Source organism: Syzygium oleosum, unplaced genomic scaffold, assembly GCF_021117445.2.
Source record: "Syzygium oleosum isolate NSW1041296 unplaced genomic scaffold, Sole_v2.1 Sole_v2.05, whole genome shotgun sequence".
In the NCBI taxonomy this organism is placed as follows: domain Eukaryota; kingdom Viridiplantae; phylum Streptophyta; class Magnoliopsida; order Myrtales; family Myrtaceae; genus Syzygium; species Syzygium oleosum.
The window spans coordinates 13,235,978-13,372,460 of record NW_026607489.1 but is presented as its reverse complement, the minus strand read 5'-3'; the positions used below and the strand labels follow the sequence as shown (position 1 = coordinate 13,372,460).

The window sequence follows — 136,483 nt, the reverse complement described above, 5'->3', positions numbered from 1 at the left end:
GTGACTGCCCTCTTTGACAATTACAACAAAAGGAAAAGAGGCCAAATTTCAAAAAAAACACTCAACTTTACACTTTATCCCAATTATATTCTGAACTTTTTTTTATCTCAAGAAAAATCACAAACTTTTATCCAAGTCCCAAATCTGCCCTCCCGTTATAAATCCGTCCAATTAACGTTAGAAAAAAAAAAAAACAGAGAACCGGCAGCTGCGGCGGTGGCCAAGCCTTCGCCGGTGGCCGCCGGGAAGGAGCGGCGGCCCTCGCCTGGGCCTTCCCGAAGGCCAGCGACCCTCGCCGGCGGCTCGCCTGGGGCCGGCGAGGGTCGACGGCCCTCGCTAGGCCCAGCGACCCTCGCCGGCCCGAGCGAGCCGCCCGCACGGCGTGCCCCCGATCTCGGGGCGAGGGTCGCGCCCTCCCCGTGACGGGGCCGCACGCCCTCGCCGGCGACTCGCCCGGGCCGGCGAGGGTCGCCGCCTCGGAAGGCCCAGGGCGAGGGCCGCCGCTCCTTCCCGGCTGGCATAGGGCCGCCATCGGCGAAGGCTTGGCCACCGCCGCAGCCTCCGGCTTCTCTGCTTTTTTTTTTTTTCCGACGTTAATCGGACGGATTTATAACGGGAGGGCAGATTTGGGACTTGAATAAAAGTTTGTGGTTTTTCTTGAGATAAAAAAAAATTCAGGATATAATTGGGATAAAGTGTAAAGTTGAGGATTTTTTTTGGAATTGGGCCAACGAATGGTGGCCTCAATAATTACCTCCGAATTCACGGGGAGGAACAGGAGTTATGCATGGAATCGGTACATAAGGGTACATAAGGGAGGATGATAACCCTCTGAATTTTGCTAAAATTTCTACACGTTTGTCATGTACAGTTTATATATCCAGTCAATTTCCAAACAAACGAATCGGATACGAGAAATAGATCCAAAAGTTGCTGATGCGGGATATCCGATGATCAAACTGGGCCTTGTTGTTTCGCAAAATGATAGAGGAAAAGAAAAAAGGGACACGGTGGAACTCCACCGCTCACTAGGGTCAATAATGAAGATGAGCACCACACACTCTTAAGGCACGTTCGTGTCATCAAAAAATTTATAATAAAGGAAATGATTGATACCACAAAAAATTCTAAATTGATACATTTGTAATAAATTTACTTCAAATTAATTTTTTGATTACCAAAAACCTAAAAATGGTATATTTATTATAAATTTACCATCCGTTAGTTTTCGTTAAATTAGATTAATATTACGAAAAATCATAAACGGGTACTCCTGTGATAAATGGAGAGTAAAATCCCAAACCGGTAAAACTATCAACTGTCGCGTGTTATCCAACTTAGTAATTTGACAATAAAATTTAACGATTTGGATTAATAATTAACCCTAAAGGAAAACATTTTTCATAAAAATCAATTTTAAGGAAATTGATTAATTTTTCATTTGTTTGGCGATTAGAAAAAAGTGATTCACTGCTTATCATAATAGAAAGCCATTTTTCTCCGATCTGACTTTACTATTATCAATCCAATTTTCCTTAAATCGATTACATTAAAAAGTCGAAAAATGATTTATCGAAAACGTGCCGATCTTTCGAGATGCCGAGCATGACCGGGACCACCGAAGTGGGCCCTCCGACGCGACCGCAGAGAGGAAGTACAAGGCCCCGCCTCCCTCATTGAAGATCGGGGACCAAGGCGCGTCAATGATTGGGGGGGGGGGGGGGGGGGGGGTGCACCGATCGCACCGGGGACCGGAATTGACAATCGTGCCCCTCCCAACATGAATCACGTGCTGTCCTGTTTTACTTCTGACTGGGGGACGTCCCGCTTTGAATTTGAAATTGTCGGAGATTAGTCAAAGGGATAACCTGGCAAATGCTGACACGTGGGGGTGGGGTGACGTCCTTCCCGATGCCCGACCCAGATCTAATTCCTCACGTGGCCTTTTTCTCAAACCCAAAGAAGAAAAAGATATTTGGACCGCAGAATTACATATTTATCGTCGGGGTTTTGTAAATAGATAATCGTCTAAAAAAAAAAACCCTAAACCAATTATACGATAGTCTATTCAGTCTTAAACCATTCAATTGCACCACTTTAGGCACAAACCTTTTAAGAATTTACTAATTTAGTTCTAAACCTTATGAAAATTTACCAATTTCGTCATAAAACCTATTTTTTGGATATTTGACCAGAATGATTATATTGGCAAATCGTCAAACTATGTAGAACTATGGAAAATCATCAAAAGAGTTATGACTAAATTAGCATAATTGTAAGGTTTAAGACTAAATTGGCAAATCATCGTAAACCTTTTAAGAATTTGCTAATTTAGTCCCAAATCTTATGAAAATTTACCAATTTCGTCACAAAACCTATTATTTGGATATTTGGCCGGAATGACTATATTGGCAAATCGTCAAACTGTGTAAAACTATGAAAAATCATCAAAAAACTTATGACTAATTAGCATAATTGTAAGGTTTATGACTAAATTGACAAATCAGCTGAAAATTTTGGGTCTCCATACAAAAGGTTTAGAATTTTTTGGATAATTATCCTGTTTTGTTAACGAGTTACATTACGTATTCCCCAAGCAATCAGACAATGAGTTTATAATTTTCACTGCACTGATTTTTTTTTCCCATTTGTTGTGTAGTTAATATTTCGAAAATCAAACATAATGTTTTGAAAAGGCGTTCGATAAAATCGCTTAACGAGCGTCGCAAAGATTAATTAAATAAGCAACGAGCGCAATCAACTTCTTGAAATCACAAAATTGAAAATGGTAAGCATCTCAATTTTCATCCATGCAACCAAACTGCCCAAAAAGAAACGGAAGAGTATTGACTTATGTACCAATAGCAGTTATTGCATAAGAGAAACGGCCGACACAATAGTGCTGATATATTTAATTGAGTAGGCCAAAAGATCAATTTATATGGGCATGGTGATGAATCTGTCAATAGACTGCTCCTCATGCAACTGCAACAACAAAATCTAAGAAATAAATATTCGTTTGGGCAAATTGGAGGACAGTACCCTCGAGAATAAGTCACACCGCGCCCTATTGAAATTAAAGGCAAAAAAACGAAAGAAAATTGCTCGGCAGAATATATGGGAGCATTCAATGCGGGAAAATTATTCAATCGGTCCTAAACTTGTCAATTTCATCAGCTTAGTGCTAAATCTATGCGCAAAATTTTAATATAATCCTTATGGCTAATTATCGTTGTAAAATCGCTGACGTAACGGCATACCATGTTGGATGGTCGGCAATAATTGGACTGCCATGTCGGGCATTTTTGCAAAAAATTGTCCGGAAATATTACATTGAAATTTCACGTAAATGTTTAGGACTGAACTGGCAAACTTGAAAAGTTTATGATCGAATTGGCATATATCACCATTCAATGCTATAGGCCAATAATTGCAACCCTACATAATTCAAGACCGCGACTCTTCATATTATTATGACAACATAGACAAATGACGGTACTCCCATGTGTCATGAGAGAGAAATGAGACTTGGATCTCACAAATCCACCAAATTGTACGAAATATTTTGTACGCAGCTGCTCTAGATCAAAACCATATGCACATGTTAAATACCCGAACTTAATCATTTATGGGGTTGCAGAGTATCTCATGAACCACCGAATAGTCGGATATTTGCACTCTTGTGTTTCTAGATTATCAAAACTCGGGGGATGTGAATGGCCACCTATTGTTGCTCCTCAGGACATTGAAGTCCAAAACTCCATGGTCAATGTTTCCAAAAGAATACACTAAGTGATGATCGTTAGGGTCAGCATTCTTATATTTGTATCTTTCTCGACGTTTTTAGGTATATATAAGACTCATGCACTACATGGAACACATATAGGTAGTGTGCACACTATTAAAATCGCATACTTGAATTGATTATCTTCTATTTATGCGAGACAAAATATGGAGGAAAGGAGATCGATGACTAAATTTTATTTTTTTAATGAGTTCATCGAGTTTAATGATATGATCGAGTTTGTACCGGGCTTCTATCTCTTGAAAAAAGCTTAACTCTCTCTCCAATTATTACCACATATACATATAAGTGAACTACTACGTTTACTGGCCAAAAAAAAAAAATGCTACATTGAATTATCGACATGATTTGCATGGTCCACCGAGCTAACTTTAGGAGTAACGACAATATTATCGACTGTGGAAATGTCTGACTAATTTATACACGGCAAAAAGTAGAGGTCATATTTAAATATGAACAATTTTCATCAGCTTTTCTAGCATAGTAGAAGAAAGAGATTTTATAATCCTGCTCCAGAATTGTCTATGCAATCCCCATGGTCACATTTTACTTATTCCCTCAACATATTATTCCCATTGAAAGTTAGACAACGTGAATCAAAATAATCGAAGATGAGTAGATAGCACAAATTAATTAATGGGCGTGATTAATTAAGAATCCAGCCCAGCAAAGCACAGATTCATGCTTGAAATCAGCTTTATAAAAACTCATCTTCCAATTCTAGAAAAAGAGCCAACTTCTTCAACTCCATGTGTAAAGTGGGTCGATCACAGGAATCGTGGCTATTCGCCATCTGAGTTTCGACCTTGTCTTCATCTCTTGAACGTGAAGAAGCACAAATCTCTAAACAAGGAATACTCCCATTGTTCACACCAATTAGATCTTTCTCCTCTTCCATCTCCATCTTCTCACAACGCGATGGCAAATTGGATTCTGAAGCGCCGAAAACAACTTTGTCACCTGCATTCAAGAAGTGCATATCATTGCCATCTCTGTCCTCTGCTCGAAAAGGAATTAGGGTTTCAGTATCACTATTCTTTGCGCCGGTGTTGATCATGTTCACCATGTCTTTGTCTAGTTCATTTGACGTAGAGAACTCAGTGAAACCAAGGACCTTATGGTGTGAATTCACCTGTTGATTCAAGACTAGTCCATTACTGGCAAATGACCCAACTTTCTCTTCATCGTTGAGATGATGCTTGATGGGCGGCCTTGCAGCTGGAAGCCTTTTGACCAAAATGGTGTTCCAATGGTTTTTTATTTCATTGTCGGTTCGTCCTGGAAGCCTTGCAGCTATCAAAGCCCACCTGTGTAACGCAAATTAATTAGAAGAGAAAAGGCCTTAGATTTAGCACTTAATTTGATGATTATACCTTCATATCGAAGTATTATGAAAACGCAAGAACATAATGGATAGTGTCTCCCGTTATTATATTGCTAAAGATGAGCCAATTTACAAGTTCATAAATTGTCATTTGAGGGGTCATGTAAACTAGGAGAATTGGGGAATAAGTTCAGCAAAAACATTGCCGATGTCATATCTCTGATGAAGGATATGTCACAGAAGAGAGCGGTGCTAGAAATACAAATGATTTGCAAAGAGAGATTGGTATGAAAAAACTACTAGGTGCAAACGATGGTTTTTGTCGTGTTTTTTGCATAAAGCCAAGGGAAAAAGAAGTATGCTTAGGATGCATTTATTTCACGGAAAACTTAAGATTTATGAAAATGAATGATCAAAAAATATTTTCATCACCCACGAAAATAGTTAAGTATAATTGATTTAGGAACTGTATTTAACAAATTAAAAGTTAAGAAGCTACATTACACATTAATCCAAAGTACATGAACCATTTGTGTCATTTATCCTTCCTCTAATTAATGAAACCATACGCTTTTCATCTCTTCTATTTTCAAAACTTGCGAATGGTATTATTCTATATATTTAAATCCTAGAGGATCACTGGGATGAGATGCTTTAAAATAATGCTCAAGAAAAGGTTCCACTTCTACAAGTTAAAATTTGGTTCCAAACGTAATCTCTTTTACGATGGGGGCTTCCTCATGTATTGAAGCATACACACGCTATCCAAAAAACTAATGAGCAATTTATCAAAAACACATTAAAAATGAAAGATTAGGAGTATGAATGAAGTACATATGAGAATACCTATTGCCCAGAAGACGTTGAAGCCTGATAATGAGGTCTTCTTCATCAGGGCAGATGGCACCCCTCTTAATGCCTGGTTTCAAGTAGTTTACCCATCTGAGCCTACAGCTCTTGGAGCATCTGTTTAGACCTTCTCAAGAAGAAACAAACACGCGCAAGGGTTGCACAGACTTTGAAGTTAATAACCCTATTATCGTCAAAACGTTAAAAAACTAAAAGCAAGCAGAGTTTTTTTCTTTTTTTTTTTTGGTCGAATAGCAAGCAGAGTTTGCACGTAAGAAGTAATGTTGTGGTTTTTCTTCTTTATGTCAAACCCTCAATGACCAGATTTTATATGAAGCCTAATCTACTGAAGTACCTGCATTCTGCGAAACTTTCCTCCATTTGCCTTCTCCATGGAGGGTGACATAGTCGGTGAGGATTTGGTCTTCATCATTGGACCAAGCTCCTCTATTCATACCTTGCTTTGCACAACATGGACTCCTACCCATAAGTTGTATTTCTCTTTTTCCTAAATTTCAGATCACCTTTTCACTACTAGTTTCAAGGACATGAATATATCGGCAACAATGGAGTCTCTTGTTGCAGAGCTCCCATGGCTGGTTCTGCAGCGCACTTCACAGGTGAAGGAAAGTGACGAGTGTGTTTAGGGGCAATAAATATGGAAGGACCGTACATTAGAGAAAGAATTACATGCGGGGGGAAACATGTGGAAGCAATGGACCTTATCCCTCGGAATGGGTAGTGCTGGACCTCCACCTCGGCCAAGGTCCACACCATTCACTGTTCTCCATGTGCCCGAGAATGAGAAAATGGTCTCACTTATCAGATTTTTTCAAAATTCCTTCTTTTCTCCCTCTGTTGCTCGTTCTATCCCCTCCCCTCCCCTCCCCTCCGTTTCATTAACTACACACACTCTCTTCGCTTCCAACCTCGCCGCTGCGGCACTGCCTCCCCCTCCGCCGCCGTTGCCTCTGGAGCCCCATCGGTGACTGAAATATGGCAGCATTAAGTTTCGCACCAGAACTTGCCCCGGTAATTCTGAATTGCATGCGAAATGTTCGCGCAATTACCTCTTTCCGTGTTCAGATCTGGATATGGAGTTTTATTATAGAGATTTGACGAGTGAAGTTTATGGTGTTGAGCTAATTGGGAAAACAGCATGGACATCTTGGTTTTGATTTGATTTGGTGTGTACATGGTGGTTAAGAACCCCATATTTCAAGAGAAGTTTGTGTTCACGACTCACTGAAGGGCTTAGGGAGTTGAATCTTGCGGTGTGGAACGGCAATACCCTCACTTTCGACAGCTTCATCGGCAGTGGAAAGTAATTGCTGGCTACCTTGAATCCATTTTGCTGACAAAACTGTTGTTGAGTTGTTTCGGATTTTGGTCCTTGAGTGGCTAGTGTTTTTATCTTTGTGGTGTTTTTCTTGGTGTCAAGGGTTCAGCTCCATAAGGTTCTTTCTCAGGGCTTTGATGACACGGCTGGCCTCTTCAGCAAATAAGGGTGTCAACGGTTCGGTTTGGATTGGGTCTCACGAATACCCGACCCGAACCGAACATGGAAGGAGGCATGCTTCTTGCGACCGAACTGAGGCCCGACCCATATACAATATAATTTTCGACACTCAGATACCTAATTTTGACAGGAACTGCAAGCGTGTGCGTGTATGCGTTCTAAAGGGGAGGAAGAACAGAGAAAATTACTTTTAGATTAGAAAACAATGCAGTGTGAAATCACCTAAAATAGTACCGAAAGCTGCACGGACACACAGGAAGACTAGCTAATCTACATGGCCAGATGGACATCGACTCTATAGGTAAAGAAAAGAGCTACAAAAGGATGATCACGATAAGCATCATAGAACAAAGTAAATAAAGCCTGCTCACCACCACAATGTCATGTGCACATCGAAGTAAACGCAACATTTCTTTTAGAAAGGAGAAAGATGGCTGCACAAATAAGAAAATTCGTGTCAGATTATGAACCTTGCATCAAGATAGAAGCTGATAAGTGCACGGTGTCATCGTGAGGAGCACTAATATTGACGGTGGTTAACATGCATATCCGTCAACTCGGCAAGTTGATGGGTCATATTAGGAAAGGCATCTCCTAATCTATTCAAATCATGCAATATCATCTCCTCCCTAGGGGTGAGCAACTTGGACCGTCCAAACCGGGACCGGACCAGACCGGACCGGACCGACGAGTTTGGTCCGGTTCTCGGGATTATCGGTTCGGTTCCCAGTTCCTAAAAGCGGAACCGGTTTCCGGGCGGTCCGGTTCCCGGTTCCAAGGTGGAACCGGACCGGACCGACTATTTAATATATATTTTTGTTATTTTTTTCTTTAAAAAATAATAAAATGTGAACTAAACTCTAAGTGAACTTCATTATCATAAATTCATTGATAAAAAATAGTAAAATGTGAATTAAACCCTAAGTGAACTTCATTGACATAAATTTATTGACAAAAATTAGTAAAATGTGAACTAAATCTTAAGTGTTAGACAAAAAAAAAACCCTAAACTCTAAGTAACCGGTTCCATTGGACTGGACCGGAACCGGACCGGACCGACGGTCCGGTTCCCGGTCCTAGAACCAACCGGTCCGGTCCGCGGTTCCCAAAATTGGGAACCGGTTCTCTCGGTCCGGTTCCCGGTTCCACCTTGGAACCGGACCGGACCGGGAACCGCTCACCCCTACTCCTCCCTACTTTCTTAATAATGCAGCAGCTACCAACCACAAGATTTGAAGTTTCTGGGTTATTCTCGTGTGCACAAAGATATTTCAGGCATAAGTATAAGAGCATAAGAAGCTTGAGTACAACTAAAGATTATGACTGATCATTCGCAAATTTGCAGTTCACCGTCATTTTAACAGAAGGTCACCAGGTTTGAAGGAGCAAACTGAGTTAAAACATGACTTGACAGCATTCACAAAATGCAAGTGGAATTAAGCTTAAAGAATGCCAATTTCAGGCTAAACTGCCACCCAGGTTGCTTGCTCACAACCAGTACCCTCACTGGCTCAGCCGATGCAACAAATAACTACATAGATCTGAGATTATTAACTTAAAAACTAAGTGTTGATCGTGAACGACCAGGAAACAGGCGTAAATTGAATAGGACCTTTCTCAAGCACTGCATGAGCTCAATGAGATATTGTTGCCTAAATTAAATTTCTCTCCATTTTTTGTGGGTTTTCTTTTTGCATATGTTTGAGTTTTCTTAAGCTAGAAATTCAAATGCAAGGTTCGCCTAAAAGTGTCCAATTATATGTACCTTCCACGTCAAGAATGGGTCAACTAAGTTGTTAATTAAGACTATAGTCTGCTAAGCATAAGTCCATGACGAACTACATAGTCAATGGCTCAAACAAAGAACTTCGACAGCCCTAGGAACGAGACAAAGATATCCTCCTATACAAGACATTGAACGGCATTCTGATTCAATGTGCGTACATGTAGCTCTAGGAACGAGACAAAATCGAGAGTGAACGATGAACAGCAATGTAGGCCCATGCAAATCAATACAATGGGCTTTCAAAGATATCGCATATCCCATTTTCCCTTGATGAAACGCGATCTTACAACGTTTTTTCCCCCTAACACTCTTCGAGAAGGTAATGATTCTGAAGATCTTTTGCTCGCTATAAATAAATCAAGAAGATTTGATCATTTTGGACCGTCTCCTTTCTTGAATGGACAAGAGTCATAGTCGGGGATACCACGTTTGTATTGCGCAAAACTGTTCACAAGGAAATAGCAGACGTCGTTAAAATTATTAGCTATGCATGCATGACAGTTACGTTGTGATTCATAATGATTAGAGAAAATAACACAAATGGTCCCTCGGTTCAATATACAAGTTCCCCAGTTATTATAGAAGAGAACATAATGGAGCTGGTGTATTAATTGAGTTGACCGAAATCAATTCCCACGATCAAATCATATGGGAATGATCATGAATCATTCAATGAAACCACTCATGAAAGCGCAACAACAAAATCAAAACATTCTAAATGTGTTAGAATTAGAGGCAACAAAAGAAAAACAACAAGAAGGGCTTAACCAAATATATTGGGAGCATTCGATGCTATAGACCAATAATTGCAACCCTACATAATTCAAGACCGTGACCCTTCATAAGCATTTAAGTCCGAAAACAACCCAAAGTGATGGTACACTCCCATGTCCCACGAGAGAGAGAGAGAGAGCGGTGATTGTAAAGGTCACTACTTATTAGATTACTCTTTTGAGGTACTTCAAGCCGGATCGATTGTAAATGGTATCTAAAAATGGACTCTAATAATTTTGAGGTAACATAATGTGTCGATCTGCTAGAGATAGCTTCGAACCGGTGGTAAGTAGCATGCGCGACAAGCTCATGACCTTCAACATCATTCAAGTCATGCGTCAAATGTGTTGGCTTAAATGTCCAGGACAGCATGTGAGTGCGGTGTGTCTTTGGCGCTCGAAACCCACATGAAATTAAAGAGAGATTATAGAGTGACACTTTCGGTAACGACTTATTCTAGTTAGATGTGGCAAGTCTCGCTAAGGAAAGAAATGATGCTTTATTTTAGTCTACGTGAGATTTGGATCTTGCAAATATGCCTGATCGTATGAAATATATTATATACAACTGCTCTGAATCGATACCATCTGCACGGGTTAAATACTTGAACTTAACCATTTATGGGCTTGCCGGGTATCTCATGGTTTTTCGAGTAGTCGGATGTTTGCACTCTTGTGTCCCTAGATTATCAAAACCCGGGTGATGTGAATGGCCACCTATTGTTGCTCCTTAGGACACTGATGTCCAAAACTCCTCGGTCAATGTTTCCAAACGAATATACTAAAAGATGATCTTTAGGATCAAGCATTCTTATATTTGGATCTCCCTCAACATCTTATGTATATACAAGACCCATGCACTGCAAGGAACACATAAAGGTAGTCTGCATACTATTAAAATTTGCATACTTAAAGTGATTATCTGCTATTTATATCAGACAAAGTATGGAGGAAAGAGATCAATGACTAAATTTTTTTCGTTTAATGAGTTCCTCGAGTTTAATGAATTATCAAGTTTGTACCGGGCTTCTACCTCTTAAAAAAAGCTTAACTCTCTCGAACCATCACCACATATACATATAAGTGAACTTTTAGGTTGAATTTTCAATATGATTTGCACGGTCCATTGAGCTAACTTTCGGAGTAATGACAATATTCTCGACTGTGGAATTGTCTAACTAATATTTATGTGGAAAAGAGTAGAGGTCATATTTGAATGTGACCAATTTTCATCAGCTTTTCTAGCGTAGTAGAAGAAAGAGATTTTATAATCCTGCTCCAGAATTATCAACGCAAACCCCATGGGCACATTTTACTTATTTTCATCATCAGATTATTCCCATTGAAAATCCGAAAACATGAATCAAAATAATCCAAGATGAGTGCATATCACAACTTAATGGACGTAATTAATATAGGAACTAACCCAGCAAAGCACCAATTAATGCTTGAAATCAGCTTTATAAAAACTCATCTTCCAACTCTAGAAAAAGAGCCAACTTCTTCAACTCCATGTCTAAAGTGGGTTGATCACAAGAATCATGGTTATTCGTCGTCTGAGTTTCGACCTTGTCTTCATCTCTTGAACATGGAGAAGCACAAACCTCTAAACAAGGAATGCTCCCATAGCTCACACCAATTAAATCTTTCTGCTCTCCCATCTCCATCTTCTCATGATGCGATGGCAAATTCGATTCTGAAATGCCGAAAACAAAATCTTCATCACCAGCATTCAAGAAGTTCGTATCATTGTCTTCTCTATCCTCTGCTTGAAAAGGAATTAGGTTGTTGGTATCACTAGTCTTTGCGCAGCTGTCGATCATGTTCACCAAGTCCTTGTCTTGTTCATTTGAGGCAGAGAACTCAGTGAAACCAAGGACCTTGTGGTGTGAATTCACCTGAGGATTCGAGACTTGTTGATTACTCCCAAATGTCCCAATCTTCTCTTCATAGTTGAGAAGATGATTGTTGTCTGGCCTTGCAGCCTGAAGCTTTTTGACCAAACTAGAGTTCCAATAGTTCTTTATTTTGTTGTCAGTTCGTCCCGGAAGCCTTGCAGCTATCAAGGCCCACCTGCGTAACACAAATTAATCGGAAGTGATAAGGCCTTCGATTTAGAACTTAATTATATCAAAGTATTATGAAAACACAAAATGGATAGTGTCTCCCGGTATTGTATTGAAAAACATGAACCCATTTACATTAGTTTTCATTTGAGTCCTCATGTCAACTAGGAGGATTGGAGATTAAGTTCAGCAAAACTACGTTGCCGATATTATGCCTCTGCTGAGCTGAAGTTTATGTAACAGAAAAAAGCTGCGCTAGAAGTGCAAGACATTTGCATAGAGAGATTGGTACGGAAAAACTAGCTAATGTGTGCCAACGGACGGTTTTTGTCATGTCTTCCCATCAAGCCAAGGGGAAAAACTATATACTTAATCACATAGACTTTTGTATGCTTCTCTTTTTGTAGTTATTTTGCATCTCTAGCATTTTGCAGATGAAAGTCGTGATGCATCTGTAAAAAGATCTAACCATAAAGCTTACCTCACTAGGTGATGAAGAAGACAATGTTCTGGGTATGTAAATTATAGAAAGCATCCTAGTTTTTCTCTAATTGAGTACATTTTCCCTCTAGTTTAAAGCATGTGCTTTTCATCTCTATTGTTCTGTATATGTGAATCCTGGAGGGTCACTGGGTTGGGATGCTTTGAAGTACGCTTGCTCAAAACAGGGTTCAACTTATACACGTTAAATCTGGTCTTTACAAAATCTCTCTTTCACATAGGGGGCTTCCCAAGCATGCGCGTGCTATCTGAAAAATCATGAGTGATTTATCAAGATCACATAAAAAACGAAAGATTAGCAGCACGAGTGAAGTATACGTTAGGAATACCTATTACCCAGAAGACGATGAAGCCTGATAATGAGGTCTTCCTCATCAGGGGAGATGGCACCTCTCTTAATGCCTGGTTTCAAGTAGTTTAGCCATCTGACCCTACAACTCTTGTGGCATCTGTTTAGACCTTCTCAAGAAGAAACAAACACGCACAAGGGTTGCACAGACTTTGAAGTTTATAATCTCATCATCAAAACGTAACAAAATTAAAAGCAAGTACAGTTTGCATGTAAGAAGTAAATGTGGTTTGTCTTTCTGCCAAACTTTTCAATGACCAAATTCATATGAAACCTAACATACTGAAGTACCTGCGTTCTGGGCAACTTTCCTCCATTTGCCTTCTCCATGGTGGGTGACATAGTCCGTGAGGATTTGGTCTTCGTCATTGGACCAAGCTCCTCTATTCACACCATGCTTTGCACAACATGGACTCCTACCCATAAGCTGCACTGATCTATTTTTGTCTCTTCTCTTCTCTTCCTACTTTCAGATCATCTTTTCACAACTATTTCCAAAGCCACGAATATATCGGCAACGGTGGAGTCTCTTGTGGCAGAGCTCCAATGGCGGGCTCTGGAGAGCTGTTTACAGGTGAAGGAAAATGACGAATGTCTAGGGGCAATCTATAGCGAAGGGCCGTGGATTGGAGAAAGAATTAAGGTTGTGTTGGGGAGGAGGATTAAGGTTGATGACGGAGGATGATGATGACATACGTGTCTCCAGAAAAGTAGGAGCAGGTGGGCTATATACATAGGACATGGTCGTGTAGTAACTATGGGACCATCCTAATTTTATTTTTTTTGGGTAAGGACCATCCTAATTTAAAGGACCCTCTACTCAAAATTTGACATGTGCGCTCATTAACAATTTTTTCTATATTTTTAACCTTCCAAAAAAAGGAATGATTTGAAAAACATTTTCAAAAAAATAATTATTTGTATTGTTTTTAAAAAAGAAATGAAAGAAACTTTCGTTGTCCACAAAAATGTTCAAATACAAATTGCTGTCGATGATGAAATATTTTTCATCGATTAATTATTTCATGCAATACAAACGATTATTTTTAGCGAAATATTTTTAAAATTATTCATTTTTCGCAAAACAAATGGAGCCACAAGACCACTTTTGACCCTTCCTTTTTGTTCCATTTCGAAAGGATGCCAAACATACTTGTGATTTCAAAAGTCTTACTTCGATTTGATTCATTATGATATCGAAAATTACATTGCTGGATACATATGTATATCTACGGGCAGGGGACGAGTACCCTTTGAGAATCTGCATTGGAGAAGTGACATGAGGATGAAAGGACCGAAGACCATTCCAATCATAAATTCACCTTTGAGAATCTTTTGATCAAAGAACAGAGACTTACGGTCCATTTGCTTTACAAAAGTCATTTTTTTTCATTTTTTGGCATTTTATTCGCTTAGGAAAATGAGCCAACGCAAAATATTTTCCTAGGTAACGAAAAAGGTTTTCCTACTAAAGCTTAAATTCAGGAAAATGATTTCCTCTTTGAAAGAACTAGAAAACATTTTCCAAAATATTATTAGGTATCAACGTTTGGACTCGAAACTTTATACTTGGACATGGAAACTCCAATGTTGGTTCCCTGGTCCCCGCGTTTAGGACCAAGTCTCTGGTGGCCGGGCCCAAGACCCCATTACTTTGGCCTGCGCTCCCAATGCCCATGTCAGGGTCCATCAAGGTCAGACCCGAACCCCTGATGCCTGTACTCGATACTCCAGCACTAGAGCCTGGATCCATAAAGGTCATGCTTGGGTCCCTGAAGCTCGAGCTCTAGTCCCATCCCTCAGGCTCGGGTCCACAAAGTCCGTGTGCGGATCCTCGGCACTCGGGCTCAGGTCTTTGGTTAATTGAACGTTTGTTTTTATAAAAATATTTAAAAAAGAAATTTGAATTTTTTAAATTTTTTTTTATAATTTTTTTTAATTTTTCTTTTCTTTTTATTTTTAATTTTTCCTTAGGCGAGGCTTGAGCTCGCTTGTAGCCGGTAAAAAGAAAATGTAGAAAAAAAGAAATTAAAAAATACGGATTTTTTGATAATTTTCTCTATCGGATTTTCCTTATCAAGCGATGGAAAACACTTTCCGAGTCTTTTTCAGGTTTCAGCCAAACACTGCATAATAAAGTCATTTTCCTAGAAATGTTTTCTAGAAATGGTACATTTTTCCGCAAAAAAAACAAACCCTTAACACAATTTTAGTTGTTAAGTGAGTGATGAGTTTGCTTTTCTTTTTTTGTTCTTTTTTTGCCAACAAATAATGCGCTTGTTAAGCATCGTTATTACCTCTTACAATCCTTAGAAGGACAAGAAGAAATAAACAAAGAGAATGAGCGCATTGAAGGCTCTCTTGCGGGGGGGCAAGCCACGGTCGAGGCTGGAGAAGGCATAGAAGATGCCGTCCATGGCGGAGAGAGAGGTCTCGGAGGCGAGGATGTGGGATGAAGAAGAAAGAAAAAAAAAATGAAAGAAAAAAACATAAATAAAAAGAGTGAAAAGAAAAGAAAGAAAGTGAAAGAGAGAGAAAAAAAAAAAACAGAAACAGTCTTTTGACAAAAATGCCCTAGGGCATACGAAGATTTGAGCGATTAATGATTTGGTTCCCTTATGTGAGATTAATATGTCACTTTCAATTTTTATTTGAGGTAATGTTTATTTTGGGCCTTTTTTTTTTTGAGAAAACACCTTAATTTAAGCTCTTGTTTGAAACTTTCCAGGAATTTGATTGTCGCAGTAGTGATTGATGGAGTCAGTAGGAGGGAGACAGGGACAGCTAACATGTTTTTTCCCTACTAAAGTTAAAGACCAGCCTGGCCCATGAAGTTCAACACTATCAAAACAGGTCCATCCACGAAAGACAGACACAGAGCAGGAACAAATACAAAACGGTGGTGGCGCTCCAAAACCTCAACGAGGACCACTGCTATCAAAGGGCTAATTGGTGGAATATATTGGCTTGTATACTGGTGCCCAGTCGAACAGTAATTGTCAAATCCACCGTCTTCGTGTGACTGCCCTTACAAACACGAAACATGTGGGCAAGGATCCATATGATATTTCGAGCAAATCTAATCTCGCAAGTTGAGTAGTTCGTCTCAGTGTTCATCACCTCAATGGGTTAACAAAACAGACAAAAGAAGACTTCAGAGCCGCATCTTCAATCACACGTCCTTGGTAATTGCCTCATGGAAGCTAAATCTCTCAGCTGTTCTCACGTCACAGACAGACCGGCGCACCTACGCTGAGCAATCCTCCATAGGAATTGATTATTACATTTTCTGGGAGCCTTGCTTCAAATGAATTTTCAACAATGATTCTATTGAACATGGTTTGCACAACAGTCTCATGCATCCGACAGCTGAGATGTGCAAGAAGCAAAGCTTCTGGAGCACCTGACAGTAATCCATAATGAAAAACTGAAAATACCTCGATGCCCATCTTATGTATAACATTTTATCCAAAGGGGTGTAAAGTCTGCCTATTAGTACATTCATCCATAAGAACAAGCACTTCAATATTGTGACTAAGATTGAACAGCACCTTAAGAAATCAGCACTTCTCTTCAAGCAAGAACATATATCTGCATCTAAAGGTTACACCAGTTCAGATCAAACACACAACACTAGGTTAAATCAATAACAATAGAACAAAAACCCAGCTGCCCCAGCTTTGGATGCTTTATTCTCCCAAATCAGAGAGTAGAACTCCAGGAAGAATCTAATGAGCATGGTCAGTCACTGTCATCTTTGACCAAATAATTCATGTATCAGATGCCAAACTACTGTACAGTCTGTGTCCTCCACGCCCAACCTGCAGTTAAATATTAGGTCAGATCGACAGAATTAGTATGATCCTTACTGATACATTCAAGGAGATAGACAATTTCAAGAGATAGACTAGAGCTGCAACCATCTAAATAAAGCTGTAATAATCACATAAAACTTTAAGGCTCAAATAATTACCACATATCAGGTGATAAATAACCTCATCTTCAAATTGACTGAAGCAAGGGAATCTCAGCTACATTAAAACCGTGTTAGTTGCTGCAGCATCTGAGAACCAGTTGGTTGTGCGACCAAATGGTCAGAACTTGGTGAAGGCCTTATTAAGTGGTTGGGCCCAATTATGTTGTCAGACCCCTGTCTCGTTATTTCTTTAGAGATATCTGAACTTCTTTCCATGAACGAAGAATCCCTCAATGCACGAACCTGGCAAACGACAAGAGATACAAGAAAAGAGAATCTCAGTTCCTTGTGACAATAAGAGAACAAGCTTGTATTAAGACAAACCCCACTTACCATATCAAGACGCTTTTTGTGAACCTCACTAGCTAACTGCAGTTTATTAAAAACTGAAATGTCAAAAACAGTTACGACATTTCATAGAGCAAAATTCAGACTCACATCAACACAAAGAGCTCACCAAGATAGCATTAAAAAAACTCTTCTAGGACAACTCTTTCATGCAAAGAGAAATAAATGGAACTACTTTTACCATAAAGAAAAATGAACTCGAAAGATCCCCCAAATCATAGACTCGTAAAACTTTAAAATTGGATCATATTGAAAGACAAAGCAAAACCACTTCCATGATTGTGCCAACAGTTTAAATTTGAAACTAAGCATACATGATAGGCCATGAAGGAATGTCGTTTGTAGTTTTTTCAAGAAAAAGGTGTCCACGATAATGTGACTATGATTATAAGAGTGATGACATAATTTGCATACAGCGAAATCCGAGAAATTTTGTAGAACATCCTATGCTAATCCAGAAGAAAATTAAGTACTAAACATAATACTTACAGGTTTCTTTAGGTGCTTCTGCCCTTCACTTGAAAATCCAGGAATTGTCAAACCCCAATTTTTTTCTGCAATATAATTTTGAAGACTCAGACACCTAAATTTGACAGAAACTGCAAGCGTGTGCATCTATGCATTCTAAAGGGGAGGAAGAACAATGAAAATTACTTTCAGAAAACAATGCAATAATAAATCACCTAACATAGCACCTACAGCTGCACGGACAAAATAGCATGTAGTTCAAGACACCTTAGGACTTCAACAACACATAAATTAGCTCAAGTTGGATACGTCATCCAAATAAACAAACAGGAAGACTAGCTAAATCTACATGAAAAAGCCTGCTCATGACCAAAATGTCTTGTGCACATCAGAGTAAACACAACATTTTTTCGGAAAGGAGAAAGATGGCAGCGGAAAAAAGAAAATTCACATTATATTATTAACCTTGCATTACATTAGAAGCTGATAAGTGTCTGGAGTCATCAAGAGGACGGACTAATATTGACGGCGGTTAACATGCATATCCTCAAACTCAGCAATATCCTTAAACTCAGCAAGTTGACAGATTATATTAGGAAAGGCCTCTCCTAATTTAATCAAATCATGCAATATCATCTCCTCCCTAGGTTCTTAACTATGCAGCAGCTACCAACCACAAAGATTGAACTTTACAGGTTATTCTTGTATGTATTTCAATAGATTTTCCATTGAAATATAATGTACTCGCAGATAAGGGGGATGCCAAACCTAGGTGCAGTAACACATCTTTGGACTCTAATGTCGACGATTTGCGATGTTTAGCCAAACTGCAGGCAAAAGTAGTTACCTGCAAACAAATACAGTAGGAAGCCAAAGCACAAAGATAGTTCAGGCATAAGCATAAGACCAAAAGAAGCTTGAGTACAACTATGAATTGTGATCGATCATTCGCACAATTTACTATCATTTTAACAAAAGGTCACCAGGTTCAAAAGAACAAACTGAGTTAAAACATGACATGACTGCATTTACAACTTGCAAGTTGAATTAAGCTCAAAGAATGCCAATTTCAGGCCAAACTGCCACTGAGGTTGCTTGGACACCCAGATATGTTGCACTGACCTTCATCACTCAAGCAAGAAGCAAACTTCAGAAAAGAAAAAGAACATCCCACATATAGATTAAGCATGCTGCAGCCAATAGATCCGTTACAACCAGTACCCTCACTGGCTAAGCATATGCAAAAAATAACCACATAGATCTGAGACTAACTCAAAAACTAAGTCAGATAGTGAACGATCGGGAGACAGGCCAAAATAGATTAAAAGAAAATATTACCAATTTGCCCCAATTTTAGCAATTGGATTATAGAATTGTCAGTTCATAATCCAGGTTAGCAATTTGGTTAAAGATAAGGGCAACAAATTAGATGACAACAAAACTCACCTGATCAAAAAAGTCGTCAGCAAATTCTAAAAGAAGATCCTCAACATTAGGATCCAGTACTCCCTGTGGATCCACCTGCGCAGCAGATTTTTAACCTCTGTTATAACATACCAAATACAGAGTGTTCGTGACAACTACCTCATAAAGATAAGACAAATGGAAAACAACAAAAAATGATGTGGAAATGTGGGAGATAACCTGTGAAACCAAATCCTGTATCTTCCTTTTCCCAAGAAGTTGATTAGTTGCCTCAGTTCCTTGGCTCGAACTTCCTCCTTGTGTTGTTGTACCAGAAGCAGTAGCATCTGGCTGTGATCCAGTCAAACTAAGAGATTTCTGCCCTGCAGGTCCCTGCATCCTAGGAGAAGGCTGCTGCTGCTGCGGATGCATTTGTGGTTGTTGCAGTTGTTGTTGTTGCTGCTGCTGCTGCTGCTGTTGATGTGGCTGTGGATGTCCCATTGATGACTGCTGCTGCACCAGCTGTGATAACTGTTGCGGATTCAGGGCCATTGGGTTTTGCGAAAACTGAGGGGTTGAACCGAGTTGCTGCTGCAAAAGAGCCTGCCTCTGTTGTTGTTGAAGGCGATATGAAGGTGAACCAGGACCACCAGATATTGCTGGCATTTGCTTCATCCACTGCTGTTGTGACAAGTTGTTCTGCATCATAGCTGATTGTCCATTTTGAGTCAATCCAGATATTGGCGAATTCATGAACAGGGATGACGTCCTTTGCAGGTTTTGAACCTGTAGTTTGACAGATCAAAACATTCGAACTTTCAGCAAGCTGAAAAAATATATATTAAGTATCTCATTTTTTAACAGAGTACAATGTAATGTGATGTCAAAAGTAGGAGCATTTGCTTTGTTTTTGAAAAGCTAAATGTGCAGTTGCATCTGCAGTTTATGATATAGCATTATACGTTTACCAATCTACACCCCAAGAGGACATTTCGTGGGTTAAAGAGATCTGAACTTCAACAACAGAAAATGAGGTCCAACTATTTATATCATGATATCCGTGGATAAATTTGTAAACAAAATTGGAGAAAAGAAATTATACTTGAGGAGATGCAATTTGAGCCTGTTGTGACAATTGCTGCCTTATCTGCCCTGGGGTCATCCGCGTCTGCCCATAACTTAGAGCACCATTAACCCTTAGTTGTGAGTTCATGTTATACGAGCCAAGCGATCCCATTGCTTGAATCCCTTGCAATGGTTGTCCAGCTAAATTACCAGAGTGGAATTGGCTCCCTGGTACTAATCCTGCCTTTTGCCTTGGCTACACCCACAAAATTCACGGTTTTAAAGACCTATATCTCTACATTTCCCAACATAACACGTCACAAAATAATATTAATTAGCTAATCAGTCTCCAAAAACCTCATCCGATCAAGAGAGTCAAATGAAAAAATAAAAGAAAAAAAGAAACTGGTTTACTAACAATCCGCTGCATAACCAACGCAGAAGAACCTCGGAGCATGCCATTTCCATTTAATAATTACCTGCTTCACTGATGTCCATCTGCACGCTTGCTTTGTAAGATGAACTCAAAACGAGTTAAACTTTTTTAACAAGACAATAAAACCTCCTCACACTGCTCCCAACTGGAATGCCAACCAAAGATAACAACAGAACTGAATAGCGATGAACGACATATCAAGAAAAGACGCACCGAATTCAACATCTGAGTCTGCAAATTCATCTGAGCAGCAGCCGCGGCCGTACCAGATAGCATCGGCAAATGAGCGCTCTGCCCCATCAAACCCGACCGCGTGAGATTCCCAGTCACCATCTGATTCTGCTGGTTCTGCGGCTGGTTCTGCTGGGACCCGCCGAAATTGACCTGCCCATACACTCCACCTTGCTGCTGCTGCTGCTGCTGCCTCAGTAAGCCAATTTGCTGCATTTGATTTAACCTAGAAATCGATGGCGATCTCTGAAGATTCGGCTGAATTTGGAAATTGTTCATGGCGGAAACGTTCTGAGCCTGCTGCTGCTGCTGCTGCTGCTGCTGCTGCTGGACTAACGATTGTTGCGTCTGTTGATGGACGAGCGATTGAGGTTGCGGTTGCGGTTGCGGCTGCGCCTGCGCCTGCTGCTGCTGCTGCTGCTGAGGGAAATGAGGCAGGGGAGGGGACGAGATCTGAGAACTCATTTGCGACGGGTCGATTGAAGGGGAGGGGTGGGAGAGGGGTGATTGGGACGGGATTTGGGGGTTCGGCGACGGATTCTGGGGGATCGACCCCGCCGAGGCCGCCGGATCCATCGGGTTCGAAGGCTGAGGTTTCGGGGACGAGGTCGGGTTCTCCGCCATGGTTCGGACCGGACCGTATCGGCGGCGGCGGCGGAGCGCGGTGGTTCACCAGCGGAGGGAGAGAGAGAGAGAGAGGGGGGGGGGGGGGGGGAGAGGAGGGAGATAAGCAATAGGGGAAAGGGAAGAAGGGAGAAGACGGGGAGGTGGAATCGTGGCCGTACACGTCGGGCGAAGGCGGAGCGCGGGGTGGGCCCCCCCACCCACGGGACCTTTGTAGTTGTCAGCCCGGTCAACGCCGGAAGTCAACGAGACGGGTCAACTCTCAACCGCCATGGGATTGGTGTAACGTATCGGGCAATGGCATGGTTTTTCAGTATCCAGTCTTCTTGGCCGTGTCCGGGGCCAACATTCTTGGATTTTCCCTCGCTTTTAAATTTGTAATTAATTTGGGCAAAAACTACCAAAAACCTTAAATTACACTCGCTGCGACACATTTATCGAGAACTGCTTGTACATGTGCGTGACACATTTACCGTCTTTCGAAAATACGTAAATGAGAACCGTTAAAAATCTGCCTACATGGACACCAGAAAGCAAATGGTGTCGATATTGCGTCTGCGTGGCTTAAGTAAAATAAAAACGATGTTATTTTGGCTAAAAAATAGTATAACGGAACTTTGACGGAGGGGAAATGTGTCATTTATATACAGGTTTATGATTTTTTATCTCACAAGAAAAAATTTACGGTAAATATGTCACAGTAAATATAGTTTGGTGTTTTTTTATGTCACAAAAATGAATTCGAGGTAAATGTGTCATAGTGGACATAGTTTGGAGTTTTTTGTGGCTTTCACCCAATTAATTTTACAAATGCAAGAGTACATACAATAAAAAAAAAAAATTCTAGTTATTCTTCGGTTTACTAATTTAGAGGTGACCATTGACCATAATGACAACCGTAATCAAAACATTATGCTATCTTGTTAACAAAAACATCATATGCCTGGATGGTTGACCGATTTCCATTCTAAGATCGTAGCGTAAGCGCCTTTCTAATGCAATATGCTAGCAAAGGTCAAAGATTCAAATTCCGAGCACTTCCCTTTAGAACTGCACCATATGTTCTCTCGTGTTCCTATGTCCCGTGTCTCGGGTGTACAGTCCGCCTTCACCTGATCATCGCCGATCAGTTTCCGGATGGCTTGAGTTGTCCGAGAATCGATTTTCTAACAGATCCCATGATAAGTAATAGCACAAGAGAATGTCATACAGTGTCAAGATCTCCCAAGACCACAACTACTTGCTGAAACTTTCTGTCTTGGAGTTGCTGAGAAGAACCAATAGAAAGGATTATAAAACAGAAAAATTGGCAGGAGGAGGAGAATTGATCATCACAGCTGCTATTCAGCCTTCTCCATCAATTTGACTAAGCACTGCTTCCAATCTGATACCTTCTCTTCTCCATTAACAACCTAGCACCAAGGCAAAACCTTAGAACTCTGATGAGGCAACAGAAACACTTTTAGTTTATCCAATATACATTTTAGAACGTTCCAAACTGATTGAGCTAAAACGTAGATACCGATGTTCGAGGAGAGTTTTAAGTTTATCCATTTACAGGAACCTCTGCGATGTAAAAGAGGCAAATGGTGACTGCTACCTCAAATGCAAATCCTCCTTGAGGGACTGCGCTGAGCGCTTCCACACAAATCATAGCAGCATCTTCCTTGCTGAGACTTCCCTTCGCCGAACAACCCTGTAAATGAAGTGTACGAAATAAGTTGCAAGAAAAGAACAGTTTACAGACTCTTCTAAGTATCACCTTTGTCCAACCATTTCAAACGAGAAAATACTTGCAAATTACTACTTATGTGTGCCTCCTGATGATTTTTTTTCTTTCCAGCGAATCCAGTTGAATGAGATGGATCCTTCCAATTTACAAATTACCAATCCCTACGATCACAGGCCATCAGTGGAAAGAGGCAATCTGTTCCCCAAATCAAGAATATCTCATCACATGGACTTCGCTTAAACAATACCAATTTCATCCATCTTTATTAACAAAGAATTAAATATCAAAAACACCAGAGTAAGACTATAGCGGCACCTCATCAAAACGAAAGCCTTGTTCTCCACCCGGAGTATCTTGCAACGCGCCAGCCCTGATAATGGTGTATGGTAGTCCTGAAGCCATCAGCTTTGATTCATCTTGCTCAGCCAATTTTTTTGAAGAGCCTCTCATCATAGCTTGAATGCCACTTGAACCTTCATAAACGGACAACTGCAGCCTCATTAAACAATAACATTTGATACGCATATATTACCCGGAATGTGTCTGTCTACAGTGTTCAAGAGAGAGATACCTGAGATAAGAGAATTACGTGTTTGATTCCCTTCAAGCTCCCAACATTATATAGAAAACCTTCCTGTAAGAGGAGAAACAAAAGGGTATCGATAATCAAGATGGAACTAACTGAAAGCGAAAAATCAAGTGTAGAGCAGGTATTTTATTCCTTGTTATTTAACAAGTTATGCAAAGTATTTCCATATTCATGCAGGAAAGACAACATAAGGTGAGGGCACAATGGTAAGGACAGAATGAAAGAAAGCACATCAACATACGGTTGGACATATGATGGCCCGAACTCCTCTGAGAGCTCTATCGAGGAATTGATTGCTATTCGTGTCTCCAGCCACTGACTTTGCAAGGAAAACCATAACTACTTAATCGGATATTCCACCCAAAAACAAATTAACATAGATTAAAAGGAGCGCTGGAAGCAGAGATGAGTGACAACAGAAAAGAGATGCTGTGAGTATGCACATCTTTGCTTACCTCAACATAGTCTCCAAAGGCCTCGTTGGCCATCCGCTTGTCTTTGACCAATGCCTTGACTCGAGTTCTTTTAACGATCAGTGAAAGAATAATCATCTACATAAGCTAGAAATCACAGGAATCAGATACTATAATACAATTAACTCAAAAGTGTTGGAAGAAGAAAGAACATACTTTAGAGGGGAAGAAATCAAGTAAATGGGACATTGGCAGAGAGTCAATAAGTGAACTCTGAAAAGGATGCTATAAGAGCAAAGAAAACATTTCGCAAATTTAAGCACAGGAACACTCCACGGGCTTTACTAAGCTAGAGAAATTACTTTCGGACAGAAAAAGACACCCTGAAGTTCCTGTAGTGCATATGTGCAGAAAGAACAGAAATAGCAAGTACTTCTCCTTTCTATACTGCCCATGATGGCTATTGACATTAAGTTTGAAACGAACCTGACCCATTTCACTATCTCCGTCTGTCACTAAAACAGCATCCCTCGCTTCTTCTTCTTCTGAGTTCAAAACGGAAGGGCAAATGCATCAGCAAACTCAAAGCACCTACAAATTAGAACAAAGCAAAAGCCTCACCGCAATCCAAACACAGTTAATTCTATGGCACACTCTCGCAATTTAGTTATTGTGATTAACTCATTATGCACGCTTCGTGCATCTAACTACGCTTGCGTATGTTCATTATCCCAAGCTGAGCACAAAAAACAAAGAACGAAAACTGAAAGAAACAAAAGCAGAACCTTGATTCTCATCCTCTTCATCCACACCAGACCCATCCATGGGAAGAAGATCAGGTGCTCCATACCATTTTCGTAACTTAGGCCCTCCTGAAATTAAGGTCAGAACAAGCAATGAACCAGATGTTATGCTTCTAATTTTCCTTCTTAAGCACACTGCTGAGCATCTGATCTGTATGGTTTCAACCACAAACGAAACATCTTGTGACTCCACCTTTAAGACGCGCACAAACTGTTTCTAAGAATGAACCCGATCGGGGAATAAAGACAAGACCGCATCCAAACACAGAAATTGAGGCCAATTAAATATGCAAGCGAGAAAGAGATCAGTAGTACCCTCGATGTAATCAAGAATCTGATCGAAAAAGCCGATTTTCTTCTTGGCAGAGCAACCAACGAAGACACGCTTCTGGGTGTTGGAGAAAACGGACGAGGAACGGTTGACTTGTCTGATTAATGAGCCTCGGAAAGACAGTGTGGAAGGGAGAAGAGCAGTCGCCATGGATAAAGCTCTCTCTTTTCTCTCATCCAACCGTTTTTATTCCCGCGGGAAAAAGAAGAAAAAAGAAACGGTGAACAACGACTCTGTTCCAAGCGCCCTCAAGTTGGATTTGTGATTACAATGGGCTAAACCACACAAATGGTTTCTCAACTTTAGACCAAACTTGCAATGCCCTTTTTGAATTTTTAATTTATTCAATATGATTCCTAAATTTTTAGTACATATTTAATTTGATCTCTTGATTATATTAATATGTCCGATGTTATCTTTCTATCAATTCGAGTTCAAGAAATTTGTTGATTTGGCTTCCAATCCGATAAGTTCGAAAGTTGAACAAAAAAAGAAGTTACATATGGATTATCTACGTAAAATATTCAACTCAAATTAAAATATAATAATTATTTTAATTTGTTTAATTGGTTCGATTTGGAAAAAGTATTATCCATGTTATTTTGTTTGATGACGTGGATTATTATATTCTGATTTGAGTTGAATATTTTACGCGAATAATCCACGCGTAACATTATTTTTTTGTCCACCGTTCAAACTTACCGGGTCGAAAGTCAAATCAGCAAATTTCGTGAACTTGAATTAATGAGAGGATAATATTGGATATTTTAATATAGTTTAAGGATTAGATTGAACATTTAACATAAGTTCCAAGATCACATTAAATAAATTTAAAACTTGTGGACAACATTACAAATCGAGCCAAAGTTCAGGAACCACAATAAACAAATTAAAATTTTAGGGATGACATTTCACGTTAGACCAAAATTCAATGATCATTTGTGTAATTATCCCATGAACACCACTTTTCTAAAAGTGGATCAATGCCATACGTATGATAGTTGACAAGGGAAAAATGAAACGCCAACCCCTCCCTCGTTCCAGTAAATTCTACACACGGCAGCGAAGAGAGGGACTTCTAATTCCCCTTATTCAGCATGAGCTTCTGAATATGATCCATTTCAAGATCAAAAGAAGCCTCTTTTTGCTGCCTGTGCAAATTTTGATGATCAAGGTTTTTCGTTTGGCAGCTTTCTTGTTTTCCCATTGTTCTTCTGCTTGTCGATTATGGAGTTATTCAGCTGAATCACAGTTTTTGTTCTTTTGATCCTTACCGGAGAGTGAATGATTTCATGCTTCCCGGGAGGACCCAGATCATGATTTTCATCTGTGAGGGAGTGATCTACTTGAGATAGCTTGTGTTTCTCTAATTTCAAGAAGCTCCTTTCGCAACTTTTTTATTTTTTTTGAAAAGAGAAGGACAACATCAGAGCATTGGTCGTTTTGATTCTCACCCCTTCCCTTTTTCTTTGTGGGATCAGGGGACGTTCAACAGTGCTTAAAGAGAGTGAGGTTTGGGAGTTTGTTAAGGCTCTTGGAACTGTTCTTTCCTCCAAGTTCTTGGAGTTTAGGAAGCTCCCACATTTGACTGATGTTTCAACCCAGTTCCCATTCCATTTCTTGTTCTTTTTGGACCTTGTTTTTAGAGTGGTTCATAAGGCAAATCTTCTTGTTGTCAAATTTGCTTCTTTGTTTGTTTTTCCCCCTTTTTGCACACTTCAAAATCTGTTGCTTTGGCCTGTTGATATCTCATCTCTTGTTCGGAGCTTTTCTGTTTATCCTGAGTTCTAGGCTTCTAGCCCTCACAATCCGGGGCACGAAGGTTTGGCTATTCAACCCAAAAAAGAAAAAGATCATCACGGTCTTGTCAAGATACTAGCAAACTTCTCCACACAAGATATGCTGCGACTAGATAACCTAGCACCGACCCGTTTCAAGGTTTGCTTCAGATATCATGTGAGTCGCTTGATCGCTGTCGGTGCTACCATTTCTCCTACCTGTAGGCAGCAAAACTGAATTAGAGTTTTCGATGAGCGTAACCATTTTACTGTGCAGTTGGATCCTGATCCTTGAGCTAGTTTATATGATTCTGAACTTCAAAAGTTACCGGGCCGAAGTGAGTGGAATGACCCCAAATGGTGTGGGAACCCTCAGAATCATGGCGAGCAAGTAGCTACAAATAGCTTACAGAGGTAATCCAATTACTGACTGTCATGAACCATTTGACATGAACAGGCCATAACTGAACTTGTCTCTGCTTTTCAGACCGAAAAAAAAGATATTATCTCTGCTTTGACAGGAAGCACCGACCCTAATTTCCTAGAACAAGTGAATGCAGCAAATGTTTGACGTCGTTTCTTTGGCTACTCGGAACCCCGATGCGCAACTACATATGAACAGACAAGTGTACAGGCACGCACATGCACACACCGACACGCCGATCACCGATGCACACAGACTCGCTGCTGAAGTCGTGAGTTATAGGTGCAGCAGTTAAATTCTCCTACGCTGTCCCTAATTCAGTATGGGGCACATCGTTTCAGAGTAGAAGCCAATCCATTCCTACTGTCCTACCCAGCTCTCCGCGAAACCTCGCAGAGTGCTACGCCTGTGCTCATGTTGAACGCCCCAGGGTAGCATATCATATTAGCTCCTGGAATTCACAACGGTGACATTATAGTTAGGATATACAACAAATTTCCATATTGTAAGAGGGTAACCCCTCTCTTTGTATACCATTGCTGGCTTGGGGAAGCACATGTCATGGCAGATTCGGACCGCAACACAACCCTAACCAAGCAACGGCTCATACAACCAGTATCAAAGAGCTCAATTTGTTAGGCACGGCATCCAATTGAATACATGGCACTGTTCACTGAAAGTCTATCTATGCTCATGATGATAATATTTAGCATTTCAAAGATGTTTCTATGAGTACCTGTATCGACAATAGTACATTCTCCGCCTGCAAAAATCATATCAGACTCCTTGAACGAAAACTCTCCCTCGAATTCCATATCGAACGGATGAACCTGCAGGGCTAAATGTTCACGTCTTGCTCTAGTTGAAAGCGCATCAATGATCTACGCATTTGGTACTCTAGTGTTTGCTTGCTTCCGTAGTTTTGCCTTCTCAATTCCCATCTGGCCCAGTTATGCAACAAGTAATGTACCACCGACCATTATCCAATTCTGGCATTGACCCACCCAGGATAGTGATTTCATGTAGCCGAGTAAGTTATGATAGCAACAAGAATGAAGGCGAGCTGTCCTCGTCACGAAATTCCTCAGCGAACTTCAGGAAGCACTCTTTTGCGAAAGACAGTTCCACGTCGCCTGTACCCAAGCAAATCGACTTTTAGTCCAATCTACTCGGACATTATACCAAACAAGATCAACACGAGGTCATTATGAGAGATTCATTCAACTTACAGCAAATAAACAAACCACCCGCCTGGGTGGTGTCGCTGGAGCGGGCGCTCTTCCTCTCGCAAAAGGTTGAGCGTTCGAATCCCGGGCGCCGCAGGGTGACTTAACCGGTGGCACGTGTGTGGTGGCTAGCACGTGTCGCCCCCAGGGTTTACCCCCGGCTGTCGGCCGTGCAGGGGTTCCCTGGGTTACCAAAAAAAAAAAAAACAAGCTTAGCACCCTTCTGAACAGCAGCCTCAGCATGAATGCGGGCACGAGCAAGATTATGGTCCTCATCGAGAGTGACTGATAAATGGCAAAGTGCAATCTTGAACTGCCCAAATTCAGTCACTAGTCAAATTGGAGAACATAACAGGAGATTACCGTGGTCTTACTAGTTTCATTTCACATGGAGTCATCAACTTCACTAAAGCCAGAAGTTACGACCCATTTCGCATCCCAAAAGACAAACGATAAGAAACAGAAGATTACACCCAGAAAGGTTTCAGCTTTTAGTTGAATAGAACCTTTGTCAAACTGGGTAATCGGACTGGATTCCAACCAGAGCAAAATCCAAACTTTAAGCTGCCAACTCTAAAGGACCAATCAAACTGTTCTTGGAACAAATAAAATAATGCATTTCTAAGTCTTTCGTCATTCGCAATATATTAGAAACAGCGTTGGCTTTCAGAGTAATAATAATCAGCTGAAGTATGTACCTTCAATTTAACTAGTATCATGGTCTCGCTTTCTCACATTACCCGTCTCACTGTCTTAGTTCTTGTCGTGCTGCTAAACTTCGTTTGATGCAAAGTTCATCATGTGAGATACAAATTGCAACCGAGCAAAGCTTGTGAAATAACGTAAAACATATATGCATATTGGTATGCATATTCAACACTCATCACATAATAACACATCAAAAACAAAAACACAAACTTAATCAAAATGCAGAGAAACAACCTTTTTTTTTCTCGTTTTTCTCCCCTTTAAATTTAGTTAAGGAGAGTGCTATGTGGCTAAAATATGCTATTCCTTAATAAGGTTTAGCACATGAAGACACAAAGTTGGGATCTAATTGATATCCCCGGGAGAAACACCCTTGTAATCTCCATCAACTATCAAACACCCTACTCTCGGTCATTGAAAAATTTCCCCAATCCAGTTCACACCCCCACAATCAACTCATCACCACCAAGCCACAAGACCATGTCCATATTTTACTTTGGCATTGCACTGGTCATAGCCATAGCAGTTACAACAGCAACCTACATCGCCACTGTCCTAGGACTGCTCGTCTACAGGTTCTGTTTGTGCAGAACCCAGAACTCCGTTGCGTACTCGTACTCGTACTCGGTGTCCAGGGTGAAGTACACCAGTGAGGCAGACGGTCAGGCCGAATGTGTTGTGTGCCTGATGGGGTTCGAGGAAGGTGAAAGCATCAAGCAGCTCCAGCAGTGCAAGCACTTCTTCCACTCCTCTTGTATCGATCTGTGGCTCTACTCGCACTCCGACTGCCCAATCTGCCGAACTTCGGTCTGTTGATTAGAAATTTCGTTCTTCAATGTTGAGTCATTGATCACAGGACAGAAATCCCCAGGGACCCGTGCAAGGTAATGGACTCCCCGCTTATAATATGATCCTATTATTGTAGCCTTTATGTATCTTCTTGTTTTTGATAATATGTAAACTAACGACTCTGATCAACTAAATGATGGTTCATAATACAACCTATCAAACAAAGGGATGCTTTATTCATTAAAATATCCAATTTCAGGTGAATTTCATTCTCCGAGAGCGCCCAAGTGAGAGGTTTTACTTAAAACGTCCATCCACAAGCCGCTACAAATATGTTTAGGATTAGCTCACACACCTTTCTTTTTTCCTTTTCAGGATCTCTCTTTAGAATATAACCTGTAGAAAGTTATTTTCACAGATCGTGCGAATCTATAGGGCACCATATCTTCTCAAATTCGACGAGTCACTTTGTCTTTTGAAAATGCACCTTCAGAATTACATACCATCCGATTACTGTGAACTGTGATTCCTCTCTTCAAGTTTTGCAGAATGGTTGACAATTATGTAAATTTTCCAAGATAGGATGAAAAAAGCTGCAATTTTCAAGTCTCGTCTAAATTCTTCTCGGGATCACCAAGGATTCACTCACTCTCTCTCTCTCTCTCTCTCTCTTCTAATCTGAGACTCCCGTCTGTGGTCTCTGCTTTTACGGGAGAATCATTTTGATGAGAGTGAATGTGATAGGGCACTGTGGATGACAATCGAGCTATGAATGACACCATTAGTTGACCAGAGACCGCGTCAAGAGTGGTCCAATGGAGTGTAAGATAGTGTACTAGGTAGACGGGTAGGATGGACATGATCTATGCATGGTTGGTGAGTGACAATTGCAGGACCAACCCATTGGCCCTAGCCCATCATCCCATCATATAGCGTAGGGTCGGCGACGTTAACACCTTATCTTGACAGCAAGATTAAATTTTTTGGTCAAGGATAGAAAAGTTCAAGCAGTAGCTGAATCATCCACCTTGAAATGTCGTCCTCGTTCGGAAATGATCAGACGATATGTTTTTATATCGATATTGCTTATATTGATGATGCTAATTATTTCTGAAATTGATCGAAAGCCATTCAACTCTTAGTTATAATTGAGGAAGGATCCCGAGTTGATGGGAGGGCGACCCCCACAACATCATTGCTTGTTAGAGGATCTCGTGGTGAGAAACCATTGTTTGGTGAGACCCGGTGACCACAATACACGAACACCGAGAGCAAAGAGAAAAGGAAAATATCGCCCGTAAAAAGTGTTATGCTCAAAGCATCATTTGTTGCAAAAACGAGAAATCTTTGCTTTCAGTTGGGAGTTGAACGCTTGAGGGACATTCTCCGAATTTGGCATTTTAGACGGGCGATGATTCGTGAACAAGGGTTCCATCAAGAAACGAACCGACCATTTGACAATGGTATTACTAATAATCTGAATTGTGAAAACAAAACCATGTGATAGCTTCGGTTGATAATGCAACACGTCCACGGTGAAGATCGAAGATGTACGCTACATTTCGTATATGATTGACAGAAAAATTGAAGAGAGCACAGTTAGATTTCGAATATACATCGAAGATACGCTCTTAGAAATGAAGAGCCAACCGATGTTGAAATGGAAGGGGGAAGCTCAAAAGGATCAAAGATTTCACTATCCATGTCCACAATTCGTCAGACAAGGCGATACTCTTCCCAAGTCTCGGTCACTTAAAATTTGTATTCCTTTTTTCTTTCTGTCAGCACCCTTTTTGGATTACCAGTTTCAAAAGGAGGAATTATTATGAAGACAACGGGCTGAACGCCTCGTTAGTCGGGAAAACTTTAGGACAAATGGCGCCCCGAAACGCAAACCGAAGATCGATGATGCTGGAGAACACATGGCCCGGGAGACTCACCTTAATCATTCTAACGTACGCGAAAGTCAAATCACATCCGGAGGAGGGGAAAAAAGGGAGGGAGTACGTGTCGAACTTTGTACATAGAAAGAGCCCCGCATCGGGCAGAGTGCATTTCGATGCTCTGTCGAAGCATCGTGGAACGAATTTACATGCAAAAGAGGAGAAGAAAGAGTGAGAGAAAAAGCTTAGCTTGACGCTCTTCTCTCTGATCACGAACGGTCGACCGACGAGGAGAGGCAAAGGACCTGCGGCTTGCCTCGTCTACTCCCCCTTTCTTATGTCTGAACTCTCGTCACATGGGTTCAAGCCATCGTGTTGCATTCCCATTTATTAGCCGGTGAAGCCGGTGACTTGAGACGGAGGGATCTTGTGAATCTCACGTAAAGTCCACGCATCGAATCGCTCAATTTACAACGAACCGAGTCTAAAGAAAAATTTACCTCTTTTAAATAGTATGGACATTTGAGTACGTGTTGCAACCAACCTGCAAGTAGTACCAGAGAGTCTCATCATTCCCATCCGATTTTAAAAAGTACTCTCAGATGCTAACTCCGTCTACATGAACTATTTTTCATTACATGCATTCCTCGTGTCGGAAATTCTGTTGATGAAATGGTGTCCAATATACGCGTTCTGCTTCGTTGACGAGAGCTCGATGACACTATCGCGTCTTTTGCCGATGATGACTAAGGAAAGACATTTTCAGTGATGGGAAATGATTAAGCGACAGTTTTAAATATATTATGAGATTAACAGCATGTTCTGGATCACAAAAAAAAAATTATAAAATTATAGTGGTCTAGAAAATGTTGCAACTCTCAAAATGGTCCAAAAACTGTCATGCTAATAAAGCCTGCGATGAAATCATGGATATGCAGGAAAGTAAAATTCCCCGAGTTGTCAATCTAAATTTAGACGGGGCTAGGTCACCAAGATTCTTAACCATCCCAAAAACATAGAAATCGCAAAGGCTTTACCTCGGACATTCATCATTTCCTAAAATGCCCTTCACGAGACCCGAATTTATCAGTAATGTCCAATGTGCGTGAGATTGTCCAGCTCGAAGAGATCAGAGCTCGAATAACCGTCATCTTCCTCCGCGTTTCGATCTCTCGCAAAAACGGAACCGCCGCTCTCGCTCTGATCGCTCCTCTTCCTCAACCTCGTCATGATCTCTCGAACGGTCTCCGCGACGTCATTCTCGCCGCGAGCTCTCGTCGGAGCCGCCGCCGCCGCTTCGTCTTCTTCCGGTAAGTTGAACCTCACCGACCTGATCTTCGCGAAGCTGCTCACTGACCTATCGCCGGACGAATAAGGCACGGAGTCGCTCGGGCCCGAGCGCGACCGAGAGAGCGGAGGAAAAGCCGGCTCGTGACCGCATTCGGGATTCGACTTCCTCTCGAAGACGCCGTCGCCGGCTAGACGTCCTACGGAGCTCGAGATCTTCGCGTTCTTCAGTGCATCGCTGCTGGATATGAGTTTGCTCTGGGAAAATGAGATTGAATCCTTGTATATACCTTCGTTCGTGGAGGGCGAAGCCTTCTGGTTCGTGTTCTCGTAGCCATATTTTGATTTCCTCTCTAAAACTACGCCGTAAGAGGCCTTCGCGTTCATCCACGCGCTGCCGGATTTCGATTCTTCCTCCGGAGCGACGTCCTCGTGCACACCGTCGTCGCCCGTGGTCGAAACCTCCGCGCTCTCGTCGCACTGCTTCAATGAGCTCGAAATCTTCGATTTCCTAGAATTCTTCGAAGCGAGGAGAGAATTCAGAAAGCTCGCGAGCCGATTACCCGGCGAGATCGGCTGCTTCACCTTCTTCAGGTCGTCGTAGATTCTGAGCGCCTTCGCCTTGGTCTTCACCAGAGAGAATCTCGCGTCCGACGAGGACGACGTCGGAGGAGGATGTATCGGGGGAGGAGGAGAAGTATCTGACCGTACGGAGGCGCGCGTGCGAATCGGCTTCGGCCATGGCGCGTCGCAACAGAGGGACCGCGCTTTCGCGCCACCCCGAGCCGAAGTCGACTCTGACTCGGACGACGAGAATCGCCCTCCGGAGCTCGAGTTCGAAGAGCTCGAGCTCGAGCTCAGGACGAACGCCGAGCGGCTGTCGGGATCGCTCCGTGGGCGCGCATCGGCGGCCGCGACGGAGTTCCTGCGGAGGACGACCCTCTCGTCGCGCATTTTCTTCTCCATCCACCTCCCGAGCGTCACGCGATTCCTTGGACGATGGGCCAACTTCTCCCCCTCTACTTCCTCTTCCTCTTCTTCTTCTTCTTCTTCTTCTTCTCGTTCTTCTTCAGTAGCGACGGGGTGTTTCCTTCTGGGGGCGCGGGGGTCGCGGAAGAGCGCGGAGGGATGGGACGAACCGGCGCGGGGACGCGGTTCGTCGATGGAGCGATAGATGGAGTCGAGGAGAGTGGAAGAGAAGGAAGGGTGACGATCGTCGCGGGGTCCGCGTCTGCGCGCGTGGTGCTCTCGAAGGGATTGTTCTCGCGTCTGCATCTCTCCAAGAAGAAGCAGAAGGAGGAGGAGGGTTGGAATGAGCGCAGGGAAGGGGCGGACAGACAGAGAATGTGTTTCAGCAGGCTAAAGAGCTATATGCATTTGCAGCACAAAAGGTCAGTCTCTCTCCATGACTATGTCTGGCGGTGGAAAAGCTACAAGGTTGACGAATGCATAGGGATGGGTTTGCACTCTCTCTTGCGAGAGAGAAGATGCGAAAGGAGCGGGGTCGAGTGATTGTGTGGCAAGGGCTAGTTAGGGGTGGCCTCGAGCTAAGGATGGGGAGGACGGTGAATCCACGGATGAAGGGAAGCGTGAAAATGTTTCCGCTTGCTTTCATCGTGGGGGGTTGAAAAGGTATCTTCTCTGTAAGGAGATTGGATTTACGAGGGAGAATGTACCGTCTTTTCGAAGGATCCCGAATCGAAATCTTTGCATCGATTATTTTTATCTACAGGTTTACGGCGCTTTACAAAATTATTTAAGTAGCAAGCGTATTTATCCTTCTCACTCGATACATGATTTAGATCACCCATATTTAGATGTCTTGGGGTCTCTAGGAGCAAAAACCGATTTGTTTCCAATAATTCTACGAATGTATGTGAAATTTGAGAGCTGTGGCATCTGATGAAACGATTAATGACAGGCTCAAAATATTCCCAACACTCCATTGTTAGAGAACAAAAGGTTGACGAGGGAGGGGAAGGAGAGGAGAGAAAATTCAAAGTGTATGGGCCCCCCTGATATTCGAAACCCTTGCTGCATCAGTAGCTACAGTCGAGGAGAAAAAGGGGGAGTTGATTTTTGTTTAGATATTAGCAGACAACTCTTTTAGAACCAGGAATCCCCGTACCAAAAACACGAGAAGGATTATCTTCTGTTCGACTCAATTGTCCCCTAACACTCATTCTAACTTTGGAGCACGAGCTTGAGAAAATTTCAGCATCTCGTCCTAAAATCTCGTGGAGAGACAAAAAGGAAGGAGATGTCACCGCAGCTTTTCTACTCCTCAGCCTCAGTCTCTGTCTCTGCCCCCGTTTCAACAGTCAACTAATGCGGCTCATAGGGAGCTACACAACCTCTCACAACAGGGCAATCAAAGCCGGTGTCGAATTTACCCTATTTCGTTTTTTTTTTTTTTTGCTAAATAATTTACCCTATTTCGTCATTTTCTCTATAGGAGGGAATCGAACTTTTGGCACGGCTGACAAGTAGGTCCCACTCGCACCTCCCGAGCCTGCAGAAATATATTAAGTCAACAATACAGATTCCCTGTCGCATCGTGGGTGACTGAAAGAAAACCAGAGGAGGAGGATTCAAATTTATCAGCACGCTTATCAGCTCATTAGCCTTTTCCCTAGATTTACCTCAAATTCCTCATGGCCATTCAATTTGAACTACACAATCTCAAGAAACTTCAGGCTTCCATTAACAGTACTCTTCAATGTGAAGTTATCGAATTCTGCATTCCATGATCAGACCAACATATCTATCGCCGAGCAACAAAGTGGTCAAGTGAGGATTGCAGCTCTTCAATTTACAAGGCCTCTGGATCATCCTCATCTCTAATACATATACTCAGGAAGCAAAAGATCAACAGAGAAATTAGATTTGATTAAACATGAGACAGATTGATCGAAAATTGATTACAGATGTTATTCGTTTGATAAAAATACTCGAAACTTTGCAAAGGCCACTTCCATTGCTCGCAAGCAGAGGGTCAGATTAACATTTCCTTTCAGAAGTTCGTCGTCCAATTAAGATGCCCCAATTGTGGTTGCTGATAAGCGCCGACTTGAGCCACAGGAGCAGGCGCAGCCACCCCCACTCCCAGGCTCGCCCCTATAGATGGGCTCAAATGGTGTGGATTCGCAATTGCGGCGGCTTGCGGAGACGGGTGGTACAAGCCCGAGAATTGCATGTGCGAAGATTGCGCAGCAGCTGCATTGAAGGAAGCATGCCCAGTGTGGGACGGCAAATATGCGGCATGGGGTGTTTGCCCCGTCATATTGTAGTAGGGGGACTGCATTCCTGGGATTTCTCTAGGGTTCTGCATCCACATTTCAGATGTCTCGGCCTACAATATAGAAAAGATCACAAAGACATGTCAGTGACAGTGACCAAATGGCTACAATCAAAGGGAGTATCATGACTATCAGTAAACTGGGAAACAAAAAGTTCCAGTTAGTCACCCAAACGTTGCATCTGCCCAAGTTGTTGATTTCATAAATAATCATAAAAGAAGGCCAGATTTACGATTAGAAATCCAAATCAAGATTTTCATCCTCAATCCTAACCAATGACTAGCAAAAATTCCTAAGTACAGGATTTTACTATTTCTAAAGAGTTCCAGAATCAGAGTTCAGTAAAATCCGAGAAGATCAGGACCAACATAAAAATCATAGTATAACACCAGATACGACATTTTCCGAGAAGTGAAACTCGACTCATAAACTTGCTTCCGTCAACAAAATGATTGGAACTTAAAGTTCAGTGACTTTTCAGCTACTGGCATTTTTCACCATCTATTGTCACCATTGCCATAACTGAACCTCTTAAAACCATAAGCTACCATGCAGTAGCCACCAGGAAGATTATGAAAGTTTACCTGTGGAGTTGGAACATACAGATTGTTATCCTTATATTTCATTCGGGATGAATCATCAAGCCCAGTTGCACTCCCTACAACGCCAGGAGTATTCACAGCATACCCTGCAGGACTAGCGAAATTGCCAAAACCTGTAGGACTGCCAGCTGGAACAGGCTTAAACTGTTGAACTCCATATTTGAGGCCACCTGTGTTAAGATGAGAAGCACCTCCAGGCATCAACATGTAACTGTTGCCACTAGATGGATGAGGATATGCAGGGTTGCTAGAGTAGCCAGGCATGGCCATAGGGGGAACATAAACAGGCGGGAGAAACTGTCGATATGACATTAGGTTTGGAAAATGGGAAACGTGAACTTGGGGGTACATTTGAGCCACTGGTGGTGGTTGCTGGTGTTGCTGCTGTCCTCCCATGGCTACTGTTGATACCGGCATGCTGTTAGCGGCGTGTGAACTTAAGGCCTATAAATACCAATATAAGTAATTCCAATCAGCATCCAGCAAACATATCGAAATAATCTACAGATAGCTAAGGAAGATACAGAGTGATGACATCTCCTTATTTATTGTTAGCACAATATGCAAGTTTTGAAAACTTGAATTTTACACATTTTAGAGCCCCTTACTGCTCCTAACATAATGAGCCTTCCCGATCCAAAAAAGATAGAAAATTAACGGCAATCGAATGGGAAAAAAACTTCATTACTAAATGCAGGGAATAGTATTTGTGGCATCCCGAAGAAAACTAGGTGTCCCAGCGAGTCTATGGCAAAAGAATGCATGCGATTTAAACATAGAAACATGATGAGCAGATTGACCTCTTGAGGAGATGGTAGGCCCTGTCCACGGACAGCTTCCTCCATAGTGGTTCTGAAGTATGCAATGTCGTACCCAGCCCGAGGATCATAAGCCTGCGTAATAAAAGGCACCATAATGCTAAGAAAAGAGAATACCCACAATCAAAAAGAAGCATCAGGGCACTCCCACCAGAAATTTTTGACAAATTAGACAAAGGAAAACTCGATTCATCAACCGGCACTCACTGAAAAGCTGGGAAGTTCAGGAGGATCTTGCTGCTGTTGCGACTCTGAAGGGGCATTGACTCGGGAGTGATCTGTGACCAATCCAATGGCATTAAATCTGTCTAAATCCTGAGCATCTGCTTCTTCTTTGTCTGTCAGCTGATTATCAGAAGTTCCAGGTGACGTTGGAGAATTTGATCTCGATTTTCTAACACGCTCCTCAACCATGTCCACCTGTTTGAATTCAGAAGTACCGCTAGAAGATGCCGGGGCCGATTCTGACAAACTGCCATCAGCAAACTAATCAGACAACAACTAATCAAAGAGCTAATCTATCCACTTTTTTTTTAATGAATGAAACATGATTAACTCGATTTTACAATGCAAATTCATTTCTCCAGGAAAGGGAAAAGTGCAAGGGCATGTCCGTCAGGAGTACCATCTACCAAAATTTCATAAACTCTAATTTTCTGATTCTAGTCATGCACATGGACAAGATAATGATTAAAACCAAACAGCCCAGAAGTACAACTGCTTTTAGAAATGATGGGTGTATAACTATTGCAAGTTTCATAAATCCAAACTTGATTCTTGAATACCTCACCCAGCCAAACATTTGAAGATAAAAGAGCCGCTAAACTAAATTTGACCAACCTTGCAGCTGACTCCCCATTTAATTCTTCTCTAGCACCTCCCGGAGCAGAATTCCTAGATGTATCAAAGTCGACACCAAAGCTGCCAAAAGTCAGCTGACAGCGATCAGCATCCAGGACTCTTATATGCTGAGCGATGATTACATTCTGCGCCTCGTGAATGTTAAGACGTGCGAACTTTTCTGGCATGTTAGCTACTTGTGAATCAACTCTTTTAAAATTCTTATCAGTAGGAGCAGCAGATTTCGGAGGTGTTCCAATTATCCCTGGATTACTATTGCTTGGCCTCTGGCTGGACTTTGGTTTCCATTCCTTAATTGGCTGGGAAACTGCATAAACATCTCACATTAGTCCTCTGCTGAAGAATGGATCGAGATTCCAGCAGTTGTTTATTTGCTTTTAAACAAATAAAGATAAAATAAGGAAACGAGGAGGTGCACTCCCCCGACCAAATCATTCACACGCGATACACAGTTGACAAAATGCCGCAACATACAATAAGTTGGCAAAAGAGCCGCTGCAATTATGTTTCACAAAATAAGCGACTTAATTATAACTATTTAAACAAGTTAGTTCATTTTAAATCAACCTCCTTGCTTCATCATGAGTTGTAAATCTCAACATGACATGATACAGCAAGAGAAACACATTTGATCCCGCGATGAAATCATAACTCTATCTGTGTACTTCTGCATTTATAGTAAACTTCCGTAAGGGATGTATGAGGCAATACATAGCACAACATAATGGTCTCGGCAGAAGGCCTCCCTACCTCTTTTTTGGTATATCACATCTAGCGGTTCCATCTTCCCCGTCTGTCCATAAATTCAAAGAAATAATCACAGGAAAACCCGTTTCGAGAGGACGAATCAGGTGCAGGGGTTAGTTTCAGATTCACATAGGTGGTATGGAATGAGTTTAAATAAATTCTTTAAGGGAAGTATGAGTGACAATTTTTGGGTATGACACAACATGACAACCTGATCAAAGAATGCGACTTGATCCTGACAAGAAATAGTGAATTCCAATAGTTTTGGTATAAAATTTGTGTCAATCAAATCAGCATAAATCAACTTTCAAGGTCAACCTAAGTAATCCATTTGAGTAAAGCTCATATAGGATCTTCAATAGATAGTCATTACTGGATAAGTGAATTAAGCAATCAGACTTGCACTTCATATACATTAATTGGGTCTATTCCAATCACATACCCAAAATTTATACATGATAGAATTCTCCCCACGAAAACAAGCGGGTGGCCCGCTAGTAAATAACACGCATCACTGAGATTAAAACATCGCTGATGACTGGCCATTCACTGATTTACTTAAAAGATGACAAGACAATCATCCAAAGAAAAGGTTCCCAAAAATTACAGCAAAAGAGATCATATACCTTTCTGATGGCCCACAGCTTGATGTGGCTTGCCACTGAACTGATTGCTTATGGATGATCGGATGCTTGATGTTGAGGCTGAAGCAGACTGACTCACAGCAGTCTGACCAAGTTGGTCAGTCTTAGAGACAGCAGTCAAAGGCTGAAAGGATTCTGAAGGAGTATAGTTCCTTCTCAATGGAGAATTAGAGAAAGAAACACCTGGTTCTGATAAATGCTTGACAGAATCCTCAGAAGACTGTCGCCGCACACCTACAACCCCAACTTCACGCTTAATAGCCCCAACCACAGAAGATGACCTGGAATCAGGAGAGGGAACATGAACAGGGTCTGTTGAAGATGAATAAAGCCCCACCACAGAATTGGTTGACGCTAAACTTGTAGAATGAGACTGGGATTTGGTTGGTTTCGCGGCTTGTACCCGCGAAACTGCGCTCGAATCAGTAACCCTTTCTTGCTCTAATGTTTCCTTCCCCAAAGTGCCACTTGAATTGGCTGGTAAGGCTCGTCGATCTAGCGAGCCAGCAACTTTAAAAGCTGGAGAATGACTCTGCCCACCCAACGGCTTTAGAATAGATGAACTTCCCTTCAATCTGTGCAAAAGGCAACCAAAGACCATTGATATTTCTATGTTCAGTACAAAATTGTCCAAAGAATTAACATAGGAAAATAATCTTTTAATAGAGGACATTAAGTCATCGGCCAGGAAGATAAGGGATTTTTGTTCACAATATCATATGCTATTGAGAATTAGATACGCAAAGCAACACAATGAGTAGACTAACAGAATGATTTAGTCAGCCTACCCTCTATCAGAAGTTGATGATATTGGGTCTGTGGAGGGTTGTGGATGTTCCTCCTGGGAGGCAGCCCTCATTTCCCCATTTGCACTGTGATTAACTCTGTTGTCCCGCACGACACGAAACTCTTTGCTTCTTGCTGCATCAAGTGAATTTGTCCATCAGCCAAACAGATTAAAGGAAACAGACATTTGAATTCGTGACTTGATGTCTAGAACTAAATAACCAAATCCATGTGTCAATAGTCCCCGTCATATTTCATATTAAAAGGAGAACAGCCTCCATATTGTGATGGCTGGTCCAAGAGAATGTATTCAAACAATGAAAGCACCAACTATAATGAAGACAAAAAGTTTTCACATACTTCCGTTACCAGGTAAAGACTTCCTTGCCTGTCCAGAATTACTGGGCAAAGCGTTCCGGGTATAGCCTTTTCGAATGCCATGATCAACTGGTGCAGAGAACTTCCTACCCTGTCCGACATTTTCGAAATGTTTTCTTTGATCGGTAGAACTTGTCTGTGCTGTACTCTGAGACCAAATGCATAACTTATCAACGCAAAGTCCAAGAGCACCAAAACTCACTAACAGGCAAAAGGAGGAAAAGGGAAAGTAAAAAAAAGCTATCTGGTCGTCAAAGGTCACCAAAGAACGTGATGACCTCAAAATGTTTTATTTACAAAAATATGTTTCTCTGGCATCTTGAAAAACCGAGACAAGTATGGACACTACGGAGGCATCTGTATGCTCTCAAGGCTCCAACAATGCCATCCATTAAGTCAACCATCCCACTGAAATGCAGAATTACAAAATGCTTATGCGACATGATTCCCACCAAAGTTCATTTCCATAAATATCAGGGAAAAGCTAAAATGTACAGATCACACACCATTTTCTTGAAAATTGTACAAACTGCATAGTTAGCATCGAGCATGTCCCCATTAGGAATAAAGTCCAAGATATATTACCAAAAGTACACACGTGAGACAGACAAGAAATATCTGTCCAGTCAATTTAAGTAACTGGACAGGATACATTTTTTTTGTTCAAGTCTTCCCAGCCCATATCAAAACAATCACAAGAAGAGGCACGATAGATAGATATAATGTTCCCTCCGCATATAGTTCCTCCAGCCTCATTTTCTCAGCTGTTATATGTTTGGCGATTAACCTAAATATGACTCTGGAAAACTGCCCTTGAAGGGAGATAATCTGCTAACCAGAGTAGCCATAAAAAGGAAAGGCTATATGACCATTACCTCCTTCTTCCTATCCCTTCTTCTCTTCACCTCATGAAATGGATCTGCATAAAAAAAAAAAAAAAAAAAAACAAGATCCCTAGCATCAGCATTGCACGGTTGTTGCAGTCTAAAGAATATGTCGAGAAAAGCTAAAAAAATCAAGAAATCAAAACTGGGAGGTTCAAACATTAAAAGAAAAACGACCATACCACATCAAAAGGAGTAAAGCAATCAAAAGATAACCAAATCAGTTGAAATATGCAACTCGCACCCCATTTCATAGATCAACAGTTTTTAAATTACACAGATATGTCTATAAGAACTCAATGCCAGTTAAAAGATATGCTACTGGCATCCAATTATCTGACCAACAGTTTCTAACTCATCATAAGCATATCTATACTTATTCAGTGCCATGAAGCAACAATCAGTCGCTGTCTGAGCAACACTAGAGTGATGCTTTGAACATGCTGTTGGAACCCAGAGGATAAGAAATGAAACAAACCCACGAACACGCAAAACACTCGTGTCCTATCACTCATGACAGAAGTCCCTAAGCTATTCCATCATTAACTCATTCCAGAATGTTTTCTAAGATAGAAAGCATCCCCCCCCCCCCCCACCTCATCCATTAGATATGCAGTTGTTAACATCCACAAACGTGGTTTTAAATTTCAATGGCCCTTTTCAAACCTTCCTTCAAAGCAAAGCAACTGCGTCTGCAGAATTTTGTGCACATTAATGGATGAGTGGAATGCTTATTTGTTGTACTACGGGGATTTCCATTGCTTAGTTTGCTAGATTCCCTCAATAGCCTCTACTGTGCTTTGAATATATCTGTGCGGTAAAATTAATCAATACCAAACAGAATAACACGATCCCCAAGTCTCCAGCTCATGGCATTACCTCGAACCAGTTTCAAATAAAGTTTGCAATCACAAGCACCTCATCTCACGCATCTAAAGGCAAAGCAATCACTTCACCAGAAGGTAAAAAAAAAAAGAACAGCATCGTTGACGGGTGAATACCAAGAGGAAGTAAAATGGCCAGGATACCAATTCAGAGATTAACAAGGTAAATCTTACGAGCTAAGACTCGCGATCAAAACCACATTTAAGCACTCTCTGCCCACCTTTTAGATTGACTGCTACCAGTACCCAAAAAAGAAAAAAAAAATCAAAGTCAATGCTCCACACCTCAAGTCAAACTCACAGTCAAGAACTCAAACTCCTGCCGCACCAAATCATCGAAACAAGACTCGAGCACGCCACGAAACCTAAAAGGACAGGGGCAATGCGGCGGAGGAAGGGGCGCAACGCCGGGACGGACCTTGAGTGAGCAATTTCTGGGCGGTCTCGTTAGGATCCATGTTGCTCTCCTTGAGGGCGGCGTAGATGTCGGCATCGGAGTGGTTCTTGACGATCTCCTTGATCGTCCGGATGGTGCTGAGGACGCGAGCCGAGAGTACCTGAGTGCCGCCGCCGCCGCCGCCGCCGCCTTCGACCTTGGAAGCAGTGACCATCTCAAGCGCTCGGCCGATGTCGGGAATCAAGAACGGACGACGCGGAGGGGAGGGGAGGGGAGGGAGGGGGACGGAACGGGCGGGGCTCGCTGGCGGAGGACGGTGGAGGAGGGGGGGCGGAGGGGAGACGGCAAAAACCCTAGGAGAGAGAGGTGGAGAGAGGAGCGAGAGGTCGCATTGAAAATGGGCGTGGGGGGTTGGGGGGGGGGGGGGGCTGTGAGCGAACGGCTTTTTGGAGGAGAGAAGCGCTTTTGCGAGCGAGGGCGAGGGTTTTTGAATAGGGTTTTTATTCTAGAGATAGAGAGAGAGTGGGGTGTGTGTAGAGAGATTTTGGATGCTGATGACTGTCGATTGATGAAAATGAGGGGCGCTCTGGGGAATTTGCCCACGGAATTCATGTGAAATCTATTTAGTCGTGATAATGGAAATTACATTTGCATGAATTTTCTTTTTTTTGGGGGGGTCGAACATTTGCATCAAGGGCATCAAACTGAATAGATTCAGCCCGGCCCTATCGCGCGCCTTCTGCTTGCTGATTGGCTCCATCTTTTTTATTGGATGAAACTTGCCGGAATGCCAGAATTATTCACCGATACTCGATCAATATTATTATGCCTTGGGTCAAGCCAATGATTTCAACGAGTCGGGAATTTATTTCGGTAAGGGGTGTCCTCATTTACTACGAGAAAACATGGTGAAGGAGTTGAGGGAACCTGAGATTGGCCACGCTGGCAAATACTTAGGTATACCCTCGGATTGGGGCACGTCAAAAGAGGAATATGTTCGCCTGGATTCTTGGAAGAGTAAATGTTAAATTATAAGGTTAGAAGGACCAATTGTTTTCTAAAGCTGGAAAGGACATTCTTCTGAAAACAGTGGCATAAGCCCTTCCCGACTATGCTATGTCGATCTTCAAAATACCCGTATCTGTTTGCAAAGCTATTGAGAGAAGGATTGCAAACTTTTGGTGGAAATCTACTGATTCCAAAATAGGACTTCGTTGAAAAAAATGGGACATCCTAAAGCTGAGGAAGGACAAAGGGGAAATGAGGTTTAGAGATCTTATTTCAGTTAATAAGGCTATGCTTAGTAAACAAGCATGGGGACTCTCGCAGAACCTTGATTCCATCCGAGGCAAGCTATTCCAAGGTATTCATTTTCATTGGGGAGATTTTTGGCAAGCCAAGAGAGGTTCCAGACTTTCTTGGGGACAGCAGAGTTTGTTATTAGGAAGGGATTCTATTGACAATTTTCTCACGTGGTCGATTGGGAATGGAAATTCAGTAAAAATAGATCTTAGCTAAGGAAGGAAAGTGGAATACAAAAAATAGAGAACCTTTTTTATGATCAGTTAGTTAGCGCAACAAATTCAAACAATTCCAATTAGACCTTCTTGCGCTCAAGATAAATTAGTATGGTTAGGTAGTAAATCAGGCAGCTATACTATTAAAAATGGCTACAACATAATCAGAAGAGAGATTGAACAAAAGCGCAACACCGAACAAACTTCCTCTTCGTACCAAATTCCCAAAACACTTTGGAGAGCTATTTGGACATGCAAAGTTTGCTTAAGGTAGAAGTCTTTCTATGGTCGCTTTGTACTAATGCAATCCCTTTAAAAGAGAATCTATGGAAAAGGGATATTATATTTGACCGTTATGCCCCCCTATGACAACGAGAGAAGGAGACAATTGAGCACATCTTTTGCTCTATCCTTGGACTCAATTCGTTTGGGCTAATCCTAATGTGAATATTCAAATCAACTACCAGGAGATCACGAGAATGGATGTATGATTAATGAACATTTGCATGAGTTGACATATATGCTTTTTCATGGGGATAATTGTCCAACAAAGTCGTAAAACTATTACACGACTACTAATTTAGTCTCAAACTTTTCATCGATACCAATTTAGTCAGAAATATTTTTACGTCTTGTCAATTTAATCCTTAACTTTTCAATTGTGCAAATTTCATCATCTCATCATATTATTATCGAGAAATTGTTTCCCAATATTTCTAAAGGCTACATCAATGTTTTTCCAATCAACAGGACATCCATTGAAGATTTTCCTTTCCGTTCACAACAAATTGGACGGCGCTGAGAGGCTTAGTTCGTGACTAGCCAATTTCATGACGAGCTCTCTGGTGCCTCTTCTCAAGTTTAGGAAAACTGCAAGTCATCCTCCTCGTTTGCCAAACTCCAGCACAATCGAATGAGTGCGTTTAAGTTTCACCTGAAGTCAACGCGATTCATAATGGGATTTGAACCGTGCCAAACCATTTGACTAAAAAAGTCGATGCACGAAACAGATTACGTCTTAAATAATGATAAATCGAAACACAACTATAAAGATGACTCGACACCCATCGAACCAAGCAATCAATGCTAGACTGCACGGTGCCAGAAGATACTCAATCCTTAATTTTACCTATTTAGGCAAAATAATTTTACAACCGCTATTCCATTTGGAAAGACGCAAAATTACACGAGGAAAATAAAAAAAGTCGTGAAATGGCAAAATGATATAAATAATTTTTGAATTTTGAACTGCAATGCCATCTATGAAGTTTTAATTTGTACAGTATGCTACTTGAATTTTAGTCCAGTATGCAGTGTCATTCCTGAACTTTTAATTTATTCTAATGTGATCCCTAAAATTTTAGTACATGTTCAATGTTGTCATTCCATTAATTCAAGTTCGTGAATAACACTTAACATTTTCATATAGTTTAGGGGTTTCATCGAACAAACTAAAAGTTCAGGGACAACGTTGCACATTGAGTTAACGTTTAGGGACCATATTGAATAAATTAAAAGTTTAGAAATGATATTGTATATTGGGTCAAAATTCATGGACCATTTGTTTAATGATCCCCGTGGAATTTTGCGAAAATAGCTATGACTTTCTTATTTTTATCGCTAGCCCAACATGCATATTGAATATTATCTTTCATCCGCAAGGACAAAAGCAGCATCCAATAAAGAAAATCAAGAAAGGGTGGCACAAACGACGGGCAAAGAACTGTCGTTTTTAATTAAAGAAAAATGAAGGTTTTATTATTTTTTATATTTATTTTTTCGATTTTAGTGGTCAGATAGGGAAAATTCAATTTTTACTTCCACGATGGGTACATGCTATGCCAAATCTCTATACTTTTTACGAGAATTGATTCAGGAATTTGGTGACTCTCCTGATATTTCATTTCACGCAAAATGCCTTCTTGTCATAATTTTTTCCTTGTGCTTTTAGCTTTACAAATCGATGGTGGTGGTGTAAACATAATTCCATAAATTAGAAATAAATTCAAATGATAAAACGAAGTTAACTCTCGCATAATCGGGCAAGGTGTTTGAATGACAAAGACGAAAGAAATCAACCGATAGCGAAGCTTTGCGAGAGGTGCATGTGACTGACGCGTTTTTTGAGTAAAAGTAATTAGGCACGAGCTAACACTAGACTGGAAAGAAAAGATGTAGTTTGCAAATAGGAAGAAACGATAAAACCACGATTAAGCTCGATGAACCATGTGGTTGAAAAATGAAAATGGGATTTCATGAAACTTAGTTTATAAAATTAATTAAATGGATAAGGATATTTTAGGTAACATTTTAGATATTCTAGTTACAGGATAGTTACCAAAAGCAGTCTCACATCAATTTCTAAATTCTATTTGATTTTCTTAGAACTTGACCGAATCAAGAATATTCATTAGATTTTTCTGACATTTCTTTTTCTTTCCATAAGCATCAAAGGAGTCATTGTAAACCCCACTTTATCTCCTTTTCTTTCTCTTTCGTCTACTTACCATCTCCTTGCCAATTTTTCTCCTCACTTTGCCTTTTATTTTCTCTCAACTTAAAAGCCGAAAACAAAATAAAAATGAAAAATTTAAATTATACGAAAATCTCAAATCAATTTGCAAGACTTTCAACCATATACTCTTTATGAGCATATTTCTTCACATCGGTTTAATGCGATTAAGATTTCAGCCATCGAGTATCCTTAACAAGACTCAAACTCAAAACTGCAAGAAGAGAAAATACACTATCTTTTCCGTTAAAGCCAACCCTCATTCTTTTTTCAAATTCCGGGACGCGCAAGATAATTTCGATTCGCGAAATTGAAAAAGGATGGAAAAAAAAAAGAGTGATTCGCGTTTGATAATGAGTTCCAGAATGATAACCATTCTATTCCAGAATGAGTTCCTGAAACAGAAATAGATTTTTCTATTTCTGGTTCCAGGATGAGTTTCTGAGAAAAGAAACCCGTTTGATAATGACAAAAAATTTCTATTTCTGTAACAGAAACCCGTTTGATAACAGCACAAAATTTATATTTTCCGAAACAAAAACCCGTTTGATAAACAACACAAAATTCTATTTCCATGAACAGAAATCCATTTTTTTAGAAATGGAATAAAAATAATTAGAAAATCCAAAAAATTCCTAAAAATCTCAAAAAAATTCAAAAAATCCAAAAAAATTGAAAAATTCTAGAAAAATTCATCACAATTTCCAAAAAATAAAAAAATTCAGATTTCGGGAAAATAGGAAATTTGTTGAATTTTTTCAAAAAAAATCAAAAAATCAAAAATTTCAAAACTTCATAGAATGGCTTAAAATACCTGTAGCCATCGACTTTTAGTGAAATTTTAATTTTTTTAGGTGCCCAAAAAAAATCAAAAAATAAAAAATTTCAAAACTTCACAGAATAGTTTAGAATACATGTGGCCACCCACTTTGAGTGAATTTTAAATTTTTTAAGTTGCCCAAAAAAATTCAAAAACTCAAAAATTTCAAAACTTCACAGAATAGCTTAGAATACCTGTGGTCACTCACTTTGAGTGAAATTTTAATTTTTTGAGGTGAAAAAAAAAGCAAAAAGTCAAAAATTTCAAAACTTCACAGAATGACTTAGAATATCTATGGCCACCCATTTTGAGTGAAATTTAAATTTTTTTAGGTGCCGAAAAAAAATAAAAACATAAAAAAATCAAAAATTTTAAAATTTCACAGAATGACTTAGAATGCCTCTAGCCACCCACTTTGAATGAAATTTAATTTTTTTTAGGTGCCCAAATGGTATTTTTGTTTTTTTTATTTTTTGATTTTTTTTCGGCACCTAAAGAAAATTAAATTTCACTCAAAGTGGATGGCTATATGTATTCTAAGCCATTCTGTGAAGTTTTGAAATTTTTGATTTTTTGCTTTTTTTCCTTTTTTTCGGTACCTAAAAAAAATAAAATTTCATTCAAAGTTGGTGGCCACAGGTATTCTAAGCCATTCTGTGAAGTTTTGAATTTTTTGCTTTTTTGCTTATTTTTATTTTTTTTCGGCACCTAAAAAAACTTAAAATTTGCTCAAACTGGGTGGCCACAGGTATTCTAAGCAATTCTGTGAAGTTTTCAAATTTTTTATTTTTTTTATTTTTTTCGGCACCTAAAAAAATTTAAATTTTGCTCAAAGTGGATGGCCACAGGTATTTGAAGCCATTCTGTGAAGTTTTAAAATTTTTGATTTTTTGATTTTTTTGATTTTTTTAGGCACCTAAAAAAAATAAAATTTCGCTCAAAGTGGGTGGCCACAGGTATTTTAAGCCATTCTGTGAAATTTTGAAATTTTTGCTTTTTTGCTTATTTTTATTTTTTTTTGCATCTAAAAAAAATTAAATTTCGTTCAAAGTGGGTGGCCACAGGTATTCTAAGCCATTCTGTGAAGTTTTGAAATTTTTTATTTTTTTATTTTTTTCAGCACATAAAAAAATTTAAATTTCGCTCAAAGTAGATGGCCACAGGTATTCTAAGCCATTCTGTGAAGTTTTGAAATTTTTTATTTTTTGCTTTTTTAAAATTTTTTCGGCACCTAAAAAAAATTAAATTTCACTCAAATTGGGTGGCCACAGGTATTCTAAGACATTTTGTGAAGTTTTTAAATTTTAGATTTTTTTATTTTTTATTTTTTTGGCATCTAAAAGAAATTAAATTTCGCTCAAAGTGGGTGGCCATAGGCATTCTAAGCCATTTTGTGAAGTTTTGAAATTTTTGATTTTGTGATATTTTATTTATTTTTTTCGGCACCTAAAAAAATTTAAATTTAGCTCAAAATGGGTAGCCACAGATTCTAAATCATTTTGTGAAGTTTTGAAATTTTTGATTTTGTGCTTTTTTTTCCCATCTTAAAGATCGTGACTTTCAGATGAACATGTGTTTTGAAAAAAGAGTTCTCTCGTAAATGATTCTCATTTTTGGTCTAGAAATAGAAAACCTATTTTTTTTTTGTTCTGATTTCAAGTTCAGAATCGGTTCTGGAACAAAAAGTTATTCCGAAAATAGAAAGATAGAATTGCGTTACCAAATAGATTTTTGGTCTAAAGCTATTTCTGAGAATAAAAAATTAGTTCTGGACAGAACTAGAATAGATATCATGCACTACCTAAAAATCCATGGCGGTTCATATAATAGCGAAAAAAAATATAAGTAAGATTCTACGCCGTCTCGCAGTCTCTCTCTCTCTCTCTCTCGTCTCGCGCAACGGCAGATCATTTCGTCGCCAATTTACCACCACCCTCCCCCGCTCTGTCTCTCTCTCTCTCGATCTCGATCGATCGATCGGCTTCCCCTCCGTCTTCAACCTCGAGCTCGCGCTCGATCTCGATCTCTTTCCCCCAATCCGCCGTTCCGTCGTCGCCTTCCCCTCGCCTGCTTCGAGGAAGCCCTAACCCTCGATTTCCTGCGCGGCCTCGGGGAAAGGTCCCCCTCTCCTGCCTCGTTCCGGGCCCCGTTTTCCGTCGGCAATCGGGCGCCGGTCGAGGCCTGTTCAGGTACGGATTTTGCGGTTCCGAGGGCTCTTTTTCTTTGGGGGGAATACTGGTTTTAGCTCTTCGCTTAGGGGCGAGCCAGTGGCTGTTTTGGTTGTTCCGCGACGTTTTCGATGCTCGGGTGCTGGGGTGGTTAGGGTTTTGTCGCTCGCTCGGAGGGAGGGAGGGGGGGGGGGGGGGGGGGTGTGATTCTGATCGGTGTCCGCAATCGCGAGTTGACGGTTTAGTTGCTCTTTTCGCTCGGTTGTTCACGTGGATAGGTGCGCGTTGGTGCATTCGCTTTTGTTCTGCATTTCGCGCGGGATTGAAACGAAATGAATCTGTGGCTGCTTTTGATGCGTTAGCTATTCTCTATGCGCACGAGCTCTCTCTCTCTCTCTCTTCACGCTCGAAACGGTTTGTGATCGATACAGAGGAAGTACGAGTGATTGTTCATGCAGTTAGCTTAAAGTGATCTCTACAGCTGATAGAGTGGGCTACCGCCTAATACATCGCGCCTTCTTTCTTTCTGCAGCGTGATTTTATCCTCCCGACTCTGCAAGCGTGCATTGATCGTTTTTGTTTGCTACTCCAACGCAGGCAGTAATTGCAGATGGTAATCCAATAGTTCCCATCATTGGATGTTTTTTTATTTCTCAACGTCTGTTTCCACCTGCGGTGTCCGCTGAGGCTTCTGCCTTCTGTGGTTGTCCTTTGGGTCTTGTGGGATGATTTTATATTGCCGCTACCATTGTTGATAACGATATCAGTGATTGGCGAGATATTTCACAAGTCAAAGGTTAGTCATCGTTATCATAAAGCCATTATCTATATTAGTTTTGTTACCGAGTCAATACCTGCAGATGCACTTGTCCATGAACAAATAGAGCTTTGACTAATATTGACTGTTCTTTAAAAGTGGAAAATTCCTAAATCAGCAGTGGTACTCTCAGAGTAAGTTCTGGTTATGTTTGAAGATCAACGTTCTAAATATCATTGCTATTGTTAGGAAACTTGTGATTGGACAGTGGCGAAGTTCATTGTTTATCTCTTAAACTATTGGATTGGTCATTGCCCGTGTAAGAATTTCTCCAAGTAGTTTATCCGTGATCGTCTTTTGGGTTTTAGAAAAATTCACACTGAGGTAGTTGTAGGGGTTACTGGCCTATCTGCAAAGAGAGATCATTTACAAAAAGGAATCCACGGTCAATAAAACTATTTACATCCCAGAATAAATCAGTACTATACGAATAGAATAGGGGGATTCCCAGCTCGTACAAAACCTGTTGAAGAAATTATCTAGATACCCATTTGTAAGCTTTCTCCAAGTTGACCTTGATAGCCATCAGTTTCTTGCCTTTAGTGGATTGCCTTAAGATCGATATTAACTTTAAGTGCCTCCATAAGACCTTTCTTATAAAAGCTTTCTATTTCTATTGTTTTCTAACCAACAGAAAACCAGAACGTGAACTTAGGATATTCATTGTAGACTATTGTGAGGGACTATTCTTGACTTAGTTTAGCCCTAGAGAGGAATAAGAATTTCAAAAAGTCATCTTCCGTGGAGAATGTAGAAGAACATGTATCATAGTTTCTTCCTTTCCTTGAAAGGAAGCAGTCATTTTAGTTCATGCTCTCACCCTTGAGAGGAGCAATGGTGATGCATGATCTAGAGTGGGCTTTCGGCATATCGGTTTCGTCTCTTTACTTGACTCATTTGGTGCGTGTTTTAAGAGGATTGCAACCTGGGAAAGGTGAGGCCGCCAAATGGAGCTTCTATTTACTGTAATTTATAGTATCTTTCAAATTTTTTGTTAGGTCCTCATCAAAAGGCTCTGAAGAATATTTGATTACAGTAAACTTTAGCAATGGACAACTGACATAATTGGTGCCTTAGGCTCTTCCACACTCAGTCTCGAGATTTATTCTCTGTGAAGTTCATCTGAAAATGGAGCCATTATCTAATAGACCTCTTCTACTAATTTGTGAAGAAGAAACATTATCTCATATGTATTCTACCAAATTGGTATATGTTTTTGACAGTTGACAAATTTTTTGGCATATTAGCCACCTGAATAAGAGGTATGCTTACGAGTCTGTTTCTTTGTCCTTGACCTTGCAGTCATGGGAAGTAAGAACATGTTACCTTTTCTGGGAGATTTTTCTGTTGCTTTTTTATTTTGTGGGTTCTGGTTTTGGTTGTTCCTAAAAGATCTGAAAGGTACTATCCTGCTTGTGATATTGTGATACCTTGTCCCCCATTTTGGAATGTGCATTTCACAAGGCTTGGGCTTTTACAAACCTGCTACATGTCATATGGTTGAGATAGCTTCTGTTTTTCTGATACAAAGTTGTTTTCTGCATCTTGAGCCCACAAGTACAAGAACAGTTCTCTGCATTGTTGCAATGCTTGTGGCGATTCTGCATTGAAGACTTGCAATCATATTGCAATTCGTGTATTTCTTTTTGTTGATTGATTAGTGTGGAGGCTAACCTTTTTCTTTAACTGCATTTGATTCCCTACCTATGATTAACTGCTTTCTTTCTAAGTTAATAGTGTTTCTTTGGTCACCTTGCATATGTGCCATGTTCTTACTACATTTTTTTAGAGGACATGTTATGCATGTTTGGCTGAACTTCATACTTCTTTATCTTTTTTTTTTCCTTCTTTTGTTTATTGGGTTCTGCCAAAAGATCTATTGATTGCTTTTGGATGGTATTACTACCTTCTACCATCTTCTAGACTCTGCCGCCAAGGATGAACTTCCAGCAACTTGCACATCCCAAGTCTTCTGCTAATGGAATTGGCCGTCGTAAAGGTGAAAGAGAAGGAGGAATGAGGCTGGACAATAGGCTGCATTCTGGAAAATCTGGCATCAGCAAAACTGGCAGCACAGGTATGATATTCCGAAATATGTGTGGATTATTTACATATGGGCTTTCTCTAATGGCGATCGTCGTAGGTTCCATGGCCGACAGCAAAGCTGGAGGCAATTTAAGCCCATCCCGTGATAGATTAGTGTACTTCTCAACACGCCTAATAGGTCATCATGTGGAAGTCCAGGTGAAAAATGGATCCATATATTCTGGAATATATCATGCCGCAAATGTCGATAAAGATATGGGTAAGTTTTTCTTATTGCTAATGTGGTTAAAGTGAATGATCTATTCTTGTGATTATAAACATTTAATTCATTGTTCCCAGGGATAATCTTGAAAATGGCTCGCATGATAAAAGATGGGTCTGTTCAGTTGCATAGGGCTAACAGTGAGTCCCTTAGCAAGGCTTTTACAAAGACTTTGGTAATACCTGCCAAAGAACTTGTCCAAGTCATTGCGAAGGTAACTATCAATTCCCTTTTTGCTGTATTCTCCTTTTAAATATGCAGCTTGATGAATTGAAATAGTTAAGCAAGTCACGCATAGCTATGTGTATGCTAGGGAATAAATTCTGTCTCAATTGGTGTAGTAGTGAAGGCGATGATTGACTTCTGAATCTAATTTTAGCATCTTCATGGGCGATGCCAGGACTTCTCTGTAGCTGGGGATGGACTGTCAAATGAGGTTCAATCTGAGAAACAGCGGGAGATCTTGATCGACTCCTATATATCACAAGCGCGTCATGGTGATTTGGAGAGAGAATTAAAACCTTGGATCCCTGAAGAAGATGATCCCCAGTGTCCTGAACTTGAGAATGTCTTCGATGCCCCATGGGATAGGTTGTGACAGTTATTTTTCACCTCTTTGGAGAATGTTGTATTTTGTATTCCTGTTATCAACCTTTGCATGCTAATTGTTAGTTAGGATAGAAAATTAACTGTTCCTTAACTCCACATTGGCTAGGAGTGTCATAAGATGATCGTGGAAGGAAAACCAGAACTCAAAACACTTTATAGGCTTTTGTAATGTATTTCTTTATTTAGTGGAAGGTTCTCTTGGTGTTATCACCAAAAGGGCTAGCTTTTGGATCCATGCATGCATTCCCTAATTTATTTAGAATTTTGAAGCATAATTGCATGATGAATCACGTTTTATGTTCACTTTGACATGCCTAAGTGTTGCCTAATATCTCATTTTCGTTCACAACTTCACATGTGTAAGGAAATTTTATGCTTTATTTGGGCATAGGAGTTGAAATGGTTTTGGGGTTAGAACATTGTGTAGGTGCTGAAAAAGTTGGCTATCCTAAAGCTAGTGGGCAGCAGCTCCATTAGAGTTCATGTGTTCCACAAATTGTAGTGTCTTTTGACTCAAGCCTAACCCCTCTTTTTGCTTGTGAATTCTCGATTTTGGATTAGAAGGGCAGGGACTAGGGCTTGTTATGTTGGAAAACACTGTCCTGTTTTCTTTCTGCTGGCTGACATGTGATTTCATAAAACTAGTTTGAATTCAATGGCAAGCTTTCTTGGACTCTTTTGTGTTGAATAGCAGTTGTCAATTTCTCATCTGTTAGGTGTTTTGGGTGTGTTACCATGGTGTGTATCTACTTATTTATCAAGTCTTGGAGGTTCTGAATGTAGATTCCAAGAGATTTTGTAAATATACTGACTAGCCCAATCGCTTTTTGTCATTTTTAAGAGGGTGGGATCAGTTTGAGGTGAATGAAACTTTATTTGGAGTGAAAAGCACCTTTAGTGAGGATCTTTACACGACTAAACTCGAGAGAGGCCCTCAGATGCGAGAGTTGGAGAGAGAGGCTTCAAGAATTGCGAAGGAAATAGAAGGCGAGGATACTCAAGATCTTCATCTGGCAGAGGTGAGCATCTTTTTTCATTGTTTTCTGCCTTTTAGTTTGTAAGTTTCTCATATATTTTCCTGGAGTTAGTGTTTTACTTGTTTTCTGATCGGCAGGAAAGAGGAGTTCGTTTCCCCGAAAGTTTTGATGTTGACGAGGAGACGAGATTCTCTTCAGTCTATAGAGGTGGGGTGGCTGATGATAGTGGATATGGAGAGGAGGAGGATATTCGTTTGGATTCATGGAATACTGAAACATTTGGCAGTGACCCTACTTCTGTCATGATTGGTTCACTTGATGGGACAGACACTGATGCTACTCAAGTATCAGCAAGATCTTCATCCACGGTACCTTTGCCACATTTTATTGTTTCTATGTTGCATGATATGCCATATGCGGATGACCTTATTCTTTTATTGCCTTCAGGGGTTCCTTCTAATATAGTGCATATAAATCATTCTCGTGTGGCTTTTTCGCATAAGAAAGACAATGTACCTGGTTGGGGAATCTGTAGACCGGCAGTACTATCCTGCTTCATATGCCCCGTGTTTGATCTTTCTTAAATTTTTTTTAATTCAGCATTGCTATTCTGGTTCACTTGTGTCCATAGCTCATCCAGTAGGGTTTTTCATTGGTAAATACCACGTGCAATGACAAATTCTGGGATGACTGAAGCCATGTTTACATCCTCAACCAATTCAGTTTTCTAAATCCATTTCAAGTCATTCTCCATGACAGACGGACATATTTGTGGTTTGCATTCCTGTATGACATTGTTATACTGGTTTCTACTGATAGCCCTATCGTTCGATGTGGTTGAGTTATTCTTTACTCATTCAATATCTCTGAACTAATAGCACTTCTGTTACAGCTTTCTGTAAGATTTTATGGTGTCTTTCTTTTCTTTTTCCTGTCATAATCACGTTTTTCTATGACATTGCAGGATGGGCCTGAAACTTCTCAATCTAGTGTTGGTGCTGATTTGTCTCAGACCGGTGCTGATCTTGCTGTTCGGTTGCCATCTGAATTCACCTGCAAAAGTGTTCTTGCATCGGATGATGATAACAGGTCCTTATCATGCAGATTACTTCTATTGGGAATAAAGGAATTTAAATGTCATTGTTATTGTTTCTTAGGAATGAACTGCACAAGCAGTCATGTTTTTTTTTATTACTTATGTAGGGTACAGGAGAGATCATTGAGTGAACAAAGAGGACATACTGAGTTAGATGACACTGGGAAGCTGCCAGTAAGTGAAACATTTAGCTCTATGCATCCTCATTGGAATTTGAATGTGGTCCCTGTCATTGCCTTCAACAAGTTCTCAGTGATGTTAACATTTCTACTTCTCTAATTGTGCAAATGCAGCCTGCAAAGGACACCGGGATATCAAAAGCTGAGGGTGAGTAAAGTTCTTACGTAGTATATCTGAAAAGGGAAAAAACAATAAATGGAGTTCTTAAATGAGTTTTTTTATTTCAAGCAAGATAATAAAGGCAATTGCTCGGTGGATGGTGACTGCTGCAACTTTCTTTCCTATCTTCCTATTTACTTTGACAATTATTGATATGATAATATAAAACAGGATGAAATAAGAATTTATGTTCTAGTAAGGTCATCCATTTTTATTTTGTCGTTTAATTGTTATTGATGGAACTATGTTATATTATTTTCTTTTGCTCAGATTCCATCTCATTGTCGAAAGGAAAGAGTGGTTCTTCTCATAAGGGTGTATTGTCCAAGGCTGCAGCTCCTGCTTCTTCTACTGTTGCCTTGAAGGATCATAATAAGATAAATTCTCGTGGTGATCTATTCGAGACACCTACTTTGGCAAAAAATGGGGAAACGCAGTCCGTGGATTCTCATGGACGGCCTGGTAGCTCTACATCATCTACTTCTGATCGTCTTGGTGTTGCATCAGCTTCTGCTGGTGCTGGGTTGACGCCTAGTTCATCAGTAGGATCCTTATCCTCTGAAAAATCCAACTTGAACCCCCATGCTAAGGTTGGAAAACTTCCATTTGCTTTTAGTTTTCCTTGCTGCTTTTTATGGAGATGGTTTCATACTTTGCTGATGAGATACGAGGGTTTTCTGAATTTTATCATGTTTTCATTGGCAGGAATTCAGGCTGAATCCCAATGCAAAGAGTTTTGTCCCTTCTCAGACACCTGTTAGGCCTCTGTCCCCAGTTGCAGATAGCTCCTTCTACTATCCAGCTAATATGTCTGGGGTGCCCCAAATGCACAGCATGCCTGTAGGAGTTGGAGTAAGTTTTGTTTTTTTACCTCTATATATTATGTGCTTTATGTTCCATGCACAAGTTGGAATTATACTTACTAGTTACATCAGTCTATTCAGTTGTTCTCTCTTTCCTTGTTGATGTTATTGATCTTTGCCTGATTGCTGGCTTGCTTTAATAATTTGCAGATGGGGCCTTTTGTGGGACATCAGCCCGTAATTTTTAATGCACAAGCTCCCCCTGTGCAATCACCACAAGCATATTTACACCCAAATGGTCCTCATGTACGGGTTATTCTTGCTTTCCTCAAGTTTTTATTGGAGGCTATACATTTGTTATATTCCTGAATTAATAGTATGCATTTTCACTGTTACTCAATTGCAGTATGGACAGCATATGCTTGTTGCCCATCCAAGACAGTTGCCTTACATGCCAGGCTTTCCACCGGTAAGATGCATTGCAATTTGTCCGAGTTTTACTAAGTAGAGGATAAAGATAGTAAAATGATTTGATTAAGTTCCACCTGTCTTGGATATAAGTAATAGCTAAGGCTCCGTTTGTTCTACAGAAAATGAATGATTTGGAAATTATTTTCCCAAAAATGGTCGATGGTATAGTTTGAAATATTTAGTCAATGGAAAATATTTTCATTATCATCAATAATTAATGTCTAAACATTTTCGTAAACGATAAAAGCAGTTTTCATTAATTCATTTTTGTAAGAGATACCAGTGATTGTCTTTAAAAAAATATTTTCCAAAATTTTTCATTTTCCATGAAACAAACAGAGCCTAAGTTGTGATTGTTTTTTCATTTTTTCTAAAATAACCCACAGAAAAAGTACCAAGTACAATGAGATTGCAAACAATACTGCACTCATGCCCCACCTGCATCTTGTTTGATTGTCAGTGCAAGTTGAAAATCTCCTTAATGACATTATGTTATTGTATTAGACAATCCCTAGAGAATTGTCTTAAGGCTTTAAAGATATAGGGAATGATATGTGCTTTCCGCTGTGCTTGTTAAGAGCATACAATATGAGTTGTTGACACTTTTTCTCCCCTCTCTCAGGACATGCCATATAAAGGACGAGATTTTTAGCCAGTCCCATTGAAGGTTCGCGTTCTTGGAGGTTTCTACTGACAAATAATTCGGGCGACTTAGATTCTTGGGAGTTCTGCTCACATGAATAAACCTTCTTCATAGATCTACTTGGGAAAGAAAGAAAGTTCTTTTTGTTTAAGAGCTTGGCCGTCAATGGGGACCCCCTAATTGTAACTTTATTTCCATGGCTGACCATTGTATGTTCCTCTCATACCATCAGATAGTGGCGCGTTTCAATTGATGGGGACTTTGGTTTTCACTTGACATACTTGTTGAACCTTTTCAGACGTGACGGTTTTCGAAAATTTATTGTAGGTGTTAAAGGAGTGTTTCTCTCACATTATTTGCTCTGAAACTCTTCTATAAAGATCAATTGCAACCACAACCATGTAGAAGTTGAGGCGCAGGTAGGAACAATTGTGAGTTGGTCCCTTTCATTAACATGTTTCATGAACTCTATTTCCCAAGTGATAAACGAATTTTGTTTGAGTTGTTAATGTCCCATGAAATAAAACATATCCTTAATAAAGCCCTTGATCTACAGAGAAAATATTCAGCGGAGATTGTCGTTTACTTTCCACGCTTCTTGATCCGGTTGTGGCAAGACCAACTACAAGAAATGTTTGATCTTTTGTTTGTCTTTGCCATTATTTGTTTTATTGGCAGTACTTCATTAGTTTCTTGAACCGGAGAAAGCAACAGGTGATGGAAACATCAGAGCTACTTGTGGAATTTGGTTAAGGCAATGAAGTTTGATGTGATCTGGTTACAGGCTGTGGGCTAGCACCGTATATAGGTTTAGGGAAAATTGCAATCGGCATTTCTCACTTCTCATATTATATGTCATCTCGAATTTCTTCAATCTACAATTTACATCTTACCAATTTGAAAAGATTCATTTTTCCTCATTCAAATCCAAAATCTACATTAAAACCCTTTCTCCTATCTTTTGCCTTTCCTCACACAGCACGAAGTCGGCTGCCCCAACAGCACCGAGCTATCCGATGCCAACCCCACGTCCACAGCTCGACCCCGGTCGCTCCGCCGACACCCTCACCCCGTCCCCATCCCACCCCTGTGTCCCCATCCCAGCTTGTGCAAGCTCGCTCTCTGCCATTGCAAGCATCTGCAAGAGAGCTTATGAGCCACGCTAGCTCTGTAACAGAAGCTTGCGGAGTGGCCATGGCCACCGGATTGAGGTCGCCTTGAACTGACTCAATGACCATTGCCGGCCTTAGATTTGAGGTTGGCCATGATCGCAACGGCCTCCGGAATAGTGATGGCGGCACACGCAGTGGAGATGAGGTGTTGGGTGACGGAAGAGAAATAGTAGGGATATTTTGGGTGGGGGTAATTTGGGAAAAAAAGTGGCAATTTGGTATGTAATGGGTGGGTAGAAGATGCAATTTGAAATCCAATATAAAAGACCAAGATGGTGATAGTAGATTTTGAAAACTCGAGGATGGCGTTGGATGTGAGGATGCTAAATTGCTACTTATATCCAGGTGGCCCTAAAACAAAAAAATTGTAATTCAACCATAAATTAAGTGTCGTTTTCACGTAGAATAACGTAGATCGCATCATTGGCATGCAATCTTATCCTAGCTGTAATCGATACGAGGTCACATCATCAGCCGGCACTATTCCTAGTACAGGCTGAGCAGCATTGCTTAGTTGAAAAAAAATTGAATATCTTATTGTACAAAAGGAGTCCCCATCGTGACAAGATCGGAGTTAATTGGTGGCTTACCAAACTTCAATTATAAAATTACGTGATGAGATCATCATGGAAAGTTTGATTATTTTGCGGCATAGTCGGTACGAATTTTCAAGTGGCGGGCAGGTGGTAGAAGGTGAGATGCGAGAAATGTTGATAGGAGTGAACACACGCTTGACTTATAGCCAATCTTGTCACACTAAGCATGATTTGGAATGATAGTGGCCACTGGAGCATCTTTTTGGAAGATAATGACAGGTTTTTTTTACTCATGATCGGCGTGACTCATTGCCAAATTTCTAAACGACGAGGGAGCCTACCTAGATAGGTAACATTTGGAACAATCGTCCGATTATCGGATGTTTCAAATGAAGTAACACGCAAGTATCATGATCCCGAGATTTCCCATGAATAAATGACCGTGTTCAATCCAAAAAGACCGATCAAGTCACCTATCCTCTAAAATATCCTCAAGGACGGATAATACAGTAAATGTATCGAGTTTTAGACTATTCTCGCCGTAAACGCCGGTAATTGGCAGATGAAGAGATGCAATCACTTCCGGTAGTAACGAGAGGGACTCTTGTATAAATAAGGGATCTCTCATTCTCTTCCTTCTTTCTCTACTATCTAGGTGAGCAAGCCGTCGATCTTTGGGAGATCTAAGGAAGCCTCAGTCAGTTCCGAGCATAGATTGCTTGGTTTCATGACGTGAAGAATCAAATATATGCTGATCCACACACGCTCGTCCATTCCCTAACCGCTAAGCCAATTCAAGGGATAACTACTATTTTCTTAATCACAAAAGTTGAAGGGCACCCAAAGTGATCATAAAATCGAACGATCATCAAGTAAATTTAATTTCAACCACGTACCACAGACCAAGAAAATCAAACAATTATGAATGCACAGCTTACGATAGCTCAAAATTTTATACCTAATCTTTTATAAATTGAATATACAAAAACTCCTTCTGATCGTTTTCCAACTTATTTTAAATAGCTAATAATGCATGCATAATGAAACAAATCATGATGGAGACGCAAAATTATACCTTTTTCTTCTTCAACGCATTATCTGCAAAATGATATTTTTGTTTCTCTATTACTTTACCAGTACATGTTGATCGGTAAAACATAACTGAATATATATACACAATATAATAATTATTACTGTAGTGAAAATCTCTCAAAATATATACTAGAAAAGAAAAATATAAAGCGGGAAAAAAAGCGTGGTATGAATAATTTACACACGACAATTTGTTGAAAACGACAACTTGAAAATGGAGGAGATGATGGTCATCATCGTGGTGAAGGAAGAGGAGGAGGAGGAGGAGGAGGAGGAGGTAAGAATAGTCACTGGTCAATGGTCCTGCACTGAAAGTTTCGATCTGCAAGCATAGGTCGTCTCGGCGATGCGGTCTTCCTCTTCAATGTTGGTCAGGAGAGAATAAGTTGTGCCTTCAGAATGCACGTACCGAAAATGTTGTTCCTGGATTACAACCTTTAAGACGTGCAATGAGTTTCCTTTTATCGGTCAAGAGAAAAAGCAGCGACTCTTTGATGAGTGACAGGGATTTTAGCATGACTTGTTGAAAACTCAGGTGAATATTTTTCGTACTTGAGTTCTGGGTCTAGAGAGAGGAAGGTAAGCTCCAGAGACTTCAAGAGTTTAATGGAGAGTTCTAATTCTATGGTTCATGACGTACTCTTTACTTGCCTGAATGGACCCAATTGTTCGTTTCGTGCTTTTTCTCGTGAACTTTTTCCTTTTTATTTTGTGATTGAATGGAATGGTGTATTCTGTCGGAGTAATCAATCATGGTTTGAATCATATTTGCTGTTGCCTGCCGGCTTGTGAGATGATCCAAGACCTTTCACTGCTTGTGATACTCTTTGTAAAGGTCGAAGGGGTAGTCTTGATGGATCAGGTTCATGAAGTGTTTTTTTTAGTTTTCTGAAGGGCTCATGCATGAAGACAATCTTCTGTAGTAGTTAATGTTTGATGGAATGTCTATGCTCTAGAAAATCAGCTTCTCATGAATGGAAGTGTAGTAAGCCTCATACTTCTCGCATTTTTTTTTTATCTTAGTTTCTTGCTGCAAGTTTTGCTGTTTTTCAGAGTATTTGTCTACTCCAGATATTATGACCCTTTCTGGCGGTCATTCAGTTTGACGGTGGGATTCTGATGTTGGACCAACGATCAGGAGAAATGTCTTTTCGCTTTGTCGTTTCAAGAATTGGTGGATATTTCAGCAACTATACTCGTTAGCACGATTGATACATAAGTTCTATCAATTCAATGTCTTGGTATGTCGCTAGTAGCCCATCTTGGGAGGCTTCCACCACATCACAGTTGGAACTTGCACCAATGCCAAAAGATTCAGGCATAAAGATGGGAGTTCCATTGCAACATTCTCATGGCTTCAAACAATTGAATGTTCATTTTCAAGAGCAGGACTCGTGTTCTACTCAATCAACCGGTCAATCATACAATGAAGTGCCTAATATAGGAGGAAGTACTGAATATAACCAAGCCACAATTTTAGAACAGACAGGTCATTTCCCCATATCCTCGTTTTCTCTTCCCTTTTTATCAGATTTCAGCCAGTTTTGTTGGAAGCTTATATCACGTATGCGGGAGAGCAAAGTATGGGAAGTAGAGTTTTAGGATCTTCTTTCTGAATTTTATGAAGCATTGTTGATACTGTTCCGATAAACTCAAGGAAATTAGCTACTAGTACCCTTAACCAAGCGTGGTCAACCTCTTCCATTACCTTTTGTTGGAGCTGGTATCAGGGTAGCATGATTTGAATCTACTCAAAGCTACGCAATTCCTCAGCAATGATTCAACTAAATATTGCTTCCTCTTCTTGCTCAGAACATGGCGAAACTGAAGGGCAATCCGTGAGAGGACAAGCTAAATCAGTCTTGTCAATGGCAACTCGGGATTTAATCTTCCAACCTTTAGAGGTTGACTATAGGAAATCTACTTTAAATTGAAATTTTCTTAGCTTGCCAGGGCAAGTTTACATGGCAGAGGATAACAAGTTCTCAATGCAGGTGTGCATCCCACTCCACCATGCTGAACCATCCTTGGGTGGTTTTATGCCTGCTGCTTACGGGCCACAGGCTATGGTTAGTAGCCGATGCATTATACCTCTTCCTGCTTACTTTTTTTCTTTTTGCTAATAGAATTTTTAAACTTTAGACTAGTTAAAAGCTGTGCAAATGATAAACATGGATAACTGTTCGGTTAATCTGGAAATGGAGTGCACAAACTTTCTACTTATTCTCATTGGCACTATAATGTGCTTGTACTAAATAACTGTGAAATTTAGCATTCTCGTGATGGACACTGTAGTGTGTGGTCAGATCAGTGTAATTAACTAGTGTATTGTCTATTTTCACCGCAAGTTGAGTACTGACTTTGCCATGTCACAAATACTTAGTGTCAGACTCCCAACTACAACTCTGCTCCTATAAGTCTTGACTTCAAGAAGCCGATAGGTACTGAATGGCATCAGAATTGAGGTGGGCCAGGGGTCATGTGTGGCAGATTTAAAGTGCTTGCAGTTCTAAATTTTGAAGGCGTTGATTAGTAAGTCATTGTGAGTCTAGAAAGCATGTCCAGATGAAAACCAATCATATTCCAACTGTTAATTACAACGTATTCTTTTTACACAGTCTGTATTTATGTGTGCTTGGGGTTTTGAGAGGAGATTGGTTTCTCTCATTATGGAATGTGTCAACTGTAATCCTACATTACAATGTTTGCCTTGTTGCCTTTAATGCTAGTAGTCAACTAGCACTTCCCACTGTTATGCATTCCTACAAAACCAAACTTTGCTGCGTAGTTATTAAAGATGGTGCATTGATTGACTATGAGAAAGAATTGGCTTTGCATTTCTAGAGCTAAATGGCAATATTTGTACTGTGCCCATGTCATAAATGTAGCGCTGTTATGCTGTTGGTCATACTTTTTACTTGATCTCTGTACTCTCTGCCATACTTTACATGTCAAAAAGCATAACACGGATTAGAGTCTGAGGAACTACAAGAATCACAGAGCCACCGAAAATTTCATCTAGGAGAGACTTCGTTCAGTTCAGCTATTTCCAGTGCAACATATATTCCCTCTGCCTTCCATATTGCGTCTCTCTTCTCTTTTGAGTTCATTGAGTGAAGGGCCTCCTTGATGGTGCAGTCATATTATTCCTCAAATTTATAACATAGACCATCCTTTTCATTAAGTAGCACCACCAAAGCATCCATTCGATTTGATCACGAGTGTGCTGAAAAAACTAATCCTAGCATTTGTAAAGTGGGTCTATGAAATCCTATGCCACATATTGTTATATTATATACATATTTTTTTGCCTTTTCTTCTAACTTTGCATCTCCTTTGCTCTTATCTCTCTGCTTTCTTTAATTTAATGATTCTTTTTGTAGGTACTTCCTCTTTTGTATAGTTTCTCGAGATAGAAGGCATATTGCACAGTTTATTTTTAGCAACCTTTTCTTTAACTTAAATGCTTTATGGTTTCCACTCTGTGGTTTTTCCAACTGTGGTGGTTTTTACATCGAGTCCGGTCATTTTTACGCTGTGTTCAAATGGAACTCTATATAAACACCATTAGTCCAACTTGCAGCGAGGCAAGCATGTGTCTTCTCTGTAACGCTCTCATAAGCTATTTGCCTCTGAAATGTCGGCAGATCTCTTGCCCTCGAATGGCAGGAACAATACCTTCTCGACTGCCTCTGCCCTTCGACATGACACGAGAAGAACCGATCTATGTAAATGCAAAACAGTATCATGGTATTCTCAGGAGAAGACAGTACCGTGCGAAGCTCGAGGCTGAAAACAAGCTCATCAAGGATAGAAAGGTACACACTTGCAAAAGCACAAGATAATGGCTTTTCCTTCTATTGGCTGACTTCTAGATGGATATGTGATGATCTCGCAGAATTTAACATTGTATCGAAGTAGAAGCTTGCGTCTTAGTTCGAATCTATGACTTCTTTCCTCAACTTCCATAATCAAGAAGTTAGGAATCTACCTCCACATTGCAGGAGCCTTGAGCACTGGGACGCTTTTTTATTTGAATATTTACATTGGTTGAGCTAATACTAGCTAGCATATACACGAGGGTGAAATGTTAACTGTTAAGGCACCTGGATTACACTTCTATTTACTGGTGCAAGCTTCTAGACTGATGTTGGTTTAATGAAATTGAACAGGATGTCTTTAACGTCACCAGCCCGTCAATTTCATGCACCAAATCTAGGTCTAGACATATCTCATAAGAAATAAAGTTTAGAACTGATCTATTATGATGCGTGCAGCCTTACCTTCACGAATCTCGGCATCATCATGCATTAAGAAGGGCAAGAGGATCCGGTGGGCGTTTTCTCTCAAAGAATCAGAAAGAATCAAAATTTACTACTCTTAATGATGAATCAAATGTCAGAAGCGTGTCTTCAGCCAGTGATTTACCGAATTTGGAGGTGCGTTGGCTGAAAGATCACGGAGACACCGCCTCCACCACCTCTTGCTCCAAAACGACACAAACCATCACCAGAAGTGATGCCATACCGGTATCAAAATTCAGGTTCTTTGGTCAACCTTGGCATGTGACGACTACGTGTGATCCTTCTTGTGACGTTCATTATAGTGGAGATATTCACCATCTTTCTCTGCCAGGTGAAAGATGAGTCAGGACAACAATCACAGTCGACAGCTATGTGAATTTGGCTTGTAAGTGGAGAAAGTACAGCAGCTGGTTTTCAATGGGAAGCCATCCTTGGCTATATTAGTGTTGCTTCAAAACTACTTAATTGCTGCGCTTGTCAAAGTAAAAGCCTGCTGATTACAGACTCTGTTACGAAACTGTCGTCGTACATAAGCTTGTTAAGCATGTTATTATGGTAAGCATGTGAGATTGTTTGCCTGATTGTTCTCGGAAAATTTTAGTTACATGTTCTTTGGATCAGGACTTTTCTCAAGTGAAGAGAAGCATCTTTAATTGTGTTTGACTACCTAAAAAGGGGAGATGACCCTTTTACAGTTATGTTTGCCTGATCATGTTTGTTTGATGTTGTCAGTTTGGGCTGCTCGCGGTCAACCCAAGCATGACAGACTCAATCCATGTCTTACATAGATCATGAGGATTGCAAATTGTTAATCATGGATGGGCTTGCGCATATGAAAAGCCCGGGTCCATTTGAACACTAGCAAGCTCCGCAACTCGAAATGTAAAGAAGAGGAAGAAGAAAAAACAGAGTGGATGTTCACAAGTTGCAGGGCAGACACAACTAAAATCCAAAACAGCACAAGGGCACGTTCATCATTCGTCGCCTCTGCCAAAAATCGAATCAATTCCTACGTCTTTCTTTATCCAAGAACCTACCCAGAAACTCTTTTCTCTCCTTTTGGTGAAACTGAATACCACATTCATGGCATCATGTTCGGTCACTGAGCTGTCAGCATTCATGAAGAGGGAACCGGCGAATCGTGTATCAAGAAGCACCATCACATCAAATCACATATCCCTAGTCCATGCAAGCGAAAATTGATTGCGGGTGCTCACAGAATCGTGCTCAGGACGCATTACGAGCTCGTTCATGGACTATACACATTTGCATAGAGATGATCTTGTTCTTTTGAGAAAAAAGAGAAGCTTGGGAAAGAGACAGAGAGAGAACATATGGAATTATGGAAGATAGAATTTATTTCAATTTCCCTGTGTATGATTCAATCTTCTACGTGTATAAACATTGTGTGCGTTATTCGACTCGACTCGACCCGACTATAATCTCAACTCCAAAAACAGTCAATCAATCTGCACATCTATGAACAAATAAATAAGCAAAAACTCAAACAGGGAAAAAAAAAAAAGAACAAATCTTTATACTTAAACAAAACCTCATCCCCGTCGCCAAAAATCATCCTGGTTTCTCATCCTGTTCTTTCCGGCGCCAAATTGGACCTTCTCTGCTTAATGGAGTTCATCTTCTCCAGGGTCAACCCATCTCTGAACCTCGCGATGAATCTGTCGGCCTTCGTGTCCACGTCCGGGCTAGGACAGAACGCCGGCGACGTCGCTTCCGACGACGCATTCGACGGGCTCTCAGTCATCCCCGAGACGCTGGCCTCATCGTCGCCCTCATTGTCCTCGGTATCTGGCGTACCATGGCGCCAGGAGTTCGTGCTCTTGATCCTCACGTAGTCGCCGCTCACGGCAAACTTCCATGGCGCCACCTTGAAAGGCGGCGGCGGAGGAGGCAGAGGGATTGGGATCGACGGCGACAGGCCGCCGCTGTTCGTGCTGTCATCCGAAGACTCGGAGTTTAGTCTCTTTGTCTCGGGAGTGTGAGATCTGTTGATGGTGATCAAATCTGCGGTGGACTGAGGAAATGCAGCTGGTCTTTCCCTGGTCTTGCGCTGAGCTGCCGGCGGCGGCGGAACTGGCGGCGGAGGAGGCGGAGCCGGAAGAGCTTTCCTTGTCTTACCCTTTTTGGATGGGAACAGAGCGTGGAACACAGAAGGAGGTGGCGGTAGCGGCGGCGGCGTGGGCGGAAGGCGGGAAGACGACGGCAGTGGCTGGGAGGCGAGGAGGGACTCGAAGTTCTCGATGCTCTTTTGTCTCTGCTTCTTCCTCTTTATCTTCAGCATGCCCAAGAACTCCTTGGTCGCCGATCCACCTCTCTTTTTCCCACTCTTCTCCTCCATCGGATGAATCACGGGCGGTGGCGGCGGGGGAGGTGGCGGAGGCGCCGGCGGAGTCGCCGGCCGTTTGTCAACCTCATCCTTAGTCATGGGAGCAACAGTCTCATACGTTCTCTTCGGCTTCCGTTTATTTCCAGCCGCCCGCGCTCGCGGCGGAGGCGGCGGTGTCTCCGGCGGCGCTGCTGGCGGTTTGTCAACCTCATCCTTAGTCATGGGAGCAACAGTCTCATACGTTCTCTTCGGCTTCCGTTTATTTCCAGCTGCCCGCGCTCGCGGCGGCGTCTCCGGCGGGGGAGGCGGGAGTGGCGGCGGAGCAGACGGCGGAGGCGTGACTGGAACTTCCATTTCGTCGACTGCAGCATTACGATAGCGACTATCATCGGCAACTACACGCTTGATGTCGAACTTCTTCTCTTCTTCGTCTTCTTCTTCGTTCCATCTTCTCCTGGAATGGACGGGTTCCGACCCGAAACCCCGACCCACGACAAGATGGGTATCGTCGTAGAATCTCCGCGGTCCTCCGCCGTAAGTCCACGGCGAATCCTGCGCCCTCAGATCCGGGTACGAGCTGCTGTTTCTCATCCCCCCAGACGAACTCGAGGAGAACCCATATCCGCCCCGATCGGAGCTCCGACGGTCGTAGCTGTCGTACCACTTGTACGGCGTCGACGGGTTCGACGTCGACGACGGCGACTTCCGCGAGTCCGACCTCGGGTACGAGCCCGACGACCCCTCGTCTCCGCCGTGGTTGGATCTGCTGAGGAACCCGCAGATGATGGCGAAGAGGACGAGGACGACGTTGATAGTGTCCCACCCCTTCTTGACCGAACGGGGCCTGAAGATCTGGGAAGCGAGGCTGAGGAAGGGCGGGACGACGAAGACGACGAAGGCGACGGCGACGGCGGCGGCGGCGAGGAAGAGCAGGAGGGGGAGGGCGGCGGACGAGTCGCGGCGGGCCCGGCGCCGGTTGCCGGAGGTCTGGAGCCAGAAGGGCGGCGTGTCGGCCTCGTCTTCCTCCATGGCCGGCTGTCGCTGAGCTCGGTTTTTGCTTGCCGGGGAGTTTTAGCTTCTTCTTGCCTGTGTTTTTTGGGGGCTTTGCTTTCTTGGGTTTAGATCAAAAGGAGGAGACAAAAGGAGAGCTGACTTTATACGTGCGCGGGGAACGAAAATGCGTGGGGAGCGGGGGTGGCAATCATCAAGCCGTGATGTAGGGGGTCACTATTATGTTATAATAATACTACTACTACTACTACTAATAATAATAAGGAAAAAAATCACCAAAAACCCCAAATTTTACCATTTGTGACACATTTACCCCAAATTTTTTTTTGTGACACAAAAAATTCCGAACTTTGCTTTTTGTGATACATTTACTCCAATGTATTTAGTCCATGGGCATTTTCGTCTTTTTTGCTTTTTCTTTCTTTTTTTTCTTTTTTTTTCCTTTCCGCGAGGGCTGCCCTCGCCGGCGTCGGGCGAGGGCTGCCCTCGCCGGCGTCGGGCGAGGTTCGCCCTCGCTCACCCAGGCTAGGGCGACCTTCGCCGGCGTCGGGCGAGGTCGACCCTCGCCGGCTGTCGGGCGAGGGTCGACCTCGCTGAGCCTGGCGAGGCGACCCTCGCCGGCGTCGGCAAGGTCCGCCCTCGCTGGGCGAGCGAGGGCGGCCCTCGCCCGATCTCGACGAGGTCGACCCTCGCCGGCTGTCGGGCGAGGGTCGCCTCGCTGGGCGAGCGAGGGCGCCCCGACGCCGGCGAGGGCGGCCTCGCCAGATCGGGCGAGGGCGACCCTTGCCGGCGTCGAGCGAGGGTCGCCCTCGCCCGATCTCGGGCGAGGGCCGCCCGACGCCGGCGAGGGCCGCCCTCGCCGACGCCGGCGAGGGCCGCCCTCGCTCGCCCGGGCGAGGGCGAACCTCGCCGACGCCGGCGAGGGCCGCCCTCGCGGATCGGCGAGGGCCGCCTCGCTCGACGTTGGCGAGCGCCCTCACGGAAGGAAAAAAAAAAAAAAAAAAAGAAAAAGCAAAAAGACGAAAATGTCCATGGACTAAATACATCGAAATGTGTCACAAAAAGAAAGTTTTTGGTGTCTAAAAAAAAGTTCGGGGTAAATGTGTCACAGATGGCAAAGTTTGGGGTTTTTGGTAGTTTTTTCCCTAATAATAATAGTAACAATGATTTATAAAAATTAAGTACGAGAAATTTCGTGAGTTAAAAGTTAATTGGGACTTATGTGTTGGGACGCATATTCCAAGGGAAATGCAGGGGACGGGACGGGAGCAGTGGTGTGCTCCCGAAGTTTTGCTGTCACATGAAGAACGACAGCGTTAAAACAACTGTATGGTCCACCGGTCTCTCAACGTTGGAGCGGGCGGTGGACCACGTGCCGCTGCTCAGCTTTTTTTGGTTAAGGTTTTTTTTTTGCCTCAAGCGAGAAAGGCTAGAGTTGGCAGCAAAAGTTCGACCGTCATAAAGATCAAATAAATGTCATCAAAAGTTACATTTCATCATCTGGCGCTCTGCTCTTCCGTTCTCTCTAGTCTACCCAAATTCTCTACTGCTATATTCGTTTTCTTTTCTGGCCAGTGAACGCCAAAATGGCATCAAAAGTAACATCGGCCATCCTCGTCGAGCGCGCGGTATTTGACCCGGCAGATGGGGCTGACTTCCTTTTCCCTTATCTTGTTAATGATCACCGTCTGTCTGAACATGGAGGTTTCCAATTCCATGGCCCATTGATTGATCGCACGTGATTTGAATCGGCAGCCTCTCCACCTTGGTGCCTAACAAGTGGTCGTCCCCATGTCGTCGTCTTATCCCCGTTCATCTTTGCTTTGGCATACCGATTAATCTCGCTTTGTATATTTGCTAGCGTGTCACGAGGCATACGAGTGCTTGACTTTTCTTTCGCGGCACATTTTAAAGTATCGTGTCGGAATTTGTTAGTGTTGATCAGCCCCGATCGTGGACCTAATAGTCCATGATGTGCTCGAATGATACTTTTGGACGGGTCTATGGATAGGGCTATTTATTTAGTTGTGATGCTCGGCCTGACCCAGGCTAAACGGACATATAACAGTCCGACCCCAAATTTTCGTACATAAACTTTTGATATGTGCGCGGGGCAATGAAATAGACCCGATCTCGGAGTGTGACCAAACCTAGCTAGCTCAGACCTGCCCATTAATCACCTCTCTCTGCGCACGCGTTCCAGAAGAAATTCATGGCTATAGGTTGAAATTGTATCGTAGTGGCCGCTGACAAAAAACACAGAATGACTTGATGACAAAGAAAGCAGTTCGCCCATCGGCCAAAACTCGAAAGAAAACAAAGGATTTTCCGACGTGGGGCGAGCACGGAAATGGTCTTTGGTCATGGAATTTAAACATAACACACTGCCCTCCGCAAGCTATGCTGCTTTTCCAGTTTGAGTGTCGTCTTGAGACTGTGTTTGTGCATATAAAAAGTACATTTAACCAATTTTTATATAGTTGAGGAAGCAAAATGGATCGGTTTTTTCCCTAAGAAACCGCGTCGTTCCTTCGTTACAAAGTCCTCATCGTCCTTACCTTTTCCTTTTTTGTTCTTCTCGAAGGCTAAACAGTAGAAAATGAAAAAAAAAAAAGAAAGAAGCAATTTGAGAATTAATGACGCTGATTGTTCCTATTTACAATTGATTATTTTTTTTTGCTAAATCCCTATTTACAATTCATTGCTTTCGCGGCACGAATGTACCGCTCAAAAAAACAAACAATCCTCATATCATGCAATCGGCTTTGACCGAATGAATTTCTCCAGTATCCTAAGTCGGATGCTACCTTCTCCTGACGTGCTTTTGCAGCCTCAGCATATTCCCATCTCTTTATAATCAATCTCTTCTCAACCGGGCGCCCGCAATGAAACGGCTCGGCGATTAAGGAACGAGCGGGAGCGCGCATGGCCGATGAGCACGATGCATGGCACGAATTTGGCTTCCGGCGAGGAAAAATGGGGTCTGTGGACACGTCGAGGTCCTGATAGCACGGGATTTTTTTTCGATGTTGGTAGTTGCATAACTGGCCGTGGAGATGCGCCGGGAATAGCCAATGATGTGTGCGATGAATTCACCTCGCGAGGAGCCGCGGAACCGATGTATCCGGCTTATTTCGAACTTTCTTAGGTTAGTCTAAATTGAAATGTAGTTAAAAGTCAAACTTTGCGTCCTATGATTAAGCAAAATTCGTCCTATGATTTGGCTAGCTAGATTGAGTGAGCGAAGAAATAACTGGACAGAAGAAACTTGGGCTTGTAGACATAACAATTCCCAATTTCTCACGCTATCCTATCGTTTCAGTCAAGGCGTTTTTCGAATTTTTTTATTTGGTTTGCAAAGTTTTAAGGATTTTAATTTTCGCGGAGTGATCGTTTGCAAAACCTAAAATTCATCAAGTACTTTGCTTCAATCGCGGTAATTACTGACCGAATTTTCAAAAAAATTCCCAATTTTCCCGTTGACATAAAGTCATCATACCCTCTTATTGATATAAAGTTATAAAGTTATAACGCAATCGTATCGATTTACTTTTATAGCCGTCTTGCATGCACGAAGAATAGGGAACCATCGAATGTATCGACTTCCCTTTAACATGCGCGTACCTCGTATTTTTTTTCCTTTCTTTTCATTCGTTACCCAATTATTATGACATATCGCGAAAGAAAAATGTCCAAGTTTTTTTTTATATTGGGTAAATTAACATGAACGCGATCATTTCAATCGAGCCTCTAAATTGGAAAGATGGGACGCGTTTCTTCATTCGAACGCAATTTTAGCAATAAAAATTAATGGGTTTTCCCAGCTAAGTTCCTGTAGCATTGCGATGAAATGAATGCTTGCAAAGCGCAACATCGGCGGCCATCAATAGCGACGACCTTGGCTTCTCCATGCTGCGAAAGGGAATGCTGCAAAATCGAGACACAAATTAATTTCCTCAATTTAATTTTAGGACAATTATTTGCAGCAATCATTTACATTTAAAACACATGACATATCAAATTCGCACGCGCATAAAATGTGGGAATGAAGACTAGTGTTTCCGATGCAATAGTTGTGCTGGCCATAAATAGGAAAATCCAAAATTAGAGTTCTGACCTTGTGAAGGAAGAATCGACGGCTCAAGTCGTTGTTGATTAAATAAAACTTAGGTGACCGACCACCCCTACCAAACATTGTAGTTAAAATCATTGCTCAACCGGGTGCAAAATTGTTACACGGGACAGTATGATCCGAGATGATATTTAGGTGCCATCCATCGCGAGTTCGAAGTTGCACAACTCGATCATTCAACGTCTCGAGTTTTTACCAAATCATAACTTTTAACACCTAGAAGTCATCAATCACGGAAAAAGTGAATGTAATCATGTGTTCGAATTTCGGTGGAGAATCGAGAGAGGGTTTTTGGTTGGGAATGAACAAGATGAAACCTCAAAGTCAAATTGAACTCAATTTACCCCATATTTGATATGCTATGAATCATAGTTTTGTTTCCTCTTTTTCGTTTTTGGTCGGAAGATAATTTAATCAATTACTAGGAAAACCAAAAGAGCCCATTAAAGGGGCGGAGCCCACAGGGCTTTGAGGAGGAAAAATACAAGCCAATTTCGTGGTAGCAATTTTTTTTTTCATTTGCAACTTAATTACCCAATCTGGAACCTTGTTGGCTTCTTTGAAACAAGGGTTATTATTTCGAAAAATCCCAAACCGGTACACTTGTGATAAATTTATCCAAAACTAAGTTTTTGACCATTAAAAACCCTAAACCGGTATACTCGTGACAATTACCCTCCGCTAGTTTCCGTTAAATTTTACCGTTAAATTTCTAAGTTGGATGACACATGGTAGTTAACAGGTTAACCAGTTTGGGATTTTTCGTGGTATTAACCCAATTTAACGGGGGGTAAATTTATTATAAATGTACTGGTTTTGGGTTTTTGATGGTTAAAAAATTAATTTTGGGTAAATTTATCACGGGTGTATCAGTTTGGGATTTTCCTTAGTATTAATCCTTAAAACAATAGCCTGGTAATATATTTGAGAAGTGATCTAGTGGATCAAAGACTTTCAGTGATAAGCTTGCGCACATCCCACGGGATCTGATTCGCACATTGCAATGTGCTTATTCTATCGAAACCGTTCGACTCCGACGGAAGTGTTTTCGTGTTTTCAGGCACAGATGAATGCAAGGGCTTCGGTTAGGGCTAGGGTTTATGAACGTGCGGCGCTAGAAAACCTTGGCCAATTTAGCAAATCCATCGATGATGTTCCCTATATGGTCATGAAAGATGCAAAAGATCAATCCGATGGTAGAAACAATGAAAATAGAAATCGCTAATGTGACGGTCTAGTCATCATCAGCCGTCCTACGTGGCACACTGCTACATCAGCGATTTCCGACGAAAGCTGGAAGAACTATATATTGGAATTTCAAGCAAAGGTTAAGGACTAAATTTGTAAAATTAAAAAGTTTATGACTGAATTGGTATCCGTACAAGAGGTTTAAGACCGATTGTGCAATTTTTCCCCTCAACTGCGCGCACACTCCCTTCCATCAATGGACAACACCGAAGCTTCACGAAGCGAGTGAGGGAGAAGCTTAACGCCTCCATCCACGTCCTCCACGACAACCCCCCGCGAGAGGGAAGATCACCCTTACATATAAGCATCTTCATTATGTTTTGACCGCTAGACAAGGTTACAGCTCAGAAAAGATTTCCTCCATGATTATTTTCCTGTGTTAGAGATATAGATATATTTAGGAGATTTTGTCTTGATTTTGATTTGCTGTAATTGATATTTTGTTATTTGTTACTTTAGATAGTTAACCTTTAAAACCTATAAATAGGCGCATGTACCTTTCATTAGCGATGTACAAAAATATTATTAAACACAATATACAGGAGCAATTATGGCTGCCTTTAGCCGCACTCTTGTTGCCTTAAGATATTAATTTCTTGAGGTTTTACATAGTATCAGAGCTATCAATTGCGAAAGCATCATAGCCATGAGTTCCGATCTAAGTTCCTCAACAGAATCAAGTCCCGCGACTCCCACTGCTGTTAGCATATCAATGCCGTCCATTTCAACAATCTTGTCTCTCACCAGCTCGGTCATTCTGTCATCTGGAAATTCCATGGGGTCATCTAGTTGTCCAAATCTTGGGGTGAAATTCACCAAGGACAACTATGTGATGTGGAAAGCTCGAATCCTCCCCTTCCTTCGAGCAAATAAATTGATTTTGATCATCGATGGAATGCTGCCATGTCCTCCACAGTAGATTACTCAAACCAATACAGATGGTTCTTCCAATATTGTGCCCAATCTCAAATACGATAACTGGTATACACGGGACCAGATTGCTCTCGGATGGATCTTAAGCACGACAGCTGATTCAATTGTGGGTCAGTTATCTAATCTGAGCACCTCTCATGCCGTGTGGAATTTCTTCTCTGTATCTTTCGCTGCCCAAAACGGTGCGCGAGCTACCCAATTGCAACTGCAACTTCAGACAATGCGGGAAGGTAATCAAACCGTGACCGAATTTCTTCAACATGCTACTTTTATATCTGATCAATTGGCCTCCATTGGTGAGATCATCTCATCACAAGAGTACCGAACGCATATCTTCCGAGGCCTAGGAGCTGAGTTTTAAAGCTTCGCTGTTGCAATATCGGTTTACACTCAGCATCAACAGATGACCAGGGAGTCTTTTAATGTTCTTCTCTTGGCTCACGAAGCAATGTTGGAGCTCTAGGAACCATAAACCACCCAACCAGCTGCCTTTGTCTCGCACAACACCAGCTTAGACCAAAATTCCCATTCACAGCGTGGCCCCGCTTCCAATTTCAACAGCCCCAACTCAAATACGGGGCAACAGAGAAATTTCAATCCTCATGGATAGCAGCCCAACTTCAATAATCTGGGCAACTTTCAGTACCAAATTTCAATTGCAACAAAAATCAAAGACGCAGCAATGTGAGTTGTCAGATTGCAATCGCCCAGGACACAAGGCCGTTGCTTGTCACAATCGGTTCAACCAACAATTTGGGTTCTCTGGGGGCCATACACACTAGCAGCATTCACTTCCACCACAAGTTCAATTGGCTGAGATACCTCCTCCACCATCGGTGCTTTCTCCCGATGCCTGGTATCCCGACTTGGGTGCCACACATCACATTATCAGCAATCCTCACCAGTTGTCCTCAATTTAGCCATATCATGGCACTTAGCAGGTTGCCATAGGTAATGGGTCAAGTCTTCCCATCACTCACACTGGTACCCTTATTACCAGTGATTTCCACATACCTAATATCCTGGTCGTTCCGTCTATCACTAAAAACTTAATTTCTGTTCGTCAATTCTCTGCTGAAAATTCATGTGACTTTATTTTTTCACCGAACTGTTTCTTTATGAAGTGTCGTCGTACGAGCAGGATCCTTCCCTGGGGGGACATTAATCAAGGCCTCTACGCACTCTCATCATTGTCACCAACGCTTCCAACCTGCTTCGTTTCTCAAGTGGAGTCACTCAGCCATTGGCATTGTCGTCTTGGTCATGCCATATTTCCTACTATTTCAAGAATCTTCAATAAGTGTAAGTCCTGTTCCAGTTTGTTCAGCTTGTCTTTCCAGCAAGAGTCATATACAGTCTCATCCACCAACAACTAATAGGTCCAAGGCTCCCCTAGAATTAGTTCACTTTGATGTCTGGGGGCCTGCTCATGTCACGTCGTCCCAAAATAATAAATATTATGTTTGTTTTACGGATGATTACCCTAAATTTTCTTGGTTTTATCTTTTTCACTCTCGTGACCAGTTCTTATCCATTGTCATTATTTTCCTCACCTTCGTTGAAAATCAACTCAACAGTAAGGTCAAAGCTTTTCAATCTGATAGTGCAGGAGAGTTTATCTCTGCACCGTTTGTTCAATTATTGCAAGCGAAAGGTATTTTTCACAAGACCTCCTGTCCACGCCTACCCCTTTAGAATGGCTCAGCTAAGCGCGAACATCGCCACATAGTTGAAATGGGACTCACGATGCTCTATCATGCTTCTGTCCCCTATCATTACTGGGACTTTGCCTTTGAAGTAGCTGTACACATTATCAACCGGCAACCCACACCAGTTCTGCAGAATAAATAGCCATGGGAGATCTTATTTCAGATGGTTCCATCTATTGCTCATCTCAGAGTTTTTGGCTGCATAGTGTATCCCAATCTTTGACCCTATGTGAAGAACAAACTGCAACCACGGTCACACTGGTGCATTTTCTTGAGCTACCCATCAGGATACAAAGGATACCGGTGTTATTCCCCTCAGCATTGACGGTTTTACATTATTGCTGATGCAGTGTTTGACAAATTAGATCTCCCTTATGCGCAAAACACTCCGCAATCATCTTTGGAGGCCGCCGCAACCATTCAGCCGCTTATTTCTGCTGAGTTGTCTGTAACTCCACTGCCACAACAACCACCACGTGAGCCATGTTCTCCCTCTAATTGCAATTTGCAGTATGTTAATTCTTTGTTGCAGAATCAGCGCAGTTCGGGTGTGTCCAAAACCTCACTGCATGAACCCGCTAATGAGTCTCCCTCTTAATCCGCAGCTTCACCAATCCTACTAGCAACTTCTCCGCCAAATCCACTAGCTCAGTCGACACATCCTATGGTGACACGCCTTCGTGATGGCACTTTAACCTGCAGACACATTTGCACTGATCACACTTATGCGTTGGCCACTTTTGTGTCATATTTTGTCACACCTTCTTGCTTTAGTCAGGCTGTGAAAGATGCAAATTGGCGTGCGGTTATGGATGATGAATACACTACCCTCATAAAAAAATCAGACTTGGACATTAGTGTCTCCTCCTCATTGGCTGCAAATGGGTCTTTCGGGTTAAGCTCTTTGTCGATGGTTCTCTTGAGCGGTGTAAAGCCCGATTGGTTGCAAAGGGATTCCATCAATAAGAAGGCGTCGACTACAATGAGACTTTCAGCCCTGTCGTCAAACATGTGACAGTTCGCACTGTCCTCTCTGTTGCCTTTTCTTGTGTGTGGCAACTCAGACAGCTTGATGTGAATAATGCCTTTCTTCATGGTCACCTAATAGAAGAAATTTTCATGGAGCAGCCTCCTAGCTTTGTTGATTCTGCTCATCCCCGCTATGTCTGCAAATTACAGCAGTCTCTTTATGGTCTCAAACAAGCTCCTCGCGCCTGGTATCAACGCCTCAGTGCTTTTCTGGTTCAGCTGAGCTTCATTCCTTCAGTTACCGATTCCTTACTCTTTATTCTTCATACAGCTCAGCATAGTATTTTCCTTCTGGTTTATGTTGATGACATTATTGTCACCGGGTCACCTAATGTGCCCTTGTCGGCTCTCATTAAATCTTTGCAGCATGAATTTTCTATTAAAGATCCGGGAGAGCTTCATTACTTTCTTGGCATTGAAATACAACAGACATACCGAGGTATTATTCTCCATCAGGCTAAATATGTTGCAGATTTACTTATGCGGGCCAAAATGACCGAGGCTCGTCTTGTTCCACACCTTGTACCACTTCGGCTGGTGCCTCGTCTGCTCATTTTGGTGCACCCTTCTCCGATCCGCTGCTATATCACAGCATTGTAGGGGCTCTACAGTATCTCACGCTCACTCGCCTAGATATCGCATATGCTATCAACACAGCTTGTCAGTTCATGCACTCTCCCATTGAGATCCACTAGCAATTTGTTAAAAGGATCCTTCGTTTCATCAAAGGCACTCAACATCATGGTATTCTCTTCACTCCCAGCTCTTCTTTTCAGCTGCATGCTTTTTTCGAGGCAGGTGGGCTAGTGCTCTAGATACTCGTCGCTCTGTTGGTGGGTTTGGTATCTTCTTGGGTTCAAATCTCATTTCGTGGAGCTCCCGCAAACAACGGACCATTGCCCGATCCAGTATCGAAGCTGAGTTCAAGTGTCTTGCTGACACCATTGCATAACTTATTTGGATAGAAGCTCTGCTACGTGATCTTCATGTTCGTCTGCCCGCTCCTCCTGTGCTTTGGTGTGATAATCTTTCTGCTATCTATCTTACTGCCAATCCCATCTTCCATGCTCGCACTAAACATGTAGAGATTGACTACCACTTTGTGCGCTAGCGTGTGGCCAAAGGACAGCTTAATGTTCACTACATCTCCACTCATGATCAACCAGCCGACATCTTCACTAAAGGCCTCTCCAGTCCTCAGTTCCGTCTTCTTCAAATCAAGCTTATTGTGACTCCTGCCACATCAGCTTGCGGGGGGATGTTAGACAAGGCTACAGCTTAGAAAAGATTTCCTCCATGATTATTTTCTTGTGTTAGAGATATAGATATATTTAGGAGATATTGTCTTGATTTTGATTCGATGTAATTGATATTTTGTTATTTGTTACTTTAGATAGTTAACCTTTAAAGCCTATAAATACGCACATGTACCTTTCATTAGCGATGTACAAAAATATTATTAAACACAATATACAGGAGCAATTATGGCTGCCTTTAGCCGCACTCTTGTTGCCTTAAGATATTAATTTCTTGAGGTTTTACATTGACTACATAAAGAGGGAAGATTACCCTTACATAGTTATGTTTTGCCTAATTATGTTTGAGGTTGTCAGTTTGGGCTGTTAAGGTCGAAATGATTTTTTCTTTTTTGAAGTATGGGGACAATAACTTTTTCTTAGATCAGCCCAGGCCTACCGGATCTAATCAATGTCTTGAATAGATTTTAAGGACCGCGAATTTTAATCATGTATGGGCTTTGGCATATGAAAGTAGGGGTGACTGGATCCCAGGCTTCCGGTTCCACAACTATATTTCCTTTTATTCTTTAAATGGTTTATTAATTTATTCAAAAAATTTAAAAAGAAAGATATTTGACATACTACTTTCTTTTAGTTTTCGTTAATATCCATTTTACTTCTATTATTAAAACACCCGCGCCCTCTTTCTATTTCTCTCTACTCTCTCTCATATGCATCAAGCGCCCAATGTTTCCTTTATTGACGAACCTCTTTCATCTCTCTCTTTCGCTCTCAATTTCCAAATGATGAGCTTTACATTCATCTTGCTTTGCTGTGGTGGTGGTTGCTCGAGAGAGGGATGTAAGAGGCTGAGATCTAAAAGAGAGAAAGAGCCCTAATTTTAGTTTATAGTTGCCTCTGGTCCGATTCAATTGATTCGGTCTGGTTATGCATAAGGAACCGAAAACCAGACAGGTTATTTCCGATTTCAAATTCTTGAAGAACCACCTAAAACCGACCAGTCGGGTCCTACCAATTCAATCCGGATCCGGCGGTCACCCTAGTGAAAGGTCTAGGTCTATTTAAACAGTGGCAAGCTAATGAAACTCGAAAAGAAAACAAAAGGAAAAAAGAGCCGATATTCAGAAGTTGCAGGGCAGACAACTAAAATCCAAAACAGCACAGGGACCGCTCATCGTTCGCCTCCTCTGGCATACATCAACTCAATCCCAACGTTCTTCTTTGCATGAAACTGAGCACCGCATTATTGGTGCCGTCGTGTTCAAACATCGAACTGTCGCCATTCATCAAGAGGGAAGTGGCGATCGTGCAATACGAACCATCACATCACATGATATCACTATTCCCAGTCCATGCAAACAGAAATCGATTGCGAGTGCTCACGAGTTTCGAATTATCCTACTTGTTATTGTTATTCACATGCCAAATCCATTGCCTTGTTCCTTCCTCTACAGTTCTATATGGGAATGCGAGCATGTTTTCCAAGTGAAAATAAGGGTCAATTCTCATAAAGAGGAAAATAACACCATTAACGTCAGTCGTTGTCATCTGTTTTCTCATCCTATGATTTCTGGGCCCAGATTGGACCTTTTCTGCTTCATGGAGTTCGTCTTCTCTTGGTTCAACCAAGCTTTGAACGTCGAAATGAATTTGCCGGCGCTCTTGTTCACATCCGGGCTCGGTCAGAACGCCGGTGACGTCGCTTCTGATGAAGCGTTTGAAGCGCTCTCGATCGTCTCCGAGACGGTGTCCTCATCATCTTCGGTATCTGGTGATTTATGGCGCTGGGCGTTCGGGCTATTGATCCACACGCGGTGGCCGCGCATGGCAAACGTCCATGACGGCACCTTGAAAGGTGGCCGCGGTGGAGCCATAGGGATCAACGGCGACAAGCCACCGCTGTTGACGCTGTCATCCGAAGACTCGTCGTAGTTTGGTGTCATTGTCACCGGTGTATGAGATTTCTTGATGGTGCTCATATTTGGAGTTGACTGAGAAACTGCATCTGGTTTTGCCCCGGTCTTGTGTGGAGCTGCCGGCGGCGGCGGAACTGGCCGCGGAGCAGAAAGAGCTTCCCTTGGCTTGCCCCTTTTGGATGGGAACAAAGTGCGGAACACGGACGGAGGCGCCGTGGCCGGCTGGTGGGAAGAGGACGGCGGTAGCTGGGAGTCTAGGAGTGACTCGAAGTTCTCGATGCTTACTTGGCTCTCTTTCTTCTTCTCCTTCTTCATCTTTAGCGAGCTCGAGAACTCCTTGATCGCCGGCCCACCTCTCTTTTTCCCACTCTTCTCAGCGGGCGGTGGCGGCAGAGGTGGCGGAGGCACCCGCGGTGCCGCTGGCAGTTTGCCAGCCTCATCCTTAGGCTTGTGTGCCATAGCCTGATATGTCCTCTTCGCCTCCCGTTTTCTTTGAGCCGCCTGCTCCCCCGGCGGAGGGATGACTGGAGCTTCCATTACCTTGACTACGTATTCGATCCCAAGGTCGCAGCCGTCACAGCACCCGCACGGTGTTGTCGGGTTGGACAATGACGACTTCTGCGTGTCCGGCCTCGGGTACAAACCCGACGACCCGCCGTGATTGGACCTGCTCAGGAACCGGCAGGCGATAGGGAAGAGGACGAGGGCGAGGATGAGAGAGTCCCAGCTCTTCTTGACGGCGGGGGGGTTGGAAGATCTGAGAAGTGAGGTTGAGGAAGGACGGGAAGACGAACAAGGCGAAGGCGAGGGAGGCAGCAAGAAAGAGCAGGAGGACGTTGGAGCTGGGGTGGACGGTGGACAGGTCGCCGCGGCTCCGCCGCAGGTTGCCAGAGTTGTTGAGCCAGAACGGTAGCATGGTTGCTAAATATTCTTCCATGTTCGTTGTTGAGCTGGTTTTCCTTTGGGCCTAGAGGGTATATAAAAAAGGGTAGGGCATATAAAAAACTGCAAATGCATCACAAATTTTAAAAGTTGTCTTAAAAGATAAATTATGTTCTAAAACTTTTAAAAAATACAATTAAGTTCTAAAATTTATCGAGTTGATATAATTAGAGTCCATCGAATTTTTTTTAGTTGGAATAAGTCCAGGATTAACTCCGTCTAATTTGTCTAACTGAAATTACTGATGCGTCTATTTTTATTATTTTCTTAAAACACGTGAGGCCCACGAAGTGTTTCATCAGATAAATTTTAAAATATAAAATGAAGGAAGGAAAAACAAATGATAGTAATGGAAAAACCTACCCAGTCACAAACGGAATCAGAATTCATTCGTCTTGGTTGTTCTTTTATTCTATGTCTTTCTTGCTCCGCAAGTATTTTTTTCATCTTCCGGGAAAATCTAGCGCAAGGGGAAAGGGAAGAAAAAGAATTCAAAGCGACTATCATCTTCCTCACACCAGCAGCGCTTCAGGCCCTTGCAGTCACTGTGCGCCTCGGTCGTCACCGACGTCCAGCGCCCTCACCGACGAAGCCCTCATTACCGGCAAGCCCCCCTTCTCTCTCTCTCTCTATCGGACATGAATGCTCGACCTCGAGCTCAAGGCGGGCCGAGGTGTACACTTTGAATCTAGGGCTCGCGGGCTGGCACCGCGAAGAATGAACGTTCTTTGACATCGGGTGGAGAATGGTGCCACTTGAAAATGGAGTCCACCATCTCCAGCAAAGCTCACCATTCTTTTTAATTTTTTTTTTGGAATTCTCCGCGTTCAAAGCGTAAGAATACATTCGTTGCCTTTCCCAAATTCCATGCCTTTTCTTCCATCCCAAATTGTCTCTCAGTGATTTGCCCGATTAAAAAAATTAACTAAGAAAAATCACCGTAGGAAAGAGAATTTAATAATATATAAAGCCACGTCATCATATTCATTAGTTAAATTGGATGGAGTTAACGAAATGACTTGATTGTACTAATTTCACAAATTTCGGTACTTGATTGCACTTTTTGTAAGTTTTAAGACTCGATTATACTTTCGTAACAAATTTTAGTAATTCCGGTGCACTTATACTTATAATGATGATGATGATGATGATGATGATGATAGTGATGTATAAGATTAATAGATATGTAATCAACTTCTGTTGAAACTCGTGTAGTGTAGCAGTGGACGTGGCATGATCCCGAGTTCGCGATCACTTGAAGAATGACAGCGAAACAAAAGGCGACTCATGTCTTTGTCATGATCTTGAGGTTTCCCGTGAACAAAGGATTGTGTTCGATCCAAGAAGACCGACCAAGACGCTTAGGGTTTCTGGAGTCTTCTAGAATATTCTCAGGGGCGAGCCATATAGTAAATGTACCGAGTTTTAGAGTATTCTCGACATAAATGCCGGTAGTTGATAGATGGGGAGATGCAATCTTTTCCGTTAGATCGAAATGCAATCAACAATTGTAATGAGAGGGACTCTTGTACAAATAGGAGTACCCTCCCTTCATTTGTATGCATCTAAACACTTGAACAATAGAAAATATTCTCTCCCAGAGCTTTTCTCTCTAAATACTTTCTCTCTCTACGATTCATGTGGGCAAGTGATCAATCCTTGGGAAAAAGCTTACGTTAGCGTTCCACCGATCCAAGAAAACCTAAGCTGCCGCACGGTTTCGATCCCAAACAATAGGCCTGTGACATCTTGCTCTGTTTTAACCACTGTCTGAGTGTCCAAATAATCGTAGTAAACCATGTGCATAGCTTAGGCCTTTCCAGGTTTGACTTAAACAAAGACTAGACTTGGATATTTTTTTACCTTGTAAATAAATTTTCATAAAATTGCTTTTATCATCCCAAAAAATAAAGAGATAAGTGTCAATATGACCTGATCATGGACCCGATAGCTCATGAGCCCTTCCAAGCTCGCCCGACGAGCCTCATGTGCTTGAATGACACTTTTGGATAAGCTTAAACAAGGCTACTTAGTTACAACGCTTCACCATAACGAGAAAATATTAGGTGAGTTGAACACTCCAGGTAAGCTATACAACACACCATTCGGCTGATGACACGTGGTGGACAGGGCCTACCGGTCAGATTTTGTAGTCCCCCGTTACTCCACTTTCAGATCTTCTCTCTCCTTTGTTACTCTCTTTCTTCTTTCACTGTTTTCTTCTGTTTCTTTTTGCGTTTCGAGACCATGGACAGCACTCGCGCTTGAATTGCAGTGTCACCAGCCAACCATTGACGACCGCTCACGAGCACACCGACGCTCATCCATGGCCGTTGTCGGCGTCGTTCGGGCATGCTATTGACCCCCTTGGGTATCCATCTTTCCCATCCACCATGGACGACGCTCGCGGCCAGCCATGGACGACGCTCATCCATGTCCATGGTCGTCGTTGGCATCGAGCAACGCCGGACGGGACGGCTCGATCTGGAAGTTTGGTTAGATCTGGAGCCATGGCCGCTTGTCACTCGCGGCCACAATGCAGAGATTATGGCCCCAAAAATAAACGAAGAAACAAAAATGAAGCTCTGCTTCTCCAATTCAGTCTTAATTCTTTCAATTGCGTCAATTTAATCACAAATCTTTTTATCGATTTGTCAATACGGTTATTCCGATCTTGGTTCGCAATCGCTGACGTGGACAAATTTTACAAATTTTTTATTGTTTAAAATTTTTATGAATATTTTATTATTATTATTATTTTTAACTCTAGGCCGACACGGGGTAGCTGGCGACCTTGCTAGAAAAAGTAAAAAAAAAAGAGAAAATAATGCAGAAGGAAAAAAAGAAAACAAAAAAAATTGTCCATGTCAGCTCGGCCATGCCACATAGGACAGTTTATGTCCATGTCAGCGATGCCGGCTAGATTTGATCAAAAAGACAACATTAGCAAATCGTCAAAAGGTTTATGGTTAAATTGGTACAATCGAAAGGTTTAGAATTGAATTGATCGCCGTATAATAAGAGCGAAACGACTTAATATGACCGACGAAAAGAGCGAGAGAACGCGCAGCCGAGAGCAATGTGTGTGCGGCGAGAGGTTGGTTCCTTGCGCCGTCGATGGTAAAGAAAAACCGGGTCTCGTGAATCTGTTCGTCTTTTTCCTTTTTCTGTTTTTTTCCTTTTTTTTCTTTTCTTCTCTCTTCCCTTTGCCGTCACCGGCGGAGGGAAGCTAGCGAGGGCTGCCCTCGCCCGATGCCAGATTCGGCGAGGGCGACCCTTGCCGGCGTGGAGCAAGGGTTGCCCTCGCCCGCCCAGACGATAGCGACTCTTGCCGGATTTGGCGAGGGAGACTTCGCCCGACTCAGGCGAGGGCTGCCCTCGCCGGATCTGGCGAGGGAGACCCTCGCTGGCGTCGGGAAAGGGCAGCCCTCGCTTGAGTCAGGCGAAGTCGCCCTCGCCAGATCCGGCGAGGGTCGCCCAATGCAGGCGAGGGCAGCTGGCCACGATGGAGGGAAGAGAGAAGAAAAGAAAAAGAAAAGGAAAAAAAAAACAGAAAAAGAAAAAAGACGAAAATGCCCATGGATCAAAGTATTGTGGGGTAAATGTGTCACAAGAGGCATAGTTTTGGGTTTTTCGCGTCACAAAAAAAAGTTCAGGATAAATCTGTCACAAGTGGCATAGTTTGAGATTTTTTATATCACAAAAAAAAGTTTAAGGTAAATTTGTCATAAGTGATATAGTTTTGAGTTTTTGGTGTATTTTCCCATGATTTTAAGGAAGTGCACGAGGCGAGATCCACTCGATCTCGATAAGTGCAGTTGGGCTGCTTGGTTCCAAATTTGCGTTGTTTAGGCCCAATGGACAGCCCATAATAAGCCCATACCATTTGAGCCCCTAAAATATCAAGGCGAGTTAGCGAAAGCGAAAGAGCAATTCATTCTCTCCTCGACCTGGTTTCGCTCGCCTCCGCCCATGGACGGCGCCGGAGCTTCACCCGCCAAGCCCAAGAAGCGGCCGAGGGAGAAGCTCAACGCCACCATCCATGTCGTCCCCGACAACCCCGACAAGATCGCTCCCCTCGTCGCCTACTTCCCCTCCGGCTTCGACCCTTCCTCCCGCGGCGGCGGCGGCGGCGGCGGCTCCGCGGAGCCCGGCGTTACGGTCTACCGCCACAGCAGCAGCAAGTGGTCCAAGAGGCTCCAGCTCGTCGTCAGGCCGCCGGAGTCCGACGTCGCCTTCGTCGGCTCCAGCGTCAGCGGCGAGCGCACGTCGACGGAGTACTGCTCTTACCGCCTCGGCGTGCTCGATAAGGAGTCACGGACGCTCAAGATCGTCCCTATAGCCCGTGATAAGGTGTGTGCTGAAGAATCTTTTTAGGGTTTTTGCGTTGTGGGTATTCGTTTCTTGTTTTGTTGATGCGATTCGGTCCGGTGCCATTGTTTGTCGATATGGTTCGGTTGGTTAGAAAGGGATATGGAGTAGAAGTTATGCTTACTGGAAGCAATTTGAGGTCAATTTGTTTCAAACAGATGGGAAAAATCGTAAGCGGTCTTTTTCATCTAGAAAACAGGTTAGAGAAACGTTTCGCTCTGTTTGGCCCAGAGCAAGATGGGTTTCTCTTGTAAAGAAAAGTTGGAACTTTGGAGGGTGGTTCTCGTTGCCCAAGGTTCAGCTGAGTAGACTGAATGGTGGCAGTGGAGAAACAATGCCGACCAGTTTTGTAGCGTGTCAGCGCCACTGAGTCAGCTATCAATCAAGCCAGAGATGATTACAAGATGAACAGTTTGACGCACAATGGATGTGGCTAAATGGTGGTGATGGCGGTTGCCGATCGGCTGTCGTTTTCAATTTTATCGAGAGTACATTTTCAGTTTGCATCTGTTATGTTGCAAAACATTGGAAAATGAGGGAAATATTTCCTTGCAGTTACTTTACTGTGTTACAAACCAACGTTGCTTCTCAGGAAATTTGTTTAACGTATCAATAACTTTGATCTAAGCATGTCAGAGGTAGAGTCGCTTGGAGATTTAACAGCTCACATGGTCACAGAACACCATTTGTACTTAAAGATACTCATCTAGCACTCCTTTACATGTTGCTTCTGATATTGCCTATTGTGATTTACGTCCTTCAAATTTTATGTGTTACTGCTGCAGATATTCAGATTGGAACCAAGAGTGGGATCAGATATTGCTGACGAAGAGCACTCTGAGTTGGTTAGGGGAGAGCTTTCAGCAAAAGAGAAGGCTGATAAAGTTAGAGAACTTAATTTACTCTTCGGAACTAAGCGGTCGGTAACACAGGTATGATCCATATTAACCTGGGCATTGGATCATGTTATGCGTTGTGCTATTGATTGTGGAAGATAATTTTGCTGAGCTTCTTTCCATTAAGATTGGGTCATGCTGATGTTATCTGGAAGCTCTTTGTTCGTGAAAGATAAAGGGCTTTCATTTGTTCCTCTGAGCATTCATAGTTAAAAGTCGATATTTTTGCGGGATTGCTTATTTGTAACGGTTTATGCTTAGGCATGTGTGCATCCGCGTAGGAGTTAATCGGCATGTCTTGCACAAACTAAGCATGTGCGCATGCTTTATGTCTCTCTGTCCATGCTCACATGTGCCTGTTTGTGCGTCTTTCTATGTGCGCTTGTGCATTTTCACATCCTTATGCTTGCGAATGTGTTCGTGTGCGTGGGTATGTGTTCATTCATAAAGTTTTGCTGCATACTGTTAATCCATCGGAGCCTTGGAAATTACAAGTTTATAATGCCATTTTGTGTGATTGCCTTTTGTCTGTTGCATTTATCATTCGTAAGTACAGTGAAGCCATGGGCTGAGCCAAATTGTGGAGGAAGATAAAGTTTGAGTAGCCCTGTAGTGGGAATTTGGAGAATCTCATGGTTGATAGTAGTTGCTTGGACCTTTGTGGAAGTATATGCAACGTGAAAAGTTTTTTTTATGAGTGTAGGATAAAAAAATGCAATCTCTTAGGCAAGAAGATGATCCCAACTCCCAAGAGGATTTGGATAGGAAGATTAAGGAAGTCGCCATGTACAAGGAAGATCATGAAAGTACGGATTCGCATCCTGCTCACAATATACCCCCTTACAACTCATCTGCCACTGTTCCAAAGGATGCCTATCCCATAGAGAAAATTATTCTCAAAGGAGAGTGGGATTACATCAAGGATATTCTTCAACTTCTTGAAGCAGGAGAGAAAGTATCACCTGATGCTTACCCAACGTTTGTTTGCAATAGGATCCATAAACTGGGGGAGACACAGGTGATTGCCTTTGCATTTTTTCACGAGTATTTCTATAATTGATATTATTTCCCATCGGTTCTTGTGGAAAATAGTTATATTAGGTATTGACCAAACTGGGAAGATTACAATGCTCCATTTGGTTGTGAGACAAAATCATGCTGATGGCTTCCTCGTACAAAAAACCAATGATTTTCCTTCTATAATAGCCATCTATAAGTTGTATTTCTACATTTTGATTTTTCCATATGACAGTGCATGCCTACCTAATGCATCACAATCATTTTGTCAGACACAATGTCATTAAAATGAAAAGGAAACTTGCAGTTGCAATTGCAATTGCAATGAAGGGATACCTATTTCTTAGTCCGAGTAAATGGTGTTGCAAAGTTAATTTAGTGCATATATACTTCTAAATCTGCGTGAAGTCAATTTGTTTTTCTTTAATGATTGGATTTAATCTGAGTTAACGAAAATAGAAAAATACAGCTGCAGGCAGTGGAGGAAGTGTCTGTTAATTGACTCTGGCAAGCAAATTCATAAAGCATTTTCTACCTGCTGTAGCTTTTATATGTTCACTTTAAGATTGCTGTGGCGAAATTCTTTGTTTAATGTTTGTAATGGTTTTCTTTGGTCAATGTCTGATTAAATAGAATTTGCTTGTAACATCTTGGAATTGCATAACTATGTGAGCAACTCTGACTGGCAGGAGATTCTAATCCTCAATTTGTTAATTGAACATGCATTCTTGAATTCTCAGACTTTCTTTTATCTCTCAAGTTTCTTTCCTTTTTCAATTATATATAGCTTTTGAATGTTTCACGACACCTGCAGGATGAGATGGAGAAGGAAACGCTTGGTTGCATATTCTCGTATATCAACCACCTTATTAAGTTCAAAGATCAGCATTCCGCTGACGGTGCGTCCTCTGCGAAGAACCACAAGACCCCTAGCATATTGCGTCAGAAATTCTCGACCATGTTCTCCAACACTGAATCTAAATGGCTACCTTCTGAGAAAATCGATCTTCTAATCAGCTATGTCTTAGTGCTCACTTTGATTGCGGATGATTTCCGGACAGACCCAACAGATGTCTCCAAGGATCTGAGGATGAGTTTAGTAACCATAAGACAGCATTTCGAGCATTTAGGATGCAAGTTTTCGCGAGAGAATAACGTGTTGTATGCCAAGCTTCCCGTGCCTCTTAAGTTCCCGGAGTTGAGAAGGAGGCGCCGAAGGTAGATAGATGAATGGACTTTCTTGTCCTTGCAACAGTTTGTTAAGAGAGCCGCTTCCCATCAAGAAGTGGAATTCTTGGCGGCAGTTTCAGTTTGTATCTCTTTCTTTTAGCTTTCAGCATCCTATGGTGATGGAACATGTTTATGCTTCATCGGAAGCGACTCCACAGCGAGTCTGCTTAATCAAGTTTGCATGATGTACTTTGAAAATGTGAGAACGCCTGCATTGGAAGCAATTTTGTTGCAAGCACCATTCTTTTGATATGGTTTTGGCTCCTTTGCATCTATCTGAAGGTTAGTTAACTACGAATTTTGTTCTCGTCATAGTGTGCACTGACGCCTCAACGAAGCAACTCACGCGGACGCTTGTGTACTCTCTTCTTAGTGTGAGAACAGATACTACTATTGGTCGCATATGAGGAGAGAGTATATCGGGTGAAAATTTCAACGGTATATCTGGTCAATTAATTTGCTCGTGATATGCATCTTAATCAATTTTGATTTGAATTTTGAAGACTCACGTTCCATTGACTTGCTACTGTCACGCGGAATTCATTCCCAGATTCGAGGCCAAGAGGATTGGAGACGATGCGATTTTAGTTTCTAGCAAATTATAGTCAATTCTTGCCCTTTCTCTGACCTGTTTTGTAAGGTGAAGTATGGAATCCTGCCAATCATTCAGCAACAGCTTTGTATGTGGGAAGAGCAAAGAGAAGCTAGCAGCAACAGCAGTAGAACAAGCTGTTGCCAGGGCAACAGGCTCAAGACTAGCAGCTGAAGCATTTCCATCATCACGAATGACGCTTGTATTTGCTTTTGCTCGGATCTCATCGTCAACTCTTCGAAAGCAATTATTGATGAAGGTTCTTTCCCACAATGCTTGCCCAGCGTCCCAACACTTTCATCCTTGACCTGTCCCATTCCTTTGGCCAAAGCCACATGGATCTGCTCCCGGTAGTAGTTAGCAGCCGACCGATGACAGATATGCTTATTAATTTGGAATATGTGAAATCTTAATCAAGATATAAGTTTTGCTACAAGCCATGAGCAAGGAAAACACAAAATTCATAAGTCTAACATCCATCATACAGAACTCAAACAAACTCAGGACATTCGTCAGTACAAAGCCGAGCAATGGTTCTAACAGAATCTTCAGCTAGCCGCTTTTGAAAAGGCAAGCGCGGAGGCTGTTTGGCTGGTGGAAAGTTTTTAAAAAATGTGTATATTCTTTTTTATTTGGACATGAAAACAAGCACGGAAACTTGGTCGATCCCATATTTTGAAGAGAAAACGATGGCGCACCTCTCTCTCACGAAGCTGTCATCTGTCTTTTGATGCTTCAAAAGCATGTAGCTTCCTGAAGCACTAAAAGGAAAAGAAAAAGGAGTGGCACATGCACAGTACAGGAAGGGAATCAGTTTGGTTTATGTTTGTTGGTGTAAGAGAACACTGCTGCACGACATATCAATGCGTAGGACCAGTTGACGTATCATATTTGATCTTTGCCCTAATCTGAGCAATTAATGTTTGCCAATCTAGTTCTAAAACACTCTCCCCTTTTCTCCTTTAGCATGATTCCCGGGAGCTGAACGGGACTCTCTCAATCAGAACTTTCTATCTCCCAGTACCTCCTTGCTGGATTCTGACATGACCTCATCCTCCTCAGTGTCTTGAAAAAAACTGTCATTAGGAGCCTTATCCTTAGTTGGTGGACTCTTGAGATTTGGGCAATCGCATATAATTACATTCTCCAGTTTCAGGCCAATGTGTAGGCCACTCGCTATGCTAACCAGTTTGGGTAACGAGATAAGGGCTATCCTCTTCAACTCCGGGAGAAAGTGAGCATCCTCGTACCTAGAAGAATCTTTGCAGCTCACTAAAGCTCAAGATGACTGGGGAGTCCTCGACTGTGAGCTCTTCCAAATTGTGCAGGTTTTCCAGTAGGTTGATCGGGCAGTCCTTGACGTCCTCATTGGTGTTGGCATATCGCGATGCCCCCATCGCTATCCTAGAGATCTACCGAGGACCATAACTTATCCGAGCCCTCTTGCCTTGAAGATCAATCCTCACTTTTGTTAGATCGGTTTCGGGCCTAGTTTTCCCTTAGACCACACTTACTAGAGGGGACTTTACATTGACTGTATTTATAATCACACGACCTATCCATATTGGCTAAGCTATTGAGAGGAGTACTCGAGATAGTTACCATTTTGAGATCGGTCTTACTTATAAATTACTTCACAAGACTTCTCTTGTTTGACAAAGACTTGAGGTGTCACAATTACACTCTCTCGCCAGTAGGCAGTGCCTATATACTTTGGCATCTAATCAATTCATTTTCCTTCTATGATTTTATGCTAGCTAATTCATCAACATTTATTGCTGGACCTCGATCTGAATGGTCTGAACTCCAAAATGAAAAGCAATGCGAGTTCAGTGGAGGAATGTTAGGTGACTAAAGCAAACATTCTTAATCGAGTAGTTTCCGCCTGCTGTAACTTTAAAATGTTCAGTTCAAGACTGCTGTGGCCATAGTCTGTGTCTTATGTTTGTACTTGTTTTCTTTGGTCATTTATCTGATTGATTAGCATTTGCTTATCTGAAGAGGACTAAACATCTTAAATTGATTACTGTGTAAGTGAGCAAATTTTGACTGGCAGGAGATGCTAATCCTCAATTTGTTCTGAACATACATTCTGCGGCTGGTGCTTCCACTGCAAAGAACCACAGGACCCCAGGCATACCGCGTCAGAATGTTCTCTGATACCGGATCGAAGTGGCTGTCATCTGAGAAAATTGATCTTCTGATCAGCTACGTCTTAGCAGACGCTCACTTGGATGATTTCCGGACTGATATGCCAAGGATCTGTGGATGAGTGCAGTTACCACAAGACCGCATTTCAAATGTCACGATTCCAAGTTGTCACGAGAGTAAAACAGTGTTTATGCCAAGCTTCTTGTGCCTCATAAGTTCCCGGAGTTGAGAAAGAGGTGCCGAAGGCAGACGAATGGAATTTCTTGTCCTTGCAACGGTACGTTAAGAGGAAGGCGCTTCCAATCAAGGTTTGCAATCGTTTGCAGTGAGTTTCAGTTGACATGGTTTATGTATCTTCTCTTCTAGCATTCAGCATCCCACCGATAATTGAGTTTCATTACGTGTGATAGAGAATCCTACTGGTCAAGGCAGACCATCAGAAAGAGATCTCCACGGAGTTTAGTATATGCACTAAAAGGTAATGAACTTCCACTTCATCAGCGGTTACACAACAGCAGGCGAACTGTTGCTGAAAACAGGTCTCCACATGTCCACACAGTGATGGCGTTGGAGTTGCGCTTGCTGCTACTACCTTTGTATAATAACACTCTACTTTTCTTATCTCGCACAAACATTTAAGCCCACGAGAAAAATGGATGGACCAAAGTTTATGTCCCCTTACAATCACTTTGGACTCTAATATTTGTATTAGTTACTCTGCCTTGGATGGCTGGCGCCGGTGGCTGAATGTGTCTCCATCACGACTTGCTCTTGAACTTCCTCTGAGCCTTCAAGTCAACCACGATCACCGAGATGTTGTCCTTACTTCCCTTCTCAAGCGCCAGCATAGAGAGGTATTCAGCGGCGGCTTGTGCTGCAGGGTCAATCCCTTTGCCCCTGTCCAAGGGCGATGAAGGAATCCCATTCTTCTTGTGCCACAGCAAAATCCGCCTCCGCGCCACCTCGCATGCTTCCTCATTGGTCATCACGTCCCACAACCCATCACTTGCTAGGATAAGGCACTCGTCGTCCCGAGCTCGAGGGACAAACATCACCTCAGGTTCAGGGATTATCCAGGGTTTCAAGTACCTATCGCCTGTGGAAGGTCCAAATCAAATAAGTGCAATGAGACGAGGGAAATGTACTACTTAAGTTTGAGCAGATATGGTTTTGAAGCGAAAAAAACTTAATCAAACGTATCCAGAGTAAATCTAGGGCAGCCACCTACAAGATCATTGACAGATCAGCTACTAAAACCATATCCCCTCATGAAGTAGCTTAATCTGCTATGTTGGAAACACAGAAAATTGGAAAAGGAAACACAGATAGCCATAAGCCAAACATATATCAGCTCAAAGGGTACTTGAATTGAATGACATGACTTTCAGCGGAAGAACCATATTACCCCGCAAAAAAGGTAAATATTTGATGGTATAAAATAAATATGAGAACAAGTAATTGCACAAGATACCTACCAATTGACCTTGACATTGCAAGAACACCAAAAACACGGTAGCCCTTCCACTGTATGACCTTGCCCCCAGCTGCATCAATTCGAGCATACTCCTTTTCTGTATCTGGCTGGAGAAGTAGCAGCCACCAAAAAAAAGAAAATATTATCTCCTGCAATAAACTGTGTTTCTCTAACTTTTAGGCATGAAAAGCCAGAAAGTTGGCTTACCTTGTGATCCACTGACAAGGGCATGGCTTCTTTGCCACGCAAGAGGACTGCTCTTGAATCACCACAATTTGCGACTATAATGTGGGAAGAGCATACCAAAGCAACAACAGCCGTTGAACCAACCGTTTCTGGGGCAACCGGCTCGAAACTAGCAGCTGAAGCATCTCCATGATCAGAGGTGATGCCTCTGCTTACTTTTCCTCCTATCTCATCATCAACTCTTTGAAAGCAATTAGTGAAGGCTCTTTCCCACATTGCTTGCCTAGCTTCCCCAACACTCCCATTTCCTATGTTATGTTTGACCTGTCCAATTTCTTCAGCCAAAGCCGGGTGGATCCGCTCACAACAATACTCAGCAACCTGCCTTACAAATTTTCCAACAATGCTAATTGATACTTAAAACAGAAATCTCAACAAAACAAGTTATTGGTGATAAGTCACGAGCAAGACACACAAACGTTTACACGAATTAATTCTCAGAATGTAGAACCAAAGCAGGAGTCGAAATAATCCAAACTTGAGAGCTGAAAGAAAAAATGTCTCCAGGAAGGTTCAACTAGTTACTATAGAAAAGACAGCTAAATAAATTTCAAGAATATAGAGGATGTACCCGAGAACCTCCATGGCCATCGTAAACACCAAAGAAGTGACTGGTTACATGGGTTAAACTTTGGCTAATCCCATCAATTATGTGTTCCCCAACAAGCATTTTGATAGGAATTTTCATGAACTGTGGCGCTGTTGTAACAGCATCTTCCATCTCCGGTCTTTTCCCACATATAGACACTGAGCCCCAAAGAGGTATACAATCTAGCTCGAAAACACTCCTTATGCCTCCTTTGGCGAGACTCTTCTCCTTTGGAAGCTGAGAAACCATCGCAGCAGCCTTCAGAATTGAAATATCAGAGCCTTCAGCTTGTGAACTCACTGCTGCTATCAGTTCACTCGCAGGAACCTCGGAATTTCCCAAAATTATGGCCTCAGCCAGAACTTGATCATTTTCTACTGCTTTTATTACCACTCGGCCTGTCACTAACAATTCATTGGCGATAACCAAACTGGTGTCTTCCCCGACTGACATAATCTCATCCTCGTCGTTTTCTTGCATCAAGTTATCATTAGGGACCACACTATCTCCATTCTCGGTCACCATCACCAACTCATTAGCTCCACCACCACCATCATCGCGTGCCATATCCGTGGCCAAATTGTTCACATAACTCGAATCAGAAGTATCCACATGGCAACAGAAGACAGACTCAGTGGACACCAGATTTGAAGGATTCGCAAGGAAGCTGGCTGCATTTGTCACGAGCTTGAGCCGCGTAATTTCCGCAGAGGATGAAATTCCAGAGTTATCGCGCATCGAATTACCTACACTAAGAGTTACTGCAACGGCTGGAGACATTTCTTCCATATAGATGCTCTCTTTGGTATTATTAACGGCTATCTTCAACTCCCCTCAATTTCTATCACCTGACAGGGAGATGGGCACAACAAACGTTTGCAAGACCAAGCAGCACCACCTCACTCTTATGTTGTTATATATGCTCTCTGCGGTACCAATAATGGTTGTCTTCAACTCCCCTCAATTTCCATCAATCAACAAGGAGATGGGCATAAAAGTTCCAAGACTGAGCAACGCCATATCATCCTTGTGTCGTTGACTCCCAATCTCGAACCAATAAGAGATGAAGCTAACAGGAAGGGAATTCAAGATTAAGATAAAAAGATGGGCATGCGGTGAAATTGAAGAGTGTAACAAAAGGGTAATCGGATCTGACGACTGAGAACAGATCTACGCCTTCAGTTCAAGAAAAATTAAAGAAGTTCGCAGTTTGTTTCCCAGATTCCGTCAAGACCTTATATAGTCCATTAAGTTCTTCCCGATTCTTCCTCCAGCCCCAGAAAGGACAAAACCATTCCTAACCCACCACCAAACCTTAAATACACAACATGATGTGTCAACAACCTGATTCAGGCTCTTATCCAAATCCAAACCCAGGACGAGGAAGCAATGGATTGTCACGATAAAGAACCTGAAAAAGAAGAAGATTGCACACAAGAATCACAGGTTAACCTTAAAAAGTGAAACCTTTTCCACAAAAAAAACATGAATTTCCTCGATCTGAAGTAACCCTTCAAGGCCAACGTTAAAAAAAAATGTTCCTTCATCGATTTCTCGATTTTCTTCTTCCGAAAACACACCAAGAACCCAGAAAATCAGCAGACAAAACTCCCCATATACTATAATGAACTATCAACTGGGTATTATTGTATAGCAAAGACCAACCTTCTCAGCCAAAACCAACCTTCTGATCAAGAACGTAAATCAGCAGTGATTGAAGCGTGCTCACCAGCTGTAGAAACAGAAAAGACTTGAAGGAGAAAAAGAAAAAAAGAAAAAGAAAAAAAAAGAGCATGAAAAGGTGATCAGTGAAACCTCATACCTAGAAAAGATTTTCCTGAATTTTCTATCCTGCTTCTTTTTTTTTTTTTTAAATTCTCTTGATATGCTTTTAATTGCCTCATGCATGCTTTTTGGGGACACGTATACCATGAAATTATCTCACATCATTCAATGCGCTTGGACCAAGAAAAAGCTGCCACGAAGACAACCCCCGCTCATGGTCATGGGTCCTTGGCAGTTCATACCCTTTGATGAGGGGCACGTGTCTCTCTGGACAGGACTCCCCAAGAAAACAAGAAAGAAAAGCAGGAACAGAGAAACGGCCGCAAAACAGAGCAGCACCAGAAACGTCTCCTTACCTCCTCTTGCGAAAGTTCGTTCATGCACGTGAGTGCGAGTTTTGCAGTACATCCCATCTTTCTTTACTCGTTTATGTTTTCTTAGGACGAAACAAAAAGAAGGTAAGGTTCAGTGTACATTCTGAGCACCGTTTCGAGAAAATTTATAGCAGGAAAATTTGCAGACACCCTTTGAAGTTCGGAGGTTTTATATTTCAACGGAACCGATGAATGCTTTCGATACTTCATAGCGCCTCGAATCGATATTTGCCAACTGTTAGAAGATTAAAATGCATATTCTCCACGATGATAAGCAACACATTTTCACGTTTCAAAACACGTGTGTTAAAAGTTCTATGGTGATTGCCTCGTCGGGGATGAGTATGCTCAGTGATCATATAGTTTCCCTTTTCGCTGATCGATTTTCAATTTCTGTATTTGCGTTTAGGGAAAACGCACGGTTGCATAAAAAATATTGATTTGGAAATAACCATACATAGCAATCATTTTCGTGTTAATATAGTACACCAATGGCGGACTAACCTTGACAATTAGGAGGTGCATAGTTCTACTCACACATACACTTAACAAGGAAATCCTAGATATCATTATAAAAGTTAGGGACAATCACATAATTGATCAATGAACTTTGGCCTAATGTGCAATATGATTCATTAACTTTTAATTTGTTAAATGTGTCCCTGCACTCTTGATACGTATTCAATTTAGTCATAAACTAGAAGATATTTAATACTGTCCTTCCATTAACTTAAGTTTAGGGACTAAATTATAGTCCGGGTATCAATTTGAAAATGTACCAAGAGTCAAGAGACTACACTGCACATTAACCAAAGTTCAGGGATCATTATGAACAAAATAAAAGTTTAGGGATCACATTAAATATTTGGTCAAAGTTTAGAACCATTTGTGTCATTTTTCCTTGAAAAATTACTCACATTGCATAAGAATTAAGAAATGAAGATAAATGTGTAATACAGTATTCATGAAAAAGGTCATGCATAATTTTCCCTTTCTACCTATCTACTTTTCCTGTTGAGGAAAAATGAACCCAAAACATCTTTCTTCAGAAATGTTTTTTCTCTGCTACAAAAGTTTCATAAAACCATATAATCAAAAGTAAGATGCTAGTAAAACAATGCATTGAAATGCGAAGATAATACCTCGCTTTTCGGGGTATTATTAGCCCTTATCCTCCAACATACCATTGTCGAAATTGATTAAATTACACAGCCCATCAAGTCAACGTCGATAATAATTTGAAAGGTTGTGGGGCTTCTGAAATTTCGTAACTGTCAAATTTCGAACAGAGCGCAAAAGGAGGAGAAGAAGAGAGATACGAAAAAACATTTACAAAAGTCTGTCCCAATGCTCAAAGTAAACAAAGTCCTAAATTTATTATGCTTGTACTTGGGGGTGTTTGGTTGGGCTTTGCCAAGGAGCTTTGAGCCTCCAAAGCCCTTTGGAAGAATTATTTTGTGTTTGGCAAATCATTTTTAGAGTTCTTTGGCCAAATGCTGGCCTTCTCAAGGCTGAAAGCCCAAGGCTGAAAGCCCAAGGCTGGTCCGGACCAGCCTTGGGCTTTCAGCATTCCACGAATGCTATTGTTTACCTTTTTTTTTTTTTGGGTTGAATCTGTTCTTCACCAGGCAACCGGCGAGGGCGGCCGGCGAGGGTGGCCGGCGAGGGAGAGCGGCCGGCGAGGTCGCCTGGGGTCGGGCGACCGCCCGGGCGACGCCGTCTCCAGGCGGCCGTCGCCTGGGTCGTGCGAGGGTCGCCTGGCCTCGGGCGACCGCCGGCGGCCGGATCCGGCGATGGTAGGTTTTGTTTTTTTTTTAATAAATAAAATAATTCTCAAAGTCCATTTGCAAAAAAAAATTCACCAAACACTATATTTTGGTCAAAGTAGCTTTACAAAATATTTTTACCAAACACCATTTACATTTGCCCAATGGGCTTTCACTCAAAGGTATTTGCATTCCCCCAAGTAGCATTTTCAAAGTTGAACCAAACAGGCCCTTGATAGTGGTACCGATATAGTCCTGAATTTTTAAATTGGACCAATTTAATCCTAAACCTTTTGCATTTATGACAATTAAGTCCATCATGCCAATTTTTACTGGAAATCGTCGATGTGCATGCCCACCGTCTTATGTTGCGCGGCCGGCACTATCGTGGATATTTTGTAGTAGTATTTTTTAAGTTTTTTGTTTTTTTTTTCTTTTCTTTTGTTTTCCTTTCATTTTGGCCGGTGAGGGTTGCCTCATCTAGAGCTAGCAAGATCGCGATGGCCCTAGGCGAGGCCATCGCAACCTCACCAGTCGTGAGCGAGGAGGCCCTCGCCTAGATCTAGCGAGGGCCGCAACCCTCTCATTGCGGCCCTCGCCAACCAAAATGAAAGGAAAAAGAGAAAAAAATATATTAAAAATTGTCAATATCAGCGTCGACCAGTGTCGACGTCAGTGATTTTCGGCCAAAATTAGCCAGATTGGCTCAATTTGCACAAATACAAAATGTTCAGGATTAAATTGACATGATTAAAAAATTTATGATTGAATTGATATAAATACAACAGGTTTAGGACTTTTCAGATTCTTTTCCCCAATGCCCGCACCATGTCCCCCAAGCGTTTGGTACTTTCTAAATTTTAAATTCTATTTTACTAATCACAATCCTGAAATAACACAAACTCTTATCCACAATTAACTAAAAAAATTCAAAATATTTTGAAATTGTGTTTTTTTTTCTTTTCCGGTAACTGAACTTCGAAAAAGAAAAAAACACAGAGACGGAGCCTCGCTCTGGAAACTCATTCCGGAAGGAATGATGACGTGGAAATAGCTCGACTCGTTCAACGATGGTTCGTTCGGACCATATCCTTTGAGGAGAAGAAGAAGACGAAGAAGGTGACCGTTCTGTTCGCGCGCGCGCGCGCGCGCGTACATGCGAACGAGGGGAAGCGAAGCGGCCAAGCCACTCCAAAATAGGCAAACGGCCGGAACGACCAAGCAACCGTTTTTCCCTCGGACTTCTGTTAGAAGGTTGCAACGCCCTCCCCGCTCGTTATAGCTTCAGCACACAGAGAGAGAGAGAGAACGAAAGAGCAGCGTTCGACGATCCCGCTCCTCTCCCCTCCGTCGCCTTCCTCGTCCTCGTCCTCGTCCTCTATCCAGAGGGGGAGTCGCAGAGGGCGAGAGTTTGATCGAATGTGCGCGAGCACGCTGTCACGAATCGCTTTTGTGAGTGAATCGGGGGAACTCGGGCATGGCGCTCTCTCACTCGCGGTTGTCCGCGGCGGCGGCGGAAGAGGAAGCAGGCTGCGGCATCGTGACGGCGATCGCGATCGACAGAGACAAGAACAGCCAATCCGCCGTCAAGTGGGCGGTGGAGAATCTGCTCCGGAAGAGCAGCTCCGAGTGTATCCTCCTTCACGTCAGGACCCAAGGCCTTTATTCAGGCAGGTTCTTCTTTTATATCAAGCTCTACCGTGTTTTCTTCTAATGAATTAATTAGCTTTACAAGGACTTTGTTCGATTAGTTTGGTAATGCGGCTTGTTCGGAGTTTTCATCATGATGGACGAGAGGTGTGATTTGAGACGCCCAAGAGATTGTATTAACTCAAACGAGGAGTACTGCGATATATATCAGATTCGGACTAGCTTATTAATCTGAAGAGTATTGGTATTTTCATTGAACAATTATCGCGACAAGCTTTATGGGATCCGTGTAAGTGAGCCAGATTTGTTCTCGAGTCAATTTACCGCATTAGGTACCGGGCCACGTCGCATTACATCGTCCCGCATTTGAATCCTGATGAACAACTGCATTTGGACATGAATTGGGCGGTGATGATGATGCGTGGCAATTGCACCAACGTGGCTTCACCAACAATGTCTGATTGATATAGGCATAAACTGTTGCAGGTGACGCCGAGATGGTTCCTAGCGGAGGTCGGATGCCAACTGAAGCTGAGCTGCAGCAGTTTTTCCTTCCCTACCGTGGATTCTGCGCTCGAAGAGGGGTAAGTTGGGCTCGACCGAGCTGCATGACTATAGTTCACATATTTTTCTTCCCCAAGATGGATTAGGAAGTCAGGAACTTCCCCTGCATAAGATCACTTTAAAGTATGAAAATAGTAATCAAAAGCTTAAGGTGAAGATGCTATTTAGTGGCTCGCCAAGGTTTGCGTTTCAATTATTTGGATCTGATTTTCCAGGAAAATGGTTATTTCAGATTGCAGCAAAGGAAATTATCCTCCCCGACATTGATGTTCCCAGTGCACTACTTGATTATGTAGTTAATAACTCCATCAGCAACATTGTGGTTGGTGCTTCCAGTCGCAATGCGCTTACAAGGTCTCTCTCTCTCCACCCCCCAAGAGTGCATGTGTATATGGCGTGTTTTATATAGTTCTCCCCTAATGACAACTAACAAGTTTTAGTATATCTGATCTTGTGCAGAAAATTCAAAACTCCTGATGTGCCATCTAGCTTGGTGAAATCTGCACCACCAACCTGTTCTGTTTATGTTATATCCAAGGATAAACTTCAAACTGTTAAAGCCGCAACTAAGCGTCACATATTCCCTTCTACACCGTCTTGTATCAAAGATAATCCCAAAAAGAGTTATCCTATTGGAAATCAACCTAACATCCAACCAAAGACTCCGGACTCTTTTGACATGAACAGGTAAATCTACTTTTGTCATCATGACTTTCTTTTTGGGTGACCATTCACTGAAGGAGCACCTCAGAAAACTCCCTAACGCCCAAAAAGCAAATACCCAAATACAGCTTGTTGACAAGTTTTAACAGTGTTCATTGGAGATCATCATAATGTATATGAATCTTTTAGGGGATAACAAAATGCAGGGATTGCTGCTATACTTATTAGATCATAGTACTAGATACAAGTAAGAAGATGCCTCCGATGTTATGCTTGACAAATTTAATCCAAAGTATATGGTGACCTGATTTGCATACCGATTATTGATGACTTCTCGCTGCGCAGGAGTACATATAGCATTGGCAGTTTGAGAAGTCAGAGCTCTGATAGTACAAGCTCCGAGAAAAGTACTGATGTTAGGCAGATGAACTTCGACAGCTGGAGGGAAAATAGGTCACCCTTGGTACGGCCATTGGAAGCTTACGTAATGGAGAATTTATCTATTCAAAGTTCTTCATCAGATGCCACCGATTTTTCCGGACAATTAAGCTATCCTTCGTCTTCTGATAATGTACAAGGATACCCAGTGCCAGAGAATTCCATGGGTTCTTTCTCCTCACATGCCTCTGTGAGTACAATACACAGCATTGTCTTGCACATCTTTTGATCATTGCAGGACTCGTTTATGTGTAGAACTTCAAGGAAGTGGTAAAAAAGTGGATGCATTTCTTGAAATGAAACAGGGATAAAGAAGTTCATGCTACTCGATGAGTCTGGTTCATCTTGCACTTTTCGATGTCCTAGAGATGTAACATATCACAAAAGTCAAATTTTCTTTTCAACTATTTATTTTATTTTGGTTCTCCATGCTAACCAAAGCCACTTGGTAGGAAAAGGCTTGGGGGTTGTCACTTTTGTTGCGTGTAGTTTACAGCATAATATATAAATTGGGTACCAATGAATTCCACTAAATGTGTTGTGCTCAAGATGATATTAAACAGAAATATTCAGAATGTTCGTTCTTAGACAACCAAATGAAACGACTGCTCTCATTTTTGTGAGTTTTTTGACAGCGTGGCCTGGAAGCAGAAATCGAAAAACTAAAACTTGAATTTAAGCAGTCCTTATCTACTTACAACATGGCATGCGAAGAAGTGTCTGCTGCAGAAGAAAAGGTAATGCTATAGCTCAGGGATCATGATCAATCTATCACAGAAAATGAATCATGACCGTGTTCATCATTTCGAATTTGATAGAGCCGATTTTTTTTCCTCATCTTTTTGAAGGCTAAGGAGCTTCAGCGAATGAAGACTGCAGAAGTTATAAAGTTTACGGAACCGAAGCTTCGTAAGGAGGTTGCTTGGACTTCCCCAACTGTTGAGAAGCAGGAGACATCAGTGGCAAAGGAAGTGACCCAAATTAGAGAACGGCAACAGCTGGTGGAGGCCAAAAAGGGACACAATGCGGAAGATACAACAAATGGTGAGTCAGGAAAGAGGAAGAGAGCAATAAATGCCTTGGCCCAGAAGAATGTTTGGTACAGAAAGTACACGATCGAAGAGATTGAAGAGGCCACTGATTACTTCTCGAATTCTCTTAAGATTGGTGAAGGAGGATACGGACCTGTTTTTAAAGCCTGCCTTGATCACACTCCTGTGGCCATCAAAGTCTTGAGACCCGATGTTTCCCAAGGACTGCAACAATTCCAACAGGAGGTGAGTGTAGTTTGTTCTACAGGGCTTGCTCTGATTCGTAGTTTCTCAGTTAAAGCTACTTTTCATTGAATGAGCTCTTCTCACTTAAAGCTATGCACCTGCTCTACGGAGTGCTTATCTAATAAATTTCACAAAAAATAATAGGAGAGACCTCCCGAAAGACAGATGAATCTTTGTTGGGCAACAAGACCTCGTTTCTTTGATAAAAGAGGCCATAATGAAGAATATTTAATGGCTTTAGCACGAGAAACATGTTGGGATTTCGATAAGTTTGCATCCCAATGATCAACTCAAAAAACCTTTACAATTACTTTTCCTCTTTCATGGTCTCTCCAATAATACAGGTTGAGGTACTCAGCTGCATGAGACATCCAAACATGGTTCTCCTTGTGGGTGCATGCCCCGAGTATGGATGCCTTGTGTACGAATACATGGACAACGGTAGCTTAGAAGACCGAATCTTCTGCAAAAACAACACTCCTCCGATTTCTTGGAGAAGCCGTTTCAAGATTGCAGCCGAAATTGCTACAGGTCTTCTTTTCCTGCACCAGACAAAACCAGAACCCTTGGTGCACCGTGATATCAAGCCCTCGAATATCCTCTTGGATCACCACTATGTGAGCAAAATCAGCGACGTGGGTTTGGCGCGGCTGGTACCGCCATCAATAGCCAATAAAGTGACCGAGTACCATATGACGGCAGCAGCCGGAACATTCTGTTATATTGACCCGGAGTATCAACAAACAGGAATGCTTGGCGTAAAATCAGACGTGTATTCTTTTGGCGTGATGCTGCTGCAGATTATTACGGCGAGGCCTCCAATGGGGCTGGCGATGCAAGTTGAAGATGCTATTGAGGGAGGAACATTTCCTCAAGTGCTCGATCCAGCCATAAACGATTGGCCAGTGGAAGAAGCCTTATCATTGGCAAAGATGGCCTTAAGATGCTGTGAGCTGAGGAGAAGGGATAGGCCAGATCTCGGTTCAGAGGTACTACCAGAGCTGAACCGGCTGAAGGACTTCGGGTTGGATGACGAAGCTACTATCGAGAAGACTCTGTTGTATAACCCACGTCCGTATAGTTCAGTGCCTGAGATGGAATCAAAAGCCCCTCAGGTTAGTATTTGAAATTACTCATGAAGTGATTGCTTTAACAAATCAGTTGTTGCTCATTTTACATTTAGAACTGCATGGTTCTTGGCATTCCAAGGAACTAAAAGCGTTAGATGAACAAACCATCATTCATCCGCAGTTAAAAACATTCTCTTTTGATCACCCTAAACCCCCAAAGCAAAATCTCCCTGCAAATGTTCTCATAAGGAATGTCCCTACTTTCCATCAGTGTTATGCCCACAAAAAAGTTGCTAAATTCTGGCACTTGAGTATTGGCTGGTTAGACAAAGACAGCAATTAAAAATGGCATAAGTTCAGAAGGTTTCCCTGATGCACGTTCCAATCATATCTGTATTATGTATAATCAGGAAGGAAAAAACAATCCTAACGTGGCAATTCAACTCAGATCAATGTGAGAGGAAGGTGGGGGCGCTTTAAGTCAAAGGCCGAGGCATGGAGTCTGAAGAATAGCTTTAGGAAACCGAGACCCCTCCTGCCTAGCAGAAAGCAAGCGGACAATCCAGGGAAGATGCCAGTCGAAGGTTGCTGGTCATTCGTGAATTGTTCCACACCCAGTCCTCAGATGAAGAGATTCATGTCATTCTCCTAATAACAGTTTTTGAATGATACTAAAGGCGCAGAAATTCCTAGTATCTATTGACTTGTAAGTTACGTGGATAACTAGCCATGAGTTCACCATGACCTGTTGTCGGTCCTGTATAACGAGTGCCTCAACGCCTTCTTAAATGTCAACTTGAAACGAACTGATCTCGAGGTACCTCTCATTAGTCAAGAGAAATGGCCATGAAGGAGCTTTAACCTTCGCGGCATTTATCAGATTTTCCACCACATCAGTCATAGTTTCAATCCTAATGGATATTGTGACCTTCATTGCACTTGCTCTGACGGTGCTTACCAGTATGTGCCAAATCTACAAAGTTGGCAAAAGCATGAAATCGGCGGTTTTGAGAAAGCATGAAATTTTACTAGACTTTCTTTAGCAGTTTATGTGGCTCAACTCACGATAGAACATAATTGATTTCTAAAGAGTAGATACAAAAGTCAATAGGTTCATTTGATTAGCCAATCAGTATACCGTCTCGTCTTTCACTGAACAGACATTTAGAACATGTTTTTTTAACACATGGAAGGTAACACTTCCCAATAGAAGAGGGTTTTTCAAACACATGAAATGTCGTGAGAGCGGAACCGTTGGATTAGATTCTAATGTAAAGACCAAAGCAGCATTCCTCGACTCGAACCCACAAACCAAACCACAAAAGCCGGTAGCCAATGAAGCAAGCGAATCGAACCATCCAACCGATTCAGTATGAGCCTGCGAATGCCCTTGTTATTGGTACATAGTAAGGAGTTTGTGCATGTATTTGGGTTAAGAAAAGAAGAAAATATTCTGATAAAAAAAGAAGAAGAAAATACACGGTGAGAAGAGAAACAACTCGCCCATCTCCATCTAATTATACTGAGATAATGTTAAAAGATGGCTCTAAGATGTTAAACATCGTTAGTCATACTCTGGAAGTATAAATTATTTGTTTAAATTAATTAAACTTCTTAAATTTTTAATTTTCAAAATGTCCTAAAAAGCATTTTTATTTTTCTTTTTATAGTTGGCTTAACAAATGTTTCGAGGACACTTGTTGTCAAACCTCCTTTAAAGTAAAACTTACTTGGATATCTCCATATTCCAAATTGTGGAAAGGTAAAGATCTTAGTTTCAAAGGAATAACGGTGAGATACAAAAACAAATAAATTAATAAGAACTTTTACCGTATATGCGACAAGAAATAGAAACTCATTTAAAATTAAATAAAACCGACTGCTTTAAAAAAAAAATAGAAGAGTCAAGATGGAGTAATCTTAGGTACATTAAGATTAATTTATGAAATGACATAATAAACTGTAAGTGAGCAATTATGCAATAATCAATAGAAATCTATCAAATAAAAACTAATGAAAATCATTTTACCTGTAATGAATAAGATTGCAGAAGTCTACAACGGATAGCCGAGCGAACTTAGAACGGACTCGCTGGTAGTTGGCTCCTCGTAAGTTAGTGCGACTTCATCGTCGAGCACAAACATATGTCGGATCTTGCCATTAGAAACCAATGCAATGCGCGGTCCTGCTTTGTGGTTTTTGGGGCGGGAGGACTTTTGCAAATGAAGGTTGCCTCACGAGGCACCGTTTTCAATGATTGAACGGCAGAGATTGGCGAATCTTTTGCGGAACTGTTCGAGAAACAGGTTGCTCAAACAGGGACTGCAGGTTCACGGGGCGATAACGAAGGTGGGTTTCGCTTTCGATGTGATGCTGAGCAACGACTTGATCGATCTGTACGGGAAATGTGGCCGGGTGGGCATGTCCCGCGACGTGTTCGACAGAATGCCCCAGAGAAATGTCGTTTCTTGGACGGCTCTTATGTGCGGTTATTTGCGCGATGGAAATGCCGAAGCCTCGCTGACATGCTTCTGTCAAATGAGGAGGTCCCCGGTCGAGCCGAACGAGTTCACTTTGTCGACCGGTGTCAAGGCATGTGGTGTCGCGGGTGTTCTTGATCACGGAATGCAAATTCACGGACTATCTATCAAGACTGGATTTGATACTATCTGCGTGGTTGGCAATTGTATAATTGATATGTATGCGAAATGCGGCAGGATTGGTGAAGCTGCTAGGATGTTTAACACAATGCCGTCTATGAATCTCATTAGCTGGAACGTGATGATAGCTGGACACGTACTCGAAAATAATGATGCTGAGAAGGCTCTCGTTTTGTTTAGGGAAATGCAAGAAGCAGGGGAAGTTCCGGATGAGTACACATTCACAAGTACTCTAAAGGCATGTAACCGTCTTGGGGACATAAAAAGAGGGAGCCAAATTCATGCTTTCTTAATTACAAGTGGGTTTGGAATCTCTGGCAGGCCTGCAGTTGCTGGTTCTCTTGTTGATCTATATGTTAAGTGCCAGAATATGTCTGAAGCTCGGAAAGTTTTTGATCGAATGGAAGATAAGAATGTCATCTCCTGGAGTGCACTTATTCTCGGTTATGCTCGAGAAGAAAATTTGAGACATGCCATGGAATTATTTAAGCAACTTGAGGAAAGCAGTGTCCAAGTTGATGGATTTGTTTTATCCAGCTTGATTGGAGTATTTGCTGATTTCGCACTCTTGGAGCAAGGCAAGCAAATGCATGCATACACCATCAAGCTGTCATGCGGTCAGGACATATCTGTCGCCAATTCGATTCTGGATATGTATCTCAAGTGTGGATTAACAGATGAGGCAGAGAAGTTTTTCAGTGAAATGCCAGCAAAAAATGTGGTTTCTTGGACAGTCATGATCACTGGCTTCGGAAAGCATGGATTGGGTGAAGAAGCTGTTAGTCTCTTTAAAGAGATGCAGTTGGAAAAGGTTGAACTGGACAGTGTAACTTATTTGGCTGTTCTTTCAGCCTGTAGCCACTCCGGACTCATTGATGAAAGTCAAAAAATCTTCTCAAGCTTGTGTGCCGACAGGCCAATGAAACGGCAAGTAGAGCACTATTCTTGCATGGTTGATGTCCTCGGTCGAGCTGGACGCATCAAAGAAGCAAAGATTCTAATTGAAAGTATGCAGATGAAGCCCACTGTAGGAATATGGCAGACTTTGCTTAGTGCGTGTCGGGTTCATGGAGATCTAGAGACGAGTCGAGAAGTGGGAGAGATCCTTATGAAAATGGATGAGTTAAATCCAGTGAACTATGTGATGATGTCAAATATTTACCTTGAGGCAGGATATTGGAGAGAAAGCCAAAAAATAAGAGAAGAGGTGAAAGAAAAGAGGTTGACAAAGGTGGGAGGATGCAGTTGGGTAGAAATTGATAAAAAAGTTAACTATTTTTATAGTGGAGATGACACACACCCACTCATAGATAGCATCCATGACACCTTGAAAGAGATGGAAAATCGGATGAAAGAAGAGCTAGGTTATGTGAATCAGGTGAGATATGCATTGCATGATGTGGAGGACGAGTCAAAGGTCGAGAGCTTGAGAGTTCATAGCGAAAAGCTGGCGATCGGGTTGGCTTTGGTTTCTGGTGGACTGCAACGCAAGGAGGGTGTGATCCGTATCTTTAAGAACTTGAGGATATGTGGAGACTGTCATGAATATATTAAATGTTTATCAAGGGTTTTGAACATGACATTCATGGTTAGAGATGCTAATAGATTTCACAAGTTCCAGGACGGACTGTGTTCTTGTAAGGACTACTGGTAATTCAGATATGGATACTCACTTGACTGTTCTTTGGCAACATTTTGAGATGAACTCCCTGCTTCAATCTCTAGAGCTGATGCGGATATTCAGTCAGCAGATGTTAAATCTGAACTGAAAGAAAACTCCTTGGTGAGTTTGCTCGAAACTCAGCATATTGTTGCAGGAACCAAATAAAAGGAAGGCAAGGGGATCTCCTAAAACCTACTCCCCAGCAAATTTCTTTTTGAAAATTTCACTGAATATCTAAAATGTGCTTCACTAGAAATGGATATTTATATGTGATCGGGGTGCTTGCTTGGGAAGCAAGATCACAGAAAAAACACAGATTCGTTTAAATGATTTGAAATTTTGACTCTATATAGTATATCCATTTGTCCAAAGTAAAAATGCATTCTCAATGAGCTTCCCAACCAATCTCGATGGGCTATCATGGAGACTTTTTTTTTTCCAGATAAGCCCAAGATTGGGAGTTGGAAGTATTGCTTACTTCTTTAATTTGTTGTATGATTTTTGCACGGCTTCTAGCTTGAGCACATGCTGTTTGGTATAGTAGCAAAGATGGTAAATTCCCTATAAGATTCTTTTGATGTCATGGAGGAGAAGGTGATGGATTGTGGTAGGCAGCTCTGCTTTTCCTCGTACAACTGTTTGGAAAGAAAAGGTTCCAGCACGTTTCTTTCTTTGGTTGGGAAGCTTTTTGGGAGGCGGTCTAGCTTTGGACAATCTGAAGAAGAGAGGTGAAGTATTGGCCAATATATGTTTACTGGCAAAACTGGGGAAGAAATTGTGTTGCATCTTCTTCTTCATTGTCCTTGCTATAGCATCATCTTCCCGAAGGGATGCTTTGGGAACTTGTTTTGCCTCTGTGCTGCTGTGTTGGGTTATACTGAATCCGTTGAGAAAGAACTATGGGCACTGGAAAAGCATTCATATCGCTCACCCTAGGATGAAGTGGATATCATCAATTTCTCGTTCATTTTTTTGGTTGGTTTGATAAAAGTGGAACACTAAAGCTTCCGGGGGGAAGAATTTCTGTTGTAAATGCTTGGATGGAGATTCTAGCTGCATTATCTTGTAAATGAGCCCCTTTTGGCTTTGAGCTCTTTAAATGAGTTGGCACCGTCTTGGTGCCTCATAACAAACTTTTCTTTACTGATCATTTTATTGTTTGAACCTGAAGACGCACGACTTGATCTGATAAGTGTAATTCACGTTTCATACTTGATTGACAATTCATGTGGTACTTGCGGGTAATTAATACAATTTGTTAGAATAACATACAATTCTTATCCATTGTAAGAGCAATTGTTTTTCTTATAACTCAAGTCCAAACATGCCAAGTCATGACACGTGAATCAATTGTTATTTTGTTTTGTTAGATTATTGTTTCTCTTAAGTTGTTTTTCTCGTTTTTATGTATTTGTACTACCATGCGGATGCAGTTGCTGCTGGCTATCTGGGGCATTATGACAAACAGAAATGAAAAAAAGTGGGCAGGAAACAGAATTTAAGCACTGCTTAGTTGGCCATAACTTTGGATTCAGGTAGAAATACTGGGGTCAAAGTGCAATTTCGGAAAGCTTGTTCAGAGTTTCACGATGGCCAAATCGAGGATCTGTTTGACGATTTTCTTTTTATTCTTTTCCCTTTGCCTCAAAATTCATCGCCACCGTTTTCTACTTCTTGATCTATTCATTTGTCTTGAGCCCATTTGTTATATCCATCTTAACATCAGATTTCCTCTGCTAACAAATGTTACTGAGTTTTTTTCCTTTTTTGTGTCATGTTGGAGAATAGCTTGTGACGATTTAGGAAAAAAATTACGTCGAGAGAGGATTTCTCCATCGGTGTTGGAAATGTAAACTTAGAAATTCACAAGGTTAATTTCTATCTTCCATAGCATCTATTGCTCTGCACCCGAAAGAAGCAGATTCGTTCACAGTTTCTCCTTCCTTTCCTTATTGAATGTAAGAAACAGCATCAATGCTCACCTTCTCCTTTGGGCACTGTTTTCCTTTTAGTCTTGTTAGAATGAGGGATCTGTGGATACAGACTGAATAGTGTTTTTATTCCTAAATTTAGCGAAGAATGCGGCTTGACTTGAAAAAGGTGTGATATCTCCAAAGTTGTGTAGCTAAGACATTAATTCTCATTTTAGGTACACAACTAAAAGATGGCATAGGCTGGGCAGATCTCACGTCCCTTGCGTCTCGACATCGTCCGGAGTAACTGTGAAGCCTATGAAATATCAGGGTCCATTTTTATTGTCTGTCTAGTTTGTGCGCTTTTACCGTGAGGTTTGAGCAACCAACTAAAACTGATGCATTCCAGATTTTTTGCCACCTTCTCGCTACAGGTTGTGCTAAGCCCATAAATTGTGAGTAGATTTCCCATGCTGTCTGTCCTGTCTTGTAACCTTTGCAAACCGTTTTCCAGGCATTACAGAGACCACCAACACTCAAGAATGCTCCATCTAAGAGAGACATGGAGATTGAATAGATTCAGGCCGCACTGCACATTTCGTTACGAAGCTCCATCTTTGGCAAAGTGACGATGCAATATACATCTTAAGCAATTGCTTCTTCAGAAGCATCCACTGTTCATTTCATCATATCGTTACCTCTCTCTCTCTCTCTCTCTCTCTCTCTCATCCGGACCCAAAAGATCACACGGCACTACTTCTTTCAACAGCAACACCATTAAAGTCCCAATCAGCTCGACAATATTATGTCAGTGTCAGACAGAATGTCCATAACTATTCGATAAATTAAGTTCATCATAGTGAAACAAGCAAAACGTTCGTAAGTACTGTAGGTTAATGTCCCATAGTGTGTGCGGGTGCTGATGACCACCTCTAGGGAAGTAACCTGTCCCCCGAGCCTTTTGTGCTTCTATCTCCTGTTTATGGCCCCAGCATGAACAGTTGAGTTGATGGATTGCCGGCCATTGCAGTTGAGTTAATTTTTGCAAGTCACCATTTTAAGCATTGAAAGCATATATCCTTTTGGCGACAAAACTTGTCCTGTTCATGGGAAGAATGTAAAGCAAATTTCAATGATAATGACACAACCATACGTCAGCGAATAGAAATCATCAGGGAAGTCTAGCTGACAAACCTGATCAAACAATTGATAGAGCGCATAAATCAGCAATTATTTAGAAGCTAGAACAGAATCAGGAAGTCTGCAATCTTGCTTAGTGAATATGCCACGAATCCAGCACCTAAAGTTGAAATTCACAATGAGTAAGCACCAAATGTTAGGGTACTGTAATTGGATGCAGAATAGAAAGAGCAGGCCAAATCAACTCACTCCAACTCAATAGTTTCATCACTTTCTAGAGCATCGAGATTCAGAATCAGACTTGTGGTCCTCATTAGTTTCTCTTGGATTTTGGATTGACACATTTTTTCCTTCATCTATCATATCAACTTCTCAAAAGGATGGTCCATCTTAGTAAAGCTTTTCTTATTTGTTCCAACAAAGATTGTTCACACAAAACAGATCAATTAACGTGGAACTTCAGTTCCACTCAAGCATCCATCAGGAAAGATTGAAGATTTATAATTTTTCGTAGTCATAAATATTCTTTAAAAATCACCGAATATGGTACAGGTATGTTATGTTCAGGCTCATGCATATCCTGTCCCTGTTATATTTGTCTTTCCCAGTTGTAGTCACCACATTCACTCAGTATTCTCCACGCCCTACGTCCAATTGAACCTTTTTCAAGACATTATCCCCGAAAATAATATATGAACGATTGTTGGTAATATGAAGAAGAGTAATAAAAAAGTACCTATCCATGGTTACATTCTTCAAGCGGTTCTCAATTTGTTTCTGATATATGCTCATATCTGCTGTAAAAAATCCAGCTCCCAGAAACAGGTTGGAAAGGAAATCTTCAGTGAAGTAAAATGAACACTGGAAAGAAACATTTTTCAAAATAATGTCCCTACCATCTGAAAACAGTGATTGTTAAGCAGAAAACAAACAATACTTAGTACTTACAGTACCATCTCCTCGTACATAAAAGTTCTCGGTGATCATCCGATCTTTCTCTTTTAGCTTCACCTATACATAGAAGGAGCAAACCCAATGAGTCCTCAGTGCTCAGAGAACCTACCAAAACTTAATCCCTTCAAGAAGCAAGACACTACCATTGATTTCATGACTGGTCTCTTCGCATCAAAACTCTATGTCTAGGAGCCGCTTCAAAGTGTTGAAACAGAATATCAAGTACTTAGCAAATAGAACTAGTGTACTATGCTAAGCATAGACTGTGAACTGTTTTGGTCCACTTCAGTCCATGCTGCTTAGAATTTATCAAGCATTTGGATTTTTGTATCGGACAACAGTTTGAATTGATTCCCACTAACATAGTAAAAGGCAAATGAGCAATTTTACCTCCAAATATTTTTCCCCTCCATTTTCCCCCCTCTTTCCAAACAAGGGATAGTATTAGCAATCCATTTTCTTCACCTTCACTTGCAACCTTCCCAAACACAAAGAAGGGATGGAAGTCATTTTCTCATCCTTCTTTTTCTACACTTTCCATTTCCAATCTGCTACTTTTCTTTTGGCTATAAACTTTTGAAACATAGTGTTCTATACTGTGTCGTTCCACCCTAAACATACTTCAATACAGCAACATGTGTCATTTCAATTCTGTCAATACCACAATACTTCCACTAGCTTTTCCATCTGCACAATGCTAAATTTCACTGTTTATCAACTGCCTCTCCATGATAGAGCCCATCATACGTACAATGAGGTAAATTCCCCTTTGATTCTCTCTACAATAAGATATCCAGGTTATCCCTTATGACAGGTTTCCATGACATATGACCACCATGAAGGCGTGTAGCAGAGTGAAGAGCGACCCTCACTCATTTTGTTAGATTTGTTAGTCAATATTACGTATAGATGCCCCAGTCCGTCCTTCCCACTATAGCATGCATGGGTACTCATCATCTAAAATAGATGCCGTTCCGATTATCTACACGGGCTCGATTCTTACTGGAGACAATATTTGAAACTCTTAAAAACTTGCAAGAACGCGAAAAGTGTCATCAGACTATGAAGGAGAAGGTTGTCATGGATTTGTCATTAATACAAAAAACTATGAAGTGGAAAGTATTGTTGGACTAAGCACCAAGTGACTTACTTGCGCAAAATCTCCAAAGGCATAGTCTCGAAACAATACACAACCATCCGGCTGCAAGCATCAGAAAAAAGTTATGTTGATCTAACAAGAACCAAATAATCAAGTATATAAATAAGAATGTAAAGATTAGTACGAGAATTACCCGATCTATACCTTCAGCACACCTCTGATATTCTGCAATATCTTGGGCATTTCACTTGGTAGTACTGCGGATAGCATGAAAATCTGCCAATAAGTTAGGAGCTGAATAAGTTCATCAATTATGTGTTGCAGCTGAAACATCATAAGTATTGAGAAAGCAAAAGAATACAAAAGAAAGACACGCACACATTCTTACCAAGGTGACAATGTCAACTGATGAAGGAGCAAGTCTGTCACATAGATCTTCCTCAGTGACATCGCACACAAATGCATTCACCTGGGTTTCTTTGTGATCCGCATGAGACTGCAAATAGAAGAACACCCAAATTTATCCATATTATTCTTACAGTCTTAGGGCCGTACAGTCGAAGACAAGCAGGATCGAAATGAATGAATGAATAACAACCCAGAAGCACCTTGAGGAGTTTAATCGCGTGAGGTGACAAATCGCAGGCATGAATATAAAGCTCAGGGAATGAAGCCAAGAGAGGAAAAATAGTATTGCCAGCTCCACAACCAACCTGCCATAAGAATTTCTTATGATCTCACGGGTCGCCACAAAAATAAAAGGATAATATCTCATCACGATTTTCCTCTGATAACACTGCATTCTAATAACAAAACTGAAAACGCCCACTGAGTAAAATCATCAATGCTATCGCCTATCCTGATTATTTGCTTCAAATGCAGCAAGGAAGCTCAACAAATCTACTCTTTTTTCTCCAATAATACTAGTAACAGCCGAACAATTCACTCATTAATGGATGGAAAAAATTATTACCTCTAGAACGATCTTCTTGCCATTAGACGACCCAATATCACCAGAGAAGTACTGACCCCAATCCTTCTCCAGGTAATGCCTATCCTTGAAAAACTGCAAAACTCCAAAATCATCAACATCCTTGTTTCCATTGGAAATTCATGTGAGCTGGAAAAAAGAAAAAGAAAGAACAAAGAGAAGGCGTTCTGAGCTGAGCGAGTTACGTAACCTTGTCCTGGTGACGCCTGTAGAAGTTGTCCCAGTACTTGAGGGCATTGTTGGGGAAGTGAAGGGAAGGCCGGACGGCCGTCGGGTGAGAGCGGTGGTGGCGACGGCGGACGGCGACGGTGGAGCGGAGGAGCGAGGGGCGTTGTAGAGTTTGGAGAAGAGCAAGAGGACTGCTCATCTCATCTCCGCCCTCCAACGAGCTGTGGACCGTATGAGAAAGGCGTACTTTGAAATATCTGATTTTTTACTCATCAAAATGACGGTTAATTCCACGAAAATTTTTAAATTAATATATTTATGATAAACTTATTTAAAATTAATTTTTGGATCACTAAAAATTCGAAATTGCTATACATGGACATATTTATAGTTTCCAGTTAAATTATCCTATCAAATTATTGAGTTCGATAACACATGACAGTTGATGTTGCAAGTCCACGTGAAAATCTAAATGGTTAATACAATAAAAAAACCCCAACTAATACATCTATGACAAATTATTCCAAATTGATACACTTGTGAAAAATTTACTCAAAACTATTTTTTTGTTACAAAAAACTTCAAATTAATACATACGTGACACATTTATTTTTCGTTAGTCTTCCTTTTCATCAAGTCCTTCGTCATCGTTTTTTATCTAAGGTCGTGAAAATTGTGAACACCATCTAACGAGAACTCTTTAGTGACACTTTTCTTGATAAATTTAGGTCAAACAATCATGCCGAGTTGTGATGTGCAATCAAGTTTCGTTTTCAGATTTCTCTAACAGCGCCTTTATATCATCAATACCTAAATCTTTTTCTTACTAATTCACTACAAAATTTTACCAAGAAGAAAAAGGCTTTGCTATGAAAGTAAAATAAGTGCGACCCTTCATCATGGGCAACATACTCCGGCAAAGAATCTCCATTGTTATTTACACCCTCTTATTTTCACAACTGCAAGAATCTCTGTAGTTCTTTACCTCAACTTTTCAAATCAGAAAGAAAGTGAAAAAATTTCTCGAGTACATATTACGAAATTAAAAATGAAAGATCACTGCGCATGCAGCAGGATAACTCATATGAAAATCATGTAAGATTGAAACAAACCTAATTAGGTGCTTTTCACGAGTACAAAAATTTTTAGATAAGGTCAAATTCAGGGCAAGTGAGCAGTTAGGCTCGAAATATGCGCGTGTGATGATTAAGTTTTCGCGAGCCTATGCTCGGGGTTTATGAGGATCGATAAAGTCCATGAAGGTATTTTAGAACAAAATTGAGTCCGACAAGAAGAATTGGGTTTCACTTCAAGGGCGTTTTTTGGAAATTGCCTCTTCAAATCGGGAAAAGAATTTTTTTTCTTTTTTTTTTGGGGTCATAAATTGGAAAAGATTGAACTCGTGCGTGCTATTGAAGCAGACACAGAAGCCATTTTCCTTACAGATGAAAATTACAATAGGAACAATAAAAATAATCTTATTAATAATTCCCATCATCATTATTATTATTATAAATATTATTTACTTTTTTTTTGCTAGAAAATATAAATATTATTTACTTGAGCCGCAGGTACAACAAAGTCGAAGTAGCCGCCATACGCAAACGGAGAGGCTTCGTTCCCTCAAGAAGAAGTCGCTCGATTCTTCATTCCTCCGGCCGCCGCCGCTGCCGCCGCCGCCGTCGCCGCCGCCTCTCTCGCTCGCGAAGAAACCGAAACCCTAAATCTCGGAGCTTTACGCCAGCGGAGACGAGACAATGTCCTTCCGGAGCTCCGATCGAAACTCCGAATCGCCGGAGCGCCACGAGCAGGACCGCCTCTACAACCCCTACAAGGACCTCCAGGCCCCGATCCAAACCCTCTACAAGCTCCCCACCTCCCCGGAGTTCCTCTTCGCCGAGGAGTCCCTCCGCCAGCGCCGCTCCTGGGGCGAGAACCTCACCTTCTACACCGGCATCGGCTACCTCTCCGGCTCCGTCGCCGGCGCCTCCTCCGGCTTCTTCTCCGGCGTCAGGGCCATCGAGCCCTCCGACACCCTCAAGCTCAGGATCAACCGGTTGCTCAACGCCTCGGGGCACTCCGGCCGCGCCTGGGGGAACCGGCTGGGAGTGATCGGCCTCATGTACGCGGGGCTGGAGAGCGGGATCGTGGCCGTGAGGGACGAGGACGATTTGTGGAGTAGCGTCGGGGCGGGGCTCGGGACGGGAGCGATTTATAGGGCGGCCAGGGGCGTAAGGTCGGCCGCAGTGGCGGGCGCTGTTGGGGGATTGGCGGCAGCCGCAGCAGTTGCTGGGAAGCAGGCCCTGAAGCGATACGTGCCGGTCTAGGGTGTGAGTTCTTTATGCCTTTGTGATTCGAGGAAGTCATGGATTGTTTTATTGAGTTAGTGATGAATCGTAAGAGAAAGATGGTTGCTGCATTCTAGTAGTATTAGTTAAAGAGCTATTATACTGTATCTATCGCGATTTCATCTATAATGATGGTTAGCATAAAGGTATGCATTTTTGTTGTTGTGCCGGAAAAGTGTATCAATCTTAGCTGTTGGAATTGTGTTGTCTGATGAATACTTAATGAAGGCAGAATGCCTTCTTTCGCTAGACGATCTGAGGCATTTTTTACCTGTGTTCATGCTGAAATAAAAGGCATCATTTTGGAAAGATTTCATGTGTCATTTTCAAAGGGGCCTTTTCCAGATGAATTTGCCTTTTACAGAGAGGTTTATACTCATATACCTTAAAATGAGGTATCTTGTGCAAGATCAATAGAGAGATAACTGAGGAGAATAATGGCAGCTGAAGTAACCTAGTATGTTTTAAGGACATTTTAGTCTCTGCCGTGTGCTTGAAAAGTGTTAAAGCATTAGGAAGGATTACTTGCCTTTACAAGAGGACTCAGTAACGAGCATGATAAAAATAAGGAGTAAAATCACGTTCTTACATACTTTTGTATAAGTTCTTTTGTTAGATACTGTTAACTCTATGCATAATAATGAAATGATAGTAGAAGTTATAATAACGTCATCCTTTTTATAACCTTAGGAGAAGATTAGAGTGTGCAGTATTTCATACACTCATCTTTCCTCTCCAGCGATTCCCAGAACGATAGGTTGAGATTTAGGTTATATCCCATATGTAAAATTTGCCCGACGAGCCACTTAGTCGTGTGATACTCATTGCTGTCAAGGAATAGTGAACTTTTTTCTCATTCAGTGAGACTCCCCTCTATATAGAATTTAGTATGTATGAAACATTAGATCATTGGAACTTAATTTTGGTTAGAGACTTTCAAAGACTAATCAAGGCCGGGCGCCCTTGGTTGTTGCTTGTCAACATTCTAAAGTTCAGCTTCTAACTTGTTTCTTTTTTCTGTCGCCTCCTTCGTGCTGGACAAATAGTCTTTGGTGCATGATGTGTTCTATCTTGGGTCTTAGCTAGGCAGCATCTAGACTGACCTAGGTAGTTTTTTTTCTTGCTGAGTGCTTGTGAAAAGAAGAGAACTTTGTCGGAAGAGATGAGGACCAAGTAATGAGTGCAACAAAATTGGAGAAGGAACTGAAAGGTTGTGTTTTTACATATGTTGATAAGTATTTATGGTTCATTTGAGGAGACTTGGATCTTGTGCGTGATTTAGAACTGGCTCTCTATATTCTCGTTGGATAAGAGTCTACGATTTAAAACATGTTTGAGCCTCATCTTGGAGTGACCTCTATTTCAGCAATGGAATTTACCTACATATTAATGTTTTAAGGAGATAATGACTTCACTGTGTGCATAACTTCAATTTTCAATATTTTTTTCTATTTATTCCGAGGATAGGTCAAGATTTAATTTATACATACTAAAGTTTGTGAGCATAAGCTTCTTTACTGTACATTTGTTAGTTTTATTTATATGGCAAGACAAAACTGTTTTACTGGATAACTTCCAGCTCACAGTAGTAACTGTCATGACAATAGAGATGTAGATGAATGTTCAGTTGTTTAGATGATGTGATGCACCTGTTATACATACAATATGCTAAGACTAGCAACCGTTTGGTCCGATAAACAAAAGGAGGTGATTTTGTCCCCAGTAAAACTTTGATGTAGGTGGCATCAGTTTGGATTTGAATGAACCATTAGAGTTTGATTTCTTATGCTACAGCCAGTACATGTCTATCACTAGTTTATAGTTCTGCATGTCTATCAATAGTTTATAGTTCTGCCTTGTTGAGAATTTGCTGGATGTTCTACCTGAAATTTAGTTCTTTCAAAATCTACTCAGTGTTCTATCATGAAATGGAAACTTCCCCAGGTAGAAGGTAAGGCTTGGGTCAGTATGCGATAGGTGACAGTAGTGAACAGTATGGACTCCCTGTATGGAGGTTTAAAGATCAATTTACAGTTTTGACTTATAAATCCACATTATAGTGTTGCTTGAATATGATTGGCATAAGTACTCGAATGGCGAAATTTTATATTTTGTTGGTCTGAAAAGAAATGTATGAATTAAATCTTGACCTGTCATCGGAATAAATGGAAAAAACATTGAAAATTGAAGTTATGCACCGAGTGAGATCATTATTTCCTTAAAATATTAATATGTAGGTAAAATTTCATAGCTGAAATAGAGGTCTGCTCATAATCAAGAAGATTAGGCTGAACATGATTTAATTCCTAGACTCCTATCCAACGAGAGTCAATATGTTTTAAGTCCTAGACTCCTATCCAACGAGAATATAGAGAGCATATGGATAGCTAGTCTATCCAACGAGAATATAGAGAGCAAATGGACAGCTAGTTCTAGATCCTGTACAAGATCCAAGTCTCCTCAAATCGACACTAAATACTAGTCAACTTATGTAAAAACACAATCTTTCAATTCCTACTCCAATTTTGTTGCGCTCATCACTCAATCGATCTGTTTCGACAAAGTTCTCTTCTTTTGTCAAGCATTTAGCAGGAAAAGTAACTACTTAGGTCAGTCTTTTGTATTTTAGAGACTTGCAAGTGGCAAAGAAACAAGTTTGAGCATTCTAAGCTGGATCACAGTTTAGAATGTTGATAAGCTACAATTACGAACAACTAGACTTGATTAGTCTTTGAAAGTCACTAACTAGACCTATTGAATATTTCATACATACTACATTCTATAAAGAGGGAGTCTCATAAGGAAAAAGTTCGCTATTCGTTGAGAGCAATGAGTATCACACGACCAAGTGGACTCATGAGGCAAATTTTACATGGAGGACATAACCTAAAGTTCAACCTATTGTTCTGGGAATCACTGGATTCTGCCTATTGTAGATGCACACATCATTTTGAACTCAAGATGCAGGCTGTTGTTTGGTGCCGAATCTGCTCCGTGAAGGAAGACCCAACGGAGTCCATTTGCCAGGCATCCTGGCGTCAACATTGCTGGACAAGAAGTGGGAAAAGAAAAAGGTATACATCATTATGGGGATGAAGGAACAGGATATGATGAAGATTTGAGCATATACTCATTAGCAGCATCGGTCACTTTTTTTCTTCTTATTTTTCCTTTTGGCTTTGAAAATATTTATTAAATCTTTCTGTCAAACATTTGAGCGAAATTTTACTTTTTAAATTCTATAATGAGCAGCACTGCTTCCGGTGCAATATTTTCTGGTCTGAAGTCACCACGTTTTGGAGTCTGTTAATCTCAAAATTGCTCCTGTTGAACCTATTTGAGTCGAGAGTGCAGATGTTGCCATGTTAGTGTAGAATTGACAGCGTGATGTGTATTGAGATTGCATTCGGCCAGACATAAAGTGTGAAGTTACTGAAAGCAGCTACATGAGCATGGCAACTGAGCGTTTGATACTAAGGGATGACATAATACCCTGAATTGCCAGTGCGCAAATCTAGTGAAAAGGTTGACCCGTTGCGTATCTATTTTGCTTGAAATGAACATCAGTCGTTAGTCATAGCAGACGTATGCTGTGTTCTAGGCGAAATTATAGTTTATGAGTCTAGCTTATCCTAGAATTACTTCTCTCTGGTGAAACGGAGTGAGATTTCCATCGGAGCTGCTTTGATCGTAGTAATCAACTCGATTCAATCAATGCGAAACCAGGAAGTTTCCACTTTTCGTAAGGCCCATATTTGATGAATTTGATAGCGGATTTACCCAGATTACCAGCTCAGTTAATCCCTCTGACGAGCCTGTAGGGAGCGTTGTAGATCCACAGGACAACGAGCTTCTGGTATAAATCTAGTTCAAAGTTCAACATTTGTTCGAATTCGAGACTACCAATTGCAGTAGCTCAAAGCATTGTGCCTTACGCTGGTTCACTTCCTGATACAGGATTTGGATATGCAACATCATGCTGTCTCCTTACCTAAGGGCAATTTCTTAACAAAATTTGAGCAATTAATCAATCAAAAGATAGCGAACAATGAAAACATAGGGACAGCAAAGACAAATTCGACAGCCTCATATTACGCCCATTCAAGGGATTATTACTCAGCAAAAAAAATCAAAACTCAGTGATGGCTTCCTCGCCTCAACCTCGACTTTATTCGAGAGCAAAAGTGGGCCTTTAACTATGGAGAAAACACGAACCGGGAGGAACTGAATGATACAACGAGCAATTGGGACTTGAACTCAGGAGAACAATTTGAAACAATGACACCCCTCATCCTGATCTGCCATCTTGAAAGAATATGTAAAAGGGAAAAGCAGTGACCGAGATTTAAAGCAACATGGACTCTGGATTTTCAATGTAGCCCTTGAATGCTTTCAACCACTCGGCTCCGATAGCACCTGAGTAGAAGGCCAAATTAACATCGTGATGATTTACAATAACCACAAATAAGGTATTCCAAACTTAGATGTGTTGCGGCTTTAAATTTAAGAATTGAGCAGAAATCTAACTACAGCTGCAGATATTCATGTTTTTGGGAGCCTTGGTGCCTCTGTGAAGTACTTACCATCAATTACACGATGATCACAACTTAGAGTCACTGACATGAAGGATGCAAACTTGTAGTCACCGGGGCTTGAGCCGGGTACAACCCTCTTCTCAGCTACGCAAAATCAGAGTTTCACTGTCAGAACGACTAACTATAGTTTAACCAAAGGAAAATTATAAAGGGCCTATCTTACCAGACCCCACTGCAAGAATGCCTGACTGAGGTGGATTTATGATGGCACAGAATTGCTTGATACCAAATGGTCCACCCAAGTTGGATACTGTAAATGTTCCTCCCTGGAAAACGGAAAATGCATGTATTTTGACAAAATATATCAAGAAACAATCAAACTGTGACAATTAACCACCACTAGTTAAGAAAACATCATTAAAATGCTCGCCTCATAATCTTCTGGCTTCAAGCTGTTCTCTTTGGCCTTCTGGGCCAGATGTTTGACCTCTTCTCCAATCTTAGAGAGGCCTTTCTTGTCAGCATCCTGCACAATTACCAATGACACAAATTTATGTTGAAGTCAGTTTCGAACTCACAGGGTAACCATGGAAAGACAATCCCATATTCCATATGACTGCTCACCCTTATAACAGGGACATATAGCCCGTTATCTGTTTGCACTGCTACATTTATATTTACATTGTGATACCTGAAGAGATATGAGAAGAGATATTACACCACAAACTACCAAAACGAAGTTTAACTTAAGGATCATGAACTTACTGGCGGATGCAATCATCGGTCCATGAACTATTGCATTGTGGGACTTTGCGAAGAGCCAGTGCAGCAGCCTGGGAAAAAAGGCACTCTCAATCAATAGTAACAATTACAAATCAATTGAGACAGAGTATTTCAAACGTATCATCTCACAAGAAAATTGTGAGAGGCACACAAGAAATGTGTCATTTTTCTTGTGTGCCTCTCTCAGAATTTGCAGGTAAACAGGACGGTTGACAAGCTTAAGGGGGTAAGTAACAAGTAGCGGCCAAAGATAATCTCATTGCATCTGATACTTGCACCTCAGCAAAAGTAGAGCATCTAGAATATTAACCAAAAAGGGGCAGACTAATTTAACATCCTTCCCAGTTTGTCAAAAGCTTCAATACCTTAATTACAAGATCATTCACCGATATCCTCTTTCCACCCAAGCTCTCTTGCAATAAGTTCAGTTGACTACGCAAGCTGCAGGAGAGTGATGATTTAGCTTGAGATGGAACAATAGAATTCTCTACAGTAACTGATCGCCAGGTTTATACTCACTCCATTAATTTGTCAACACATGTATCCACTGTCAAATAGTAATGAGGTATAGTTTGCTTTGAGAATAGCAAGCGTGAAGCTGTGATCTGTCATAACACATTGAAATTAATAAAATCACAATCTTAAAAGGATGGGGTAAAATAGAAATCTTTGAGCAAAAGGAAGATATCACTATTAAAATTCTCTGGGGTTAAGGCAGAGTCTGAAAGAAACAAAGCATACATGGCCATCAGGCAATAAGCTTGCCATATCGCAATGATGATGTAAAAAATGAGTAACTGAATATTACCTTCCTTATTTGAGAATGTGGAATGTCTGTGTAGTCCAAATCTGGAGCGGTAGCAACCTTCTGCTTAGAAGCTGCAGCTGGAACTTCCATCCTACCAGAAGCTGCATTGTAAAGGAAATGTCAGTAAGCCACCCAATAATGCAGCGAAAACACCCAGAAACAAAACAAGTCATGCACTACAAAAGAACAGTGCTTTTGACTCCAGAATTAAAAAAAAGCAATTACAACATTAACCAAACTAATGAATGAGGAAAGCGTCTCCACTTAATACCCAAGTAATCTTCTATATCAGCCTTCACGATAAGACCATCAGGACCGGTTCCTTTGATGCTTGAAAGAGGAACCTGAATTGATATAGAAGAAAATGAGGTGACAGGCCTGCTTAAAGACACATCAAGTTGCCAAACTAATTCTACCAACTAACTTTGTGATCTTCAGCCATTTTTCTTGCGATAGGGCTAGCAAAAATGCGGTCCTCAGAAGCAACCAAACTTGGCCGGGAAACTTTTGGCTCTGGAGCTTTAGGAAGCTCTTCAATTACTTCTTTTTTGGGTGTGGAAGGCTCAGATTTATCTGCAGAAACCTTGTCCTCTGAAGCTGAAGGACTGTAATCTTTGAACTTCTGAATGTCCTCCTCATCTTCGACAGTGATAGCAATCACCTGGATGAAAAGACACGAAAGAATAAATGATACATAAAAATAAGTTGCTAACAATATATTTATATAAGCTTCATGAGTAACAGCTAAGAACATTATTCATAAGCATCTCTGCACAAAAGATTTTAGCAGAGCTGAAACATAAATGACAAGGACTTTTTAAAATAAGAGCAATACCTCACCGACTTTAATTTCTTTTGATCCATCTCCTTTAACTATCTTAGCAAGATAACCTTCCTCCATGCATTCCATCTCAACCGTAGCTTTGTCCTTTAATACCAGAATGTGTCAATTTTAAAACAAAAGCAAAGCACAAATGTCTTAACTATTTGACAGATACCAGAAAACTAGTAGCTCGTGAGACATACAGTTTCCACTTCACAAAGTACTTCACCAGGAGACATCTTGTCACCTTCTTTTTTTAACCATCTTGCAATGTTTCCCTGAATTTTATTAAAAAAGACAGAAAATGTTAGGATTGGAAAACATGCTTAAAGGTCTGTGAGAATACGAATAAATGCCGATGAACAACAAGAATCCATGCCTCGGTCATTGTAGGTGAGAGAGAAGGCATCCCGATTTCTTGGTGTGGTGGAAGTCCTGAAAATTGTTGCCCAAAATTGTTATTGATTAAAACAACACAAGAAAAGGGCAAGAATTTCGGTAATATTACAAATAAGTACAGAGTTTATACATACTGAACCGCTCATAACTCCATAAAATTGATGATTTCAAAGTAGAAAGAAAAAGGGCAAAATCTCGCAAATGACAGAAGTGCCAAAATTGCTTGGCTAACAGTTAAAAGTTCAAGAACTTAAATTAAAAAAAGGAAGCTACGAGGACATCTTTCAAGGTCGCCTAACAAGTACAAGGTTCTGCAGGCAAGGTAATTCATCATTGAACAAACGACCATTAAAAAAATTGTAGAACTACATCGGCCATTCGATTTAAAATACAAAAAATCAGCTTTCAAAGGAACCAACATAAATAAACAATAAAACAACTATAAACTAGAATCATTTGCATGGCAGAAATTATGACTTGCACCCAAAGTAGTGAGTAGAATCCACACATATGTATTTGTGTTTATACAACAATACAGATTATATTTCAAAAAGCCACGAACTGTCGAACGATCACAAGTTCTAGAAATCATTGGGTTATTACCTGAGTCAGAAGACAAACCTCTCTTCAGATGCACATTTGTCCTGATATAGCAAAAACAATATATGTCAAATTTTGAAAATTTGGAGATGAGATTGCGGTTTAAAATTCAATTTATTTCCACGTGTCTTGAGATAAGGGAATGGAATGACATACAAGGAGGACTTGTTGGTCTGTAGTGACAGAGCTGGCGGATTCCCCAATTTCTTTGCCATCATCCAATGCATACTGCTCTTCAACATGGCTGGTGATGACATCTACAGTATCATGATGGTTAGTCATTTCCATGTATAAACAGAAGCAAGTACTTAAAAGGAAATATATTCCAGAAGGGGATTAGCGGGATGATGGTAATGAAGTTGAACAATGAGCATGCCAGTGACAGCATCATAGAGGGGTTTGTCAAAACGAAATTTCCAGATAATGGAAAGATTAATTAGCGTAAGCCCATCAATAAAAGGTAAGAAGGGTTAACTTACCATCCCATCATTGAGAGACTTAGAATAACACTGCTTTTCCGCAGGTACGTAGCCATGATGACGAATTCTTAAAGCATCTGAAAAACAAGATCTTTTGATTAACACATCACAGGATCCACAAGTTTGTGCAAATTTCCCTTCCTTTTTCCTTCCCTCACCCTCTCTGAAAGAAGCAATTGACAATAAACAGCCAAAATTTAACAGGGCCTTGGGGTATGGAAACTCTTTGAGGCAAGTGTGAAAGTAATCTTAAGATTTATTGACACAGATGAATACCATTACCGGTAGATCACTACTTTTTCAAGTGTACATCTAAAAAGTACAACAGCAAGCTACTTCCTCTATGTTCTATCAGATCTTCCAAGAAAACTTTACCTTAAAAATTCTTTTTTTAGTAAATATCATAAGCGTGCTGATCATAAACAACTACATGACGAGGTCACATAAATAACTTCTCAGAGTTCAGATTTGATAAGCAATCAAAGCAGAACACAGAGGCAGATATGGAGGTTGATTTGAACCCTATAACAGAAGTGAATGCAAGGCTGGACAAAATATAGAAATTTACTCGCATTACAAAGGGGTGAAATCTTACGATGTGACACTTCTCTTCCATTTAATGATGGAGAATAGTCAGAATTAACCACTAGTACTATTATGAGCCCACTGGTAGACATGAAATTCTATTGGGGCATGCCACGATCATAAATCTAGGCAACAAGAACGAGGTTTACATGCATCCATGAATTACTTTATAAGCACCCCATTTAAAGAGGAAAGCAATATGGTACATGTGCAACTGCGACATATCTATCATATTCCAAAGCGAGGACTCCAAATATCGACCATTGAACAGGTAAAACCAGAAATATTGCCGAGATGAGCAACGACAACAGTTCTAGAACTATACTCGGGCACATTTTACAATATGAACATCAAGCAAAATAAGATCAACCGATTGAAACGCATTCATCATCTAAAACATATTGTAATGCTTTACTTTTTTCCAGATTTTGAAACAGGTCTTTGTCAATCTGTCTGAAGATGTTTTTAGGAGCAGATATTCACCATAAACCTGAGACTATGGTGACCTCACACATTTCGTTCAAGTTCTAGCAAAGTAGATGCCAATGTATTGCATAATAATATTGTACATATCACACTGAATGGACCTAATTAGCTTAATAGGTAGGACAATAAAGGAACAGACTATATGATCTTCACAAAAGCCTCGCCAAAGCAACAAATTTCCTCAGTTACACTGAAGAGGTCTTTCCACAACAATAATCACCCTCACCCTGATAGATACATAAGCAAGGCTAATGGAAAACATCAACTGGAGGGGCCGTATACAGAAATGGTTCAAATAACTAGCTGCTCTAAACTGATTAAATTGACTACATACCATCTCTTTTACTGGAAACCGTATGAGAACTGTTTGTTATCCACCGAACAAAAAGGGCATTCTCTTGCCTTAGTAGCGCAGAGACATTCCGTAACTGCACAAATCAATATTTTGTGAGGAGCTCAATGCGTGTAGTACTTTGAAATCTAAAACAACAAATACCAGATATCGCGCGCCGGGAAAACTAGCTAACAAAAAGTTGAAATCCATAGCATAACAAAGAAATAGAAAAACAGGTATAGAAGACAACCATTAAGCTCAGAAAGTAACCAAACAAAATGGGAAAAAAAGAGAGGAAAAAGCTCAATGAAAAACCATTGCAGGTTTTCAAATCCCATTTCATAAAAATTGTCAAGGACCAAGAAAGCATCATGACATGGCTGCCGGTAACCAAAAAAGAAAATTTAGTTCAATTTCAGGAACAAAAACAGCTTTCGCCAAGCAATTGCCGAGCTTTAGATATAAGCTCAAACCAGTAGTCAATCCAAAGAAGACGCCGCATGATGGCATTGAACAAAAGATCCTCGACAAAACGTGAGCAGGACGTGCCAAAGCCAATTTCGTACCCACTCGATCAAGACACGGTTTACCGAAACCCAAAGAGCACGAAATCAACTCCTACGAACTAACGACGAGGGCACGATCCTCGCAGATTGAAACCGGTCCAAAATGAACACGCGAAACCCGCATCTAAAGCGAGAGCAAATCGAGAAATCCACAATTTGGCGCTCTCGTTCCCTATCCCGACGAAAACGAACAACAGCCGCCGCGCCACGGAGCACGAACATCCGACGCAATCGGGCAATTCACCCCCGAACAGAGACGGAAACGCACGCACGCACGCACGCCATTTCCGCGCCTCTACCTTTCTCGAGTGATTGATGACGCGAGATGCGCAAGTCATTTTTCGGGTTTCGCCGCCCCTCCCACGTCGCCGGCACACCTCCGGAGCAACAGAGAGAGATCCACGGGGAGCCGGAAGCCGAGAGCGGAGGAGATCCGATTCGCAGCGAGAGGAGGACGATTGCGCAATCCCGGGGCGTGCGAATTTCTAGGGTTTGCTGCAGGTCAAACACGACGTCGAGGGAGATCGCGCAGTACCACACTGACTCTTCTATTCGTTCGTTTAATTCTTTTTGCCCGTTGTCGGCTCTCGTGCATTTTCTTTTTTCTTTTTTTTTACACTCTCGGGAGGATTTAAAAAAAATATTAATTTTTTTTTTTACGTGATATGACGTTTGCAGTTGCTTGTTATTAGCGGACAGGAGGAGGCGCGAAGAGAAAACGGAATCGTGTCCGAGAAGAAATCTGGGCCGTTCTTTTTCTTTTCTTTGGGTCGACAGAGAAGAAATCTGGGCCGTTCGCGTGGTCCGAAAGGGCTTTTCGTTTTGGAGGTGTGTGGGAAGGTAGGATGTGTATGGGTTGGCAGCTACAATTCTGGGTTTTTTTTTTTTGGTCAAACAGCTACAATTCTGGGTTGACCAGGAAGTTTTTTTTTTTAAATGATTACTATTCTTCATTTACTTGAAAAAGAGGCGTGCTCTGTATATGTACACATTTAATGGAAAATGTCAAATTGTGTCGCTTCCATTGGGGCCCGTACATATTCGTTTTTCTTCTAGTGTAAATGGAAGAGGTAAAATTGGCCGAATTAAAATAATGAAAATGTTAAATAAAACAATTTGATTACCCACACTCACTTAAGAAAATGTACTTGATAAAGTTATCTGGGAAAATTCCAAATAAGGCTCATAGGTGTCATCATTTTCTTAAATAATTGCATGGATCTTGTTTTAATTAAGGGTCTGAAGTGCCCTTAATTTCTCAAATAAAGATTTGGAGTGGACATTATTTCAATTAATGATCTGAAGTGGCCATATTAGTATCAAAGAAAGGCCTGATCTCACTAACTGGTCAATGTCATTTTTGTTCTTTTTTTTTTCTCTTTTTTCTACTATAAAAAAGAAACAGAGGCTAATTTTTTTAAAAAAAAAGAAAACATAAAAAATAGGAGAGAAGGAATATTAGCCTTTTTTCTTTTTTATGGAAAGAAAAAAGTAAAGGATAAAAACGCCATTGATCAACCGCCGAGGTTAGGTTCTTCTTTGAGACTGACATGATCGATTCAAGTCCTTAATTGATATAAGATCCATTTCAGATCCTTATTTGAGAAATTGAGGACACTTTGGGTCCTTAATTGAAATAAAGTCAACTTCATATCCTTATTTGAGAAAATAATAACACTTCATACTTTTATTTAGAATTTTCTTATTTAATTGTTCTTATAGTGCAATCAACCTTCTCGTTGTCCTCTATATGAATAGTTGGTGTACTCTTTCGTTTTATTTTTTAAACGGTAAATACATGTTTATTTTTAGTTCTTGAAAAAGTAGCAAAACATTCCGACAATGTTTTCTTTTTAGAAAAGAACTTACGTAGTATTAAAAGGAAGGGAAAATGACACAAACAGTCCCTGAATTTTAATTCAATGTGCAATTTGATTCATGAATTTTTAATTTATTTAATATAGTCCCTGAACTTTAGCCTAATGTTTAATTTGGTCTCTGAACTTTTGATTTGTTCAATGTGGTCCCTGAACTTTTAGTGTATGTTTAATTTAGTCCCTACACTATTTGAAAATGTCCAATATAGTCTTTCAACTAATTCAAGTTCATGGACTACATTAGATATTTTCATATAGTTTATGGACTAAATTGAACATATACTAAAAGTTCAGGAACCACATTAAACAAATTAAAAATTGAGGGACCAAATTGAAAATTAGGCTAAAGATCATGAACTATATTGAACAAATTAAAAGTTTATGGATCAAATTGCACATTGGATTAAAGTTCAGGGACTGTTTGTGTCATTATCCCTAAAAGGAAAAACTAACGTCGAGTTGTATTTTATTTTAATTTTATTGTGCTATTAATCTTACTATTAGCACATGACGTTGCACAAGGAACAAAAATTATTCACGCGCGCGCGAAAACCAGTTATTATTAATACGATCATTATTTCGTTTTTTCAAATCATTAACTTATTTGGTTCCACAACTGGGCTCTTGGCCTTTGGTGAACCAGAAGGGGCGAATGTTGATGCGAATGTTAAATATATAGGAGGTACATTGGAAGAAGAATGATAGACGCTTGTGTGAAATTTATGTTAGGTTAGATCTCTACCATACATAAAGTAATTTTTTTTTATAGAACTAGTTTTCTCTCGAAAATTCCATGAAGATTAATACAAATGATGGGAAATGAATTATAATTCTATCTCGTCATACTATAAGCAAAACTGTAACGTGATAGACGATAATCCCATAAATCTCTAGTAATATTTTAAATTGAAATCTTCCATGTTAGAATTACCATATAATCTCACAAGTGTCCGGAAACTTGAATTCTAAATCTCTCTAAAGTAAGGATTATAGAGGAAATAATCGAAAAAGTCATAAATTTAGTGCATTTATGCAAATTCAATATTAAGCTTTTCAATTTGACCAAATTAATCCTAAATATCTTGACGATTTGCCAATTTAATAATAAACCTTTACACAATTTGCCAATTTAGTCCTAAACCTTTTGACGATTTGCTAATTTAGTCCTTTAGGCTAATTTTGGTCAGACAACACTGATGTTGCAGTCTAGTCTACACGGGCCCCTCGACATAGCACATTTGGCGTCGACTTGGATAACTTTTTGTAATTTTTTTAATTTTCTGAATTTTTTTCTTTTTACTTCTTTTTGCCATTTCCCTTTTATTCTCCACTGGCCGTTGCTGAGGCCTGGCGATGGCTAGCGGAGGGAAAAAGGAAAAAAATAAAAAAGAAACAAAAAGAATAATAAATTTGGAATATAAAAGATTGAAAAAATTGTCTATGTCAGCGTTGGCTGAACCACGTAGGATGATCAACACTGACTAGATCGTCACGTTAACGATTTCTGGTTAAAATTAGTCGAAAAGGGCCGAAATCAACGGATCGTAAAAAGATTTAGGACTAAATTAGCAAATTATTAAAAGGTTTAGGACTAAATTAGTGCAATTGAAAGGTTTAGACTTAATTGGCAAATCGTTAAAAGGTTTAGGACTAAATTGGCCGAATCAAAAGGTTTAAGATTGAATGCACAAGTGTAATAGGTCAATGACTTTTTTTAGTAGTTTTCCCAAAATCGTAATTTGACGGATAATGATCTCATAAATCTCTCAAAATTTTTTGTGTAAAATCTTCCTATCTAGAATTATCACATAATTCCACAAGTCTCCAGAAACTTGAATTTCAAATCTCTCCGTGTAACAACTATTAGACCCAATTGCCAAAATTGTCTGAACCCTATCAAAATTCCCTTTCATTCAAATATATTTGAAAGTTCAATCTTAACACACAATACTGAGCATGTAAAGGGGCCAAAAAAGCCCAAACAACCATGCAATGGTACTCTTCGGCGCACAAATACCCACTTGATCGCCTAAAGGCTAAAATTAGAGGAACTAATCCTGCCAAAGGTTGGAATCGTATGACTGCAAATGAGCTGTCTCGCAAAGCAAGTTGGCTAATCAATAGACACAAGCACGTACTACCGTCCCTGTGAACATGTACAGAGACAATTCGTCCCTAGTCATGTGTAAGTGTAAGTATTACTTAAGGGGGAATATGGTTTTAGGTCCTCGTCGAACAATTTCAGTACTCGTGTACTAATCACGACCAAGTCTCATTTCTGATAACCATAACCAGTCATAAGATCGAGGTGCATGTACACGCATGTACATGCATGTGCTCGTTAATCTGAATCCAAACTCCAAGCATTCAGGACACCAATTACTTCAGACATGGAAAAACGAAGTACATTTATGGTACATGCAAGAAGCTTAGCATTAGGGGTGAGAATGGTCTGGGTAGGCAGTTCCTAACATTGAACCGGAATCCACCCGCTAAGGACCGGTCCCGAAAAATTAGAACTGGAAACTGCCCGTTGGTTCCATAGATTCACCCGAGAACAGGACTGCTAAGCTTCACACAAATGGAGGTAACAGAGAGCGAGATAGGGAGGCGATGAACGGCTGGAGGCGCGGCCATGAGTTAATGGGAGTTGAGAGTCGAGGTGTGAGTCAATGGGCGATGAGCTTAAGAGTCGATACTATGAATGAGAGATAGAGAGACGACTCAGACAAAATGAGAGTGAAACGAGATTAACACTGAGTTGATGAGCGTTGGGCTTTAGATTAAAGATTTTAGGGTTTTCATTTTTCTTAAATTTTTTTTGTTGGAAATTTTTCTTAAAAATTATATATATATATTACTAGTTCGGTCCGGATGGGTGGTACCACGTCTAGAACTAGAAACCGGGAACCAGACCTGTCTCCACGGGAACCGTCGGTTCCGTTCTAGTCTGGTTCCTTTGCACACTCCTACTTAAGCATGCAAGAAAGCTATACCCAAAGTAACTTTTGTTTGTTGGGTTTAGGCATACAACTCTGCTACGAAAAAATGTGGAACGATGAAGAAGCCTATCTTTGCTTGCAAAGCCACATGCACTGTGCAAAAAGCTTGGAAAAATTACTCAGTCGGCCCTAAATCTATTGTACGGATGTCAATTATGTTGAAAATTTTTCAATTTTGTCAATTTAGTCCTAAATTTTTGCCTGACATTCTAATATAGTCTTTTGAATCAATTTTTGGCAAAAATTACTGATATGACGGTCCAGTCATTACTGGCCGTCCTACATGGCACGCAGTCACGTTAGTGATCTCCGGCAATAATTGGTTGGAAGGACTGCATTGAAATTTCGCGCAAAAGTATAAGGTTAAATTGGTAAAATTAAAAGGTTTAGTACTAAATTAACATTTGTATAATAAATTTATGATTGATCGGATAATTTTCTTTAAAAAGCTTCCCATGCAAAGTTTTGTTGAAATCGTATCAAATAGTGTTTGGGAACATGAGTAGACTCAAGACTTTTCAAGAGCCATCATCATCTTCCTTTCTCGCCCCCTCATGCTTGACCCGAGGTCTTAAATGATCATTATTCGATTTTCAAATCACGAGGGAAAGAGAATGATGGACGCTTATGTGTTGGCTCTTTGTCTTTCCAGTTAGCATTGCCACATAACCCTCAACAAGTTTTCAGAAACTCGAATTTTAAATCTATCAATGTGTTGTCAAAATTATGACGGTCCAATCATCGCCGGCTGTCCTACATGGCACGCAGTCACGTCAACAATCTCCGATAATAATTGGCTGGAAGGGCTACATTGAAATTTCGCGCAAAAGTATAAGGTCAAATTGGCAAAATTGAAAAGTTTAGTACTAAATTATCATTTGGATAATAAATTTATGATCGATCAGATAATTTTCCTTAAAAAGCTTCTCATGCAAAGTTTTGTCGAAATCGTATCAAATAGTGTTTGGGAACACGAGGAGACTCGAGACTTTTCAAGAGCCATCTTCCTTTCTCGCCCCCGTTTGCTTGACCCGAGGTCTTAAATGATCATTATTCGATTTTCAAATCACGAGTGAAAGAGAATGATGGACGCTTAAGTGTTGGCTCTTTGTCTTTCCAATTAGCATTGCCATAGAACCCTCAACAAGTTTTCAGAAACTCGAATTTCAAATCTATCAATGTGTTGTCAAAATTATCCGAGCCCTTTAAAAAATTTCCTTTCATCCAATACATCCGAAAATTTAATCTTACATACAATACGGAGTATTCATTTTGGAGTATTAAAAAGGGGTCAAATAACCATACAATAGCACCCTTCGCTTGTTCGGTGCACAAATACCCACTCGATCGCCTAGTTAAGGGGGTTGTGCTTTCAGGTCCTCCTCGAGTGATTTTAGTGTTCATGTGTTTCGCCGAAAATGATTCGTCGATGAAATACTTTTCACTGAAATTGGTTCTTCGGTTTAATTAAGAGGAGACGAGTTTTGTGGCAATTCCGGAAGGGAGTCTCAATGAATCCCAAGGAACAATAGAGATGCTTCATTGGAATTTAATCGACAATGAAGTACATAACACTTTGCTGGAATTTAATCGACGCGAAGTGTGATGATAAAGATACCACATTGGAATTTAATCGATGGCGATGATATCAAAACTACAACTAAGGTACAAGCCGGAATTTAATAGATGATGAAGTATCCGAAACTACGACTAAAGTACGGGAATTTAAATTGCGGAAAAGTTTAGGTAAAGATAAATTTGTATGAATGTAGAGTTTTTTGATGGGAAAAGTGCCAAAAAAGTCCTAAACCTTTTGCATTAGTGCCAATTTAGTCCTAAACCTTTTTTTGGTGCCAATTCAGTCCTAAACCTTTTGCATTGGTGCCAATTTAGTCCTAAACCTTTTTTTGGTGCCAATTAAGTCCTAAACCTTTTAAATTGGTGCCAATTCAGTTCTAAACCTTTTGTTTTTGTGCCAATTTAATCCTTCCGGCCAATTTAGACCGGAATTTGCCTACGTGGACGCCTGCCGGCCGGCGGCCGGTCACCGGCGCCGACGTGGACAACTTTAATATTTTTTTAATATTTTTTTGAATTTTTATTTTTTTCCTTTTTTTCTTTTTTTTTGGTTGTCTTCCTCCTTACTATGGCCGGTCGCCGGTCCGGCGACCGGCCGAGGCCAGAGGCCGGCGAGGGCGAGCCTCGCCTTGGTCGGGCGAGGCTCGAGCCCTCGCCGGAGGCCGCGGCGAGGGCGAGCCTCGCCATGGTCGGGCGAGCCTCGCCATGGTCGGGCGAGGCCCGACCTCGCCGGATCCGGGCGAACGCCGACCTCGCCGGATCCGGCGAGGTCGGGCCTCGCCCGACCATGGCGAGGCTCGCCCTCGCCGCGCCTCCGGCGAGGTCGGGCCTCGCCGGCGGCCGGGCGAGGCTCGACCTTGCCGGATCCGGCGAGGTCGAGCCTCGCCCGACCATGGCGAGGCTCGGCCTCGCCGGCGAGGCCGCCCTCCCCAAGTGGCCGGCGAGGTCGAGCTCGCCGGCCACCGGCCTCGGCCTGCCGGACCGGCGACCGGCCGATGATGAAGAAGAAACCAAAAAAAAGTGGAAAAAAAAAAAAAAAAGGAAAAAAATAAAAATTCAAAAAAATATTAAAATATTATTTAATTTGTCCACGTCAGCGCCGGTGACCGGCCGGCAGGCGTCCACGTCAGCAAATTCCGGTCAAAATTGACCGGAAGGACTAAATTGGCACAAAAATAAAAGGTTTAGGACTGAATTGGCACCAATTTAAAAGGTTTAGGACTTAATTGGCACCAAAAAAAGGTTTAGGACTAAATTGGCACCAATGCAAAAGGTTTAGGACTGAATTGGCACCAAAAAAAGGTTTAGGACTAAATTGGCACTAATGCAAAAGGTTTAGGACTTTTTTGGCACTTTTCCCGTTTTTTGATTGATCGAATGGGATTTACAAAGAGCACACTTGGGTATTTACAATCCTTACAGATGTCAGTTACACATGGCGGTTACTAAACTTGAAAGAAGAAACAACTCCCTTTCAGTGGTTATTGGAAGTTACTTCACAAATGAATATAACATAATCAACGAACAGTTATCTTCGTGTTGATTGCTCGCCATCGATATCGATGACTTTGTCGAGAAACTTCAAGACTCCCGGCGATAACTTCACATTATGTTGTCGATGATTTCACTGATAAGTTGATGATTCCTTTAAGTTATCGGTAATTCTGTTCATAAATGACTAGACTTTGCTCCCATCGATCAAGTCTATCACTTGTCGATAATAAAAAAAAAAAAGGCCATTTTTGGGTGTAAATATCATAGTATGTCAAACAGAACCAAACACAACCGTTCTTAAGATCAAGATGCATGTACACTGTCGTCATTCAAATACGAAAAAGGAATGCGGTCCTGCCAATCTCAATCCAAGCTCCAAACGGGATGTTGGACACCGCATATTTCAGACGAGGAAAGACCGCGTGTACGGTAACAGTGACGAAAGCATAGCCCCACGCAAACCATTGTTCGTGGGTATACGGCCGACATCTTACTTTTTCATTTTCTTGGTCGGAAAGGCAGACATCTAGCTGTGATTCGCATTACTG

At 41.3% G+C, this 136,483-nt stretch overlaps 17 protein-coding genes across 37 annotated transcripts; 7 read left to right on the top strand and 10 right to left on the bottom strand.

Moving 5' to 3' along the window:
* Window positions 1–4,286: 4,286 nt before the first annotated feature.
* Window positions 4,287–6,617, bottom strand: LOC115693401 (transcription factor MYB1-like). 2 transcript variants are annotated; one of them, XM_056311240.1, is made up of 4 exons: window positions 6,334–6,617; window positions 5,976–6,105; window positions 4,838–5,112; window positions 4,287–4,765 (listed from the first exon to the last, which is right to left on the bottom strand). In XM_056311240.1, the coding sequence occupies exons 1-4, from the start codon at window positions 6,464–6,466 to the stop codon at window positions 4,503–4,505; spliced, it is 801 nt and encodes a 266-aa protein (XP_056167215.1). In that variant the 5' UTR covers window positions 6,467–6,617; the 3' UTR covers window positions 4,287–4,502. The 2 variants fall into 2 exon arrangements, with proteins under 2 accessions (XP_056167215.1, XP_056167216.1); XM_056311241.1 differs by having other exon boundaries at window positions 4,435–4,765; window positions 4,938–5,112.
* Window positions 6,618–11,492: 4,875 nt separating this feature from the next.
* Window positions 11,493–13,706, bottom strand: LOC115693400 (transcription factor MYB8-like). 3 transcript variants are annotated; one of them, XM_030620389.2, is made up of 3 exons: window positions 13,264–13,706; window positions 12,953–13,085; window positions 11,493–12,129 (listed from the first exon to the last, which is right to left on the bottom strand). In XM_030620389.2, exons 1-3 carry the CDS (start codon window positions 13,394–13,396, stop codon window positions 11,517–11,519), a joined length of 879 nt encoding a protein of 292 aa, XP_030476249.1. In that variant the 5' UTR covers window positions 13,397–13,706; the 3' UTR covers window positions 11,493–11,516. The 3 variants fall into 3 exon arrangements, with proteins under 3 accessions (XP_030476249.1, XP_030476250.1, XP_056167760.1); XM_030620390.2 differs by having other exon boundaries at window positions 12,953–13,082; XM_056311785.1 differs by having other exon boundaries at window positions 12,953–13,054.
* Window positions 13,707–16,389: 2,683 nt separating this feature from the next.
* LOC115693391 (transcription initiation factor TFIID subunit 12b) lies at window positions 16,390–21,573 on the bottom strand. Of its 3 annotated transcripts, XM_056311592.1 has the most exons (10): window positions 21,303–21,573; window positions 20,883–21,200; window positions 20,271–20,489; window positions 19,409–19,954; window positions 19,211–19,285; window positions 18,533–18,611; window positions 17,786–17,850; window positions 17,282–17,317; window positions 16,946–17,191; window positions 16,390–16,793 (listed from the first exon to the last, which is right to left on the bottom strand). In XM_056311592.1, the coding sequence occupies exons 1-9, from the start codon at window positions 21,522–21,524 to the stop codon at window positions 17,009–17,011; spliced, it is 1,743 nt and encodes a 580-aa protein (XP_056167567.1). In that variant the 5' UTR covers window positions 21,525–21,573; the 3' UTR covers window positions 16,390–16,793; window positions 16,946–17,008. The 3 variants fall into 3 exon arrangements, with proteins under 3 accessions (XP_056167567.1, XP_030476235.1, XP_056167568.1); XM_030620375.2 differs by having other exon boundaries at window positions 20,883–21,573; XM_056311593.1 differs by lacking the exons at window positions 16,390–16,793; window positions 18,533–18,611 and having other exon boundaries at window positions 17,131–17,191; window positions 20,883–21,573.
* Window positions 21,574–22,686: 1,113 nt separating this feature from the next.
* LOC115693376 (uncharacterized protein At5g02240) lies at window positions 22,687–25,620 on the bottom strand. Of its 3 annotated transcripts, none has more exons than XM_056311248.1 (9): window positions 25,377–25,617; window positions 25,044–25,130; window positions 24,745–24,800; window positions 24,301–24,396; window positions 24,087–24,164; window positions 23,828–23,890; window positions 23,572–23,745; window positions 23,125–23,220; window positions 22,687–22,936 (listed from the first exon to the last, which is right to left on the bottom strand). In XM_056311248.1, the coding sequence occupies exons 1-9, from the start codon at window positions 25,540–25,542 to the stop codon at window positions 22,865–22,867; spliced, it is 888 nt and encodes a 295-aa protein (XP_056167223.1). In that variant the 5' UTR covers window positions 25,543–25,617; the 3' UTR covers window positions 22,687–22,864. The 3 variants fall into 3 exon arrangements, with proteins under 3 accessions (XP_056167223.1, XP_030476214.1, XP_056167224.1); XM_030620354.2 differs by having other exon boundaries at window positions 24,745–24,803; window positions 25,377–25,615; XM_056311249.1 differs by lacking the exons at window positions 22,687–22,936; window positions 23,125–23,220 and adding an exon at window positions 23,227–23,417 and having other exon boundaries at window positions 24,745–24,803; window positions 25,377–25,620.
* Window positions 25,621–30,008: 4,388 nt separating this feature from the next.
* LOC115693394 (RING-H2 finger protein ATL66-like) lies at window positions 30,009–30,344 on the top strand. Its single transcript, XM_030620380.1, has one exon. It carries the CDS (start codon window positions 30,009–30,011, stop codon window positions 30,342–30,344), a length of 336 nt encoding a protein of 111 aa, XP_030476240.1.
* A 2,003-nt stretch (window positions 30,345–32,347) lies between these two features.
* On the bottom strand, window positions 32,348–35,068 carry LOC115693377 (uncharacterized). Its single transcript, XM_030620355.2, has 2 exons — window positions 33,238–35,068; window positions 32,348–32,744 (listed from the first exon to the last, which is right to left on the bottom strand). Exon 1 carries the CDS (start codon window positions 34,760–34,762, stop codon window positions 33,287–33,289), a length of 1,476 nt encoding a protein of 491 aa, XP_030476215.1. The 5' UTR covers window positions 34,763–35,068; the 3' UTR covers window positions 32,348–32,744; window positions 33,238–33,286.
* Window positions 35,069–36,270: 1,202 nt separating this feature from the next.
* On the bottom strand, window positions 36,271–44,071 carry LOC115693375 (GBF-interacting protein 1-like). Of its 2 annotated transcripts, none has more exons than XM_030620353.2 (10): window positions 43,809–44,071; window positions 42,498–42,541; window positions 41,614–41,770; window positions 41,247–41,379; window positions 40,441–41,033; window positions 39,047–39,374; window positions 38,414–38,678; window positions 38,189–38,281; window positions 37,371–37,832; window positions 36,271–36,839 (listed from the first exon to the last, which is right to left on the bottom strand). In XM_030620353.2, exons 1-10 carry the CDS (start codon window positions 43,999–44,001, stop codon window positions 36,501–36,503), a joined length of 2,607 nt encoding a protein of 868 aa, XP_030476213.1. In that variant the 5' UTR covers window positions 44,002–44,071; the 3' UTR covers window positions 36,271–36,500. The 2 variants fall into 2 exon arrangements, with proteins under 2 accessions (XP_030476213.1, XP_030476211.1); XM_030620351.2 differs by having other exon boundaries at window positions 41,605–41,770; window positions 43,809–44,070.
* A 6,406-nt stretch (window positions 44,072–50,477) lies between these two features.
* Window positions 50,478–59,215, top strand: LOC115693387 (polyadenylate-binding protein-interacting protein 4-like). 6 transcript variants are annotated; one of them, XM_030620370.2, is made up of 16 exons: window positions 50,478–50,825; window positions 51,337–51,417; window positions 53,545–53,698; window positions 53,765–53,926; window positions 54,007–54,143; window positions 54,330–54,520; window positions 55,380–55,557; window positions 55,653–55,883; window positions 56,480–56,604; window positions 56,719–56,785; window positions 56,905–56,938; window positions 57,221–57,540; window positions 57,656–57,790; window positions 57,964–58,059; window positions 58,160–58,222; window positions 58,847–59,215. In XM_030620370.2, the coding sequence occupies exons 2-16, from the start codon at window positions 51,415–51,417 to the stop codon at window positions 58,874–58,876; spliced, it is 1,926 nt and encodes a 641-aa protein (XP_030476230.1). In that variant the 5' UTR covers window positions 50,478–50,825; window positions 51,337–51,414; the 3' UTR covers window positions 58,877–59,215. The 6 variants fall into 6 exon arrangements, with proteins under 6 accessions (XP_030476230.1, XP_056167520.1, XP_056167521.1 ...); XM_056311545.1 differs by having other exon boundaries at window positions 50,479–50,825; window positions 51,402–51,417; window positions 57,656–57,802; XM_056311546.1 differs by having other exon boundaries at window positions 50,479–50,825; window positions 51,402–51,600; window positions 57,656–57,802.
* A 2,650-nt stretch (window positions 59,216–61,865) lies between these two features.
* Window positions 61,866–66,556, top strand: LOC115693398 (nuclear transcription factor Y subunit A-3-like). Its single transcript, XM_030620385.2, has 5 exons — window positions 61,866–63,156; window positions 63,480–63,571; window positions 63,662–63,736; window positions 65,315–65,485; window positions 65,945–66,556. The coding sequence occupies exons 1-5, from the start codon at window positions 62,901–62,903 to the stop codon at window positions 66,311–66,313; spliced, it is 963 nt and encodes a 320-aa protein (XP_030476245.1). The 5' UTR covers window positions 61,866–62,900; the 3' UTR covers window positions 66,314–66,556.
* Window positions 66,557–67,311: 755 nt separating this feature from the next.
* LOC115693373 (formin-like protein 14) lies at window positions 67,312–69,414 on the bottom strand. Its single transcript, XM_030620349.2, has one exon. The coding sequence runs from the start codon at window positions 69,345–69,347 to the stop codon at window positions 67,557–67,559; it is 1,791 nt and encodes a 596-aa protein (XP_030476209.1). The 5' UTR covers window positions 69,348–69,414; the 3' UTR covers window positions 67,312–67,556.
* A 16,998-nt stretch (window positions 69,415–86,412) lies between these two features.
* LOC115693393 (DNA-directed RNA polymerase I subunit rpa49) lies at window positions 86,413–90,263 on the top strand. Its single transcript, XM_030620377.2, has 4 exons — window positions 86,413–86,850; window positions 87,654–87,800; window positions 88,468–88,782; window positions 89,596–90,263. Exons 1-4 carry the CDS (start codon window positions 86,470–86,472, stop codon window positions 90,001–90,003), a joined length of 1,251 nt encoding a protein of 416 aa, XP_030476237.1. The 5' UTR covers window positions 86,413–86,469; the 3' UTR covers window positions 90,004–90,263.
* Window positions 90,264–93,221: 2,958 nt separating this feature from the next.
* On the bottom strand, window positions 93,222–96,713 carry LOC115693379 (protein phosphatase 2C 16-like). Its single transcript, XM_030620358.2, is given in 5 exon segments — window positions 93,222–93,518; window positions 93,521–93,850; window positions 94,230–94,335; window positions 94,436–94,795; window positions 95,046–96,713. Coding segments are annotated over 5 exon segments (1,659 nt in total). The 5' UTR covers window positions 95,853–96,713; the 3' UTR covers window positions 93,222–93,462.
* A 4,336-nt stretch (window positions 96,714–101,049) lies between these two features.
* Window positions 101,050–105,529, top strand: LOC115693380 (U-box domain-containing protein 52-like). 2 transcript variants are annotated; one of them, XM_030620359.2, is made up of 8 exons: window positions 101,050–101,222; window positions 101,435–101,556; window positions 101,662–101,889; window positions 102,211–102,493; window positions 102,939–103,040; window positions 103,152–103,580; window positions 103,925–104,695; window positions 105,099–105,529. In XM_030620359.2, exons 1-8 carry the CDS (start codon window positions 101,136–101,138, stop codon window positions 105,300–105,302), a joined length of 2,226 nt encoding a protein of 741 aa, XP_030476219.2. In that variant the 5' UTR covers window positions 101,050–101,135; the 3' UTR covers window positions 105,303–105,529. The 2 variants fall into 2 exon arrangements, with proteins under 2 accessions (XP_030476219.2, XP_056167211.1); XM_056311236.1 differs by having other exon boundaries at window positions 105,061–105,342.
* Window positions 105,530–106,681: 1,152 nt separating this feature from the next.
* On the top strand, window positions 106,682–110,848 carry LOC115693372 (putative pentatricopeptide repeat-containing protein At3g15130). 2 transcript variants are annotated; one of them, XM_030620348.2, is made up of 2 exons: window positions 106,682–109,093; window positions 110,407–110,848. In XM_030620348.2, exon 1 carries the CDS (start codon window positions 106,904–106,906, stop codon window positions 108,962–108,964), a length of 2,061 nt encoding a protein of 686 aa, XP_030476208.1. In that variant the 5' UTR covers window positions 106,682–106,903; the 3' UTR covers window positions 108,965–109,093; window positions 110,407–110,848. The 2 variants fall into 2 exon arrangements, with proteins under 2 accessions (XP_030476208.1, XP_056167965.1); XM_056311990.1 differs by having other exon boundaries at window positions 106,682–109,701.
* A 795-nt stretch (window positions 110,849–111,643) lies between these two features.
* Window positions 111,644–115,464, bottom strand: LOC115693374 (tRNA N(3)-methylcytidine methyltransferase trm141-like). 3 transcript variants are annotated; one of them, XM_030620350.2, is made up of 10 exons: window positions 115,261–115,464; window positions 115,053–115,145; window positions 114,688–114,792; window positions 114,468–114,575; window positions 114,284–114,355; window positions 114,131–114,181; window positions 112,975–113,037; window positions 112,763–112,887; window positions 112,081–112,186; window positions 111,644–111,986 (listed from the first exon to the last, which is right to left on the bottom strand). In XM_030620350.2, exons 1-9 carry the CDS (start codon window positions 115,435–115,437, stop codon window positions 112,117–112,119), a joined length of 864 nt encoding a protein of 287 aa, XP_030476210.1. In that variant the 5' UTR covers window positions 115,438–115,464; the 3' UTR covers window positions 111,644–111,986; window positions 112,081–112,116. The 3 variants fall into 3 exon arrangements, 2 of the variants coding, with proteins under 2 accessions (XP_030476210.1, XP_056167172.1); XM_056311197.1 differs by having other exon boundaries at window positions 112,763–112,823; window positions 112,980–113,037; XR_008816526.1 differs by lacking the exons at window positions 111,644–111,986; window positions 112,081–112,186 and adding an exon at window positions 113,124–113,458 and having other exon boundaries at window positions 112,812–112,887.
* A 1,340-nt stretch (window positions 115,465–116,804) lies between these two features.
* Window positions 116,805–120,855, top strand: LOC115693386 (mitochondrial import inner membrane translocase subunit TIM23-1-like). Of its 4 annotated transcripts, XR_008816561.1 has the most exons (3): window positions 116,805–117,568; window positions 118,326–119,921; window positions 120,000–120,394. XR_008816561.1 is itself a non-coding variant. In XM_030620367.2 (2 exons), the coding sequence occupies exon 1, from the start codon at window positions 116,996–116,998 to the stop codon at window positions 117,563–117,565; it is 570 nt and encodes a 189-aa protein (XP_030476227.1). In that variant the 5' UTR covers window positions 116,805–116,995; the 3' UTR covers window positions 117,566–117,568; window positions 120,523–120,855. The 4 variants fall into 4 exon arrangements, 3 of the variants coding, with proteins under 3 accessions (XP_030476227.1, XP_030476225.1, XP_056167253.1); XM_030620367.2 differs by lacking the exons at window positions 118,326–119,921; window positions 120,000–120,394 and adding an exon at window positions 120,523–120,855; XM_030620365.2 differs by lacking the exons at window positions 118,326–119,921; window positions 120,000–120,394 and adding an exon at window positions 120,465–120,855.
* Window positions 120,856–121,647: 792 nt separating this feature from the next.
* On the bottom strand, window positions 121,648–128,555 carry LOC115693385 (dihydrolipoyllysine-residue acetyltransferase component 2 of pyruvate dehydrogenase complex, mitochondrial). Its single transcript, XM_030620364.2, has 19 exons — window positions 128,284–128,555; window positions 127,419–127,512; window positions 126,014–126,090; window positions 125,691–125,791; window positions 125,538–125,578; window positions 124,915–124,970; window positions 124,739–124,813; window positions 124,548–124,640; window positions 124,137–124,373; window positions 123,984–124,056; window positions 123,713–123,813; window positions 123,424–123,509; window positions 123,270–123,345; window positions 122,887–122,954; window positions 122,746–122,812; window positions 122,552–122,647; window positions 122,345–122,447; window positions 122,170–122,265; window positions 121,648–122,002 (listed from the first exon to the last, which is right to left on the bottom strand). The coding sequence occupies exons 1-19, from the start codon at window positions 128,320–128,322 to the stop codon at window positions 121,932–121,934; spliced, it is 1,650 nt and encodes a 549-aa protein (XP_030476224.1). The 5' UTR covers window positions 128,323–128,555; the 3' UTR covers window positions 121,648–121,931.
* Window positions 128,556–136,483: the final 7,928 nt, after the last annotated feature.

What these genes read in the sequence shown, in the direction of transcription:
- LOC115693401 (XM_056311240.1), bottom strand. Translation starts at nt 6,466, where the DNA reads ATGGGTAGGAGTCCATGTTGTGCAAAGCAAGGTATGAATAGAGGAGCT. An exon ending in CAACGTCTTCTGGGCAATAG is followed by an intron (nt 5,113 to 5,975) that starts GTATTCTCATAT and finishes TGCGTTACACAG; the next exon opens with GTGGGCTTTGATAGCTGCAA. An exon ending in CAACACCGGCGCAAAGAATA is followed by an intron (nt 4,766 to 4,837) that starts GTGATACTGAAA and finishes TCTTGAATGCAG; the next exon opens with GTGACAAAGTTGTTTTCGGC.
- LOC115693376 (XM_030620354.2), bottom strand. Translation starts at nt 25,542, where the DNA reads ATGGCGACTGCTCTTCTCCCTTCCACACTGTCTTTCCGAGGCTCATTA. An exon ending in TGAAGAGGATGAGAATCAAG is followed by an intron (nt 24,804 to 25,043) that starts GTTCTGCTTTTG and finishes TTTTGAACTCAG; the next exon opens with AAGAAGAAGAAGCGAGGGAT. An exon ending in GAGATAGTGAAATGGGTCAG is followed by an intron (nt 24,397 to 24,744) that starts GTTCGTTTCAAA and finishes TAGCTTATGTAG; the next exon opens with ATGATTATTCTTTCACTGAT.
- LOC115693385 (XM_030620364.2), bottom strand. Translation starts at nt 128,322, where the DNA reads ATGACTTGCGCATCTCGCGTCATCAATCACTCGAGAAAG. An exon ending in CAGACCAACAAGTCCTCCTT is followed by an intron (nt 125,579 to 125,690) that starts GTATGTCATTCC and finishes TTGCTATATCAG; the next exon opens with GACAAATGTGCATCTGAAGA. An exon ending in TATATGTCCCTGTTATAAGG is followed by an intron (nt 122,648 to 122,745) that starts GTGAGCAGTCAT and finishes GTAATTGTGCAG; the next exon opens with GATGCTGACAAGAAAGGCCT.
- LOC115693377 (XM_030620355.2), bottom strand. Translation starts at nt 34,762, where the DNA reads ATGCAGACGCGAGAACAATCCCTTCGAGAGCACCACGCGCGCAGACGC.
- LOC115693375 (XM_030620351.2), bottom strand. Translation starts at nt 44,001, where the DNA reads ATGGTCACTGCTTCCAAGGTCGAAGGCGGCGGCGGCGGCGGCGGCGGC. An exon ending in TCATCAACTTCTGATAGAGG is followed by an intron (nt 41,034 to 41,246) that starts GTAGGCTGACTA and finishes CCTTTTGCACAG; the next exon opens with ATTGAAGGGAAGTTCATCTA. An exon ending in AGCTGTGGGCCATCAGAAAG is followed by an intron (nt 39,375 to 40,440) that starts GTATATGATCTC and finishes ATGTTTATGCAG; the next exon opens with TTTCCCAGCCAATTAAGGAA.
- LOC115693398 (XM_030620385.2), top strand. Translation starts at nt 62,901, where the DNA reads ATGTCTTGGTATGTCGCTAGTAGCCCATCTTGGGAGGCTTCCACCACA. An exon ending in CTTACGGGCCACAGGCTATG is followed by an intron (nt 63,737 to 65,314) that starts GTTAGTAGCCGA and finishes AAATGTCGGCAG; the next exon opens with ATCTCTTGCCCTCGAATGGC. An exon ending in AGCTCATCAAGGATAGAAAG is followed by an intron (nt 65,486 to 65,944) that starts GTACACACTTGC and finishes TGATGCGTGCAG; the next exon opens with CCTTACCTTCACGAATCTCG.
- LOC115693387 (XM_056311545.1), top strand. An exon ending in AAGATCTTCATCTGGCAGAG is followed by an intron (nt 55,558 to 55,652) that starts GTGAGCATCTTT and finishes TCTGATCGGCAG; the next exon opens with GAAAGAGGAGTTCGTTTCCC. An exon ending in GCATCGGATGATGATAACAG is followed by an intron (nt 56,605 to 56,718) that starts GTCCTTATCATG and finishes TTACTTATGTAG; the next exon opens with GGTACAGGAGAGATCATTGA.
- LOC115693380 (XM_030620359.2), top strand. Translation starts at nt 101,136, where the DNA reads ATGGTTCCTAGCGGAGGTCGGATGCCAACTGAAGCTGAGCTGCAGCAG. An exon ending in GACTCTTTTGACATGAACAG is followed by an intron (nt 101,890 to 102,210) that starts GTAAATCTACTT and finishes CTCGCTGCGCAG; the next exon opens with GAGTACATATAGCATTGGCA. An exon ending in TGGAATCAAAAGCCCCTCAG is followed by an intron (nt 104,696 to 105,098) that starts GTTAGTATTTGA and finishes AATTCAACTCAG; the next exon opens with ATCAATGTGAGAGGAAGGTG.
- LOC115693386 (XM_030620367.2), top strand. Translation starts at nt 116,996, where the DNA reads ATGTCCTTCCGGAGCTCCGATCGAAACTCCGAATCGCCGGAGCGCCAC.
- LOC115693374 (XM_030620350.2), bottom strand. Translation starts at nt 115,437, where the DNA reads ATGAGCAGTCCTCTTGCTCTTCTCCAAACTCTACAACGCCCCTCGCTC. An exon ending in GCAAGAAGATCGTTCTAGAG is followed by an intron (nt 114,793 to 115,052) that starts GTAATAATTTTT and finishes TTCTTATGGCAG; the next exon opens with GTTGGTTGTGGAGCTGGCAA. An exon ending in CCTTTGGAGATTTTGCGCAA is followed by an intron (nt 113,038 to 114,130) that starts GTAAGTCACTTG and finishes TTCTATGTATAG; the next exon opens with GTGAAGCTAAAAGAGAAAGA.
- LOC115693391 (XM_030620375.2), bottom strand. Translation starts at nt 21,524, where the DNA reads ATGGCGGAGAACCCGACCTCGTCCCCGAAACCTCAGCCTTCGAACCCG. An exon ending in AGACTCAGATGTTGAATTCG is followed by an intron (nt 20,490 to 20,882) that starts GTGCGTCTTTTC and finishes TTGTGGGTGTAG; the next exon opens with CCAAGGCAAAAGGCAGGATT. An exon ending in AGATGTGTTACTGCACCTAG is followed by an intron (nt 17,851 to 18,532) that starts GTTTGGCATCCC and finishes ATTATATTGCAG; the next exon opens with AAAAAAATTGGGGTTTGACA.
- LOC115693394 (XM_030620380.1), top strand. Translation starts at nt 30,009, where the DNA reads ATGTCCATATTTTACTTTGGCATTGCACTGGTCATAGCCATAGCAGTT.
- LOC115693400 (XM_030620389.2), bottom strand. Translation starts at nt 13,396, where the DNA reads ATGGGTAGGAGTCCATGTTGTGCAAAGCATGGTGTGAATAGAGGAGCT. An exon ending in GAAAGTTGCCCAGAACGCAG is followed by an intron (nt 13,086 to 13,263) that starts GTACTTCAGTAT and finishes TTTCTTCTTGAG; the next exon opens with AAGGTCTAAACAGATGCCAC. An exon ending in CATCGTCTTCTGGGTAATAG is followed by an intron (nt 12,130 to 12,952) that starts GTATTCCTAACG and finishes TGTGTTACGCAG; the next exon opens with GTGGGCCTTGATAGCTGCAA.
- LOC115693393 (XM_030620377.2), top strand. Translation starts at nt 86,470, where the DNA reads ATGGACGGCGCCGGAGCTTCACCCGCCAAGCCCAAGAAGCGGCCGAGG. An exon ending in TCCCTATAGCCCGTGATAAG is followed by an intron (nt 86,851 to 87,653) that starts GTGTGTGCTGAA and finishes TTACTGCTGCAG; the next exon opens with ATATTCAGATTGGAACCAAG. An exon ending in CTAAGCGGTCGGTAACACAG is followed by an intron (nt 87,801 to 88,467) that starts GTATGATCCATA and finishes TTATGAGTGTAG; the next exon opens with GATAAAAAAATGCAATCTCT.
- LOC115693373 (XM_030620349.2), bottom strand. Translation starts at nt 69,347, where the DNA reads ATGGAGGAAGACGAGGCCGACACGCCGCCCTTCTGGCTCCAGACCTCC.
- LOC115693372 (XM_030620348.2), top strand. Translation starts at nt 106,904, where the DNA reads ATGATTGAACGGCAGAGATTGGCGAATCTTTTGCGGAACTGTTCGAGA.